The sequence below is a fragment of the Rhinolophus hipposideros genome (assembly GCF_964194185.1).
Source record: "Rhinolophus hipposideros genome assembly, chromosome: 24".
In the NCBI taxonomy this organism is placed as follows: domain Eukaryota; kingdom Metazoa; phylum Chordata; class Mammalia; order Chiroptera; family Rhinolophidae; genus Rhinolophus; species Rhinolophus hipposideros.
Window position 1 is genome coordinate 13,478,222 of NC_138070.1, and position 142,430 is coordinate 13,620,651.

The 142,430-nt window shown below is 51.9% G+C and overlaps 2 protein-coding genes across 2 annotated transcripts; one reads left to right on the top strand and one right to left on the bottom strand.

Moving 5' to 3' along the window:
- The first annotated feature begins 3,192 nt into the window (after positions 1 to 3,192).
- On the top strand, positions 3,193 to 37,947 carry TRPV4 (transient receptor potential cation channel subfamily V member 4). The gene is made up of 16 exons (XM_081037063.1): positions 3,193 to 3,249; positions 16,943 to 17,358; positions 20,012 to 20,184; positions 24,411 to 24,563; positions 25,349 to 25,489; positions 25,937 to 26,235; positions 27,357 to 27,536; positions 28,925 to 29,083; positions 29,325 to 29,417; positions 29,731 to 29,804; positions 30,528 to 30,693; positions 30,926 to 30,992; positions 33,271 to 33,587; positions 34,853 to 34,980; positions 36,632 to 36,753; positions 37,230 to 37,947. Exons 2-16 carry the CDS (start codon positions 16,973 to 16,975, stop codon positions 37,385 to 37,387), a joined length of 2,616 nt encoding a protein of 871 aa, XP_080893189.1. The 5' UTR covers positions 3,193 to 3,249; positions 16,943 to 16,972; the 3' UTR covers positions 37,388 to 37,947.
- Positions 37,948 to 48,852: 10,905 nt separating this feature from the next.
- On the bottom strand, positions 48,853 to 104,922 carry FAM222A (family with sequence similarity 222 member A). The gene is made up of 3 exons (XM_081037746.1): positions 104,803 to 104,922; positions 75,973 to 76,100; positions 48,853 to 51,412 (listed from the first exon to the last, which is right to left on the bottom strand). Exons 2-3 carry the CDS (start codon positions 76,052 to 76,054, stop codon positions 50,136 to 50,138), a joined length of 1,359 nt encoding a protein of 452 aa, XP_080893872.1. The 5' UTR covers positions 76,055 to 76,100; positions 104,803 to 104,922; the 3' UTR covers positions 48,853 to 50,135.
- Positions 104,923 to 142,430: the final 37,508 nt, after the last annotated feature.

Sequence of the window (142,430 nt, forward strand, 5' to 3'; positions counted from 1 at the left end):
TGAACAAAGCGAGGCCCAGAGAAGCAGGGTCACCTGCCCGAGGTCACAGAGCTTAGAGATGTGATAGAGCCACACCCACATCCTTCTGACTCCAGAGACCATGGTTTGTTTTTTTTGAAATGTTTGTAACAGCTTTATTGAAATATATATAATTCACATACCATACAATTCGCCCATTTAAAGTGTGTAATTCAGTGGTTTTTAGTACATTCATGGAGTTGTGCAACCATCACCACAGTCAATTTTAGAACATTTTCATCACCCTAGAAAGAAACCCTGTACCCTTTAGCTCTCACCCCTCGAAATCTCCCCGTCCCCAGTCTCTGGCAACCACTAATCTGCTGTCTGTCTTTATGGACCTGCCTATTCTGGACATTTCATGTCAATGGAATCATACAATATGTGGCCTTCAATGTCTGGCTTGTTTCACTGAGTATCAAGTTTTGAGTTTTGTCCACATCAGAACACCTATCAGCTCTTCCCTCTTTTTATGGCTGAATACTATTCTATTGTATGGATAGACCACATTCTGTTTCTCCATTCACCAGTTGAGTTGTTTCTTCCTTTGGGCTATTATGAATAACGCTGCTATGAGCATTCATGCACAAGTTTTTGTGTGGTCATCTGTTTTCATTTCTCTTGGCTATATGCCTGGGAGTGGAATTGCTGGGTCACATGGTAACTATGTTTAAGATTTTCAGGAGCTGCCAGATTGTTTTCCAAAGTGGCTGTACCATTTTATATTCCCATCAGCAATGTAAGAGGGCTCTGATGACCATCTCCACATCCTTGCTAACCCTTGTCATTATTTGTCTTTTAGAGACTATTTTCTTATTGACTGTGCTACACTAGAGCATCTGCTGGGCGCTGGGTTCAAATCCTACCAGCTGTGGGATCTCAGGCAAGTGCCTCTCTGTCTCCTTTTCTAGAAAATATCATAAGGATCTTTCCCTTCTAGGCTGTCAGGAGATGAACTGGGTTGTTGACAGCATCAGGGCTATGCCAACTATAAAGAAACATGCACATGCCTTGTTTATAAGCCTGGGTGTCTGGGGAGGGGGTGATAAGGGCAGGTAAACCACGTGTAAAGTGCCTGTCAGGCTGACCCATCTGGCTCACCCATCTCTCGCAGTGCCTGGTACTCAGTCTGGCATACAGTAGGTGCTTGCTAAGTGCAGGCCTGAGGTGCTTCATGCAGGGTGTCATGCGGGGTCTCAGCTCCCGCTCCCCGCATAAGAACACAGGATATGGTGAAGCCAAAAAGGAACACCCACGGAAACATGGACAGGGGTGTCATACTACTATAGTCTCGCTGGTGGCTGGGTTGGAGACACAGGAAGCAGGAACCACGCGATCTGCAACCTGCCTACCGCTTCCCTGCCAACCAACCTCACGAGCTAGCTGCAATCCACGCCTCTCTGCAATCCGCAATCCACACTTGCTAGCGTAGCCACAGCAGTTATATTAGTGGCTAATGGCTAACCAATAACAGCTGATGGTCAACTAGTCACAGCTGATGGCCATGTAGTACCCGAGCCAGCACCTTTCCCCATGAGGCCGAGAGCCTGGAAACTGCTCTCTGGGACTTTGTCCCCTCAGGTGCTGCCCAGGAACCCTCTTAGCAGAAAGGGTTCTCCTAGATGGGCTGATGGGCTGGGCTGCCTGCAGCCTCCACAGGATTCTCAGCCTGTGTTCCTTTTCTAAGAGGAAAAATTTTCTGTCAAGAGTCTCTTGTCTTTCCAGGGCAGAGGCTGGAGAGTTTCACCAGTGACAGAAAACAGTAAAATAATGGCAGTCACATCCTAGCGGTGGCCCTTGTTCATATTTAGTGAAAACAGCCACTGATTGTTGGGTGCCATGAGCATCTCACTTTCTCTTCCGACTCACGCCTTCCATGCGAGGTCCACCTTCATGCTTTCGATCAATCAGTACTTTTTTCCCCAATTTTTTTTATTGTGGTAAAACACACGTAACAAAATCTGCCGTCTTAAACCATTTTTAAGTGGACAGTTCGGTGGCATTAAGTGCATTCACACTGTTGTGCTTCCATTGGCACCATCCACCCCCTAACTTTTCATCTTGTAAAACTGAAACTCTGTACCTATTAAACAATACCTGTCTATTCCCCTCTCCCTCCAACTCCATCAACTGGTATTTTTAAAGCACCTACTAAGCACCAGGAAGGAGCTGAGCCTGTAGCAGCAAACAAGACAGACGTGATTCTTGCTTCATGGAAACTGATGTCCATTTTGTCGATGAGAAGACTGAGGTGCTGAGAGGGAGACGCTTCCACCTAACCACTGGTAAGGCAGAGTGTGAACCCAGACATCGGGCACGGAGGCCAACACCCAGCCTCCTGGCCCAAGATGAGTCACTTCCTCGCACGGGGACCTCAGTTGCTCAGACTGTGAGGTAGGGATCGCTGTGTCCACTTTATAGATGGAAAACTGAGGCTTGGAGAGGATGTGGCCTCTCCAAAAACTGCTCCCTCCGTGATGGGCTGGGGAAGAGAAGCTTTTCCATCAGGGATTCCAGGATCTTAAACAGCTCACCAGATTCCTGGTGGTGAGGAATGTAAACTGAAGAACCCTCATGCCTCCACCTTCCTGACCCCTGATGGAAAGTCCGCCTGCTGGAGGCATTCCTGGCTGGGGCTGGGGGCTGGGCCAGGTTGGGAAGCACAAGTAATGGGCAGAACTAGTCTGGGGCCCATTGTATAGACAGGCTCTTCTCAAATTAAAGGAAAACAACACGGTGCTTACTCTTCTCCACAGTTAGGGGGATGAGGCGTGAGCCTTCAGCCTCAGCGGAGCTAACCCAGCTCCCCCCTGAATGAATGAATGAATGAATGAATGAATGAGCAGATGCGTGGCTACATTAACGGATGAGCAAGCAGAGCCGGGGTGGTCAAGTCAGGAGCCCAAAATCTCAGGATTCCAACCAGAGCTCTTTCCACCTCTATCCAGGGATCATGATGCCCGTTTTCCAGGTAAGGAAACTGAGGCTCTTGGGAGGCTCCCCGCGAGGCGGCGGACCCCAGCGGAGGAGTGGGCGCAGGGGCCGCGGGTCACCTTCCGCGCTGCGCGGGCCGGCGGGCGGCGGGGTGGGCGGGCTGCAGGCCCAGGGGCGGTGCGCGGCCTGGAACCTGAGCCGGGGAGGCGGGACGCGGCGGGCGGGCGGGCGCGCAGCCGGCCGCCGGCATTCAGGAAGCGCTGCGCTCCCGGCCGCCGGCGCCGCGCCGTCCCGGAGGTGAGTGCGGGCCGGGTCCGCGGGGCAGGGGAGGAGCGGCCCAGCGAGGTCCCCTCGCGCTCCTGGGAACGTCGCAGAGGCTCCAAAGGTTCTCTGGGAGCGCTGGAGGCGCGGAGAGCCGCTGGGTGCCCTTGGGCTGGGCACCACTTCCCCTTGGGTTCAGTTTTATCACCTGTGAAATGGGCGCCAGCGTGGGCCCTGGGGTTGCAGGTCCGGGGAAGGGAGGTCCCGGGGCCAGGGACCCAAGCTAAGGAACCACAGGCAGGAGGCTCGGCAGCCCACCTTTGGGGGTCACCCCCATTTGGGGGTGCTTGGAACAGGGAGATGGGACCCTGAGGTTGGCCCTGGGTCTCCAAGCAAGCTGGAGGGAATTGGGAATCGAACTTACAAAGGCTGCCTTTAGTTACTGAGTCCCAGAGAGATGGCTCTTCCCCCAAGAGCCAGGAAAATCTTTAACCTCCAGCTTTGCTGTGGACTCTCCAGAGGTCCCCAAGGACAGGGAGAGACGTCCCACACTCCCCACTTGCGGGGAGACACCAACTACAGACACGTTGCTTGAGCTACTTACACCATCCATTTTGCAGATGAGGAAACTGAGGCTCAGGTCTGGGGTGCAGCCAAGTGGAATTTCAACCCAGGGCTGTCCAGCTCCAAAGCCCTCCCCACCTCGCACCTACGGGTTGCCCTGGAAGTGATGGGGGAGGGGTGGGCCCGTGGCTGTTCTGGCTCAGTGACTACAACAAGGGCCTTGGGTGTGGGAGTGGGTGGGGGTGTGAACCCCTGAAATTCTAAGCAGATGTCATGAGTGAGATTTGTTCTGGGATGCTGAGAATTACTCAAGGATTTGTTTTGCCACTTTGGCTCTGGGGCAGGAACAGGCGGGTAATTCGGTGGCTGCCTTCAGAGGAGGATGAAGAGGTGTCCCTGTTTAGAGAGGTCAGGTAGAAGGATCAGGACTGGGTCATCTGCGAGGTTAAAAGTGGGGCCTGTGTGAGCCCAGACCCTGCTCTGCCACCCCACTACTGAGTGACCTTGAGCTTGACCCTTCGCTGTCTGTGGGACAGGTCATCTGTAAAATGGGGGTAGCATGGGGTGACCCACCCCCAGGGCTGTCGCAAGGGTGGGTGACCTGTGAGGTGCCTTGTGCAGTGCCTGGCACACACGCAGAGCTCAGCGTTCACCATTATGGTGCTTGTGTGGTGGTGGTTGCCCCAAACATCTTAAGGGAAGGGCGTGAAAAACGATAACTGGCCATTTTCACGTTTCTCTAGTTCATTCTGTTTGAATAATGGTGGGAACCAGAAAGGGGACCCCTCTTTCCCACCTTTTTTGGTAAATCAGGGTGGGGACTCCCCAAACAGATGGCAAATGGCACATGGGCCAGTCAGGTTCACGTCTGTAAAAACCAGGTGGGGTCATTTGGAAGTGGAATAAGTTGGTGAGAGTAAACCTGGAGTTTGTAGAGCTGAGAAATCGTTTCTTTTGGAGTGTGGGTGATGTGAACAGGAAGGGCAGGGATCAGATAGACAGGGGCTAGGTCAGACCCAGAAGCCCTAAAAGTCCAGGCTGGGAGGGTCATGCAGGATGTGTGGTCTGGAAAGGTCCATCTGGCTGCAGAGTGGGGGCCAGGTGGGGAGGCCAGGCTGCAGGCTGGGGACGTTATCTAGGTGTGAGATGGGGATTGGAGAGGGGCGTAGGAAGGAGATGTAGGAGGGAGAGAAACACACAAGGTTGGCCTCACTGTGCCTGGCACATAGTAGCTGCTCAGTAAATCTCTGTTGCCCTGTTGAGTGACTAACACATCATTTAGAGAGGGCCTGAGTTCGCTGAGCTTCCTCGTCTGCTCCTGGAAGGGAGGGTGTGTGTGTGTGGCCCACATGTAGTTGGCTGCTCTACCCCTCACAAGCCCCTGACCTACTGTTGGCCTCAGCTCAGTTCCCCCCCCCCATTTGACTCCAGGAAGGACATTCCAGCCCCCTCCCCAAATCCTAGGGACCCAGGGAACAGCTCCTTTTCTTGTCACACACAGGATCTGGCGAGCCAAGGGAACATTTCATGCCAGCCTGACCTCTGGAATGCTCTGCATCGCTAATTTGGAGTAGAGTTCACCTGTTAAAGATTAATTCAGATCTCTTGAGATACCTGTGGTCCTGGGCTGCTGTTCGAACTCTGGGTGCAAGGTTCTGTCTGGCTTCCGCCAACGCTGGGCTGTATTAGCGGTCGTGATGACGGGAGTGAGCCTTTAGTGAGCACTTACTATGTGCCAGGCACGGAGCCAAACACTCTTAGCACATTTGGATACAAAACGATGATTGTAACCGTTTTTGAGAGCAAAACTGAGGTCGGAGCAGTGAAGTCGCTTGCCCAGAGTCTCTTAGTTGGGAAGAGGCAGAGCTGGGATTGGAACTCCATTAGTCTAATTTCAAAATCCATGCCCTTTACTTCGAAAGTGGCCTGTCCCTGGAGTCGTGGGGAAGATGCTCTGTAGTACAGAGATAAGAACCGGAACTACTCAGACAGGCCTGCTGCACCTTCACCAGGGAGCTCGGGCAAGTGAGCTGGCCTCTCTCAGCCTCAGTTTTCTCATCTTTCAAATGGGGCTCTCAGCAGCCGGCTGGCCCAGCCAGCACATCTCATGTGTACAATAAATTCTATTTCACACAGCCTCACCTCCCCGACCCCTAAATGGGGCTCTCAGCTCCCACTTTGCAGGGACAGTCAAGGCACACAGACAGGGTTTCCTCACCCTGTCCCCTGGCCTTTTCCAGGGAGTGTTTTCCTCTGGCTCATCCCTAGGGCACCCGCTGAGAGCCCCTCCGTGCCAGGCAGGCGAGCGGAAAGTAGCAGAGGCAAAGCTAGACTTGTATTTGGACAAAGGATGATGCCTTTTCAGCCATGAAATATTTACAGGCAGCAACTGAGTGCCAGGAGCCATCAACGTTTCCTACTTTCCTGATTTAATGCGTTAAAAACTATGGCTGGCTGGAGCCGGGCTACCTGGTTCAAATGCCAGTTCCCAGGGCCTCAGTTTCCTTGTCTGTAAAATGGGGTTATGGTAGTGCCTGCTTCGTGGGCTGGTTGTGGACTGTCTCCAGCACATCACTCTTTAGTTTATAACCAATGTCTAGTGCCCGATGATCATTTCAGTGGTGTCATAACCTCGCCCCCGCTGGAGGTGGGCAGGGGCAGGAAGGCTGACTCCCATTTTACAGCTGAGAAAACAGACTCAGATGAAAATCAATTAATGCATGGTTGTCCCACTCACTGGTTCATGGCAGAGCTGGACCTGGAAGCCAGATCTGAGTGACTGCGGTCCAATTGGGTGTCTGAAAAGCCCAGTGGCCAGCTTAGCTTCCTTCTTGGAAAGCCACCTTGGACTCACCCCTCTTGGAGTCTGACCCACCTCTGTTCACATTTCAGCTCTGTTACTCACTGCTGTGTTACATCAGGAAGTAGGTTAACCTCTCTGTTCCTGGGTCTACCATCTGGGGTTTGCTGGAAGTCAGAACTCTACTGGCGTGAGGGGGATTTGGGCACTCCCTGGAAAGCCCCTGCATTGGGTGCCCTTGGATCCCGAGAGCTGGCACCCTGGCTGGCAAAAATGAGGAAGGGAGACCAGGCCCTCATTTTCACTGTGACTTCAACTTCCTTTCCATCTCAGTCCTTTCCTGATCATCAGCTTCCCCTCTCTGTCCCGAGCCCTGGTCACTGCTGGCTGTGTGACCCCCTAGGAGGTCACCCCACTCCACCTCTCTGAGCAGGTTTTCTCATCAGTGAGGGTGGGTCACAGAGACCATGCCAGGGGCATAGGAGGTGCTCCATAAATGCTTGCAAGTCTGCTCCAGATGAGATCAGGGAATAGGAAAGTCCACAGGAGGTGAGGCAGGAGAAGGGAGTGACAGGCAGGCCATTGACCAAATGGGAATACTCTTATTTTTCTTCAGTGGTGAGTAACAGCTGCCCTTCCCTGCCGCCCGCCCTGCCTGCCCCCCACACAAAGGGCTGCTCAGTCTCACTAGGAGCCTGTTTTTCCTGAGGGTGGAGTGGCCTGGGTTCCACCCAGCTGACCAGGAGGGCTGACCACCTTCTGGGACAGCTCTGTGTGTGTGTGTCAGCAGGGGGGAGGAATTATTCCAACATACACCCTGGATGGACCCCACAGGCTCAGGGGAGATCCCCGTGGGCCAACTGACCTCAGGTGGGGACCTGTCAACCTGATTCACTCCTGCCTTCCTGTGGCACTGGGAAGGGGTTCAGGCATACCTGTAGACAGAGTGAATGAATGAAAGGAAGAAAGGAATGAGTGATTGAACAGACAGATCAACAAGGCAGGGCATCAGAAGAAACCACCTGCTCAGATTCAGGCTCTGGCTCCGAGACTGAGTGAGCTTGGGCAAGTGTCCTGGCCTCTCTGAGCCTCACTTTCTTTATCTGCAAAATGGACTCTTGATACCTGTTGCCCTCTCAGGGGAGTGCTGGGTCTCATAATAGGTGCTCAGTAAATTATGTATTAGAGAACGGGAGGGAGGAAGTTAGCTAGTTCGTTGTGTAGAGGTTCAGCTTTGGAGATTTGTCTGCCCTAGGGAGAATGACTAAGCTTATCTTGATTCCTTTCATTTGTATCCATGCGTTCGTTCATTCATTGATTCATTGACTGGGTATATCTTGAGCGCTACTATGTGCCACGCCTTGTTCTAGGCATTGGGGACTCATTGGTGACCGAAACAGAAGAGGGCCCTGCCCTCCTAGAGCTGTGTCCATGTTCCCATTATTCCACACTCAGTTTGTTTGGGCTGCACTTTATAATGCCCAAACAAACTGAATTTGGAATAATGGGAACATGGACGCAAACTCCAGGAAGGCAGAGCCCTCTTCTGTTTCGGACCAAAGAGTCCCCAGTAACAATAACCAAGCAACCCACAATAACCAAGCAACCCAGTGGTGGGTGCTGTAATTCATTCCATTTTAGAAATAAGTAGACTGGCTCAGAGAGGTGAAGTGATCTGCCTGGGGTCACACAGCTACTAAGTGGCAAAGCCAAGATTCAAATTCCAAGTCTGTTTGGCTGTAGCATCTCAGCTCCTCACCACTGTGCCAGCTGTCCCGTGAGTTCCAAGGGGCATGGCATTTTAGAAGGGAGACCCCAAAGGGATGAACTCAAATGGGTTTAAAAGCAGATGGTTGGAATACTAGCCACATTCCCTTCCTGCTGAGCAGTGACCTCTGCTGGGTCTCTTGGTCTCTCTGAGCCTCAGTTTGCTCATCTGTGAAATGGGATAACAGTAATGCCTACCTCAGATGGGAGGTAAATGTGTAAGTGCTTGGAGCCTGATAGGTGTTGGATAAATGTCAGTTCCCACCTCCATTCTCCCGGAGTCAGTCTATTCATCTGGGAATGGAGATAATAGTATCTAACTTCTAGAGTTATTATTTGGATTAAGACAGATAGAAGGTGCTGTGTGAAATGTACCAATGAGGGCAGGCACTGCTGATGGTGGAACTTCAGGCACTGGCCTTAGCCCTAATTCTAGGCAGTTAACCATAGACAGCAGCCTGCTGTTGGCATAGGCTGGTGGTGAAGCAGGCTGGGGTGGAGGGAGGACCTCAAACTGGTTTTCTGCTGCCTCGGGCTCTCTTCCTCGGCTCCCGCCCGCCCGATGCATTCATTCCACGGTGTCTGTTGATGTGCTCACCTTGGGGTTTTGCATGTGGGAATGAGGTGGAGGGGTGTATGTATGGGTGGGTGGGTGTTCTGTGCCCTCTGGGCCTCAGCCTCCCAGCTGGGAAATGGGCCAGTGCCTGTCCTGACAGCCTCCTAGAGGTGGCAAGAGATGGAAATGAGGAAGTGAGAAAACCCTTTCTCCTAGCAGTCACGAGCCTGGCCTTGGAGCCAGGAAGTCTGGGCCCCTGCACGCTGTGCCCTGCCCTCTCTGGGCCCCGTCTCCCAAGGTGTAAATTGAGGGAATGTTGACAATCAGACAGCAGCCACCATTTGTGGCTGGGACTGTCCTCCAGGAGAGGGGATAGGCCAGGGAGAAGGGACTCCTAAGGTTCCGAGGCCTCCCTCCTCCTGGCTGGAGCTGAGTAGCATGGCACTCCCAGAGGGACTGACTGAGCCTGAGAGGGTGACTCCCGGGGCTGTGCTCTGACGGGAGGGGGGAGGCAGGGGAAGAAGCAGCGGGAGCCTCTTGGGGCAGGGACATCATGTCCTTGAGCCCCTGCTGTGTGCCAGACCCTTTACGTGTGTTTAATCCTCATGATGTTCCCATGTGTCTCTGAGGAAACTGAGGCTGAGGGAGGGGGGGCCCCTTGCCCAAGGACACTGAGGCGGGAAGGGTTATGGGGACTAATTCTCATACCATACAACTCACCCTTTCAAAGTGTACAATTCAGTGATTTTTTAGTGTATTCAGCGTTGTACAGATATCATCTCTATCTAGTTCCAGAACGTTTTCATCGCCCCAGAAAGGAACCTCATACCCCTTATCAGTCATTACCCTCCACTCCCCTCTCCACGCAGCCCCTGGCAACCACACATCTGCTTTCTGTCTCTGGATTTGCCTGTGCTGGACATTTCATGTCAATGGAATCCTATCATATGTGGCCTTAGGGTTGCATGGTGCGCATGTACCCTTAAACCATTGAGCCACACTGCCTCCCGGTGGCTCCCACCCTGGGGCTTGGCCACGCGTGGGTGCCCCTGGAAGCTTGGGAGGGGGCAGTATTTGTGTGCATTGTCAGAAGCCCTCCAACCAGGGGCCTGCAGAATGACCGAGTCTGTGCTGTGGCCACACTAGCCTTGCCCTCTGTGGGCCCAGTGAGTCACCCCAACCCTGCCCCGTCTAGGCGGTGTGAGTCTGAGGGGGGCACCTTCCTGGGTAAGGGGACCCGACAGGACACTGGGGCTCTGTCTACCCTGGACAGGCAGCCACTGTGCAGCAAACAGGAAGTAGGCTAGGCTGAGATCTGCTAGGTAAATACAGGCTGGCCTGGGAAGGTGCCCGGCATGGCACGATGCCCCCTGCTGCTGCCGCTGGTCAGGGAACCTGGCAGGCAGGAGGTTTCATTTGGCCAAGGGGCTGAGCTCCCAGCCGGCTGCTTCCAGCGGTGGCTGCTCCAAGGTGGTGGCCGGATCCCAGTCTCTGGGCCCAGCCACTCCACTCTCCCTGGTCCTCAGTCGGTTTGTTCACCCATCGTCTAATAAAAATAATAATATGATAACGATGACGCTAATAAGAGCCATTTTTCGCTGAGTACATGCGCTCTGCCAGGCACTGGGCTCAGTGTGTCACACACTATCTCATTTAACCCTCAAAACAGTCCCCTGGGGTGGGTGCTGGGATCATCTCCATTTACAGGTGAGGAAACTGAGGCACGGGAAGGCCAGGTACTTCCCCAGGGTCACGTAGCTCGTGAGTTGGCAGTCAGTCTGTCTCCAGGGCCATGGTCCCCACCACCTACCCTGTTCTACTTCCTCCACCCCCTCTTTCCACCCTTCCCTTCTCGAGTCCCCTGTTGTTGTAAAGTATCCATGCAAGACACAGGTCCTGGGGCCACACGGGTCCGAATCCTGCTCACCCCTCTCAGGAGCTGGGCACACTGGACGAGTGACTCGACCTCTCTGAGCCTCAGTGGCCTCCCCTGGAAGATGGGGGTGTTGGACGGGCCTGGTGTTTTCTCTCCAGCACCAGCAGATCTCAGGGTCCTATCCTCCTAGTGCCTTCCCCGCCCACCCCATCTCTCCCAAACTGACCTGGAATGCCAGGCACTCACGATCATGTTGATTCCGCAGGAAGCTGGGGGTTCACAGGGTGGACAAGGAGCCCCAGGAGAGGGGGACGAGGAAGGAGGAAGTGTACTGGGTCTGTCTGAGAGCCCCAGACCTTCTCCCCGCCACCCCCAACCCACCCCCGCCGTCTGCCTGCCCCCTCCCAACCCACTCACCTGTCTTCCTTCCTGAACCTTTCTTCTCACCTGGCGACAGGCCACACCATCCCTCAATGCCCCCTGCACTGTCTCAACCCCACACTTTGACCTGCTGTCTCCTCTGCCCTCCTGTCTACTTCTTGTTGTCAAGCCCCAGCCCATCACCCCTCCTCCTTGCAGCCTTTCCCTGTCCCCATCAGGATGAGTGTCACTTGTCCCCACCTGTACCCTGGACCGTCAGAGGCCCCTGGTCCTAGAGTGTAAGAAAGCAACTGTTTTTTTTTAATGTCCTTTTCTGCCTCGGCACAGTGCTAAATGCTGGGGGGACAGCAGACCCAAAATGGACCCTACCTCGTGGAACTAAACTTCTAGAGGAGAAGAGAAAAGATAAATAAAAGAATAATAAAAATGTAAATCGTGGAAACTGCTCTAAAGGGAGACACATGTTGCTCTGAAAGTGAACAACTGGGAGGTCAGGAAGGCTTTACACAGGGAGTGTTGGTTAAAATGAGACCCGAAGAGGGGCGGCTGGATGGCTCCGATGGTTAGAGCACGGAGCTCTCAACATCAAGGTTGCCAATTCGATTCCCGCATGGGATGTTGGGCTGCACTCCTTGCAACTAAAGATTGAAAATGGCAACTAGACTTGGAGCTGAGCTGCGTCCTCCACAACTAGATTGAAGGACCACTACTTGGAACTGATGGGCCCTTGGAGAAACACACTGTTCTCCAATATTTCCCAAAAAAAAAAAAAAATCCTCAACCTGGTAGGGTTTATCCATATATATAAAAAAAATGAGACCTCAAGAAAGGGAGCCAGCCAGTGGAGGAAGAGTGCCAGGTAGGCCCCGTGGGGAAAAGCCATCTGCCTTCCTTCCTAGACTTTCATGAGCTTCCACTCTTTATGTTCCCCTTGGGTGCCTTGCAAACAGGTGGCACTCAGCGGTTGCCTGTTGGAGTGAATTAATCCCAGGAGGGAGGGAACCAGGAAACACCAGCTCCCTGGAATTCTTCCTCCTGGGGTGGAACAGCCCCCACATGCCCAAACTTGTCCCCAGATTTAAGCAGCTTTCCTTGGTCATGTAATCAGGAGGATGGGATTTGACAAGTGTGTGCCAGGGTTTCCATGAGATCAGGCAAAGCTGCAGGGGTGGGTGGGTACTGGTGAGGTAAGGGTGGGCCCTTCCACCCTGCACAGTGGGGGGCGGGCCGGGGGCGTGGAGCCGCAGACTCCCTCATCCCCAGTTGAATCCAGGATTCTCAGAGAGAAGGCACCTGTCATTCACTTAGTCATGCAATTTGCTGTTTACTGACGCCTTCCTTTGTGCCAGATGCTTGACTCAATTTGTAGAATTCTCACAATAACCCCATTAAGATCCCCACCGGTAGGTGAGAAAAGTGAGGCTCAGAGAAGCTGAGTAACTTGCTCAAGCTCGCCCAGCTAATGAGCAAAGGGCCTGGGAGTCTACCTCATGATCTGTCTGACGTCAAAATGCTCACTCTTTCCATGCCCCACCAGCTCCCGCCAGGTGAGGAGTGGATTTGGCTGCCCTGACTGAGTCCCCAGGGGCCATCAGAACAGAATGTGTGACCTTCCGGATGGCCCTGTTCTTAGAGATCGTGGAGCCTGTCAGGGCAGAGAGGAACTCTTGGGGACTCTGGCTCAGCCCTGTATCTCCTCACCTTGCTCGGGAACCCCTGCACCTCTTAACTCAGCCTCTCCCGAGCCCTCTGGTCTACACAGCTTTCAACACCTCCAGATATGACTGCTTCTTGCTTTGTCTGGCTGTTGACTCCGTTTCCCTGTCAGAAGGTCCCCGCCCCAGGAGAGCAGGGATCTGTCTTGCTCCCGTCTGTGTCCCCAGTACCTGGCACACAGTAGTTGCTCAATAAATTCTTGTCGGATAAATGAATAGACTAATGGTTTCTAATCTTGCTCCTTGGGCCCTGAGATTCAGATCCTCCCTTCCGTCCATCCTGCCACAACTATTATCTGTGCATGGACCACAGTCTAGCGTAGATGTATATTCAAACACAGGGTTTGGACGCCTAAAACAAAAACATTTGAAATCCACTGCTTTAAATGAATGCAGTGGTGACACAGCGTGTATGGGGGTGTCGACACTCATGTAAACGTCTGTGATGGAACCCCTGACGCTTGCCTGGTGCCACGAAGAAGCACACAGGACGCTCACAGGCCGAGGAGAAGCCCGAGGACTCTGCCTCTCCCCCAGCTGTCTCCCTCCTTCCCTCCTAAGTCTGGCAAGTGTTTGGAATGTGTAATTACAGCCTCCAGGGCAAATTAGAACAGGGAGGAACTCTTTCCCCGACCACAGAGAGCAGGGCAGTGTGTGGGGAGGGAATTGCCACCGTGCAGTGTGTGTGTGTGTGTGTGTGTGTGTGTGTGTGTGTACACGTGTGCACTGGTGTGTACACATGCGTGGGTGGTGTGGTGTGGAAGGAATCCAGGGTTAGGATCCAGAGGCCATTTGCTCCTGGGTGGCCTCTCAGAGCCTCAGTTTCCTCAGCTATTCAACGAGAGCAGCAGCCCAGCTTTGCTCACCAGACTTGGGAGGATGAACTGAGGGCATGGCTGGGAATTTGGTGAATTTTAACGTGGTCATGAATGCCAGGCTGTAGTATTACCTATATGTGCATAGGAAGGGGGGTAAGGAGGGCATAAGGGTGCTGATGGTGAATAAGGCATTTTTCAAGGGCTTAATAGGTACCCAAGAGACACCTGACCTGCCTTATGTCCAGCAGTTCTACAGGATGGATGCTGTTATTGCAACCCTCCTTTTAGGTAGGGAAACTGAGGCTCTGAGAGATTAGCATGGGCTGGTAGTAATAACCCTTACCGCCCAGGGCTGTTGTGCAGCTTGAACAAGATACTGTAAGGGCTCAGCATGGCGCCTGGCACTCAGGCTGTGTGCCCAGTCAACGGATCTGGGCCAGCTGCCCAGATTAGAATCCTGGCTCTGTTGCTAACCTGCTGTGTGGCCTCAGGCAAGGCACTTACCCTGTCTGAGCCTCCATTTTCTCCTCTGTAAAATGGGAATTGCAGCAGTGCCGACCTGCAGGGCAGGTTTTCCAGCCTCAGCACTATTGACCTTTGGACTGGATCATTCCTTGTGATGGGGACTGTCCTTGCATTGTAAGATGTTTAACAACATTCCTGGCCTTGGCCCACGAGAGGCCAGTAGCCCTCTCTCCCCTGCACAGTGTGACAACCAAACATGTCCCCCGACACTGCCCAGTGTTCCTGGGGAGCAGAATGGCCCCCACTGGGAACCACTGGTCTAGGGTTGCAGTGGGGATTGGGCGAGAGCACAGTGTGAAGCACGTAGGCTGGTGCCTGGCACAGAGTGAGACCAACATAATCCTGATGACGATGGATGTGCATTTCATAATTATTATTTCATCATAATTAAAATGCCAATAATGATCACCGTGGGCCTTGCCCAAGGCTATGAACCATGAGTAAGTGGCTGGGAGGGGATTTGAACCCCAGGCTAGCTACTTTAGACCCACAGTAGTGGAGCCCCCAGAAACCCTGCGTGCTATCTGGCCCTCCTGGCTGCTCCCTCTGGCCTTGGGAGCTCCCTGAGCTGGGGAGTGTCCATTAAGTCCTGCCCCAGTGGGGGAAGGGGCGACTTGGGAAGGGGTGCTGTAATTAGGAGGGTGTTAACAGCAGAGTCATGTGCCCAATGCCTCCTCTCCCCCTCACCCTGGCGTCCCCAATGAGGCAGACAGGGCTGTGTCCAGGGTAGTCTAATTCCCCCCCCTCAATGCCTGTACCTCCAACAGATACCCCTCCCTGCCTCAACATGCCCCTCATTCCTGCAGAACAAAGCCCAAACTCATGCAAGCAGCTACTAGTGGCCGAGGATCCAGGTCTCCCTCTCCCATCTGGCAGGTGGACGGGAGCTATTGTCTTCTGTGGTCTTACTAGGTACCAGCACTGAGTGGGTGCTTCAAATTCCTGAAGTCACTGGTATCTCCCAAGAACTCTAGCACTAGCAGGAGGTGTGGTCACCCCAGTTTTACAGGTAGGAAAACCAAGGCCCAGAGAGAGGAAGTGATTTGCCCAAGATCACACAGCTGCTAGTTACCATGGCCAGGAAAGAACCATGTATATCTGATTTCAGAACCTGTGCTCCTAACCTTTCCCTCTTCCTTTGATTAGAATCACTGACAGCTCACAATTTAATCCCAAGGTCAGCAATGGACGTGCCTGATCTCATTTAATTCTTCCCACAAACCTATGAAAAAGCTACTACAATTGTACCCACTTCACAGACGAGGAAACTGAGGCTCAGGTAGCTAAATAATAGGTAAATGGCAGAGCTGAGGTTAGAATCCAGGCCGGAATGACTGTAAAGTCCAGGCTCCCCTTCCACACTGGTGCCGAGTGGGACCAGTCCCTGGACAGAGCAATGACATGTGTGTGCCCTGCTGAGCGCACCAAGAGAGGCCTCTGGCAGTGCCCCCCACTCCTCTCTGGCCCAAGCCTTCCTTCCTGGCAGCCACAGAACAAACAAAGTGGGAACCTGTCTTTATTTGTTCCTCTGCTAATGTGTCGGGCAGGAGGCAGACATAGAAAAGAGAGCTTCTCAGACATCTCCCTACAGCCTGGGTGGCCTGGGGAGTTCCAGGCAACTCGCCCTCGGTGCCCAGCCCCACCTGCCCAGCAGCTTGCTGCAGAGGGCAGGGGGCTACCAGCCAGCCAGCCGGGTCTTGCCCCTCCCTGCCCTTGTTCGGGGCTGAACGTTGGGCCTGGAACCAGAGAGACCTATGTTCAAGTCCAGCTCTTCTCCCTCTAAGCTGTGACTGTCTTTCTTGAAGCTCCTGTTTCCTCATCCGAGACATGGAAACAAACTACCTTAGTCGTAAGGTCGTTTGTCTTGTAGCACCCTTGTAGGTGTTGGGTATGCAGGAGTGAACAAGACAAAAGCAGCCTAAGAAATTAACTAATCCTGTGAACAAACGGTCAGGGAGGGCTTCCCAGAGGAAGGAACAGTTGAGTTGGGTACCCAGGAGGGTAGGAGTTAACCAGGCAAAGGGTGGAGGGGAGGGATTGGCACTTGGCACTGGAAGCAGTTTGTGGCTGGGGGAAGTCAACTACAGTCTTGGAGCATTGCTTCCCTAGTCTGGAAAATGGGGATCATAGGGATGGTGCTAGGTGAGGAAATTGAGGACTTCTGGGATCACTACTGAGGGACACAGCGTTCACAGGATGTTTGTAGCACCTACTGTGCCTGAGGCATGCAGTTAATGGTTATATTTTATGATAGTAGGTGCTGACTGTCAGGCACTGTGCTTTGATGGCCCCATTTTACAGATGAGAAAGACTGAGGCTGTGGAATGTTGACTTGTCCATTATCACACGTTTGCTCAGTGTGGAGCCTGAGTTTGAAACCTGCTTTGTGGGGCTCCAAAGCTGGTTAGGTTGGTCAGGAGTCAGCTTCAGGCTCCAGGTTTGGGGTCCCAGTGTGATTTGGAGGCCCTTTCTCCTCCAGCGAATGCCCAGGGTAGCTGGACCCGCGGCTGACTCACGTTTCCAGGGCCCTGAAAGAGGCTCCTGTTGCAGCTCCTGCCTGGGGCTGGCGGCCAACCACATCTGGGAGTGGCTACCCCACACCCCTGTCATTACAACGGTGGCTTTGAAGCAGCTGGCTGCAGTGCTGTTTGCCCACGTGGGAGGGGGCTTCCTGGAGCCCCCACCACTGGCCAGGCTCTGCCTGACTCTCCTCCTGTTCTGTTGCAGGCCAAGCAGTGCAGACAAATCGGGATCAGCATGGCGGATCCCAGCGAAGGCCCCCACACTGGACCTGGGGAGATGGCAGAGCCCCCCGGGGATGAGAATGGCACACCTGGTGGGGAGGCCTTTCCCCTCTCTTCGTTGGCCAACTTATTTGAGGGGGAGGATGGCTCCCCCTCACCCTCACCAGCTGATGCCTGTCGCCCCTCTGGCCCAGGCGATGGGCGACCAAATCTGCGCATGAAGTTCCAGGGTGCCTTCCGCAAGGGGGTACCCAACCCCATTGACCTGCTGGAGTCCACCCTGTATGAGTCATCGGTGGTGCCTGGGCCCAAGAAGGCACCCATGGACTCGCTCTTTGACTATGGCACCTATCGTCACCACCCTAGTGACAACAAGCGGTGGAGGAAGAAGGTCATGGAGTGAGTATTCCTGGCTGTATGGCCAATGGTCTCCCCCTCTGTATTGAATTTGTCTACCCATCCACCCATCCACCCATCCACCCATCCACCCATCCATCCATCCACCCATCCACCCATCCACCCATCCACCCATCCATCCATCCATCCACCCACCCACCCACCTACCTTCTCCTGCTGGCACACTTCCCAGCTGCCCCTCCCGGGTCTTCTCCAAGTATCACCTTCATTCCTGGGCATCTGGTGGCTCTCCTGGGGCTTGGGGAGTTCAAAGCTCCAAAGCATTCACGCTTTCTCTCCTATGGAGACCCGGCTGAAAGAAGAGAAGGAGAGTGGAGAGAAGTCCCTGGGTGTGGTAACAGCACGTGGCCATCTCAACGATGCGTTAGACAGGGAGCCTCCAATCCCCTAGATGACCTTGTCTGGACCCCATCCTCCCGCAAGTGGGTTCTGCTGAGCTGACCCCTGCAGCCTGGACTCCAGACTCAAAGGCATTTTCCCAGCATCTGCCTGTGGTTTGTGTGGCACTCTGAAAACACAGGCTCTTAGGGTTCTGTTTCCATCATGACCCTGGGTGTTTGTCACCTGCACACCCCCTGCTTTATGAGACTGAGCCCTCTTTCCTGATCCTGTAGGGAGTCCAGGGACTTCCCCAAGCTTTTGGCAATTTAGGGGAGGGAGTGGGGCTTACAGTCTGCTTGTCACCTCTGCCCCCAGCCTCTGCTCCTGCTGAACTAGGTCAGTTAATGATCCTTTCTAGGTCCGGACACTGCTGTCCCTAACGTACCCTGAATTGACCCAGGCTTAGAAACCAGCCCCTTTCCTCAACTATTGCCTTCATCAGCTACTCATCCATTCATCCAGCTACTCATCTTTCCACCTGTCCATCCATTTAGTTGTGCAATCCATCCATCCATCCATCCATCCATCATTCATTCAAATATTTACCCATCTATCCGTCTGTCATCTATCCAGCCTTTCACCCACGAGAACCCCAAAACACCCCCATCAGGCCTCTGTGTGTATCTGGAGGATTGTCTTGAAGTCTAGCGATGTCCTGTTGTTACCTGGTCCTCCTTTGTCCTCCTTGCTTATTCCAGATTCTTCTGTGCCCTTGGATGAAGCCCATTCACCTTCTCAGCCCTTGCTTGGTCAAGAGTTGTCCCCTTTATTTATTCACTGAGTCACTGACTCAGTGAATATTTTTCCAGCACCCACCATGTGCCAGGCAGTGGGGTTGGTTGGCCCTGGGGCTCCAGGGATGAGCCAGACCAGATATGGCCCTACTCAGATGGCACCTTCCATTTGGAGGGTGAGACAGGCAATAAACAAGGAAGTAAACATGTGACTCTATAGTTCGAGTTGGAGGAGGTGCTGAGATGGGAGAGGGGAGCTGATACAGGAAAGGTAGTCCAGGAGGGCTTCTTGGAGGAGCTAACATTTAAATCCAAAGCTAAGGGATGTGAAGGGGCAGCCACACAGAGGGGCAAAGCATTCCAGGTGGAGGAAAGGACACAGGGCCTCATACTCACCCAGATGGTACTAAATGATCTGCACGACCTCTGCTCAGAGGTGGCAACAAGCCCAAGGCAGCAAAATGCTCCAGTGTCCCCATCCCTCCATGATCCTGTTGGAAGCTGGTGGGCTCCGTGTCTCCCCTTCCCTTCTCTCAGACCCCTCCTTTAAGGCTCTAGATAGTCAGGGCAAAGGGCTTTGGAAGGGTGATGGAGGATCTGAGGTGTGGGTGAGCAGCTGAGGTCCTCAGAAACTCCAAAGGCCACCTTAGTGAGGTCTCAGGCAGTGGTGTTCTTTTCATTTCATTTTTTCTGGAGCAAAGATCAAATTTCAGGAGCAGGTCAAATGTAGGCTTCACAGGTGCCCTCATTAGGGGTTGTACCAGTCGTTGTGCCCCCATCAGCAGGAGAGCAGTTCTTTCCCTTTCCTTGGGCACCACCGGAGGGCTCTCTCGACCCCTGTGGCCACTGCCCATTCCCCCACAGCCTTCCCTGGCCTCCATCTCCACTTCCCCTCCGGTCTGCCTCCTCTCTGTCATGGCACACTCTCTGCTCCTGTCCTCTCCTTGTCTCCCAGTCTCTGCCAGTCTTTCTTACTGCAGCTCTGTATGTGCCAGTCACACAGTAGGTGCTAAATAATAACAGTAATACCAGCTGACATTTATTGAGTGCTTACTGTGTGGTGAGCCTTGGCTTAGGTACCTCTGTGCATGACCCCTTTTGTCTCAAATGTTTTTTGAAGGAATAAGTTAATGAGTGAATGGTTGAATAAATGAATGAGTTGCTTTGACTTTGAGTCTGGTATTCCTCCTTTATTTTCTCACTGTCTTTGTCTCCTTCAGTCTGTCTGGCTTAGTAAGTATTCAATAAATGACAAATGGAAGGGTGAATGGATGGATGGAAGGATGGATGGATAGATGGATAGGCAGGCTTGTGTGTTTCTGTCTGTGTCTATCTAGCACATAGTAGGTATTAGGTAGAGAGTGATGGATAAAACATTCCTTTGTGTCTCCAGCTGTCTCTCCCTTTCAGTCTGGTCCCTCCCTAGAGCTCTGGCTGCCCCTCCTCCATTGCTAAGGGTCTCAGGGATGGTGGGGTGGGCAGTGGATGAGCCCTCCCATCACCCTGCCTTCCCCCTCCAGGAAGCAGCCACAGAGCCCTAAAGCTCCCGCACCCCAGCCGCCCCCCGTCCTCAAAGTCTTCAACCGGCCCATCCTCTTTGACATCGTGTCCAGGGGCTCCACCGCTGACCTGGACGGGCTGCTCCCCTTCTTGCTGACCCACAAGAAGCGCCTGACTGACGAGGAGTTCCGGGGTGAGCCATCCAGGCAGGGATAGTGGGTAGACCAATCGGGGCCGGGGAGCAGCCGAGCACTGAGGACCCCAATGCTAGGGAGTCTGGTCCTGTGTGTCCATTACCATATTACTTAACTTCTCTGAGCCTTTGTTACCTTTATTCATTCATTTATTCAGCCTTTATTTATGAAAAGGTCAGTGTAGTACCATATTTCCCTGAAAATAAGAACGGGTCTTGTATGAAGTTTTTGCTCCAAAGGACGCATTAGGGCTTATGTTCAGGGGATGTCATCCTGAAAAATCACGCTAGGGCTTATTTTCCGGTTAGGTCTTGTTTTGGGGGAAACATGGTAGGTAAGCAGATTTTACCCACCTCAGTTTAAATTCCACCCCTTAAGGGATGTGTGGCCTTTCTGAGCCTCAGTTTCCTCATCTGTAAACTGGGGACTAATAGTAGCATGTACTGGCCTCTGAGAAGAGAGAATTCCACAGTGCTGAGCACAAAGCAGCTAGGGTCCAAGGAGCCTGTACTCTCTCTGAGGGGAGCTCAGGGGTGGGGGGGTGCAGGGCATTGGGGCCGGGGTTCCTGCTTCTGCTTCTAGGCTCTGCCCCACCCTGCCCAGCTTTTGGCTCCCCTCCGCGAGGCTGAAGCCCCAGTCACCGCAGCCCTGGGACTCCCCCAACCTGGAGAGCTCGGCCTCCAGCCTTGTCCCGCCTCCAGACACCCACCTCAAGGCACGAGTTCCCTTTACTGCCCCAGGCCTTCCCTGTAAATCCAGGAAGTTGGTCTGTGAGCCCCTCAGCCCAAGCCAGCCACTTACCATGTGCCAGGTACCAGGTGAGCCATAATTAACTGGCCAAACGACACCACAGATCAATATAAAATGTCAAGAATTGTGTCCCCTGCTCCAAAGGAGGGTGTATCTCAGAAAGGCCGGCTGTGGTCTACCCTTGAGCCTCTCTTGGGGCTGTCGAAGCTTCGGGGAGGTCAGGAGGGGTGGTTTTTCGAGGCGCAGGGTATTTGAAATAAATTAAGTGCCCAAATCTGTGACCGGATCTGTGGTATGTTTTTCACATATACCTTTATCAACCTGATTCTCTGAGCACCAAAACAATACAACGCAGTATCATCAATGCAGTCAGAAAATTTTTAAAAATTTTAATTTGTAAATGACTGGATTTATAAAAAAAACAATCATTCGTGGTGCCCCGCCAGAGGATGTCACCTCGTTTGGGGCACACACAGCGTTGGGGGAGGATGGGGCTCCTACCTGCCCTCAGAGGGTCTCGGAGTCAGTGTGAATAATCTCCTTGGATGTAACCCCTGGCCAAACGGCGGCCCCTCCTCGCTTCCCAAGTTCGTTAGGCAAAAGTGGGGAGCCTTGGGGCAGAGCGAACCCCTGTGAAACGGGGACCATGCAGCCTGTGCCTTCAGTGGACACAGCAGCACCATGTGGGGCTTGCCAAGGCTCCTGGCTTCTGAGTTCTGGAGGGAGTGGGGAACCCTTAGCCTAGGCTGGAAACCCCCAGGCAAGTGTGTGTCTGTGCATGCGTTTGGGCGGGAGACGCTAAGTAGATTTGGGGGTGTTCTTGAAGTTGTAGAGAATGTGTAGAGGGGGATTTACCATGAGGCCTGTTAAGGAAGTTTCAGGGCCCCTCACTTGCGTTCTCTGGCTCCTAATGCCCTGGACCTAATTTTGAATTAATAATTGTGTTTGTTTTCATAAACAAGACCCCCACATTGTACAAGCCTCAGTCCCCACAAAACCTAGATCTAGCCTGGATTTCTAGCCAGAGGCCCAAGAGCTCATCTATGACACTCCCGCTCACCCACTACTAAAGTTTGACCACGCCCCTACTCCAGCCGCCCCGCCCTCTCCTGTGGGCAGAGACACTTTGCCACCTGGTGGTTGAATTATGCAACTGCATGTCCCCATTTTTGGGAAGATGCTGTTCTTGGCATCTCATCCCAGGACCTAGGCTGGCAGCCTCCCACCCCACTATAGCCTGGGTCTGGGGTTGTGGAATCCGAAATCCAGGGTCTAGTTCCATGCCCACATAAACCACTTTGGGTTACCTGTGGTTTGGAAATTCCTGTGGTACCCAACTTACTCCTTCATTGAATGTTATTAACTCAACAAATGGTTATTGGGCACCTACTATGTGTCAGGTGCTGCATGCAGGCCATGGGGTGAACAATGGTGAGTGAAGGAGACATGACCCTGTCTTTAAGTTGCTCACAGTCTCCTGGGTGAGACTGACATTGAACTAAATGCACAGTTGCAAACTGTAATGTGTAGCAACAAGAGGTTTTATTGGTCGATTTGACCTAGCCAGAAAAATCTGGGAGAGCCTCCTAAAGGAGGTGACACTTGAGTCTGAATGAGTTGCAGTTAACCAGGTGAAAAGGGGAAGAAGAACCAGGAAGAGGGTGAAGGAACAGCGTATGCAAAGGTCCTGTGGCTCACTGTGATCAGAGTTGTACTTGTGGTGACCACTCCAGCTGCAATGTGGACTGAAGGAAGCCTGGAGAGACTGGGGGGAACCAGGCAGATGCCTTGGGCATGCGGGAGAGCCAGTGGCTGGGCCAGGATGGTGTCAGTGGAAAAGGAGAGTGGAGGAGGGATTGGAGAAATAGGAGGTATAATCAATAGGACATGCTGGGGGTGGAGTGGATATAGGGGAGAAGGGTGGACAAGGACAGGAGTGGTGCAAAGGTTTTTGACTGGCTGGGGACACCATCCTCTCAGCATGGGACATAAGCAGGCTGGGAGTAGGTTTTGGGAGGGAATGATGATGTCAGCATGAAGAGCTGCGAGTTGCCTGACAATTAGAAAATAAGTAGAAAATAGACTGAGGCCACTTTGAGGTTGGAGCTGAGTGTGGGTGTGTCTGGACAAAATCCCCAGGGCCTTGGCCAGCATTGGGGCACCTCCTCTCCCACTTACATAGGTAGGGAACTGGAATTTGTTATTCATTCAAGAAATAGTTACCTGGCTCTGGCTGGGCACCATGGGTGCAGCAGGAAGCAGCCAAGAATGAGGCTTGTCCAAGTACCCACATTCCTGGGGCGCTGGGACTGGAATTCAGGTCTCCATGGATCTTTTGAGTTCTCCCCACTGATTCCCAGCATCTAGGGCGAGGTTCCTGAAGTATCTCCTGTAGGATAGTAACAGCAACAGTAGTATTTATTGAGGACTCCTATCTGCCTGCACTGGGCTCATCAACAAACATCTGTTCGCACATCCATTTCCCTTTGTGGCCTCAATTTAGCTAGAAAGGAAACTGAAGCACAGAAAAGCATGCACAGAAATTGGGAGCAAAGCCAGATTTGAACCCCAAGGTGCCTGGCTGCAGAGCGGACCCCTCTATCCAGACCTGCAGTTTCCGCTTCCGCTCCCATTCCTGCATTGGGCCATTCCCGAGGCGCCCTCGCAGGATTTTTGCCCCATGCTTGATTCACAGGGGAGTTTTCTTTTTCATTACTCATTGTTTTAAGGTATAAATCAACTCATATAGCCATAAAAATTAATACAAGGGAAAGAAAATTGCACAGGGACATTAACAAACATTAGTGGCAGGTGTTAAGGACTCATTAGTAGCAGAGACTGACTTTATGAGAGAGATTTGATGATGGGATGAAACCTTGCTCATGGCGGGACTTCAGTGTGACTTTGGAGAGGACTCCAAAGTCCTCTCCCGCCCCTCCTAAGGGAATTCACAACCAGAGTGGCAAGCAGTCCAGACTTTGGGGAACACCGCACCGCCTCTGCTCCCCTCTAGGGGCACTAATGTAAATGCTTCATGGGAAAAGGATCTGTGTTCAAATAGGTGGTCAGAGGCTGTCTGCTGTGTCAGCCTCAGAGGGTCACAGTCCTCATTAGCATATTAAAGGCTCTGAGGAGTCCTGCAGTAAAGAAATATGGTTGGCTTTGTTTAACCCAGCATTCCCCACACTTATTTGAGTTTTAAAATTCCTTCCAAATCTGCTTTGGTAAATACCCATCTCTGTATAGGCTACGGATTCGGAGATTTTAAAGAACTTCAGCCCCTTTGAGTTTATTTGACCTCCCCCCTTTCCCTCAGACCCCCTCCCCCCACCCGGCCTCAGCTCCACGGGGAGCAGGTAAGGAACAGGCCCAGAGGGGAGGGCATGCCCGAGTCTGGAACTCTGGCTCCCCGCCCAGTGCCCTGTCCGGGGCTACAGGCTGAGCAGCCTTCATCCTGTCTGTCCGTCCCCCGCAGAGCCGTCCACAGGGAAGACCTGCCTACCCAAGGCCCTGCTGAACTTGAGCAACGGTCGGAACGACACCATCCCCGTGCTCCTGGACATCGCCGAGCGCACCGGCAACATGCGCGAGTTCATCAACTCGCCCTTCAGGGACATCTACTACCGAGGTGGGGCCCGGCCCAGGCAGGTTGGGAGTGAGGTGGGGGGTGGGGGTGGGAGTGGGGCACGACGACCTCGCTTGTCGGACGTCCCAGAGCTCTGGTCTGGGCCCCAAGTGCCAACATGTACCTAGAAACCGATTGTTGAATGAATGAAGAAACAAACGAAGGAAACAGTAACTACCCCTTCCTATGCTGATATTCTGCATTTCAAAAGCAAAGGTGCCAAGATGCTGAGATGCACTGAGCCTAGTGATCCGTGAACTTGAAATCCTGGGCCTAAGACGCTGTGGTTCGGATACACTAAGGCTCTATGATAATAGTTCTGTGAGCCAACAGGGCCAAGAGGCAGAGGCGTCACGAGTCCCAGCTCCTGGGTCTCAATTCTGAGATTCTGTGAATCAGACTGGACCTTTCAGATTCCTGAATATGAAGAAAATCTGAATTTTATATCCAGAGTCCAAAATTCTGTGAGACCACGATGCCAATGTTTCCTCCGGGGTGAAAGCCTCTTGTGAGTTTGAAAGGTCCGCACATCTGGGATCCTATAAGTCAGACGGACACCCTTTGAGCCTAAAATTCTGCTTGCAGATCTAGGACTTCCTGCATCAGAGATGCCACCTCCAGAAATGATTGTCTGAAGGTCCATTGCTGTCCTTGGGTGGAGTCAGCCAAGGCTCTGGCGTGCAGCCCCCCTGGCCCTGATTTGCACACTGCACCCCCCTCCCTTCAAGCTGGGTTGGGTCTCTGCTCTGCGGGAGCCCCGGGTGACTGTCCTCCCACCCCCGCCCCAGGTCAGACTGCCCTCCACATCGCCATTGAGCGCCGCTGCAAACATTATGTGGAGCTCCTCGTGGCCCAGGGAGCCGACGTCCATGCTCAGGCCCGGGGGCGCTTCTTCCAACCCAAGGACGAGGGAGGTTACTTCTACTTCGGTGAGGAGGCCCGGTGGGGCGGGGGCGGGGGGGGGGTCCATGGTAGTGTCCACGGCCCTGACCCCTCCCCAAATACCTGGGACACAGGCTGTATGTTGGTCTTGGTCATTGAGGTCTTGCCTTTGAGGGGTAGAGCATCACCTCACTTCCCTGAGCCTCAGTTTCCCCATCTGTACAATGGGGATCATGATGGGGTGTCAGGACCCCGCACCTTTTCATGTGCAGCCTCGCATGGCCATACCCCCAAATAGCCTCGCATGGCCATGCCCCCAAATAGCCACACGTCATCTCCCCAGCATCACCCACAGAAATGTGCAGGCACCGTAGGACACGTTTCTGCCGACTGTTGGTGCTGCGTCCAGCGTCACGGTGTCTGTCCCCCAAGTATCTGCTGGCAGAGCCCCACCCTGGGCCCCTTCACTGACCCCCGTCCACCCCGGCCCGCAGGTGAGCTGCCCCTGTCCCTAGCTGCCTGCACCAACCAGCCCCACATCGTCAACTACCTGACGGAGAACCCCCATAAGAAGGCAGACATGCGACGGCAGGATTCCCGTGGCAACACGGTGCTGCATGCGCTGGTGGCCATCGCCGACAACACTCGCGAGAATACCAAGTTCGTGACCAAGATGTATGACCTCTTGCTGCTCAAGTGTGCCCGCCTTTTCCCCGACAGCAACCTGGAGGCCGTGCTGAACAACGATGGCCTCTCGCCCCTCATGATGGCTGCCAAGACGGGCAAGATTGGGGTGAGTGCTGGGTTCAGGGCAAGGCCAGCCCACCCACTCTTGTTCCTCTACACACACACACACACACACACACACACACACACACACACACACGCTCGAGGGGCTACTGCTGGCATTCATTATTGTTAATACTCACAACCTACTCTCATGCCAAACCCAGTGTTTGGCTCCCTGCTATGGCTCCCTATTGTCCAGCTGAGCTACTCAACTTCATCCCAGAGCCTCTGTCATTCCACTCCGCTGGATGCTTACAGCCCTACTCCCACCTGCCAGGCCAAGCCACTGATAGGAACCCGAGTCCCAGGGCCCCAGCCCTGCAGTACTCCCCTATACCCTACTGCTGGGGTCCTGGCTTAGCCCCTCACCTGCTGAGTGCCTCTGCGCCAGTTCCTTCCCCTCTCTGTGCCTCACTTTCCTCATCTGTGAAATGGGCATAATAACAGTGCCCTGTGGTATAGTGTTGTTCTGACAACTAGATGAAGTAATCCACTTAAAGCTCTTGGTACAGAGCCTGGGATGGGTAATAAGTACTCAATAAAAGGTAGGGGTCATTATTAATCTATTTAAAATACGGCAAAAATTGCTACATTTGCAATTTATACCAGAGTCTTGGGGCAGTGGGAAAGGCCTAGGTTTAAATTCTGGCTTTGGCCTACTAAACTTTATGGCCTCAGGCAACTCCCACCCCTCTGTTCGTCAGTTTCCCTGTGTGTAAGCCAAAGAGTAGGAGTGGTAGCAGGAAGGACTGGTACGATACAAATAATTATTACTAAAATGAACATATTAACAAGATTGATTAATTGCTGTTTTAAATACATAAAGAAGATATTCATTACAATTCCGATTTTTAAGGTGGGCCTGGGTTTAGTCTGGCTTCAGCTGACTGCTTTGTGGCCTCAGGGAACACCATTTCTCTGAGCCTCTGTTTGCTCATCTGTAAACCAAGATGGCAAGAGAAAGCATTAAAGATGATATCAGGAAAGGGCCTGGCACACAGCACATGCTCAGTAAATATTTCCCTCCCCTCTATCCTGCTCTCTGGGGAGCACCATTTGGTGGGTTGCACCGGGCCCCCTGGGGTCAGACCCCTGGGCCCCCTGACCCTCCCTTTTCCCATGCAGGTGTTTCAGCACATTATCCGACGGGAGGTCACTGATGAGGACACCAGACATCTGTCCCGTAAGTTCAAGGACTGGGCCTACGGGCCGGTGTACTCCTCGCTCTACGACCTCTCCTCCCTGGACACGTGTGGAGAAGAGGCTTCCGTGCTGGAGATACTGGTGTACAACAGCAAGATTGAGGTGGGCACCAGGCCATGGGACAGGGGACAGGACCCAGGGTAGGAAGGGTGTGACTGAGAGCAGGGAAGGGACCCTGGGGCCAAATGGGGGAGCCCAGCTTCTGTAGCCCAAAGCAGTGGGTTTGTGGGCTGAGTACAAAGAAAAAGTATCAACTAAATGCCCAGAACAGCATCTGACACTAGGGAGAGGGGAAATGAGAGGGTTGTAAGGGCTGGGCTTTAAGGGCAGGCTGGACTGGGTCGGGATAGTGGTGCTGTAATTTCCATGCTGTGTGACTCAGGACAAAAGACCCAACCTCTCTGAGTCTCAGCTTCCTGTTTTGTAACACGGGGATAAGCATAGTGCATATCCCATTGGAGAACCAAATGAGTTATTTTTAGAACAGCCTGGCACAGAGTAAACATTACATGTCAGCTATTATCATTAGTAGTTGTTATATGAAGTTTTGAAAGCTCTTTTTTTCACTTAGCAGTATTTTGCGAAATCGTTCTGCACCATTAAATATTCTTCTGCAATATCATTGCTGTGTGTAAATGTACCACATTCTAATGAATGAGTCCTCTATTCTTGGCCAGTTGGGTTTGTTTCTGCATTTAACTATTAGAAATAATACTGCAATAGCATCTTTGTGGCTACATTGTGGCACAGATCCATGGTTATAAAGAAACAAGTCATTAGAGGGATAGGATGCTGAACAAATGGGACAGAAAGTACTGGGGCCTGGGTGCAGAAGGTCTCCCTTCCAGCCCCAGCTCTGTCTCCTTTGGACGGATGCTGTCCCTTGCTGGAGCTCACTTCTTTCATCTTTGAAATTAGTGATTGACTTGATTTAGATTGGGGGTGACTGAAAGTGTAACACCTCTGGTGCAAACTCTGATTGATTGGTAGTGTCCGCCTAGGGAACTGTATAGAAAACTTTTGTGCAGGCCTCCATTATTGATGTCTGCCCTGGGTTCACAGCTGGAAAGTTGTGGTGAGTCAAGTGCTTATCACTCTTAGGCTAAATTTCCCAATCCTGCTTCCTGAATTGAAATTTCTGAGATTGAAGCCCAAGGATTTATATTTTTGGCAAGCTACATAGGTGAATTTGCTACCAGAAGCTGGTAATATCCACAGATTGGAGCTGGGGACCATGAGAATAGCTTTCCACCTCTGGGTTCTACGGTATGAATCTAGAATAGGCTGGAAAGGTAAGTTGACGCAGAATTGGGCAGAGCCCCGAATGCTGAGCCTAGGAGTTTGAGGCTGATTCTGAATCCCCATCAAGTGCCCTGTGAATCTTTGAGTGTTGCTGAAGAATGGGTTAGGAGGAGAAAGGGCTGTCAGGGCAGAGGGTGTAGGAATGCATATTAGAGTCAGCCTGTCCTTGACCACCATGCTTCCCATAGAACCGCCATGAGATGCTGGCCGTGGAACCCATCAACGAACTTCTGCGTGACAAGTGGCGCAAGTTTGGGGCTGTTTCCTTCTACATCAATGTGGTCTCCTATCTGTGTGCTATGGTCATCTTCACGCTTACCGCCTACTACCAGCCGCTGGAGGGCACTGTGAGTGACTGTGAGATGGGCAGGAGCTGGGGTACAGCCGGTTCCCATGGTTCCCCTGTGGGAGAGACTGGAGAAAGCTCAGGAACAGGATGGAGAGGTGCACCCCCCCCTCAACACCTGGGGGAAGAGAAGGAGGGAGAAGGCTCCCCGGAATCCAGATATTTGAGGCATTGAGATACAAATGGATCTGGGTCCAACTGTTGGGGGGCTGGGTGAGAACCTCCGTGTCTCCTACCCCCAGCCGCCATACCCTTACCGCACCACAGTGGACTACCTGAGGCTGGCTGGCGAGCTCATCACACTCTTCACTGGGGTCCTGTTCTTTTTCACCAATGTGAGTGCTTGGCCCCCAACCCCACCCACCGTGCCCTTCCTCTTCCTCCTCTCTATGTCTTTTAGCTCTCCTCTCTCTTCTTTCTTCTCTCCTTCCTCTTTTTATTGCCCCCTTCTTTTCTTCCACCTCATTCTCCAACCCTGTGCTCTCCTTCTCTGTCTATTTTTCCTTTCCCATTAGAAAAGAGTCCGTCGTCTTTTCTCTGTACAACTCCCTGCCTCCCTCTCGTCTCTCCCTTGCTCTTTCTCTCCTCTTCTCCCCTCTGCACTTCTGCTGGCTCCACCCTTCTCATATGCCTCCATCCTACCTCCAGATCAAAGACTTGTTCATGAAGAAATGTCCTGGAGTGAATTCACTCTTTATCGATGGCTCCTTCCAGCTACTCTAGTAAGTGGAGGTCCCTGGGCTGGCAGCTTCTGGGTGAGGAAGATGGGGTTGGGCTGGGACATCCTCTAGACTGAAGGGGGCCGCTGACTCTATTAAGAATAAATTCACTGAGCCTGGAGAGCTATAGCCCAAAGCCAGGACAAAGCCAATCAATGTCAAGTAATAGAATCTTCTGATTAAAGCAAGATTCTGCTTTCTAGAGAGTTAACCATATATACCATGGATAGAAATAATTTAACCTCTTATGCTGGTGATTGATAGCTAGTATCTGCCCGGAGTGCCATGTTGAGAAGAATCTTGAGGCTGTGTTTAGTGGGAAAGAGTGCTGTGATTGATTAATGATGTCTGCCTAGGGCACAGTATTCGTTACTGCATGTGTGCTACATTTTTTCCCTTTTCCTTAGTGTTAGAGAACAATGAAATTCACTTAGCCCCCAAATCTCCACCGAACACCACTGCATCTTTCTCTAGCAATTCCGGAGGTCATCACTTTGGGCTCTTGCAGGGCCTCAGGACCATTGCACACAAAGTAATTGTCAATTAATTAGTGTTCTGGTTAACAGAATGCTGGGGAACCCAGCAAATTCACTTTGTTTATCTCCTGGGGTCTCGCGGGCCTCGGGATGTCCTGGTACCCTGGAGGGCTTGGGGCATGTCTCTCCCTTCAGGGCCTCATTGTCTCCTCTCCCCTCTGGCCCCTCTCGTGGTCTCTGCTGGCTGTAGCTTCATCTACTCCGTGCTGGTGATTGTCTCGGCGGCTCTCTACCTGGCGGGGATTGAGGCCTACCTGGCCGTCATGGTCTTTGCCTTGGTTCTGGGCTGGATGAATGCCCTTTACTTCACCCGTGGGCTGAAGTTGACAGGGACCTATAGCATCATGATCCAGAAGGTATGGAGTGGGGGACCTTCTGGACGATGTGTCCCTGGGGGGAGCCACACACGCCATGTACACATGTGTGCAGTCAGTGCCTGTGGACCTGAGGTTGTGGGGCACTGTGGGGGCAGCAGGCAGGGCCTGGCCATCAGGGAGGGACAGGGTGGAAATGGAAAGAAGATTTGGGAGGGAGGTACTGGGAAGTGAGAAACCATGTGTCTCCTCTTTACCCTGGTGGGGCCTGCAGATCCTCTTCAAAGACCTGTTCCGCTTCCTGCTGGTGTACTTGCTCTTCATGATCGGCTATGCTTCAGGTGAGTTCCGGGTGCCCAGGTGGGCCTGGCGGGGGTGGCGCAAGGACTAGAATGGCAACCCTGAAGTGTGGAGGAAAATAGCCAGCATTTGTTGAGTTCTCACCGTGTGCCAGGCACTGGGCTTTCCCAGCCCTGCCTCATTTAATCTGCCCAACAAAGCTGCAAAGTGAGTACTTTATGATCCCCTTTTACAGATGAGAAAACTGAGGCTTAGAAAGGTTAAATAACTTGCCCAAGTTCAAAAGCTAGGAAATGGAGTATTTGCTATTATTGCAAAAGAAGCCACCTAAAACTCAGTGGCTTAAAACAACCATTTATTATTTATTGCTCACAAGTCTATGGGTCATCCGTCCTGAGCCAAATTTCACTGATCTGGATGGGCTCCTCTGTGTGTGGTCACAGGGCAGGTTGGCTACCAGCTTACTCGTCTCACTAGGATGGCCTCAGTGGGGGTGACTTTGCCCTTTTCTTTATGGTCACTCGTCCTCCAGCTGGCTAGCCTGGGCTTGGTCACATGATGGTCTGAGGGTTCCCAGAATGTGAGTGGAAGTGTTCAAGGTCACTGCCTGGCACAACATCACTTCTGCCTTGCTCTATTAGCCAAAGCAAATCTCAAGGCCAGTCTTGGTTCAAAGGGCAGGGAAATAGATTTTACCTGTTGATGGAAGAAGCTTCAAAACCACACTGAAGGGGTATGGATACAGGGGAGGTTAGATTTTAATAATTAATCTACCAGCCCGGGTCTTTTTTAAGCTTAATACTGGCTCCCTCCAATATGCTGCCATGGAGACATGATGTCATGAGACCTCAGTGTCCCAGGCTGTAGGGGAAGGACCAGAGATGGGGAAACTGACCAAGCCATTGGGCTGGTCCCCAATGGGTAGGTGATCTTCCATCCAGTGCCCAGTAGCAGAAAGGGAGTGGCCAACTCAGGCTTCACCAGGCCATATTCACATCTGAGGAGGTTGGTCTGGGGACCAGCACTGAAGCAGGAGTCTGATGGTAGCGATATTTTAACCCAGATGATTTTGGAGAAGGAGAACTGTAGCCCTAGCTAGGGAGAGAGGGACAGGCCACAGCTGCCCTCTCCCAGGGATAGGACTTGGAAGAACTAGATGTAGTGTCCAAAGTTCCACAACGGTTGCAGTAGGACTCCAGCCCGACTGCAGTCCTAATTACAGAAACTGAGGCAGAAGCTTAGGGGTTAAAGTAGCAACTTAGCGGTCAACTTGGCCCCAGGGCTTCTCCTGCTACAGGACACTAGATCCCTAGTCTGAGATTGACATGACACAAACATAACATGTGCTGCTGTTTTGTGCCCATGGAAGACATTGCTAATGGATCACAGAACTACTTTTCTGATGAGTCCAGACAAGATCTCAGAATCCTAAACACACATTTCAGCAGCCACTACATGATTGAGTAGCATGAGCATATGAGTTGAAACCTGCGTACCATAATCCCAGGCTGAAGGCACTAGGACAACGCTATGTCCCACTGACTGAAAGGGCTCCAACTTCCTTATGCTCCCTGCCCTGGAGGGTGTAAGGACAGTTATTGCTGCTAAACTGTGTTAAGAAGGACTCTGAAGCTTCGTCCAGGCTTAGTGGGAAGGGATGAGCACCAAGATCAAAATTTGAGATGTCTGGAGTGGGTGAGGGCCTTGGTGAGCACGGCTTCTGGGACAGTCAGGACTAGTACCTGGTTTCAAGTTCCACTCTTCCTCTCTGAGCTGGTATGGGCCCAAAAACAGGAACATGAGAGAGAGTCTTCCCCCTGGAATGCTGGCATTCCAGGCTCCCAAGACCTCTAGGAACTATCGGCTAGAGGAGGGCTTCTCAGCCTCAGCACTGTTGCTATTTGGGGCCAGATGATTGTCTGTGGGGGGCTGTCCTATACATGGTGGAATGTTTAGCAGTGTCCTTGGCCTCTACCCGCTAGGTCTCAGTAGCACTCACCTCCAGTTGTGACAACCAAACATGTCTCCAGATGTGGCCAGATGTCCCCCGGGGGGAACAATCGCTCCAGGTTGAGAGCCGCTGGACTAGATCCTGGGAACCTCTTCCTTGTTAGCAAGAGTTTATGGAAAGAGCAATGGCTTTGGGTTCAGGAGGACCCAGGTGTGGCCCTTGGCTTGGCTTACATGCTGGGTTACCTTGGGCCAGAGCTCTCCCCTCCCCAAGCTTCAGCACCCCTCTCCATCAAATGGGAATATTTCTCTCCAGCTCTCAGCTTGTGTCTTCACACTCAGCGAATGCCACTGTCACCCCTCCCACAGCCCTGGTGTCCCTCCTGAACCCATGTGCCAACATGAAGGTATGTGACGAGGACCACACCAACTGCACGGTGCCCACGTACCCCTCGTGCCGTGACAGCGAGACCTTCAGCACCTTCCTCCTGGACCTCTTCAAGCTGACCATCGGCATGGGCGACCTGGAGATGCTGAGTAGCACCAAGTACCCCGTGGTCTTCATCATCCTGCTGGTGACCTACATCATCCTCACCTTTGTGCTGCTTCTCAATATGCTCATCGCCCTCATGGGAGAGACAGTGGGCCAGGTTTCCAAGGAGAGCAAGCACATCTGGAAGCTGCAGGTGAGGCCCCAGGACGCCCACCCCACCCTGCCAACTACCCTTCTTCCAAAATGGGGAGACCTGACCCATTGCACCTCCTCTGCCTTCTGCTCCGGGCCAGCCACCTCCTCTTCTGCCTCTACTTCCCTGTCTGGAATATGGGCATCAAAGGCTGCTGCCTACTTCCCAGAGCTGCCTGTTGCATTTGCAGTGTCTTCTTGCCTGACCACCAGCAGTGGTCTCAGATTCACCTTGCCGTCCAGTTCACAGGACACGGTCAGCCTCACCCAGCACCACTGCATGAGCTCTGTGGGCACAGGAAATTCTCAGAGAGTATCGACATTGCAGCAGGGGTCCACGCTGAGCCCAGGGGCAGCGTCTAGGTTCCACCGCCCCTGAGGAAGCTCCGTCATTGAGGAGGAGCCGTTGTGGACGTGGGCCGCACTGGCACAGGGGAGCTGCTACTTTGCTTCCCAAAGGTTTCCATGCAATCCTGGAAAGCAGGGGTCCTGGGGGTCACAGCCTGCCTGGGCCACACACAGTTCATGAACCAGAGGTTCATAATAAACAGTGCCATCCGAGGCCCAGGCATGCAGCACCCGCATTTACCTTGACTGGGTGCCTTTCAAGGAAATGGCACAGTGAGGAAAAAATACCCTCCTCCCAGGTCTGGTCTCAGAGAAACATCCGGGCTTGCTCTTCACCTTAACTGTACCACTGACTTCCCCAGGCCTCGGTTTCCCCACTAGGTGTAACTCAGAAAGTGTAAACTGGCAGCCTGCGGAGTGCATTTGACCAGCAAAAATTTACTTTTCTTGCACTACCATGTTTTTATAAACTGTAATGCAAAATTTTTAAGTTAAGAGATTGCATATAAAAATCCGGGTTTCTGGCCTTTCTTGAAAAGTTGGAGGCCTGGCAAGGCGGGCCCACACCTCTGCTTGGCAGGGCTTGGGTCGATGGGAGGCAGCTGCCTCCTTTACGTGGGGCTGTGCTCCCTGGTTTGCCCCAGTCCCCACCCCTCCCAATACTAAGTGGCAGCGGCTGTGCGTAAGTCATGTGGCCTGGGCTGGGGCTTTCGGACATCTGATCCTGCTTCACTTATTTGTTCTCCTGCCAGGCCCCTGTGCGTATTTGAGTTTATAACCCTGTTTCCAGGGGCAGAAAGAGCCAGAAAGCCTAGTTCTCTGCCCACCCCGGCCCGACCTGTCATTTCTGCCATTAGGGCAGTAGGCCCCAGCTGGCAGAGCCTCACCAATGGCCTGCGTGCCCCTCCCTCCCTGCAGTGGGCCACCACCATCCTGGACATCGAGCGCTCTTTCCCCGTGTTCCTGAGGAAGGCCTTCCGCTCTGGTGAGATGGTGACGGTGGGCAAGAGCTCGGATGGCACCCCAGACCGCAGGTGGTGCTTCAGGTGAGGCAGGGTGGGCGGGGTAGAACCATCCCACAAGATTGGGCCCACATTTTCTACCCATTGCAAGGTCTCGAGCCACGAAGGCCATGATGGTCCTGGCCACAGTGCAGTTCTAACGGCTGACCTTGGCCAAGTTGCTTTACTTCTCAGCCTCGGTTTCTTCATCTGTGAAATGGGGACTGTGATAGCACCACCCCCTTAGGCCAGCTGGGTGGATTAGATGGGTTAGCACATGAGACGTGCTGGGCCAGCCCCTGACACACACTGGGATACCCACATAGCAGCTCTGTCCCTTGCGGAGACTTGGAGGCAGTACTCATCTCAGAGCATCACCTTCTATGACGGAACAGTGGGGTGGGCTTTGGAGCTTTGGCTGAAAGGGGGAAGCTGAGGAGTCAGCAGCTTCCAGGGCTTGGGAAGTTATGCAGATGTACGGGAAATGCCGGCTTCTTAGGGGAACCCCTGGATCGATCTTGTCTCTTAAGGTGAATCATTCTTCGTAAAGGAGTTGCCGGCATAGGGCGAAGCGTCATTTTTGGATCCAGGCAAAGTCAGTTTCCGCATCTGTGAAGTGGGGATGATAAGAGCACCCACCTCATAGGCCAGCCGGTCAATCCTGTTCAATTTGAAACCAAAGTTCAAATCCTGACTCTAATTGGTCAGCTTTGTGACTTTGCATGAACAGTTACAAGGCCTCAGTTTCCTCATCTGTAAAATGGGAACAAGGAATGTGTCTTCCTCATTGGATCCTGCCATGTAGCAATTGTTCAAGAAATGGAGCTTGGCTTAAAAATAACAAAAATGATTTTTAAAAGGAAAAGTTATATTGAGCCAGTTTGGGCCCAAGAGGCTGTAATCTGACTATGAGGGTGTCCCAAGAATAAGAGGCGAGAGTATCAAGAAGGAGCTGCCACCCACCTTCAGATAAGTGATTGGCAAAATTTGGTACATCCATACAATGGAATATTATTCAGCCATGAAAAGGAATGGAGTACTTAGGCATACTATAACATGGATGAACCTCAAAAACATGCGAAGTGAAAGGCCGTGTACTGTCTGATTCCACGCATCTAAATTGTCCAGAATAGGTAAATTCGTACAGATGGAAAGCAGAATAGAGGTACCCAGGGTCTGGAGGGAGGCGGAGTGGGGAGTTATTGTTTAATGGGTACAGAATTTCTGTTTGGGGTGATGAATGTTTTGGAAATAGATAATAGTGATGGTTGCACAACGTTGGGAATATACTGGGGGGGGTGCCAAAAAAAGTACATATTTTAAGAGATGTTATCTATGTGTTACTTTTCGAAGTTGAATTGAATTACGGTGACAATGTGTAGTATGACGTTCATTCAAAAGATGGAGTTCATCAAATGAATGCTAGCGGCATGCATTGTATTATAATTTTAACACAGTGTTTTCCTTTCTTAAAATGTGTACATATTTTTTTGGCACCCTCTGTATTTAATGCACTGAATTGTATACTTAAAAATGGTTAAAATGGCAAATTTGATGTGATATATATTTTACCAGAATAAAAATAAGGAGGACGGTGTGCTGGGAAGGCTAGAGCAGGGAGGCTGCCTGGAGGTGGGGAAGGGTGCCGTCTCCCTGGGGGCTTCCCTGACCTCTCTCTCTGCTGTGGCCCCACCAGGGTAGACGAGGTGAACTGGTCTCACTGGAACCAGAACTTGGGCATCATTAATGAGGACCCAGGCAAGAACGAGAGCTACCAGTATTACGGCTTCTCACACACTGTGGGCCGCCTCCGGAGGGGTAAGTGGAAGGACTGTGGGGAGTATTAGGGGAGGGAAGACTCAGGGGTGTAGAGGGGAAGCCCTCGGCCAACCTCATCACTAATTCGTTTGAGCTATCCCATCCCCTTTTTGGGACTCAGTGTTCACATCTGTGGAATGGGAGGGTCGGATGGGCTGACCACTATTTCCTTTGCTGCTTGTCAATGCCTGGGGTACCTCACTTCCACTACACTAAGTGCGTGAGACTCATTGGGGAGGTCATGGGGAGGACATGGGCACTCAGGCATTCTGACCTGGCTTGAATTCTGGTTCTCCCATTTACTCCTGTGTGCTCCTGGGGGGGCAACTTGACCTCTCTGAGCCTCAGTTTCCACCTCTGTAAATAGGGATAATATGTCCCCCTTTAAACCACTATGGTGTGCCAGTATACAGTAGGTGCTCAATATATGCATGTGCCCTCTCCACCAACCCTCACTCCCGTCATGCTCACTATAGATCGCTGGTCCTCGGTGGTGCCGCGCGTGGTGGAGCTGAACAAAAACTCGAGCCCAGATGAGGTGGTGGTGCCTCTGGACAACATGGGAAACCCCAGCTGTGATGGCCACCAGCAAAGCTACCCCCCGAAATGGAGGACTGATGATGCCCCCCTCTAGGGGCTGTGCGCAGGGGCAGAGTCTCCAGCCTGCAGCCCAGCCCCATCCCCTCCACCTGCCCGTTTCTAGTCCACCTGCATTTCAGTGGTGCCTCTTGGGGGCTCCTCCACATGCTCCTTTGACCCCCAGAGGTGAGGGCCAGGCGGAGATGCCAGGGTGGCCCCAGGACCCTCTGGTCCCCAGGCTCCTGCCCCCAGCTCTGCCTCCCCACCTGAGCAAGGGGTTTCTGGCTGCCTGTCTCACTCCCATGGAGTCACATAAGCCAACACCAGGACCCCTCAGCCCACAGGGCTCACCCCTGCCTCTCCATTATTTATTTGCCCTGCTCTCAGGGAAGCGGCGTGACCCCCACCACCAACGGAACCTGCCAGAGGCCTCAGGAGCCCGTTCCAGGCGCGCTGCCTGCCAAGCCCCCAGCCCCCCCCGCGCCCTGGGCTGCGTTCCACGGTGTGGTGGCTTTGCTGAGGGCCACGTCCTCGTGTACGATCACCTCCTCTGTACGTTCTGTAGAGGGTCTGGGGTTTGTTGGTGCTCAATAAATGTTCATTCACTGATGGTGGAGATGGTGGTGATGGTGGTTGGGGGAGTGGGGACAGGCATGGGATGACAGCAGGAAGATGGGAGAGCTAAGCAATGCCTATGGTGGCGGCACGGAGATGAAAACGAGGGCGGTTGTAATGGCCAAGGTGCTGGTTAGAGTGATGGTTCAAGGACTGGACTGGAGGAGGTGGTGGCCTGAGGGATGGGGGTGCTTGGAGTGGTGAGGGGGAGGTAGAGATGATGGGATGGTGGGGGAGAGTACTGCTGGTGGGGGAGAGTACTGCTGGTGGGGGGGGAGTACTGCTGGTGGGGGGAGAGTACTGCTGGTGGGGGGAGAGTAATGCTGGTGGGGGGAGAGTACTGCTGGTGGGGGGAGAGTACTGCTGGTGGGGGAGAGTACTGCTGGTGGGGGGAGAGTACTGCTGGTGTGGGGAGAGTAATGCTGGTGGGGGGAGAGTACTGCTGGTCGGGGAGAGTACTGCTGGTGGGGGGAGAGTACTGCTGGTGGGGGGAGAGTAATGGTGGTGGGGGGAGAGTACTGCTGGTCGGGGAGAGTACTGCTGGTGGGGGGAGAGTAATGGTGGTGGGGGGAGAGTAATGGTGGTGGGGGGAGAGTAATGCTGGTGGGGGGAGAGTAATGGTGGTGGGGGGAGAGTAATGGTGGTGGGGGGAGAGTAATGGTGGTGGGGGGAGAGTAATGCTGGTGGGGAGAGAGTACTGCTGGTGGGGGAGAGTACTGCTGGTGGGGGAGAGTACTGCTGGTGGGGGGGGAGTACTGCTGGTGGGGGGAGAGTACTGCTGGTGGGGGGAGAGTAATGCTGGTGGGGGGAGAGTACTGCTGGTGGGGGGAGAGTACTGCTGGTGGGGGAGAGTACTGCTGGTGGGGGGAGAGTACTGCTGGTGTGGGGAGAGTAATGCTGGTGGGGGGAGAGTAATGCTGGTGGGGGGAGAGTAATGCTGGTGGGGGGAGAGTAATGCTGGTGGGGGGAGAGTAATGCTGGTGGGGGGAGAGTAATGCTGGTGGGGGAGAGTACTGCTGGTGGGGGGAGAGTAATGCTGGTGGGGGGAGAGTAATGCTGGTGGGGGGAGAGTAATGCTGGTGGGGGGAGAGTAATGCTGGTGGGGGGAGAGTAATGCTGGTGGGGGAGAGTACTGCTGGTGGGGGGAGAGTAATGCTGGTGGGGGAGAGTACTGCTGGTGGGGGGAGAGTACTGCTGGTGGGGGGAGACTACTGCTGGTGGGGGGAGAGTACTGCTGGTGGGGGGAGAGTACTGCTGGTGGGGGAGAGTACTGCTGGTGGGGGAGAGTACTGCTGGTGGGGGGGAGTACTGCTGGTGGGGGGAGAGTACTGCTGGTGGGGGGAGAGTAATGGTGGTGGGGGGAGAGTAATGCTGGTGGGGGGAGAGTACTGCTGGTGGGGGAGAGTACTGCTGGTGGGGGGGGAGTACTGCTGGTGGGGGGAGAGTAATGCTGGTGGGGGGAGAGTACTGCTGGTGGGGGGAGAGTACTGCTGGTGGGGGAGAGTACTGCTGGTGGGGGGAGATTACTGCTGGTGTGGGGAGAGTACTGCTGGTGTGGGGAGAGTAATGCTGGTGGGGGGAGACTACTGCTGGTGGGGGGAGAGTACTGCTGGTGGGGGGAGAGTACTGCTGGTGGGGGAGAGTACTGCTGGTGGGGGAGAGTAATGCTGGTGGGGGGAGAGTACTGCTGGTGGGGGGAGAGTAATGCTGGTGGGGGAGAGTACTGCTGGTGGGGGGAGAGTAATGCTGGTGGGGGGAGAGTACTGCTGGTGGGGGAGAGTACTGCTGGTGGGGGAGAGTAATGCTGGTGGGGGGAGAGTACTGCTGGTGGGGGGAGAGTAATGCTGGTGGGGAAGACTACTGCTGGTGGGGGGAGAGTAATGCTGGTGGGGGGAGAGTACTGCTGGTGGGGGAGAGTACTGCTGGTGGGGGGAGAGTACTGCTGGTGGGGGGAGAGTACTGCTGGTGGGGGGAGAGTAATGCTGGTGGGGGAGACTACTGCTGGTGGGGGGAGAGTAATGCTGGTGGGGGGAGAGTACTGCTGGTGGGGGGAGAGTAATGCTGGTGGGGGAGACTACTGCTGGTGGGGGGAAGTACTGCTGGTGGGGGGAGAGTAATGCTGGTGGGGGGAGAGTAATGCTGGTGGGGGGAGAGTACTGCTGGTGGGGGAGAGTACTGCTGGTGGGGGGAGATTACTGCTGGTGTGGGGAGAGTACTGCTGGTGGGGGGAGAGTAATGCTGGTGGGGGGAGACTACTGCTGGTGGGGGGAGAGTACTGCTGGTGGGGGGAGAGTACTGCTGGTGGGGGAGAGTACTGCTGGTGGGGGAGAGTAATGCTGGTGGGGGGAGAGTACTGCTGGTGGGGGGAGAGTAATGCTGGTGGGGGAGAGTACTGCTGGTGGGGGGAGAGTAATGCTGGTGGGGGGAGAGTACTGCTGGTGGGGGAGAGTACTGCTGGTGGGGGAGAGTAATGCTGGTGGGGGGAGAGTACTGCTGGTGGGGGGAGAGTAATGCTGGTGGGGAAGACTACTGCTGGTGGGGGGAGAGTAATGCTGGTGGGGGGAGAGTACTGCTGGTGGGGGAGAGTACTGCTGGTGGGGGGAGAGTACTCCTGGTGGGGGGAGAGTACTGCTGGTGGGGGGAGAGTAATGCTGGTGGGGGAGACTACTGCTGGTGGGGGGAGAGTAATGCTGGTGGGGGGAGAGTACTGCTGGTGGGGGGAGAGTAATGCTGGTGGGGGAGACTACTGCTGGTGGGGGGGAAGTACTGCTGGTGGGGGGAGAGTAATGCTGGTGGGGGGAGAGTACTGCTGGTCGGGGAGAGTACTGCTGGTGGGGGAGAGTACTGCTGGTGGGGGGAGAGTAATGCTGGTGGGGGGAGAGTAATGCTGGTGGGGGAGAGTACTGCTGGTGGGGGGAGAGTAATGCTGGTGGGGGGAGAGTAATGCTGGTGGGGGGAGAGTAATTCTCACCAGCGGATACTGGTACTGGTCGGGGGTCATGATGTACCATGGAGGTGGTGGAGGGTGGGGTAGGAAAGCTGCTGGGTAAAGGCAGAGCAGACGTGGAGATGACAGCTATGAAGATGGGTGAGCCATCTAGTGTCTTTTTTTATGCAGGAGGATACTTTTCCTTGAATCCCCCAACTGACCTCCCCTCTTGTGTTGTTGGCCATATCGTGTCACATGTCTCATGCTCCAGCCAATCAGCAGGTAGGAAGCAGAGGCTGGCCTAAAGAAGTAGAGGGCAATAGGGAGGAAGGTAGTTTCCTCAGCCAGGTCAGGGTTCTGTGGGAAAGGAGGATGGGGAAATTACGTAGGCAGCCAGTAGCATCGGTTTCAGGCCTTTCCCCAGATGCCCACCTTCCTATGCCATCTTACCAGTGGGGAATGGACAACATGGTCACCGAGAATGGCTGTGGCTCATTCTGGGGTAATGAAGAGGTCACTTCTCTGGGGGTTTATGGGATGGGCCTGCCCACAAAATCGGAACACCCTTTCAATTCAAAGGGACTCCGTAACTTACTGAGGTGAATGATTAATTCACTCATTAAAAAAAAAATGAAATAATTGTAGGTTATGAATCTTCTTCTGAGTACATTTTTAGCTAAACATGCAACTTTTTCAACTGATTTTCTAAATATTTGATGGTTTGGTTATTGATTCTTTATAACTCAAAAACTGTTTCGGGGCAACTTAAAAGGTTTTCAAGTCATGGAGATATTCCGTTTGTTCTTGTAAGACCTTAAAGATGACCTTTCTCAGTGCCCTTCACAATGTGGGGCACATCCTGGAGGTATGCCATAATATTTTCAGGGGACACACTGGACACAGAATCACTTAGAGGAAAACATATTCCCTTTTCAATTCCTTTTTCAGTCTTCTGTTCTCCTGATTATGACAAAGTCTCAGTTTGATGTTTCTGTGGTTTTAGTGCCTTCCCAACAGTTGCTAATCTCTCTCTTTAATAGAGAAAAGCCCGAGGCTCATCACCTCTGAAAGGCAGAGTTAGAGCCCGGAACGGCATTAACTTCTCCCAGACCACAGAGACCATTAGAACGGGGAGAGGTAGTTCCCAAGGGAAGTTGGAATGTTGATACCTGAGCTAGACTGTATCAGTGGCCCCAATTTCCGACTCTTCCCTTTATGCTGTTGCAGTATAACTTTGTGGTGTCCTCTCACTGTGGTCAAAGCATAAATTCATTTCCCTGGGCTTGACCATGTGACTTGTTTTAACCAATGGAATGTTAACAGACATGCCTAGCCCTGCCCCTCCTCCCTTTCTTCCCCCCCAGAGGATGAGACATACCTGGAGTAGAGCTATGTCATTCCAGGCAAGCCTAGCTGAGATCAGAGGAACCCCACAGATGCATGAAAGAGCTGTTTTTGTATGCCACTGAGTTTTTGTGATTTTTTTTTAAGTGCAGACGTCAATTTTGTGGCAATAATGGATACAGGCACTAGAAGAAATAGTAAATAGAACCTGGGCAGGCCAAAAATTGAATGTTTACTGCAGTCCATGTTAGAGATAAAGTGGCGGAGGCTCAGAGAAGTGAAAATTCTCGCCTGGCTGGTAAGTGGTGGAGGTGGAATTTGAATCCATGCATTCTGCCCTCAGATCCCACCCTGGAGAGAAAACACTGATCTGAGGGGTGAGAGGTGATAAGGCTAGGTCCCTTATGCAATGAAGATCCTGGCTGTCACCTGCCACTTTTGCTGAACCTCTGAGACTGTCAGCTCCCATTGAGAGCCCTCTCCCTTTGAACATACCCCTAACTTTATTCCAACAAGGATTTCTTATTATGTGCGTGTATGTGTATTTCATAATGATAAAGCACTTGTATGTCATATTTGACAGGAAGGCTTTTTTCATCCCAAGTTTAAAGCACTACTGGGAAATAATTAGCTCTACTAGAGTCAAAAACAATGGGGCCCCATCAGAAAAGACAGTCTCAGAAACTCTCAGATCTTAATTGAACAATTACCTCTTATGCCTATGAATAGTTCATTATTACATGCCCTGTTATTATTAGCTGTTATTATTGTTTTAGATGAATGCTGAGGATTTTTTAAAAATCAAAAACCATTTTCCACCACACTGTTCATCTCCCCCAAACAGACGCTGCTGACATTCCCAAATGTCGCAGTCGGCAGCTGGTCTCCACACCTTGCCCAGATAGCAGTGTATTCTGACTACTTCAGTTGGTTGGATGGGGCAGTTAAATAGTCCAGGCCTCTGTTCATACTGTTATTAATCTTTGAGTAAGGACATTTGCATGAGAATCGGGGACACCCTACCTTTATTTTTTAAGACTCCAAAATCACTGGGCACAGTGGGGAGATCATTGTTCATCCCAAGTGTAGAGATTGAAACAAAAGGAGGTGGTGGTGATGGAACAAGAGGGCAGGAAGAGGGGCACTGGAGTGGAGACCAAGCCCCTGGGATGGAGGGCGGGAGTCTGGGCCAGGAGAGCCTGAGCCACAAGTCTTGTGTTCGTGGAGGAATCACAAGAAGGAGGAAGCAAATGAACACAGATAAGGCACATACCATGTGTTAGGCATTCATCTCTCAGGGACCACGTGCTTAATTTATGGACTGGTGCTGATGCCTCCCCCGAAGTCATGTTCCCTCTTCCCTATTTACAGCACCTCATTTTATTTAGCGTTCTCACCCTGGCTCAGGCAACCACTGTGACTCTATTTCCCTTATTCGGTATTGGTAGAAGAATAGCCATGCGAACCAGTTCTGACCCGTGAGACAAGAGAGCAAGTCTGAAGGAGGAGAAAGTCTGGGAAAATAAGAGAAATATAGGAAGATACTGTCTTCTCCTTTGCTGGGCAGTGTCGGGCCTGGATGTGATGGCTGGAATGGCAGCCGCCATTTTGGGACCATGAGGGGCTGGGTGGAACAGAAACATGAAGAGGACATGGGTCCTTGATGATACCCTCTAGTAACTAAATTAATCATCCCTGGGGCCACCCTACTTTAGGGCTTCTTCTGATTGAGATAAGACATTTTATTTCTCATTTAAACCAGTGAGTCAGCGTTTCCTATTACTCTGCCCAACTCATACAGATACAAGAACAAATTTTTATCCCCACTTGAAGAAAGTGAGACCCAATGAAGTAAACACACTTGCCTAAGGGCACACACAGCCTGGACATGGGGGAGCCAGGAACTGAACACTGTCTTAGGAGGAGATACTTTGGTTGAAGGATATATATATTTTTTAACTGCACGTTTTTGGCTTTTCCAAAGCATGCACACAGTCCGTTTTCTCCACAGCAACAGGCTGTAATGGCTTCTAACAGGTGAGGACAAGGGAGGTTGGTTGTAGCTGAGATTCAAACCCAGGTTCCCAGATCCCAGCTCACAGTCTTTTTAGTACCTCAAGGTGCTCAGTGACATCGGAGAGTCCCCCTTCCTCTTAGCCTCTCCTATTTGGGATGCACCTGCTGGATCACACAGATTAGCCTTTGGCCCTGCTCAGGGTGGGGCAGCTAATCCTGAGATTGGCCACCAGGGGCCGCTGTAGTCACATCCAGGGGCCTCCTCAGAGGCCTGAGGGAAACTTGGAAGTAGGGGACATGGTTGGAAGAGCCCCTAGCTGAGCTCCCCTTAATTGTGCCCTGAGGCTTAAGACTCAGGAAATCCCTGCCTCTCCAGCACTCCATCACCACCACTACAAGGAGAGAAGCTGGCCTAGATCCACCTCTGGAGAGTCTAGGACCTAGTTGCTGTGTGCCCTCAAGCAAGTTGCCTCCCCTCTCTGAACCTCCCTTTTCAAAATAGGGATACACATCCCCTCTTCTCAAATGAGGGCTCCCTCTCTCCCTGTGAGTCTTCCCCCTCTTTTGGGTCTACTTTGACGGCGGACAAAGACCATTTAAGATGTGGTGGCCCCAGAAGTGAGGCCCAACATTTCCAGGTCAGGGTTGGATTCCAGTCCTTGCTCTGCCACAAACTAATTATGCGACTTTGTATTGCAGTTGGGAAAACCGATCAAGTCTCTTTCCTCTCGGGTTCTCAGTTTCACCAATTGCAATATAAGAGGCAGGACTCAATATTTCCTGAAGTCTCGTTTGTTCCTTGGGATGTTAATAGAAACAAAAACTTAGATGATCAAGTTAGCGAAATGCTGAATTAAAATTGAAAGGGTGTCTTGCCTGCAGGACTTTTCAGAGCCTTTAAAATGCTAAGGTGATTTGTTTCACTCCAAGCGGGAGGCGGGATTTGAATCTGTTTCTCAAACTTGTGTGATCTGGAAACCCAACTTTCCAGGGTGACAATCATCTGAACTAGGTGATGACAGAAATAACTCACCTAATTTTGGGGGCATCTCTTACCTATCAGGCTCTGTGCTGCCTGGGGGATTTGACCACCCATCTCCTATGTTCAACTCACGTGGTACGTGCTTTGTAGCATTAGCCTCACTTTACAGTTGAGAAAGAGCAGCTCAAAGTGGGCAATCACTTGCCAAAGACCACGTGCTGCTGAGAGGCAGCATCAGGATTGGAACCTCCAGGCACCACTGCCCTCTGGTGGGAGGGTGGGGGGTGCCTCTCAAGGACAAATTTGCCCTGTCATCCTGATCACACATCACCTGGTGCCATCGCAGTCTGTCAGGTGCCACCATCCCCTTTGACAGATCAGGAATTGAGACTCAGAGAGGCCACACAAGTCGTCCCCGGGTCACACATGGAGTCTATGGGATACTGATGTCTCTTCCCCTCCTCCTGCCACCCTCTGGCAAGCTGGTGATGGTGGTGATTTAAATAAAACATTTTGTCCACTGGGCTCGCCCACCTCACTGGCCACGGTCCATCTTCCAGACCCTTTAGGAGAGCCCGGATGAGCAGGCGCAGTGCAGCGGAACCTAGGGCACCTGAAACGTACACGGGCGCAGGCCTGGCTGCAGCTGGGACCTGAGCCTTAAAGTCGCTGTTTCGAGGCAAGTCAGGGGTCGAACTTGTCTCAGCTTCCCCTTCCCAGATACGGGACTGCTCTAAATGCTGGGCAATGAGTTAAGGAAACACGGAGCCACCCTGGAAAGGTCAGTGTCCCTATCGCAATCCCTCTATGCAGGTATTTGCGGAAGCTCTCACGCCCCTCTGGGGCAGCTCTGATGTCTCTGGGAGATGTGGCCATCTTTTAATAGTTGTTGTGACAGTAATTGGTAACAATATAGTCGAGGTTATGTGCCAGCCACGTCGCTACTATACTGGACAGCTTAGCTGTAAGCGGTGTGAAACCAAGCGCTGAATGGAAAGGAGGGGTGTCCCCGGAGAGACTTGAGAGACAGAGGAAGGATTGCACCTGGGTAGGGGGCCGGACCGGACGGCAGATTCTCCCCTCTGCTCCTTCACCGGCCTGAGGTCTGGCAGCTAAGATGTGGAACTGAAGGCTGGACTAAGATTCTGGAACCAAACAGGCCACGTTTGGGGGTTGGCAGTGGTTTTATGTTCTGTGCGTAGAGCGGCAGTTAAAAGCTCTAATTGAATCAGAAAGCCTGTGTTCTTTCTATCCCAGCTGCTTCTCCGTTCTCCATCCTCAGCTGTGTGGCTTTGAGCAAATCACTGCCCTTCTCTGGGCCTTACTAGCCTCATCTGTAACATGGGAAGGTGCACCTGTGTCACCTGTCGCGCGTGTGCCTGCACAGGTGTGAGGACTATATACAGTAGGTCCACACATAGCTTTATTTCGAGCGATGATGTTTCATTATCACGCTGATGAGATGCCACAGGAACTTAACTCTTGCTTATGTCAAGTGGCCTATGGAGACCTCGGTTTTGTCATACATTGTTTTGCTTCAAGTCGCAGACCCTATGGACATTAAATGAGGGCTTACTGTACCGTTTAGCGCTGCAGCTGGTGACTAATCTGCCTGCAGTGATTGTGGGTGGTTGGTAATTGCAGCAGCGATAGTGACATTCTCATTGTCACCTGTGCTGCCCCTCCAGTGTTGTCATCAAAGGTGATTGTATAAAGGATGTTGGAGGGCCCTTTGAGATCAGCTAGCTCAGCTGCCGGGGAGAAGGAACCCTGCCAAGGCACCCAGGGAGCCTTTGCCAGGCCAGGGCTAGAACCCCAGCTGGGCCTGCGGCCGGGCTCAGACTGTGCCACCCACGTGCCCCAACCTACCCTGTACACAGACCTGCCTGGCAGAGGACGGTTTCCCAGGACAGGAGGTGGGTCCTCAGGTCCCACCTGCAAATATGAGGGACCTGGTCTGGAGGGTGGTTCTAGTCTCACCTGCATCCCCTCTGGATGCCCCAGTGTGGGTGGACATGGCAGTGGGGCGCAGGATGTGGGGATCTGGGCTACGCTGACATCATGTTGGTGCTAAGGTGGTCCCTAGGATCAGGCCAACGCCCAGCCGTAATGGCTGTGGACCCTGCTGCCCTGCCCCCTCCCAAGTACCCGCACTGCTTTTGTCTCCTTGAATTCCATCTCTGGTCTGGTTGGGAATGGAATTTCAGGGCCACTCAGAGTGGCAGTAGCAGGATTTGAAACCACATCTAGCTCCAGAGGCTGGGTCGCTGGGCTTGCCTGCCTCCAGGGGCCACCCCAGGTGCTGTGACGCCCCCGGGGGTGTTTCTGCTATGTCTGAGGGTGGAGGCTGGGGAGAGGATGGTGTGTCTGGAGGCAGTCTGATGCAGGACGTGGGGTTGATGCCAGACCCTGGCTCCCTCTTCCCATCCCCATGGCTTTTTTTCACATTCTCTGTGCCCTCATCTGTAAAATGGGGATGGGTTTATTCTATGCCTGGGAGGGGTGTTGTGAAACTCAATTATGTGAGGTCAGAAAAGCACTTTGTCACCTGCTGTCTACACACTGTTTGTTTACTCCCAGTGGCGTTCCACACAGCACTGACTTACCCAGCTCGTCACCCTGCAGGACCCTGCTTCCCAGGGCATGAGGTTCTTGGTTCATTGACCCAGCTCCGAAGGGCCCAAGTCCCGCCCTGGACACGGCCCCTTCCTCTTGGAGCCTCTGTTTCCTGCTCCATGTTCTGCCAGGCTCAGGGGCCTGACTTAGGGAGGTGGACGCCCCCACTGCAGGGTCACATCCAGGGAGTCCCCTCTGTCCCCACCTCTGCCAGGACCTCACCACGCCAGGCATCCATGCAGAGCGCCGTGCATGGGAAGGGAGGCCTGCATCAGACTGGGGCTTCCCCAGTTCGCTCTACCCAGGTGTCAGTGGCGAAGGTAGGCACAGGACGTGAGGAAGAACCTATGCTGTGAGGTTCAAACCCCCAACTTTCAGATCTGCTGTGTGACCTCGGGCAGGTCACTTCACATCTCTGAGTCTCAGTTTCTTCCTCTCAAATACCCACTCCATTGCAAGGAGTGTTGAGGCCCCAACAAGACACATTGTATATGGAAATGCCCAGCACACAGGAAGTGCCTGATAAATGCTGAGCTCCCTGGGGTGGTGTTGGTTACTTGCACACCCCCAGGCTCCAGGGAATGAGGTGTGCTGGGGCTGGCCAGGGAGAAGACCATTAACCCGCCACTTTGGCCTGTCCCCAGCCACACTGCCCCCATGGAAGCCTGGAGCATGCCAGGCACAGAGGAAGAGCTGGGAAGGAATTCAGTGCTACAGGGAGACGCCACCCCCAGACCACATGTGCACTATTCAGGGAAGGAGCCAAGGGCCTGGGATGGGTTCCATCTCAGCTGCTCTACGTATGGATTGCTGGCCTGACATGTGAACAGGGCAAATGACAGTGTCCACCTCGAAAGAGCTGGAAGAGTAAATGGAACACCGAATGCAAAGTGACCCAGCACGGCGGGTGCCAGGAGGCTCAGGGCTGCTTCCTTGGGGCTCCAAGCCTGGTCAGCAGGGGAGGAGACAGCCCGTTTTACTCCTAAGGGGAGGAAGAAAGAAAACACAAAACAAGAGCTACAAAACAATCCCACAGCTGAGACGCCATCTGTGTTTTGCTTTTTTCTTTCTCTTCGTTTTTAAAACAATATAGTGCAGACCGCACTTCTCACAGTAGAATATAATGGTCAATTTTAGTATAAAAAAAAAACATTCTCAGAGATTTGTAAATGCACTTAGTGCTGGAACAGGCCTTGGAGAGAAATACAGTACCGCTTCTGGAGCGCCAGAGGGGCCAGGACTTGGGGAATTTGGGCCTTGGGGACTCAGTGGGGGGACCCCTGCCTGTCTTCCCCTGCTTGATGGGCAGGCCTTGGAGGGAGCTGGCTGGAAAAGAGTTGCACTGGGTCTCCCAGTTAAAACCAGAAGGTTGTCCCCTCAATGGCTCCTAGGAGAAACCCTGAAGAGGGCATTATGGTCCTTCTGATGGGGTCTGAGACGGCAGGCCCATTGTTAGCCCCTATGGTACCTTTGTGCGAATAGGGAAATGGCACCCCTTCCTCAAGATTCGGAAAATTGCTGTAATAAATATACAAGTCTAGGATGCAAGTGGTGTCTCCATGGATGAGGTGCCCTTGTGCAGTGCACAGCCTACATAACTGTGCCCAGCAGCCCTGTACGATGTACTGGAGAGAACGGGAAAGGTGGTAGTCTGGGGTTTGGAGATTTGAGATGAGGGTGCGATTCTTCTGTGTTGGGAGGAATGGCGGGAGGGGAAGGAGAGTCTAGAGGAGGAGGAGCAGGAGAGCCAGTAATAGTCCCTGGAGCCTCTATTTGAGTGGTCTTCACCTGGATTGGCCAGTGGAGGACATTTAGGGCCCAGTGATTTCTTACAGGCCCCCTCTGCTCCTTTTCCAGGCTACTGGGGAGCTCGTGGGGGAAGAAGCTATCTGGCCCCTGGGAGCTATTTTGACCTTACTCTGACTCGAGACCATCACCTTTCTTCCTTCATCCCACCCTGGCCTGAGCTCCTCGCCTGGGAGAGCCAGGAAGAACCACTCCTATTTTAAGTGGTTTCTCTCCCCCTGCTGCTCTGCCAGTGTGGATGGAGGAAGGCATGGACGTCAGCAGCTGCCCCCGAGCCCTCCCGGTGTCCTGGGGTAGCTGATAGGGGGAGGGGCCTGGGTGAACAAGGTCACCGGCCAAACCCCAACAGGCACGGCAGCAGCCAGCCTGGCTTCCCTGTGGGCATCAGTGGGTACAGGGCCGGGCTGGACGCCCCCGCGCGCCCCCACCCTGTTCTGTGGCCTGCCTCCCCCGTCGGTGCCCTGTCCATCTGTCCGTGCCTCCGCCAGGCGGGCCTTATCTGTAGACTGGCAGGCGGATGTGGGCGTGCTGGTGGTCGAGCAGCCGGGGCACTGCCACCGTCTCGTAGCCCTTGCCCAGCATCTGCTCTTTGATGCAGGGTGGCCGGATGTCGTTGATGAGATACTCCAGGCACTGCAGGCTGCTGCTCAGCACAGCCGTGTTGCACACGCTCTTGCTGGGCAGGCCTGACAGAGCCTCCGCGGGGGGCCCCGCCAGGTCTCGGGCCACCCCAGGACCCAGCTCCGTGACAGCCACCGCTGCTGGGTTGTAGCAGTCGCTGGTGGGGGTCACCAGCACGCTGTTCCAGGGAGCGGCAAAGTACTGGCCCACGGTGAAGCTGGTGGGCAGCCCCACGCTGCAGTTGAGGGGTGACCCACTGGCCCTCTCATACGCCCGCCCCCCGCAAGCCTCGGGGGACTTGTTGGCCACCGTGCCGCCACTGTAGGCCCGCAGTGGCTGGGGTGGTGGCGGGGGTGGCTTCTGTGGCCACAGCAGGTAATCCAGGCCGCTGTCCACATACCCTGCAGGCTTGGTGGCCCCCGCTAACGTCAAGGCGGCAGTGCTTCCCTGGCCCAGCTCAGCGCCTTTCCGGCAGTCGGGCAGGCCGGCAGCCGCCGAGTAGGCCATGCTGGGGAAGCTGGGCACAGGCCCGTGCTTGGCCGGGCTGGGGTGGGGCACGGCCACGCCCTGGCAGGCAGCGGGCACGGCGCCTGGGGCCTGGCACTGCTGGTTGAGCTGGTAGAGCAGGCTGTGAATGGAGGGCAGGTTGGAAGGCGGCAGGGCCATGCCGCGGCCCGGCAGAGGGATGACGGAGGTGGCAGTGGCAGCAGCCGTAGGCAGCCCAGGGGGCGGGGCGGGAGCCTCGGGGGGCTTGGGGTAGGCCAAGGGCCCCAGAGAGCTGGGTGCTGGGTAGGGTGCAATGCCCACCTGCACGGCAGCCGGGGACAGCTTGGTCCGCTTGCCCTCGGCGCTCTTAAGCACGCTCTTGGCAGGCCCCGCGGGCGCGGCCACGCTGGAGGAGGAGACGGCAGCCTTGACAATGGCCAGCAGGCCCTGGTAGCCGGCGGCGTGCTGCGGGTAGGGGCTGTAGCGCTGGCCGCTGGTGTCGTAGCCGTTGACGGTGCGGCTGAGGTGCTTGTGCTGCGGCACACGGATGGTGGTGGGGAAGATCTTAATGGACAGCGGGCTGTTGGCCACCTTCTCGGCGTAGGCGTCCAGCTCGGCGGGGCTTGGGTAGCGGGAGGAATGCATGGAGCTGGCCACCGTCTCGCCTGTGGGGACAGGTGAGGAGAGCAAAGCGCAGGTGAGCACCAACCTGGTGACATGGGGAGGCCTGCAGCCACACCCTCCAAAGCTCCCTAGGAGTCCTGGGGCTGCAGGGCCACCCTCCCCTCGCTCATTTCTCCTTTCATCCGTTGGCTCCTTCATTCACTCATACATTTTTAAGCTTTGGATCAACATGAAAATATGTAAGCGGAGCCGCCCACAGAAGCTTGCTGAACTTTCACCAGTGGGACCTGCTCGTATAACAACACCTAGGTCAGGGGACAGAATGCTGCTGGTCCCCCACGGGCCCCCTGTGCCCCTCCCAGTCACTAGCCACGCCCAGGTTAGCGGCTCTCTCTGACTTCTAACCACAGGGACTAGTTGTGCCTAGTGTTTGTCCGTGGAAAGAGGGACTCACGCAATGCACGTGCATTTGCGTCGGCCTCTGTCACTTAAGGCTGTTGTCTGAGAGATCCACCCGGTGGCCGTGGTTTATTTTTCGCATTGCCGTGTGCTGTTCTTGTCTGACTACATCACAATTCATTCATCCTACCTCCTGTTGACGGCATTTGGGTCGTGTCCAGTTTGACGCTGATACAAATGGTGCCCCCGCCCCCGGTGCATGTATTCAGTGAGTTCTTTTGGGAACACGCCCAGGAGCAGAATTGCTGGGACACAGGGGAGGCGAATGCTCAGCTTTCGCAGAAAATGCCCTAGCAGTTTGCCAAAGAGACGGTGCCAGGCTACACGCCCACCAGCAAAGCACAGGGGCTCCACACCCTCGATGGTGCTTGGTATGACCTGTCTCTGTGTCTGCCTGGGTGTCGTCTGATGAGTGTTCACTCCTTCTCCCTATCTCCTCGGTGCCTGCCTTTCCTCATCTGTAAAATGGGATGCTTCTGTGAGTTGCTCCGCGAACAGAGCTCAGCATGGCCGGCCTGGGGAGAGGTGGTGCCAGTGGGAGCTGCTGCTGTTGGCTTTCATCTGGGCTCACCTTGTCTTGTTCAGTCAGTAGGCAGGTGAGAAGGAGGGGTTTCACCCTCCATCCCCCAGTCCCTCCCTGAGTCTGCCTGTCACCTGCAAGGCCAGTGTGGTGGCCACTGCCTTTTTTGTGAGCTGTTGGCATGGGGCTGAAGTATGTACTTTGTGTGACAGGCTGACTATCCCCACTGTCAGTGGGCACAACTGGCCACGGGGAAGCAGGTCACTGGTGGGCAGACCCCCTTCTTTCTAAGCCCCCCCCCCCGGTCCTGAGACAACCCTCAGTGCCACCCAGGACCCTCCCTGGGTGTGGGGACTACATGAGGCAGACAGTCCCCTGCCTGGGCTTTGGAGTTGGCTGGCCTGGTTGTGGGGCTGTGTGGCCTGGTTGAGCCTGTTTCCCCACCTGTGGAACAGGGGTAATGATCCTGCCAGGTCTGTGGGGTGGCCTCGAGGAAAGACTGCGCCAAGTGGCCCAGCAGGGGGTGAGGTGCACAGCAGCTGTGGGGTGATGGTGACCTCTCTGGGCCCTTAGGCAAGGAGGACCGTACAAGTTCTCCCAGGCATACTGCCTTCCTCCCAGGGCCCACCGGTGATTCCCCGGGAATTTGGGAAAGGAGCTTCACGACGCAGAGCCTCAGTTTCATCATCTATAAAATAGGGGTGATACTGCTGCTAACGCTACCTGCCACCGTGGCTATGAGGGTTTAACCAGTCATGTGCAGGGGAGCACGTCAGCAGAAGCAGATGCTCTCCTAGTGTGAGTTCGTAAGTACCCTCCCTGTCCGCCCGGGACAAGGGCGTTCCCGGGAGAGGACGGGGCTGGGGCTTGTGCACAGGTGGGCCTGGCATTGTGGCTGGGGCAGTGTAGACACCATGTTCCATCCTCCCAGGGCCTCACCCACAACTCCCTCATGGGCTCACAGCCAGTCCGGGCAAAATTTGTGCTGTGATGGGGAGGGCAAGACAGGATGGGGACGTGGGGGAGCCACACCGAGCCAGGGCTTCAGGGATGGCTTTTCAGAAGAAAGCCCACCCCAGTTAAGGTGATGGTGAAAGGGGTGAGGAGGGAGGAGAGAAACGTATTTCAGGCAGAAGAAACAGTGTGGGCAGAGGTCCAGAGGTGGGGAAGCATGTCTGGGTGGGAACTGTAAATAGAGAGCAAGCAGAAGCCCAGAGCAGTGTGCAAAGAACGAGAGGTGGCTTGGCAAGGGGTGCGTGGGGCCAGAGCACCAGGGTAGGACGCTCTTCCTTGCAGGGCAGTGGTTCTTAAGGGGCACTCCTGTCCCCCAGGGCACACTGGCAATATCTGGAGACCTGTTTGGTTGTCACAACGTGAGGAAGGCGTGCTACTGGCATGTAGTGGGTATTGGTCAGGGGTGCTGCTAAACATCCTACAGTGCACAGCACAGCCCCCACCACAGGGAACTGTGGGCCCCAAGTGTCAGCCGGGCCCCGGGGCGTCAGCAGCCAGGGGAGGTTTTAATCGGAGGAGGGCAGGGATAGGGGCAGACATGAGTGTTAGAAAGGTCATTCGATCTGCCTTGGGGTGCAGGGATGTGGTCTGACCTAGGCAGGGCAGCAGGGAGGGGAGAGGTAGGCAGTACCAAGCACCCCGAGTAGGCTGGGGCAGTGCCCTTCCGTCCCTCTGGCCTAACCTGGGCCAGGCAGGAAGAACTGGCCACGGGCCCCCATCCTGACCCTGCCTGGGGCAGCCCCTACCTAAGTGGCCTAAAATAAACTCAGTGTGGAGAATGGAAATGTCACTTTGGCCAACGGGGGAATCTTTCTCCGAGATTGGATTTAAACTACATTATACAAGCAATTTCATGGGCACTTAGCACCGCTCGGAGAGTCCCGCAAAAAAGGGACCAGCTCTTCATTTACCAGCCATAAATCAGCAGTTGCTATAATGAGCACAAAAATGTCACTTTTATGCAATTTTACAGATGAACAAAACTGGTGAAATTAACTGTGGTAACCTACTATAGTCAGCAAAAGCGGCTGCTGGGAAAAAAAAATTTTATCTGCATGTATTTCTGTTCCTCTTAAACTCTCTTCCCAAGCAAGTTTCTGCCATTGTGGTGTGAAAACTCATTTGTCCTCACCATTATACTTTCATTTGGAGTTTATCTTGAGTATCCAATGAGCCACCAACTGTGAAAATGATTAAATCTACAAAATCTATCTAATGGATGGAATAAATTAGGTGTTTAAAACTTTAAGAAGAGGGGGGTGGGAAAGCAATGCCTGTTTCTAGTTTCCATTCATTGAAAGAAGGGGCCTACGTGGCCCCTAATTGGTCAACAGGGCAAGAGTGGGTTGGTGTCTATAGCTTTCGTTGGAGCCGATGGTGGTGCCATTGTAACGCAGAGCCTGCCCTTTGGTGAGCACTCAGGATGTGCTGGGCTCGGGGCCTATCGCTTTTCTTGGCCCCCTTTCTTTGGAGCACCTGACAACGCTGAGAGGTGGGCGGTGGTCCCCATTCCGCAGCGGAGGAAGCAGATAAGTTGTGGCATTTGGCAGGTGGCCTCCAAGACCTGCCATGCCCCCCACCCCAGTGATTCTCACCTCACAGTATTCATGTCCTTGTACGGTCCCCTCCCACTACAAACAGGGCTGACCTGCACGACCTATGAGATACCGTGGAAGTGAAGGAAGGTAATTTCCAGGGCTAGGTCATAAAAGGCACTGTGGCTTCCTCCTTGCTCATTCTCTCTTGGACGACTTGCTCTGGGGGAAGCGGCTGCCACGTGAGGACACTGGAGCAGCCTGTGGGGAGACCCACACGGGGACCAGCCGAGGCCTCCTGCAACAGGAAGCGGGTCCTCCAGCCACAGTCCAACCTTCCGATGACTGCGGCCTCACGAGACACACAGAGCAGAACTGCCCAGCTGAGCCACGCCTGAATTTCTGATCCACGGAAACCATGAGAGATACTGCATGATTCTTGACGTTTTACGCCACTAAGTTTTGGTGCAACTTGTTATGCAGCAATAGATAACTAATACAGGCTCCCATTTTACAGATGAGGAAATGGAAGCTCGCAGCTTTCTGAGACCACACCCCGGTAAGGGGCACAGCTCGAATGGGGCCTGGCCTGCTTTCCAGGTCATCTTCAGCTCCCTCTCCCGTCCCTCCCTCTGCACCCGGTGGAGGCCAGGAGACTCATGAGGTTCTCCCTCTTCTTCCAGAGAATGTGGAGGACAATCCTGAGGAGGGACCATAAAGTCAGCCTGGAGGCTCAGAGAGGCCGGAGGTGACCCCCTCCAGGGCCACACGGGCAGGCAGTTCTTACTCCTACCCTAGGCTGCTGCCTTGCTTCTAGAGACAGCTAACTCGTGGCCTGAGCCGGTCTCACCTGGACACATGGTTGGTTGGGCCTGCTCAGTGCTCTTTGGTGTTTTGGATGTAAGAACCTTCAGGTGGACAGGCAGGTCACCAGAGTCCTGTCTCAAACCTGGCCTGGCTGCCGTGCCGCTGTGGCCCCTGCTTTACGCCTTGTTCCTGCAGAGCTTTCTCCTGAGCCACCCAGGGTGCCTCAAACCCAGCCTTTTCCACCAGAGTAGCCGTGGTGGTGGCTTGGGGTCCTGGCCACTCACACCAGCCTGAGCCCCTCACCCCAGCTTGGCTGAAGGCTCTAGAGCCTCCCTGGAGGGGGGCCCAGCCACCAGTGTTCGGTGCCATTCTGTAGCTTTGCTTTGGAAAATATATTGACACAGTAAAAGGCCTCACATGAAGGAACCAGCTGAGCCTGTGGTCTGGGGAAAAACTTCTAAGTGGTGGTAAGGATGGGGGCAGCATTCACAGGGTTAATGTGGGAGGGGCCCTTGGTCCTGTGGGCCCACTGGGGAACCACAGAGCCCAGTCTCAATGCTATTTCCTCTCCGCCTTCCCTGGGTCCCCTGTTGGGCGAGGGGCCTGGGCTTCATCACCGCATGATTGCTGGGGGTTTGTCCCTCTCAGGAGCCCACCAGACGTCGGTTCTCTGAGCTGGCTTGTTCACTGCTGTGTCCCCACTCACACATACTAGGTGCTCAAGAACGTGGTATTGAATGGATGGCGAGGCTGTGGCCAGCTAGACGTATCCAGACCCTGGTCACTGCCAGTCACAACACCTGGGAGGAGCTAAGCCAGACACAGCTCCCTGGACCACTGCCTTCCAGAAGCCTCCCTGCAGCCCCACAGCCCCCAGATGTTTCCTGAGCCCAACTGTGTGGCAGCAGGCACTGCCCTGGGCCTCGGGGATGCAGCAGCTGTCAAAGCAAAGCAAAGGCCTGTCCTCGTGGGGCTGACCGCCTCGTAGGGGGAGACCACGCTGTATAACGTGGCAGGCAGTGGCTCGCCCATGAACGAGAATAAAGCGGCTCGGTGCGGTGGTTTTAAAATCTGTCCATAGAGTCTGTGACACACGCCCTACAAAGGGTGGCGCCTGATTTCCCTTCACTTGGACTAGCTGGGCGGCTCAATTCTATTGAATAGAAGGCGTGGTGTGGGTGATTTGGCCAGCACCCACCACCCAATGTGTGAGGGAACAAGCCTCAGGAGATCGCAACCCCCAGGCCGGGGCTTCCAGCAGATGCCCTTCCCACCCAGCGACATTATGGAGCAGGGCCTGCATCCTCATTGGGCCCCGTCTGTATTCTGGAACATACTAAACGGCTGTTGGACGCCATTGAGTTTTGGGGTAATTTGTCACACAGCAGGGTATTGAGGACCGAGAGTGACGAGATGGAGGAGTGCCTACTTTGGACAGGGGGATCAGCGAAGAAGCCTTCTCTGGTAAAGTGGCTTTGGAAGAAAGTTCAGGAGGTGAGGGAGTGAGCCACGTGGGTATCTGATGAACGGGCGGTCTTGGAATGGGGCCAGTGAGCGCGAAGGCTGAGGGGAGTGGGCAAGGCGCATCTGGGAAAGCAGAGTCAGCAGGGGAGGGCCGCAGAAGATGAATGCGAGAGGTGGGGGCGTGCAGGGTCCTAACACCTGTTGGAATGGCTATTGTCACAAAGACTAGAACTAACAAGTGCTGGCGAGGCTGTGGAGAAAAGGGAACCCTCATGCACTGTGGGTGGGATTGCAAATGGGTGCAGCCACGATGGAAATCAGTATGGAGGTCCCTCAAAAACTTAAAAATAGAGCTACCTTATGACCAGCAGTTCACCTTCTGGGTATTTATCCGAAGGAAATGAAATCACTGTCTTGAAAAGGTATCGGCATCTCCATGTTCACTGCAGCATTATTTACAACAGCCAAGACACAGAAAGCACCTAAGTGCCCATTGATGGGTAAAGAACATGTGGTACACAGTCACAATGGCATGTTACTCAGGCATAAGAAAAGAATGAAATCTTGTCATTTGTGGCAACATGGATGGACTTCAAGGGCATGATGCTAAGTGAAATAAGTCAGAGAAAGACAAATACTGTATGATCTCACTTATATGTAAAATCTGAAAAATATATATTTAGAAAAACCAAGCTTATAGACTCAGGGAACAGATTGGCGGTTGTCAGAGAGGCAGGATGGGTGGAAGAAATGGGTGAATTATTATTATTGTGTTATTTTTTAGTTAAAAAACAAAACAAAACAAAACCAACCTCAAGTGCCCTGTGAGGCCCTGGGCTATTGTTCCACATTGGATGATGGGAACAGAGAAGAGCTAGGACCTGACCCGGGTTTTAACAGGAGCCCTCAGGCTGCTGGTTGGGAAACAGGGCTGGAAAAGGGGCATCAGGAAGAAGTCCTGGGAGTAGCCTGACGGTCCCCAGGAGATGGAGCACGCAGGAGGTCCTCCAGCAGAAATATGCCCTGCTGGGCATTAAAACATAGCTTCTAGAAGGCTCTGACAACAGACAAATGTGTACGGTAGAGGTATGTGGAAAGAGGAGGTTACAAGGGGGCTGGCTTTGCCACATGAGCCTTGGTCTCCCTCCTTCCCCCTCAAAGGGGTTCGAACGAAGATTTGAAGAGAAAAGCCCCAGATGCCACCCGGGTCGCGGCCTGGGCCGGGGCATTTGATTTCTTCTCTGTGCTTTTCTGTCATTGCCAGTGGCAGCCACAACCGCCCGTTGCTTTAGGGTAGGGGGCAGGCTAGGGCTCCCATTCCTACCCGGTGTCCTATCCTTGGCATCTGCGTCATGCAGCCCAGTCAAAGCGTCCTCTGTTTCCCGTGGCCTTGAGCCGCCCAAGGCCCTTCTTTGCTCCCTGTCCGCTCTCATCAGGCCAGGTCTGCTCCTGGGCAGAGCACACAGGGGGGTTGGCAGCCTTTTGAGAAGGCAGGGGGACGCGAATGCCAGCTGAGTCACAGACACCTGGGTTCAAATCCTGGCTCTGCCACATACTGTGTGGCCTTGAGCAAGCCGCTGCCCCTCTCTGAGCTTTGGTTTCTCTCTTGTGTAAAAGGCGGACAATGCTATTGCTGCTGCTGACCTTGGAGAGTTTTTGTGAGGACTGTCAAGGCTGCCTACCCTCCGTGGGGGCTGCGGTTGTTGGTGATCACTTCACTAAAGCCTCTTCTGCCGCTTCCACGCTCCCAGCTGCTTCTCCCTGTAAAACCCTCCAATGAGGCCGTCTGTGTGTCTGAACTACTCGGTGCATTCGTGGCCCCGGCCACCTGGCTCAGACCTCCCTCTGGCCCCTGGACGATGTCCTCTCACATGCCGACAGCCACCCTCTGGGTTTGCCTCTGGACCAGGTATTGTGCCAAACGCTCAGTCCCCATGGCGGCCTTGGGAGGTGGGCCCTGGGTTTCAGGAGAGGAAGTCAGATGTCCAAGGAACAGGGTGTCAAGCAGGGGTTGCAAACATACATGCCCACGTTTTTGCTGACCACTGGAGGACAGATGGGCTGGGAACAGCTAGAAAGCCCAGGAAGAGCAGCTGAAGTGTTCAGGGAGGGCGTGCCCTGCCCAGGGACATTCACTTTTGAAACGATGTTCAAACACCAAGCAGGGCAGACCATACACCTGGTGGGCAGGGTGAATGTGGCCCATGGGCCACCAGTTTGAGACCTCTGATGGCACAGAAAGGACTTGTGAGCCAGGATCTGAGCCCTGGTCATCCATCTCCTGGGCGCCTGCTCTCAGTTACTAGGTACCATGGATGCTGGGACTCGGGCCAGTCTCCCAAGCTCATGCACCTTCCTTTGCTAACCCAAACCCCACGGGTCCTTTAGTGTCCAGCTTGCATGATTCCTCCTTGAGCTGACCCCCTGGACACCCTACTCCTATGGGCTGTGTCCCTCTGTCTCCCACGTCCCTTGCCCAGATGGGAAGTGCCCCATCTCTGGGTCCCACCTGTACCTGATCCAGAGTGATGAATTCGGGGTCGGGTGGAATGCCCGCACCGTGCCTGGCACACAGTAGAGGGTTGAATTATGTGCTAGAAGAATGAAGCAAGAGGAGTTGCCTACACCTTCCTTATCTGCTGGCTCTGACCCTGCAGATCTCAGCCAAGATACCCCCCAATCCAGGCAGCTTTCCCTGACCCCCAGACTATAGCTGTCTGTTGGTTTGTCTCCTAGTCTAGATTTGGAGGCCTTTGAGGGCAGGCCCTGCTCTTGCTCAGCATGCCTAAAAGAATGGGTGCAGAGTCCAGCAAATCCCGTTTCAGTGCCTCTGAGACAGCCGCCAGACAGAACCTGGGCTCCTGTGTGCAGAAACAAAGGCACCCGGCCTGTGAACTGCCCCACTCTCCGCCTCCGCCTGCATGGCCCCCATCAAAGCCTCGTCAGGAAATTTTAAAAGGCTGCTGTGAGTGCGGGCTCGTCATCTCTGCCATTAACTTAATGTTATGGGCCTTTTACAGGTGCGTTAAGTAGACATGGTTATTAACGAGTATATTAAGCCAATTAAAAGCAGCCCTTTGTGTGAGATTTAATGTTGCTACAGGGAGACATGAAAGTGGGGCAGGACTCAGCAGTGCCCTGCCTTTTGGAAACTGAGCTGGGGAGAGGCATGGGGGCTCTACTGTAGAGACCACAGACGTGAGAGGCTCAGGCTCTGGCTGGAGTCGGACTGTGGTGGTTTGACGCCCAGCGTTACCACTTGATGTGGGTGACCGTGGATAGTAATGTGATGTGACCCTCAGTCTCTCGTCTGTAGGGGTGACGGGTGGACACGTCATAGTTGCCGAAGTCGGTGCAGTTCTCTGCACTGTCAGGCAGGGGGTGCTTGCTCATCGAGGGGCTGGTAGAGGTGGGGATGGTGGTGGACAGGGCAGGGGTACAACGCCAGCCCAGAGTGCCTGGTCCCACACTCCAGGGTTCTCTGTGGCACCCCCGGCATCTGCCATGGAGGTACAGCAGTCTGTCAGTTACCATCCAGCTGAACGCAGGTTCCTATGAATCCACTGGACATACCCCTGCGGAGGTCGCTCCCTCAGCAGACCTCAGATTTTTTTGGCTGTAAATGGAGCTAACTATAGCTTTCCCAAGGGAACGGTGAGAGACTTAAAGTTGTGCCAGGCACACAGTAGGTGTTTAGCGAATGCCATTTTTCTCATGCTGTTGCAAGTTTTGCCTATTGCCTTCTCCCGTAAGGCTCAGGAAGTCACAGTGGGCATTATCTGTGTGGAGAGGGTGGGGGAAAGGGTGTCCAGGGCTGCTCCAGGACAGAAGGGGCCCCTGGGCACAGGGCCTGGCCCCGGCCTGCAGGGAGGAGCAGCCCACATCTGCATTCCCCTTGGCCGAGACACTCTGCCCTTGGAAGTGGCAGCCTCCTGAATGCTCAATTAACGTGACACTAATTAGCTGGTGGCACCGGCAGAATCCCTAATGAGGCTGCCCAGGAGAGGGGCGGGGCAAGGTGGCTGGGCCAGGGCAGATACAGTGTGCTCTGGCTTCTGCTGGGAGGGCTGTGGTGAGGGGCAGAGCGGCTGCCAGCCACCCTGACTGCCCCCAGCTCCCGCCTACTGACCGGGGTGTCCGTCCACGGGCCTTTGGTGTCAGCCTCGAGTGTGAATCCAAGTGCCCCAGTTAGTAGCTGGGGAACCTCAGGGAAGTGACCACAGTTCCCTGGCCTCTGTTTCCCCTAAGGGGACAGAGAGATTAAATCAGAGGGTAGAGTCAGAGGCTTGGTGCATAGAGGGGGCGTAGAAAAGGCTGGCTGCCTTCCTCCTAGCTCTTTCTGGGCCAGACTAAGCAGTGCAGGGTGGTGGTTGTATCGTTGGGCACTACACAAAGGACCGTCTCTCATTCTCCACCCAGGTGTGTGCACACATGCGTGTGAGCTCAGACACACATGCCGAGGGCCGTCCTGCGGGTGCTCACAGGCCCGCGTGTGTATCCACACACGCCTTCCACACCCGCTGGCCCGGGCGGGAGCTCTGCGGTCCCTCATCCATCCCCAACCCGACTGTCCTGCCCCTCACCTGGGCCTCAGTTTCTCTTATCTGCTCCCTGTCTGGGCTCTCTCTTTGGGAGTGCACTCCTTACTGTCTCCCTGTCCCCAGGGCCCTGGCTGGTCTGTGTTCCTGTCGAGCCTGGCAGCTGCTTTTGCCCTTTGGAACTGGTGCTTCATCTCTCCCTCCTTTATACCTACCGCTGCCTGTCGCCATCCACACCCAGGCCGGTCTGGCTCCCCTCCCCCGCTCCCCACGCCAGTCTCAGTCTCCAGCTCTCACTCTTGGTCCCTCCTGCCACTGGTCCCTGCCCTTCCCCCTCACGCTCATTCTGTAGCCACATCTGTGGCTCTCGAATCTGGATACTGGGCCATTATAAGTGCTGCAGACACCGTCTCTCACTTTTTGGCTCATCTTGACTATTGTATGGTATATTTTGCTGAGCTGCAGTGTTTAATTTTAGTATGGTGCAACTGGCCTTTTCTTTATTTGTGCTTTTCTCCTTCTCAGTTTGCCAGTACTTTGTATCCTGAGGATGCTAGTCTATCATTTTCTTCAAAGAATATGGTTCTGTTTTCCATGGATAAGTTCCCCCTTATCCATGGGTTTGCCGTCTGTGGTTTCAACCACCTGTGGTCTACCACAGTCTGAAAATATTAAAATGGAACATTCCAGAAATAAACAATTCCTAAGTTTTACGTTACGTGCCATTCTGAGTAGCACGATGAACTCTTGCACCGTCCCACTCTGTCTCACCTGGGGCGTGAATCCTCCCTTTGTATACGCTCGGCACCCACCCGTCACTTAATAGCCATATTGGTAAGCAGAGAGAGAGAGAACGCATTCACATAACTTTTATTATAATATATTGCTATAATTATTCTACTTTATTAGTTATTATTGTTAATTTCCTACTGTGCCTAATTTATACATTAAACTTTATAACAGGTATGCAGGGATAGGAAAACACATAGATATAGGGTTTGGTAGTATCTGTGATTTCAGGCATCCCCTGTGGGTCTTGAAACGTATCCATCATGGGGGGATAGCCGATCAGGGGGGAACTACTGTATTAGATTTTTTGCAGTAGATTTGTAGTCTGTCTAGAAGTCCTTTTTGTGTATGTGTGAGTTAGGGCTCCAGTGTTACTTAGCTATATGGGTAACCAGTTGTCCCAGCATCGCACATCCTACCCCAGTGAGCTGTAAGGCCCACTTGGTCCTTGATTGAGCTCACAGATGTGTGGATCCACTTTTAGATACTCAGCTCCATTCCTTCGTCCCCTCTTACCCTTCGCTGATTCCGTGGTCTCAGCCTTAAGCCATGGCACTCTCGGTCCTTCCACCACCCTTGTATTTCATTATCAAAAGCGCCTTGACCTTTCATGGCCCTTTGTCCTTTCCTTATCGACTTCAATGTCAGCTTTGCAAGTGACACACACAGATGGTCAGGATGTAGGGATTGAACTGAATTTTTTCCACATCGAATCTCTGTCCATGTGCATAGTATACGTCTAAGTTTATTTAGGTCTTTAAAAATAGAATTGAATAAACATATTTTTCTCCATAGAGGTCATTTATCTCCTTTGTGAATTTATTTTAGATTCCTTAATAAACTATAATAGTATCATAATTTAGAGAAAATGGAAAATTCCTAGATAGACACAAACTACCAAAATTGAATTAAGAAGAAATAGAAAATCTAAATAGACCTAGAACAAGTAAAGAGATTGAATTAGTAATCAAAACACAACCCACAAAGAAAAGCCCAGGCCAAGATGGCTTCAATGGTGAAGTGAACCCTACATTAAAGAAGAATGAATGCCAATTTTCCATAAACTTTTCTAAAAAAGAGAAGAAGAGGGAACCCTTGCAAACTAATTCTGTGAGGCCAGTATTACCCTGATTGCAAAACCAGACAGAGACACAACAAAATAACTGTAGACTAATATCCCATATGAATATGTATGTAAAAAAATCAACAAGTTGCTAGCAAACTGAATCCAGCAACATACAAAAAGAATTATACGTCATAGCCAAGAAGACTTATCCCAGGAATGCAAGGTTGGCTTAACATCGAAAACTCAATTAACGTAACACACCATATTGATAGAACAAGGGACAACTAACTACTACATGATCAGGTACAGAAAAAGCATTTGATGTCATCCAACGTCCCTTCATGATAAAAACACTCAACAAACTAGGTTAGAAGGGAACTTCCTCAACCTGACAAAGAGTAGATAGGAAAAATGCACAGCTAACATCATATTTAATGGTAAAAGAGAGTGTTCTCCCTCTAAAATCAGGAACAAGACAAAGATGTCCACACTTGACACTTCTACTCAACATTGTACTGGAGATTCTAGCCATGGCACTTACACAAGAAAAAGAAGTAAAAGGAATTCCTATTTAAAAAGCAAGAAGTAAAACTGTGTTCACACATGCCATAATCCTGCACAGAAAATCCTATGAAATCCACTAAAAAAACCATTAGAACAAACAAGTTCAGCAAGTTTACGGATACAAGACCAATATACAAAAACCAACTATATTTCTATACACTCACAATGAACAATCCAAACTGATATTAAGAAAACAATTCTACATGCGGAAGCGTCAAAAAGAATTAAATACTTAGAAACAAATTTAACAAAAGAAGAATCTGAAAAACAGAACACATCGTTGAAATTAAAGAAATTAAAGAAGATTTAAATAAGATTTAAATAAATGGAAAGACATCCCATGTTCATGAACTGGAAGACTTCATGTCAAATGGTAATGCTCCCGAAATTGATGTACAGATCCAACACAATCCCTATCAAAATCCCAGATGGCTTCTTTGCAGAAATTGACAAGCTGATTCTAATATGCATGGGACTCAAAAGAGCCAAAACCATCTTGAAAAAGAAGGACAGAATTGGAGGATTCACAATTTAAAATTTCACTACTTACCACAAAGCTACAGTAATAAAGACAGTGTCGCCCTGGCACAAATGTAGACATACAGATCAATAGAATAGAATTGAGAATCCAGAAACAAACTCTCACATTTGTGGTCAATTGATTTTTGCCAAGGGCACCAAAACAGTTCAGTAGGGAAAGACTGGTCTCTTCAATAAATGGTGCTGGGACAAAAGGTAGCCATAGGCAAAAGAATGAAGCCAGACCTTCTTTCTCACACCACACACAAAAATTAACTCAAAATAGGTCACAGACGTGAAGGTAGGAGCTAAAACTAGAAAATTCTTAAAAGAAAACACAGCAAATTTTCACATCCTAGGATTAAGCAAAGCCTTCTTAGATATAACACCAAAAGCACAGGTAACAAAAGAAATTCTGACCTCATCAAAATTAAAAGGACACCATGCTTCAAAGGACACCATGAAGAAAGTAAAACAGACAACCATAGAAGGGGAGAAAATATTTGCAAATCATGAATCTGGTAAGGGACTTGTATCTAGAATGTATATATAAAGAACTTCTACAACTTAATAAAAAAGAACCCAATTTAAAAATGGGCAAGAGAACAGAATAGACATATCTTCAAAGATCTCCAAAGGCCAGTAAAGCACATGAGAAGATTCTCCATATTCTTAAGTCATTAGGGAAATGCAAATCAAAACCACAATGCGATACCGTTTCATACACACTAGGATGGAAAGACCTGGTAAGTGTTGGTGAGAATGTGGAGAACTTGGAAGACTCATACACTGCTGGTGGGAATATAAAATGGTACAGCTGCTTTAAGAAGCCAGTTTGGCAGTTCTTCAAAAAATTAAGCATTGAGTTAACCATGTGACCCAGCCATTCCACTCCTAAGGTATGTGCACAAGTGAAATGTAAACATATGTCCACACAGAAACTCGAACACATGATTGTAGCAGCATTATTCATAATTGCTAAAAATGTGGAAACATTCCAAATGTCTGTCAGCTGATAAATGGATAAATAAAAGATGGCATAGCCACACAATGGAATACTATTCGGCAATAACAAGGAATGAAGTGCTACAACATGGATGAACCTTGAAAACACTACACTAATTGAAAAACAGCCAGACACAAAAAGCTACATATGATTTCCATTTATATGAAATGTCCAAAGCAGGTAAATCTGTAGAAAGACAGAAAGTAGTTTAGTTGTTGCCTCGGGTTTGATGGGGCTGTAAATGGGTATCGGGTTGCTTTTCGGGGTGATGAGGAAATGTTCTGGAATTTGATGGTGGTGACTCTTGCAAGGCTCTGTGAATTTATACTAAGAAGTCCTCACTAGTACACTTTGAATGGGTGAATTGTAGGGTATGTGTGTTACCATACACATAAAGCTGCTTCCTAAAGATTGTAATAGTATCTTTTTGTAACCTGTATTTTCCAGTTCTTTGTGACAGGTGTGGGGCAGGAGCATGCCAATCTGGCCTGTTGCCTGCTTTTGTAAATAAAGTTTTATTGGAACACAGCCATGCCCATTCATGTCTATGCGTCTAGGAGTTTTCATGCTACAGTGCAGCAGAGTTGTGTGGTTAAGTAGAGACTGTGTGGCGTGCAGGGCCGAAAATCTTGGCTCTTTACTGAAAAAATGTGACAACTTCTGTTTTACAGGGATACAATTGCGTTCCTGTGTTGATCTTCTATTTGTGATCTTGCTGAATTCTTACTCTCTTGGGGTCTCTATGCAGATAGTTTTACTTCTCTTCAATGCTTGTAACTTGTTATTTATGTTTCCTGTCATATGCGCTGGCCAGGACCTCTGTACAATGTGGAAAGGCAGTGATTTGGATCTGTCTCCTCTGATTTTTATCTACCCTCAGGCCGGCTTGTTGTGGTTTGTGGTTGAATACTCTGTAATAGATGAAGGGAGTTGCCTGCCTTCCTAGTTTGCTAAGAGCTTATCTGTATTTGTTAAATCATAAAAGGGGGTAACTCTGTCCAGCCCTCTCCTAGCCCCTCATCCCTGAGGCTGTGTCCTCTCCTAGGTCCCCTTCCCATGGCAGGGGCGGCACTGGACCTTCCTTCCACCCGCCCCCCAGGCTGCACTTAGCAACAGCTACATAATTGGATCTGCTGTGCGGGCAGAGGTTTGTTTTTAATTTTATTGGAATTTTAAATTGCTTTGTCTCTTCCGTATTTTATTAGTGTCAGTGGAAGCAGCTGCACCTGCAGGAATGCTGGGGGGGCAGTGGCCCCAGCCTCTCAGAGTCAGGCTGTTGCATGAGGGTGGGATGAGGAGTGGGAGTTGGGGAGAAGAGCTGCTCCCTGATTTGGGGGTAGCAAGTCCTTCAAAACTTCTCATCAAGTTGAGAGAGAGGTCCGTGGAACCACTTTTTCCCTGTGGGTATGAGTGGGCAGAGGGGCTCCCACCCTCTGGAGGGGATGGGGGCAGGTAAAGTGTTTGAGTCCACATGCCCAGGGGGTTTCTCTCCTTCTGTTCTTATCCCCACATCATAGCGGAGGAAACTGAGGGCCAGAGAGGGCCGTTCTCTGTCTTGCCCAAGCCCACGCCCCATGCAGGCCAGACCCAGACCTTGACCCACAGACTGTGTTGGTCTCAAAGCCTGTGCCCTGGGGTCTCATAGGGAGGAGGGCAGGGTGGGCACACTACCCTCCCTTACAGAGGAGCAGCCTGAGGCTGCATCACTTATATAGGGTGGCAGAGTGAGGGTGGAAGCTTGTGTCAGTGTCCTGGGGTAGCTGCCTCCGCTCCCCTCCTTGGCCTCCATGGATGACAGGTCCCTGAGTACCGCCCCGCCCCCACCAGCCCCCACAGCGCCTCTCTGGAGCTATCTGCACAGCGTGTACTTTTAGCAGCATGTGACTCAGAGTTTACGTATCAACATCATGATGAGAAAGTCAAATATTTATTAGCAGGGAAGATCCTGAGCAGCTGAGAAAAACAGGCTTCGGTCGCAGGAATGGGCAGGTCCTGTTTGGAATCCAGGGACTCTGGCCAGCTGGGAGTAGTCCAAGATCTTAGGCCTGAGGTAGGGGACAGGGAATGGGCTTTCCCTCCCCCAGCATCATTTTTTCCTTTCTTTTTCTCCAGGTCACTTTCTCTACTCACCCAGAACAGGCTAAGACAGCCAACTCCCAGGCTCCCCTACCTGCCTGACCTCGGATCCTAGACAGGTGAGCTGCCATTTCTGGTTCGCTGGCCATGTTGAGGGCATATGTGGTGGCCATATCCTCACGTAGCCCTGAGTAGTCAGGCTCTCTGATCCCATTTTACAGGAAGCGTGGGGAGGAGATCTCGGACTGGGCCACATCTTCCCCCCACCGGGCTTCTGACATTAGCATCACAGGTGGTTAGAGCTGGACAGCTTCTTAGGGCCATCTGATCTGAACCTTCACTTTCTAGAAGGGGGAACACAGGCCCTACGAGGCTGACAGACTCATCCAAGGTCATGCTGAATATGGATGGCCCAGTCGAGACCTTTCTCCCTTGGTGAGAAACACAGCCCAGTTCCAGGTCTGTTCCTGAAACCCTGTCTCGATTTTGCCCACAGGCCACAGGGACAAGAGGGTGGGCTTAGGGCCCGACTGCCCACGAGGAAAGGGCAGGAGCCTCCTCTGCCAATTGTACAGGCCTTGACTGGCGGCAGGGTGCCCAATTCAATTTGCTTATCTCCCTTCCTGCCTCCCTCTTTCCTGTGCTCTTCAATTACAGGCAGAGACAATGTCTTTTCCAATAAGTACAAAGATATCAAAGAGGCTGAGTGGGCAGGGGCAGCAGGACGTCCTTGCTAGACCTCCACACTCCCTAGTTCCAGCTTCGGACCAGTCCAGGTCACCAGGCCCAGTCCCAGCTGGCAGCAAGAGGCAGGGCAGGCAACCCGGGCAGCTGGACAGCAGCAAGCAAAGGGGGAAATGCACAGATCCTTTGAGCTAGCAAGTCCATCCTGGAAGAATTTTTCTTTGCACAGATACACATGAATACAAAGGACGTTCATTACAGCACTGTTCAGAATAGCAAGAGACTAGAAACAACCTAAATGTCCATCAACAGGGGTATGTTATTATTCTGTATCCAGGCAATGGAATACAGTGCAGCTGTTAGAATGAGGGCGCTCTTTCTGTCCGATGGGGAATAATCTCTAAGATATACTGGTAAGGAAAACAGGCAAGGAGCTGAGAAGAGTGTGTGGGGGTGCAAATGTTTACTTAAAAGGTATTTACTGCCCCTCATGCATGTGTGTATTTTTCAGGGGGTATTTAAGAATACACTGGTTTTCTCTGGGAAGGACAGTTATTTTTCATTCTAAATTCTTATGTTTTCTGAATGGAGTGCCATAGACAACCTATTTACTGAAGTATTTAATTTTAAAAAGGCAATGAGATGTGGGGCGGCCGGATGGCTCAGTTGGTTAGAGGGCGAGCTCTCAACAACAAGGTTGCCGGTTGAAAATGGCAACTGGACTTGGAGCTGAGCTGCGCCCTCCACAACTAGATTAAAGGACAACAACTTGACTTGGAGCTGATGGGCCCTGGAGAAACACACTGTTCCCCAATAGAATAAAGCTAAAATAAAATAAAATAAAATAAGGCAATGAGATGTTCTCCCTGGAGATCCCATAAAGAAGTGAAGGGGGCTGGTCATGAAAAACATTTTTCCTTGAAACTGAAGGCCGTTCCAGATTGTCTGTCATTGTTCTGTTTTTGATGAGACAAATATTTCATTAAAGCCCTGTTTCTGAAAGGACATCAGAGGACCTTCAGTTCTGAGGATGTTGATATAATATCTTACGTCCCCTTTCTCTTCCTAGAAATACCCTGAAAGCAACATGGAACAAAAGCACAAGCTCCACTCTTGGCAAAACTAGAAGATCACTAACCCCCTAAACAAACAAAAAATAGGTGGCTAAGCTGCCCAAAGCAATGGCCATCAAGTGGGGCTAAGGGAGGAAGCAGGAGGAAGATGCCACAGCTGTAGATTTCAGAAAGAGCCAGAAATGTACACGTCCTAGATGTCAGGGGCACACCCTGAGGTATAAAATCGAAACTCCTTTGCAGCAGTGAAACCTGGGGTGCATCAGCTGGAAACAGAGCTTCCTTAGACCCACTTGGTTCCAAAGAGCAAAGGAGGTAGGGATCGATAAGAAATCAGATAAATATACCATATTTGCAGGAACCTGTTTGTCTCTGGGGCAACTGGAGGGAAATAGCTGGGCTGGGAGAAACTCACCTCCTCTAGAGGCAAATAATCAAAATTGAACCAGCATAGGGCTTAATCAAATATATACATATATATATATATATGAAAAGTGAAGGAAAGGCAAAACATCAGTAAAGTAATGGATGGCAAAAATAACCCCCCCCCCCAACTAAAACCAAAACACTTCCCAATGTGGCCCGAGAAGAGATGAAGATTATGGCTAAATATTTCATTGTGAAGGAAAAAGCTTAGTAAACAATTGTTTCTATAAAGCAAAAACACAAAGCAGATATACAAGAGAAGAAAACTCATTGCAAAGGGGGAACATGGAATAAGTGCAAGAAAAAAAAGGCACAGAAAACACAGGAATAAAACTGAAAAAAAGAAAAGGAAATAAGGAGTTAGAACAGTTTAATCAGAAGAGAATATATAGGGAAGATGGGAGAAAGACAGCCAATCTAAGCTTAACTGGGAAAGAAAGAAACTGAAATAATACAAGCTTTGGATCTGCCTGTCAGAAGGGCACAGTGCTGTGTTCCAGGAAAAATAGATAGTCAACCCTAAGACACATGCTAGTCAAGTACTGACATGAAAGATATGGAAAGATCAAAATGAAATACAAAGGAGAAAAAAATCAGGGTTCCCCTTCTCCATGGCAACATTCAACATTAGAAGAGAACAGAACAAGGTCTATAGAAATCTTCAAGGAAACAAAGTGGCCCAGAGATCCCTTTTGACTTATTCAAGTAGAAAAGTGACAGATAGACAGTTCTGAAGATGCATGAACTCCAGGAATGCTGTTCACTTGAGACCTTAAGCCACAGACTAGAGGGCCAGCTTCAGATGCTGGGAAAGGAAGGCAGAAGTACTGGTGGTGAGCGCTGACCCTTTTACCCATAAGACTCAGATTGAAATTATTGGGAGACAGTTGTAATGTAACCAGATGCTATCATTACAAGCCCTAATAACAGAAGGGAGGGGACAAGGAAAGGAGACAGTAATGTAAGTACATGGACGTCCTCATTTTTAATAGTTGGGATCAAAGAACATCATTTAAAGCTGATGTCAGGTAATAGAGGTTTAAAGGTTTGAAATGAACTACAAGAAAATGTTGTGCAAAGAAAAAGAAAATACAGTTGGCTCTCAATCAACATGTTTTGTATCTATATGATATGTATTATATGCTGTATTCTTATAGTAAAGTAAGCTAGAGAAAAAAAATGTTACTAAGAAAATCGTGAGGAAGAGAAAATACATTTACAGCACTGTACCTATTGAAAAAAATCCATGTATATAAGTGGACCCACATAGTTCAAACCTGTGTTGTTCAAGGGTCAACTGTACACTAATTACATCACATTGTTCATCTTAGGGAAAGTAATAGATACTGTTCCAAAGAAATAAAGAATTAGGGATTATTTAAAGTTACGCCAGTAGAAAAACACTAGCCTTCCTCATGATTAATATGTGTACAAAAGAATACAAAAAAACACAGATCACATAGGGAAAGACTTTTAGAAGCAATTAAAACAAAGCACAAAATGATTGAGTTAAGATGAGACATCTGTCATATCAATAAATGTGAATGGGCTAAACTCTCAAAAAATTTAAAAAGGCATTCAGATTGGATCACAAAATTTAATCCAACTCTATAGTATGTGAGTCGATCTAAACAAAATAATCCAGAAAGGCTGAAATAAAAGGATTGGCCAAAAGGTCTCAAGAACAATGTGAATTAAAAGAGCAAAGGTTATCATCTTAACAGATAAAATTGAATCTACCCCCAAAGTATTAAATACAGCAAAGAAGTATGCAATTCACTATGAAGATTTAAGGTATTAATATCTATGTGTTAAATAACATTGTATCACCACTCCGAAGGCCAAACATACAGGTACTACAAGAAGAGAAAGGCTGGAACACAGCCGTAGGCATCTAATTCATTTCTCTCTACATGACAGGTAAGGATATAGAAGACCTAATTTACATAGTAAATAGGGTAGATGTAATTAGTATACACCAAAATCTGAATCCTGAAAACAGAACCATATCTTCTTTTCAAGTCCCCATGAAAAAAAGTCTCAAAACTCACAAAAATGACCATATATTGCAAAGAAAACTTTGGTAAAGTACAAAAAGTAAAGATTATAGACAACATTCTTTGATCATAATGCAATAAAACTAGAAAAAAACAAAACACAAAGCACCTATTGCCTGCGTAAGGGGTGGAACTCAAATGAGCCTTAGGTCAAAGAAGAAATCAAAGCCAAAATTATAAAATACCTAGAAAAAATGATAATACTACGTATTAGAACCTATAGGATATAGCTAAAGCCGTGTTCAAAGAATTCATACCCTTAATTTCCCCTTTTTTTCCTTGTTTATCAGTATAAAGATTTAAACCTCTATCTCAAATTAAAAAATAAAGAAAACAGGAAGAAAAGCTTAATGAAGGCACAAATTAATGAATTAGGAACCAGGAAGGGCTCTGGGTGGTGAACACACAATGTGAGATATAGATAATGTATTGCAGGATTGTACACCTGAAATCTATGTAACTTGACTAAAAATTGTCACCCCAATAATCTTTAATATAAACAACAACAAAAAAAGAAACCAGGCAGAGGTAATTACTAATAAATAAATCCTAAAGATGAATCTTTGGAAATAGGGGACAGATAACCTCATTAGCTAACTAACCTAATTGAGAAAAAAAATGAGGGGGAAAAAGTACAAGTTATATAATATGAGAAATACGGCGAAATAATTTTGTTCAACCTCATGCAAAGAAATGTGAAAACATGGACGAAATGAATACTTTTCTAGAGAAATGTAATTTACCAAATTCATTCTAGGAACAGAACAATTAACACAAATAAATTATTACAGAAGAAACCAGAGAACATTATCAAAGAGCTACTCACCCAACCCATATAAAGGCACTAGCACAGAATGTTTCAAGGAGGATCAATGGATCTTTAAAGAACAGATAATCTATTTCTACCTACACTGTTACAAAATCTATTTCTGTTTACACTGTTACAAAGCATAGAGAAAGAAGGAAATCCTCCATTCTCTTTAGGAAGTGAGCATAACACTGATAGCAAAACCCCCCAAAACACTGTTCCAGGAAAAGAAAACTAAAGACTATTCTCATTGATGAAATTGAGGCAAAATTCTTAAGTAAAAGAGCACATGCAATCCCTCAGTAATTATAAAGAAATATTCACCATAACCAAGTGGGATTCCACTAGGAATGCAAGGATGGTTCAATATTAAGAAATCTATATCACTATTTCAATCAATATATCAAAGGGGAAAAAACTATATGATCATTTTTAGAGACACTGAAAAGTCATTTGGTAAACTTCAACTTCCATTCTTGATTTTTAAAATTATTAATAAAGCAGGGATAGATGGATGCTTATTTAACCTGATAAAATATCTGCCCCCAAAACAGCATTTTGCTAAAGGAGAAATACTAGAAGCTTCTCGTTCAAGTCAGGGACAAAGCAAGAATATCTATTGTCACCATTATTATTTTTCATTGTTCCAGGGATAGAAGCCAACACTATTAAAAAGACAAAGAAATTAAGGTATAAAACTTCCAATGTAGGAGGTAAAATGAGCATTTGCAAGTGATATGATAGTGTAACTGGAAAACCTAAGAGACTAAATTAAAAAATCATTACAAACAGAAGATTTCAGGAAGGTGGTAAGACTTAATAGCCTTTATATAAACAACCTCCATTTATGGAAGAAAAGACTAGCCAAAAAATGCTATCCAGAAGACGTAAACTTAGAAAATGTACAAGATTTAAATGAAGCAAAATATTAAAACATCCCAAGGGACGCATGGGAAAATCTGAACAAAGAGAAGGGTATATCATGTTTTTGAAGGGAAAGACATCGTCCAAAAATGGCATTTCTTCCTAAATTAATTTATAAATTGAATGCAGTCCCAGTAAAAACACAAACGGGATTTTTGTTCTTACCTAGATGATTTCTATAGTTCAGACAGAGAAACAAACAGCACATCAAGGAAACTCTGCATGGGGGGCAGGTGAATGACAAGGAACACACACCACCAAATATTAAAATATGTTTTACACACGCTACAATATAGATGAACCTTGAAAACATTCTGTTAAGTGAAAGAAGCCAGCCATAAAAGGCCACATACTATGAATATACGATTCCCTCCTTACGAGAGTCCAGAATATGGGAATCTATAGAGAAAGAAGTAGGTGAGGGAATAAGGGAATGACTGCTAATGGGTAAGGGATTTCTTCTTGAGGTTATAAAAATGCTCTAAAATTGACTGTGGTGATGGCTGTAAAATTCTGTAAATATCCTAAAAACCATTGAATCGTGCACTTCAAATGGGTGGATTGTATGTGAGTTACATCTCCATAAAGCTGTTTAAAAATGTTTAAATGTATTATAATGCTACAAAAATGAGAACATTATTGCAGTGATGCTTGATGAGACTTGAATCCACAACCTCACACCTGACACCAGATAAATTACAAAACAATCGGATTATCAGATATTTTAAAACTTAAAATGTAAAAGAACTAGAAGAAATCCTGTGGGAGAAGTTCTGTGGTTTTTGTTTTGTTTTGTTTTATTTTTAATAATTTCAGCATGAGGAGGGGCATTATAAATATGACACAAAAATCCAAGGTCTAATTCCATCATATTCAAAGCGCTCCTACAAATCAGTAAGGACAAAAACAACCCAATTGGGAAAATGGACCAAAGCGATGACTAGATAAGTCGGTCAGACCACATCTATCAAAATTACAAATGCACATACCTTTGACACCGTATTTCCACGTCTAGAAATTTATCCTGTAGTTTTAGTCACACCTTTGTGGTTATTTAGCAACAGATGGGATATGGTTCTACTTAGGGGACTAGTCAAATAAATTATGGATCATCCTATATGGCAAAAGAATAAGGAAGCTTCTTAGAGGCTGACAGGATAGGATGATAGGATGTATTGCTAAGTGAAAAAGTGAGGTGCAGGACAGTGTGTACACACATTTGATGGGACGTGCATAAAGGACACACAGGAAGCTGACAACACAGGCTGCCTCTGGAAGTAAATGGGGCTGGACAACGTGGGGAGAGGGAGGCTTTTGTCTGTACACCCTTTCATTCCTTTTGAATGTTGGACCACGTGAATGTATTACCATCTCTGAAGACACATATTAAAAAGGAAAAAAGCACACTGCTTTTGTGTAAGCACACTGCTAAATAGGATAGGTACTAGGGCGGGGTGGGGACTGAGGTGCACGGGGGAGGGGCGTCCCCTTTAAAAAGGCAATCGTTCAGTTCTAACCAATGGCTGCTACAGGACCACAAGCCTGTTTCCAGATCCTCCGATTTTTTGTCAAGAGACACTAGAAAGCCAGATTTTTATACAAATCGCTCTGTTTTTAAATGTTTCCAAATTCTTCACAACTAAAACAACAACAACAACAACAAAATCCTAGGGTGGCTAAAAATAATCTGATCAGAGGGCGTGGGATCCTATCCCACGGGGACAGACCCTTGGTGGTACCAAGTCCAGCTCCTGAATCTGACACATTGAAAAAGCAAGGCCCCTAGAGGGAAAGGAGACACAGCGAATCAGGCCCTGAACGGGGATTCCGTTCAGGGCTATTTGCTTCCTCCTTATTCTACTCTCCGCTAATGCAGGAAAATGGTGGTGAGCGAGACAGACATGGCATCTGGTAGGGTCACAGGGGCGGCTGGCATTGGGGCCATGGTGCTGGCAGTAGTTAGAGAAGGCTGCTGGGAAGGCGGTCACACCCAGTGGGAGCTGGCCAGACAAAGGGAGTGGGTGTAACTGTGGGGGAGGGCCTCTGAGGAACCAGCACTGCATGAGCAAAGGCCGAGAGGAACACAGCAAGCTCCACACAGGGCTGGCGTGCGAAGGGCATTCCTTCCCTGTGTGGGTACTGCCCTGCAAAGGTCTGAGGTAAGACAAGGCTGGTGTGTCCAGGAACAGAAACAGAGCCCTGTGGACTCAGGGTGGGCAGAGGGACGGGAGAGGCAGAGGGGGTATTGTGCAGGGTGAGGGCTCCCACTCACACTTCCGCAGCTCCAGGCTCTTGCTCGGGCAGGCCAGGTGTTGGCCTGGTGGGTTCTGGGTCCTCTGCAGACAGGCCAGCATGGCTGAGCTGGGGGCCTGCGGTGCGGCACGCTCTGCAGCAGGTTCCCTGTGAGGAGGGACATGAAGTGCTTGTCACATGGGCTGCCATGCCCACCTCCCACCTCCCTCAGCTGGGACTCCCCGCCAGCAGCCTCCCCACTACCCTGCAGAACATCGGAGACTTTCTAAGCAGACACCCTTCCTGTTTGACAGATGACACTGAGAGGTATCAAGAGGCTGCTGCATGGCCTCACAGGAAGGAAAAGAATCCAGATCTCCTGAGTGGTGGACTTCTACCATGACGGGGCCAGAACTGCTCAGAGGGTGGGTCACCTCCCCCAGGGTGGCTTCCCTGATGCCACAGGCCTGCTCAGCTCCTCGCCCGTCTATGTTTCCTTCCAGGTGGTGGCTTCCAGTTCCTTCGTAACCACCTGGGAGCAGATCTGTAGTCCTGCCCCCTTCAGCCTTGAGCTCATCAAGGGCACAGACCCCGTCTGGTCATTTTGGAAGCTGCATGGAGAGGTGCCCAGGAACTGCCAGTGAGCGCATGCGTGTTCCAGTTTATTGAAGCTGGCCTGCCTCTTGTCTGGGGTCTGCTCACATCACCTTGGAGGGCCGATGTCCAGGATGGCATCCCGGAGAGAACGAGGGGGGCTCCCACCCTGACCCATGCTGAGCTTGGCCTTGACCTCAGCCTGAGCCCTGAGCCCAGGTCCCAAAGGGCCACCAGGGCTCCCTGACCGAGTTCCCCACCCCAATGGACAGGGCAGCCCTGGCAGGCTGGGCAGGCGTACCCATAGCTGGCAGCTCAGATGTGACTCCAGGCAGATCCACGTTTGCTCGCTCACCCAGAGTCAGATGCCCAGCGTTCATATGGAAATGCACATTTATTCTCACAAAACCCACTTTTCTGAGAACCCAGAGTCCCTGAGGAGCAGGGTGTTACAGGCAAGGCCTTCCCTGGAGGCCATGGGAGAGGGTGGGGCTTTCCCTGCCAGGTCTTTCCCTTCTTCTCTTCTTAGTAAGGAGACAGCAGGCTCAGGGGTGAGCTGAACACTGGACACCCCTGATGGCCAACCAGCCTGGGCACCCCATCCCTACGACCTCCTGACCCCACACCACCCCCATGCCCAGAGTCCCAAGCAGCCAAGCTTGGCCAACTCAAACCTCATGCTAGTTTTAAAAAAGAAAGAAGAGAGTGTGTGTGGTGGTGGTGGAGGGACCGGGGGGGTGGGGGGGGGTTGGGGATTGGGGGGCGGTTTAAGGGGAAGAAAAGGAAGTTATTTAATACTAAACAGGTGTCTGGAGCCCTAAATTCTGCAGCTTTCTTCTAATAATGAAGTATTCATGAGGAAAAGCCTTTTTTCACTACTTTCTTAAGATACTAATTTCACAACAAGCTCCTTGTTACCACGCAATTATTCCAATCTTGTATTTCCCCGAGACGGTTGCAGCCTCCTGTCTGTCCTGGCCTCTTGGTAAATGAAAGACAATCACGTAACCACCTTTCATTATGCTCTATTTTACTTTCAGCAAAGGTACCCTGAAAGAAATGATTTACACTGAAAGGGACTTTTATTCAGTTTCAAAACCAATTTTCTTCTATTACTGTCTAAAAAAAAAAAAAACAAGAGCGAGAAAGTAGAGGATAGATGGGGGAGGGTAGGTGGTTCTCATCCTTCCCCCACCCCCCAATCGCCAGCTTTAACACAGCGACGACGTAATAAAAGCTACAGTATCCACTTTCTGGCTTTGATTTCTGGTAATTTTAAAATATGCCATTACAATCAGGCAGAAATTATACAGTTTAAAAAGGGAATGAAGTGGGGCTTATTGCAGAGATGAAAACCCTTGACTGAGGGAACGAGGCACCGGCTCCTTGGGGACTCGGGACGTGAGCAGGCGGCAGGAACAGGCCTCACTGGGGCCCTTTAGGACACAGCCGCACACCGTGGACATGCTCTGCTCCTCGCGGACACTTGGGGACACTTGGACATGCCGTCCACCACACTGGGTGTCCACGCACACGTACTCACTCACTGCATGTCTGCCTGCACAGGGGCATATAACTGCTGCACCCTTGCCCACACCACGTGACACACCCCTCCACACCGTCTGGCACCTTCTCACACACACAGAGGCAATCTACAGACACAGACATGCACACCTGGAAAGCAAGAGGCCAGTGGCAACCCCACGGCACAGCTTCTGTCCCCCACTCCAGCCAAGGGCAGCCTCCACCTCCTGCCTCTCTGATGCAGGGGTTGGACAAGGCCAGCGCTCCCATCTGTCCCAAGCCTCTCCCTCCACAGATGGGGAAACCCAGGCCAAAGGGAAGCGGCACCCTGCCCAGTGGCACCCAGCAGGCAATGGCTGGGGGAACCTGCCCCCTCACCACTGGGCTACAGTGCTGCCCACAGCCCGGGGCAGTGCTGGGCTGGAGAGGAGGGAGGACAGTGACCCAGTGCCTGAAGAAACCTGGGCTGGAAGCCCGCAACCTCTGCAGCCCAGCTCCCGCTGTGCACCCAAGGGAAGAGACTGCCCCTCGCTCACAAAAGGGGCTCCATGACCCCTCCCAGGTCATTTTCCTCCAGGGTCCTGGACTGGCGCAGCCCCATCCTCTGGCCTTTCCCAGAAGCCCAGACCCCCACACGTCCCTACTGCCACGCATCCCAGCATGCTTTGCAGCTGAAAAGGGCAGGCTGGGGGCTATAATTGTTAGTAGGGGAGGGGCAAGCTGTATGTTCTGGGGCCTCTCTGGACTCCCTCTCCTGTCCTTCCAGTCGGACTCTGGTTTGGAGAGGGCACTGATAATGGACACCCAGGCAGTTGTGGGAGGCAGGAGGTCATCTACCCCAAGTCGGGACACAATTCCCCTGAGGCCTCAGCTCTGCCTTTCCAGTGCGGTCACCTGCATTCATCCCCCGTTTCTAAAGGCCCCCCCCCGATTCCCCCAACTCACTGCCCATTCTCCTAGGAACCCCGTGTCCTGCTGCTGGGGAAGGTGGGGGGCCAGGGTGGGAGGGGGACAAGGGCCAGCTGAGCATGAGGACGAATGGACCACCACCTCCAGTTTCTGTATCATCTCCATTATCTACATGCAAAACGAAGTCAGATCCCTCTTCTTGGCCTTAATACTTCTGTCTGGCCTCACACTAGAAACCAGCCCTCCTTGCCTGGCCCTCGGGGCCACCATGACCTGCCACCTTCGTCTCTCCCAGCTTCCTCGTAGCCCTCCTGCCAGCCTGGTGCCTCACACCTCTAAACCTTTGCCTGCGCCGCTCCTTCTGCCTACAGCACTGCTTCCCTGATCCACTTTAACTTGGACTCTGGCTCCCCACCTCTGGGCATCTGCCTTCACAGCCCTCATCACACCGAGCTGTAACTGCCAATTTTCATGTCTGTCTTTGTCCACTGGACTCTGAGTTTCTCAGGGCCAAGGACCATGTCTTATTTGTCTTTCTCCCCAGTGCCTGGCACAGTAACCTTTCAATAAACAGGTGCTGAATGAATGGCTGAATCAATGAACTGGTTATTATCAGATGAAGTGACAGAGGCCCAGAGAAGCCAACTGCCCTGCACAAGGTCACACAGCAAGCGGGGGACAGAACTGGGGCAGGCACCTAAAACACTCTTGATCCTCCCGTGACCCCACCCTGCCCCTTCTCTGTTTAGCATCATCCCATCTGCAGAAAGCCAGCCCTTCAGAGCCCCCACCCACACTCATTACTCCCCCAGCCAGGGACCATCCTGGGAGCGCTGCTCATTTTAAAACGCTATCTGCAAATCGGGCTGTTTATAAGCCCAAGGTCTTTTGTGACTTTAATAATAAAAAAGGGGAGGGGGAGGGGGACGTGTCGCAAGCCTCAATGATTAGAATGCTTTGGCACCATCCCTGACATGGGGGCTGATAAGACACCTTATCTCAGAGGCACCCCTAGGAAAAGGTCCCCTCCACCAGATAACGCCCCCAGCTGTCGATATGCCCTTTCATAGCTGAGGATTTAGATAAAGGAAATGTGACAGGGGAGGGGAAAGAAAGCAAGGAACTTTTCAAGTCCAAGGAGGAATTGAGTCTGTGCTGTTTGCCTTGGCAGAACAATGCATAGGAAGGAGAAGGATGTCTAAAGCCTCTTTATTTTTATTTAAAAAAAAACAACCAGAGAATTGGGGTCTGGGGCCCTGCCTGCCTTTTGTCATCTCTCCCTTTCTATCTGGCTTTCGGGACCCCCAGACCAATGGGAGGAGGTGACGCGAGAACAACAATCCCCCCACAAGTAGCACGTTTATCAGGTGCTTTCTCTGTGCCACACCCCACGTACATCCTGTCTGTTATACCTCGCCACATTCTCCTAGCCGCTTCTGTGATCCGCTCTGTTTTCAGTCCCATTTTACAGATTAGGAAACGGTCACAGAGAGGGGAAGTCATCTGCACAAGGTCACACAGCTTTCAGGTGGCACAGCCCGAGGGTGTCAACCCCCACCAGAGCTGCACCCTCAGCCCCACTCTGTACAGCCCGCACCCCTGGCTCCATCGTGGTTGGGGACCTGCCAGCCTCCAGCTCCCAGACAGCTAGGCAGGAGGCGCAGAAGCAAAAGCCTGCTTCTCCCCAAGGCCCAAATCGCCTTTGATGCTACTCCAGGAGGGGCTGGGGTCACAGAGAGGGAGGAGGTTAGAGGAGGGGAAGGAGGACAGGCTCCCAAGGAGGCCACTTATCCCATAAATATTCACGGAGGACAAGTGTAAGGCCTGCCTTGGGCACAGCAATACTGAGATGGAGAAAGCCTAGGCCCGGCCTCTGAGAGGAAACTATTTTGAAGTGGCTGTTATTTCCCCACCCATCATTCTCATTCATTCATGCATGCATGTAGGCAGGCAGCAAACACTCCCTGAGCATCTTCTGTGGGCCAGTCCTGTGCCACATGCTGGGAGAATGAAAATTGGTGGGTGTCCTACCAAAAGGGGACATCCAACCAGACTGGCTTCCCACTCCCAAAACTGGCCCATTAAAAATGGGCTGGTTCCTCCCGCTGGCCTCCAATGTTTCCCTGAAGCGACAGGTGGGCAGAACTTTCCCTGTAGTCAGCAGTCTGCCCCTCGCCATGCTGGGCTGGCCTTGGAGCCTTGGAGCAGGGCGCAATGTGAGTACATACTCAGGCTCCCCAGCAGCGTGAGGCTGGGATCCTAGGAAGGCCAAGGAGCATGCCACTTCCAGCCCCTGTCCTTCCTCTCTCCCTGGGGCTGCCTACTCTGGCCTCTGTGGCTCCACTCAAGGCCAAAGACTGGCGGTGGCTTGGAGGCGAAGGTCATGCCAGTCCGGCCCTTCCTAGCGTCTAATGAGACTAGGAGTTCAGAGAGGAGGGCCAGCCCTGGAGGCCTCAGGGTGGCACCTGCCAGCCAGTGCCAAGCACTGGGGTTCTGATTGACCTTGAAGAAGTCCTGGCACCTCTGTGAGTCTGTCTCCCTCACTGAATCTTGATGGGGAGTAGGCCAGCAGACGGTAGGAGGGCCATCCAAGTCTGCATGAGGGGATATTATCATCTGGTTTGCAAACACAATCCTAGCTTTGTGCAAGACACAGGGCTAGGTCCTTGGCGCACTGGCACACAGAGGGGTTTCTAGAAGCAGTCCATCCTTGAGGGATTTAGAATCTTGAGTGGGGATGAGACACGAAGCTAGAAAAACCCAGCAGTTCATGTACAGCAATTAGTGGAGCGTTAGGCCTAAGCGAAGGAGATGCCTGTTATTCCCAGGGCCTCACAACATTGCTGTACGTGAAGCCCATTCTCCTTCACCCAGGCCGGGCCACAGAGTCAGTCCCCAAATGCAGGGAAGAATTTGAAGTGGTGGCAGGAGGCCCAGGGCCTGGGGAGGGGAATGAGCAATGGATTGGGAGGCTGGGAGAGCTAGGGTCAGATCCTGACTGGATGGCCCTGAGTGGGTGGCTTTTTTGCGTGGTTCCTACCACCACGAGCCGGGCCAGCATGAAGCCTCAGAGAGCTCAGTCCTCCTTAAACATCGCGGGCGGGATCTGCCTGCTCCTGGCCAGAACGGAATGAGAAACCCTCGCCCAGGAGTGCCAGGGAATCTGGGTGCCCGGTCCCCCCCCAACAGGGGGATCCACTGTCTGTCTTTCTTCCTCTCCTGTCTCTCCCTTTCTCTTACTGTGTCTGCCTCCCTGTCGTTCTCCTTTCCCACCGTCTCCTTTCTTACTCCCTTCCTGACCCCACTCTCCCCTACCCTTTCCCTCTCCCCCGCCCCCACTCTATCTCTCTGCAAAGCAGCCAGAGGAAAAGCCCACTCCCAGCCCCCTCCTGCCGCTCCCTCCCCCACCCCTGTTCCAAGCCTGAGGCCTTCCAGGGGACCCTGTTAATAATTAAATGTTAATCTAAAAAGCAATTTGAGCTGCGCCTAGGCAGATCTGGTTAGAGATTACATTAGCATGGCGGAGGAGAGGGTAATTTTCTTTAACCCCTCTCCTGCTCTCTCAAGCCTGGGAATCTTTAAGTCACACTGGCACTGCTGATTAAACTGGCGCAGGGCTTGGCTGTGGATAAGGGGCCTGTGAAAAGTGATTATTTCCCACTGCCATTTGGGCCACAGCACGAGAAGGGGATTTTCACTTTCGTTTTTTTTAAGGCGGGGATGCGGGGGGCATTGCCCCCGTTCAACAGGAGGCCTCATCTACTGCCAAGATTACTGCTGCATTCATCCCCACCATTGGAGGTCTCTCTAAAATGCAAATCTGGACACAGAACATACCTGGCCCCCTCTGGTCCCAGGACAGAAATGCCAGTCTCTGGTTGGGCGACACCCCTCCATTCAGCCCTCACTCACTGTTCCTAGCACCTCATCTGGACCTGGGTGAGGCACGGGAGCTACAGAAACTGGCAGGTCTGGGCCCAGGAGAGGCCAAAAAGGGAACTGACAATCACTCATTCTGGACAGAGAAGTCCCAAGGCAGGCATCCCCCAGAAAACACCTCACCGCCACACTGGCAGGCCTTTGCCCACGTAATCCCTTCTGTTTGCAAGGCCTTCCCACATCTCTACCCCTTGAAATTCTACTCGGCTTTCAACGGAAGTCCAGGTTTCTCAAGGGTGTCTCGGAGACATGTAAAGTGCTTAATGAACGTCTGATGAGTAATCGACTGAATAGGGCTCCTCGCGTGCCTCTCCCTGACCAGTTCCCCCTGGGTTCAGGATGCTAGGACCAGTGCCCGTGCAAAGCAGGCCCTCAGGAAACCGTCAGCTGAAGGAAGGATGGGCGAGAGCCTGGCTCGGGGAGGCAGGGCGAGGAGGGGCTCAGGAAGCGTCCAAGCGGAACGCAGGCCTGAGGTCTGGGGGTGGGCGGCGGTCCGGGCCTTCAGCACCACGGCCAGATCCCAGCGCAAGTGCCCTGGAGAAAGGGGCGGGGCCAAGCCTGGGAGCATAGTGACGTCAGTCGCCATGGGAACTAACAGTGTATCTGCCCTGGGCAGCAGTCTAACCTCTCCGAGATGGCATGACAATTAAGCACCCACACGTACTGTGCGCCAGAGCCTGTGCTAAATGCTGAGGTAGTGACAGACCCTGATGGAGAAGGGAGTCAGAGGGGCAATTACATAGCAGGGTAACAAGCCAAGATGGGAGTGTCAAGACAAAAGGACAGCGCTGCTGTCTCCTCAGGTTAGTCTCCACGGTACTATACCCCCTGAGCTTTATCTCTTAACTAAATCCCAGCTTTCCTCCTTAACTCTGTGGCCTATGGCAAATTCCTCTGAGCCTCAGTTTCCTCATCTCAAAGAGGGGTTAACTCCTTACCACAAATTAGTACAAATAAAGTGCCAGAGTCATAACAGTAACTTCCTAAGTGGTAGCCATTATTAGTATGATTTTTTATTATCACCACAATCATCGCCATCAACAGGGAAGTTGGTAGGATACAGCCAAGTGAAGAAGGCAATGGGAGAGGGTCCCAAGCAGAGGACTGTACAGGCAAGCATATGGAGACGTGAAAGAAATTGGTGTGTGTGGAGAAGTTGCAGCAGCTTCAGGTTGAAGAAGAAACCCTCTTGGTGAATAATAGAGAGCACGCCATCTGTACAAGGCCAGGCCGAGTCACCATGACAGAGGGGACAGGCGCAGGGACCCCCACCTCAAGGTGGGGCGATCAACTTCCTGTGGATAACCGCTGGTTCAGGGCAGGGCGAGGCGAAGAGAAGGTGCTCGGTGGATGTATTGGGGGGGCTTATATGAAGGCTCAAAAGCTGCCCCCTTCAGTGATGAGGTTAAAGGGGCAGTCGTTGCCACTGGCCACAGACCTGGTGGCCCTCTCCTAGAGCCAAGGTCCCCCCAGGGGCAGCACCTAGCGAGTGAATGGGGGGCTCATTCTCATGCAAATGATCCTTTCGTAAGCCCTAGAAGGGGGAGCAAAGCACCTGAATCTCAGACCCCCCCCCCAGCTTCCAGCCCTGAAGCATTCTTCCCTGACAGCCAGAGCTCAGGGTGGGAAGTTTGGGGTGGGGCCAACTGTACGCGTCATTGGAGACCTTCCCTCGCCTAGCTCTGGCTTTGGCTCTTGATGACAAGTGCCATCAAGTCTCCATCATCACCCCCCAGAAAAGGGGTGGGGGTGGGTGAAGCTGGGGATCAGCACAGCAGTGTTCTGACGCTACACTGAGGGCTGAGGGAGCTCAGGGGAAAGGCCTCAACCCAGCATTTTTGGAGAGAGTCACAGAACCTTCCTGAAGGAGCAACATATTAGCAGAGACCAAACGGACAGTGAGCGTTACCAGATGACACAGGATAACAGGATAACAGCTGGAACTGTGTGTGCAAAGGGCAAAAGTAAGACCCATCAAGGACCTGGGAGGGGTTAGCTGCTCCCAGCTATCCTCTCACCTGTTCCCCTGCCCACCCCCATTCTTGTACCCACCGTTCCGGCTTAACTCAACGACAGGAAAGGAGAAAATCTAACAATCAGAGTAATAATAGGAGATAGTTTTTATTTCCAGTGTTCCCCATGGGCTCAGCACTTTACAGACATCACCTCATTTAACCTACCCCCAACTCGGGAGAAAGAGAGAATTATTATGGTCACCGTACCCACGAGCAAACAAAGGCCCGAGGCAGAAGGGGCTGCCGGGGACACGGGCTGGTTGGTGGAAACGGCAGGAAAGCCTCGCAGAAGAGAAGGGAAGAGGATTAGACCCCAAGGAGAGAGGAGGAAGGGAAGAAGACTGGGCCCCAGCAGGAATAGCCAGGAGTGCTTAGGGGAAAAGAGGCTGAGAAGCCGAGGTGGGAGGGGAGGATACAAGTGGCTGGTGAAGGCTGGTCTTGATTTTAGCCTGAAGCCAAGGTTCAAGAGATGCTTCCAGAGGTCAGGCTGGTGCAGAAATAAGTGGAGACTTGGGGCAGGGGCTGGGCAACAGGACAGGGCACTGGAGCCCAACAATAGAACCAACACACACACACACACACACACACACACACACACACACACACACACACAGAGGAACCACACACGGCTTCCACCCTTTGCTGGGCTGGGTGGGGAATGCAGTATCTCTAATCCCTTTTTGGGTGGAGGAGCTCCCTGTGTGTCATCAGGCCGCAGGGCACCCCAATAATAGAGAGCACTGGGGTGCAGGGGCCAGACCGCCTGGGTTCCAACCCTAGCTACGCCACCACCTGGCTGCGTGACTGTTTATCTCTGGGGAGTCTGAGTTTTCTTCTTTGTGCTTCTCTGCATTTCTAATTTTTCTACAGTAAACATGCATCATCACCTTTCTTTCAACTAGCTTTTTAAAAGGGATTGGACCACGGACGGCCAGGATGCTGGGGTATACTGTAAATTCACTGACGTGACAGGAAGCAGCTGCTCCGGGACGAGGCAGTGGCAGCCAGGGGAGGTGGAGATGGGTGAGGAGAGAGGCTGGAGGACAGGACAGCTCAGAGGCTTGGAAATCCAGCATGGAGAGAAGCAGTGAGCTTTGTGGGGGCAGCGGGGGGTGGGGGGGGGAGTGAGATCCGGTCCAGCCAGCCCTCCAGCAGTTCCTGTCAGCACTTTTCTACAACAGACCCCTGCTCCGATCACGTGCCCCATCACCTCCCAGCTTCCACACGGCCCAACACGCCATTCTCCACCCTGCAGAGGCCAGGCTGAGCCTCTCCATGAGGAATTCACTGCCTTCTCCGCTCAAAACTCCCCCACTGGCTCCCATGGCCTTTCCAATAATATCCTCAGAGGCCTTGCGTGAACCTCTTCCCCTCTCCTTCCCTGGACTGTCCTTCTCCCCCGGGTAACCCTGCTCAGCTGCCCTGCCTTTTCTTCTGGTCCTCTAACAGGCCAACTTTGGTTGCGCCCCAGGGCCTTTGCATTGGCATTTTTATTTCTACCTAAATACTCTACTACAGTGCTCTCCCAGAGAAATGTAACGTGTCATAAATTGTCTAGTCGCCACAGGAGAAATTATGTTTAATAATTTATTTTATTTAATCCAGTATATCCAAAATGGTATCACTTAAAAGTACAATCAATACTCAAATATTTTACATTTCTTTTTTTCACACGAAGTCTTTTAAATCTGGGGTGGATTCTACACTTACGGGACATCTCAGTTCAGACTGGGTAGCAATCTCTGTGCCAACTCAGCCTCCTCATTCACCCCTCAACTCAAATATCACCTCCTCCAAGAGGCCCTCCTTGATCCCCCCATGTAAGTCGGCAACCTCTGCCCTGGCCATTATCCCGTCACCATTGTAGTTCCTTCATTGTTATTACCACTCTGAAATTATTTTACTGATGAACAATTTAACATCTATCTCCTCCACTGGAGCACAGATTCAGCTGTGTTTGCACACTGAGGCACACAGTAGGTGTTCAGGGTAGGCAAGTGGTAGAGGATGGGAGTCAGGGGGCGCAGCTCGGGGCTCTTGTACCCCTACCTCATTCCAAACTGTACTCTCAGTGAGAGGCTGAGACCAGTATGTATGTATGTATGTGTACCCACATGGGTGGGGGACGTGTACACACACACACACACACATACACACACACACACCCTCCCCTCTCCCCCCACTTATGAAAAGCAGGCCCAGAAGATGGGCCTCCTTTCAAAATCAGCCCCGCGCAGAAAAACGGCTGTGACAGCACAAAGCCGAGATTGAATCAGCGACGGGCCCGATTGCCTGGTGACGGTTACAAATGATCTGATGTGGAAAAGATGGGATCAGATGTGCGCAGAACGGCTGCTGGGAGCCCCCACAGGCCCGACAATGGGCTGCTGGGCAGGCAGGCGGGCAGGTGGCTCCCAGAAGCTCAGGCCAGAGCATGCCGATGGGTACAAGGCCCAGGACAGGCTCAGCAGAGAGCAGGCCCGTCAGTGCTGTCGTGTCCCTGCCCCAACTCGCTCACGTGAGCCCTGCTTGACCAAGCTGGTCATTTAGGCAAGGCGCAATCAGACACGTCGTGAATGCTTGACTCCCGGCAAGAATGTCCCCCTCATGAGACCAAGTAGACAGCTGAATTTTCCTTCATCAGACTTGTCATTTCCAAATACTAAAAGGTGAATATTATTTTTGTAATAGGGGTGATAAAAGAAACTTTGCCCTCCTTCTTGCACCCCACCAGCCCCCAGCTTTTGCTCTCTGAGCCTCAGAAGGGGGGCTGGAGGGAGCCAGGCCCCCCGTCATTCACAGTTCCAGGACGGCCACTAGAACTGGCCAAGGAGTAGGGCAGGGGTCTGAACCCCTGCATGTGCAATCCCCACGTTCTCAACCAACTGCCATTGAATGTCATCTTACTGCGACCCTCTCCACAGCTGTTTGAGGAGGTTGGGTTCCAAGAGACCACATGGCTTGCCCAGGGGTGCCCAGCAGTGCAGTGGCCACGCTGGGGCCTCACAGACGCATCTCTAGCCTCTTTCTACTTCAAGGCCAGGCACACAGCATATGCTCCATAAATCCTCACTGAACCAAGGGATACATTGGGGCCTGTTTTTCCCACTGGCTCCTTGTATGGCCCAGGGCGTGCAGGTTTCCTGTCCTCTCTGGTCATCTGCCTTGATATCTCTCCCCCCTCCTTTCACTGAAACCCGACAAACCCCTCCGCACATCTGGAACACCTGGACACCCAGAGAACCGAGAGAGGGCTCATCAACACAGTGGTGAGTGGGCACAGGGGCAGGGCTGGCAGCAAGAAGGCATAAGCCACCTCTCAGACTTACTGTCACATGCCCCACCCCCAGCCGTGTCCTGGAAGCACAAGGGTTGGGAAACTTTGGAGAAGGGGTGGGCCCCTTAGGAGGTGCAGGCAGGGGCTGCTTCACCCAGCAGTGGCCACGTGCTGGACACCACATCTCAGCCTTGGGCTCATCCTGAGAGGTGTGGGCGTATCCTCTTCTCCTGTTCTCTAGTGGGGAGCAGAGGCTCAGAGAGGATGAGCGTTTGTTGGTGGGGTTTGGCTGTGGAGCTGGGTCTATGGGACTCTCGTGCCTTGGCAGGGCTGTGCCAAAGGAAGGCTGGGATTCCAAGTGGGTACCAAATGTCCTACAGGACTGGTCACCTCCCCCAGGTGCCACCCTGGTCCTGAGGGGTTGGCATGACTGTAAGCCAAGAAGCTGATGCCAAGGGGATGTTCTGAGACCAATAGACTTAGCCCTCTACCACCACAACCGGGATGGCACCACAAATGGTCCTTGCTCTCCAGACCTCGAGGCGCTGCCCGCCTCAGCTCCTGACTGGCGGCATCCAGAGAGGCCCAAAGAGCACCACGGCTAAAGCGCAAACCCAGAACTGCTGTGTTTGAACCCTGGCTCTGCCACTTACCTCTCTTACCTCTCTTACGTAAGTCTCCATCTGGAAAAGGGCTAGAAGCCACACCTTCCTTTCCTGGCCGTCGTGAGGACGAAGCCACATAACTGAACTTTGAGTGCAATCACTCACTCAGGGACAGTGGCTACTCTCACGGTTGCCCTTCCAGGTCCTTGAAATCCTGCCCGCTAGGTGCCCACTGTGCCAGCAATGTCCACCCTCAGCTTTCACTGTCACGTGCCAGAGGTCACAGCAAGAGGCTTAGAGAGGTAAAGAGATTTGTCCATGGCCACGCAGAGCAGGAAGAGGACACTGGGGGTGCGTCTGCAGCCCTGGCCCCGAGACCCTTGAGCTCCAAGACCTAAACCTCAACTCCTCCCAGCACAGTTGGTCCTTCAACTCCTAGGGACAAGCCCCAACTATGCCCAGGGGAGCGGGGATGGCTCAACTAGCCAAAGCTTGCCTGTGCACCTCCTGTGTGCCAGGCTGTGGGACTGGAGAAGAATCAGACACAGCAGAGATGATTAGGCTCACACCTAGCAAGCCCAGCCCCGGGTCAGACGGAGCTCCCAGGGAGCCCAGAGAACGAAGAGGGGTTGTTGCCAGGAGCGGTTTCCTGGCAGACGGAGCCTCTGAGCCCCTCGACTGTGTGATCTGGGGGCAAGGGCGGTGCCTGGCACAGAGCAGGGGCTCAGGGAGTCTGGTGAGCCAGGTCTTTCCGGGCCAGCTGCATGGTGGAGGGGTGAGGGCGTTCTGGTGGAGGGACATCCCCCCAGTGACAGCCGCCAGACGTAGCACATTGCAGTCATTCACTCACCGAGTCCTAACTTCCCTGGGGCAAGGACTGTTATTATCCCAACCTTTCAGGAGGGGAACCTGTGGCACAGAGGAGAAGCCGCTTGCCCAGAGCCATCCAGTAAGGGACTGGTGTACCTGGGATTTGAACGCATATTTGGCTCTGCGATCATGACTACCCACCCGCAGCCCCTCAGCATGAGACAGCGTGCAGGGCAGGGGTGGAGGGTGCGAGAGGAGACTGGACACAGGCTGGCGGAGCTCGAGATGGGGAGGGGCCTTGAAGGCCAGGCCCACCATCCATGGGCAAGAGGGAGCCACAGACAAGGTGTGGTGCTGGCCCATCTGGGTTCAAACCCCAGCTCTTCCACTCACCAGCTGTGCAGCCTTGGGCAGGTCAGCTAACCTCTCTGTGCTTTAGTTTCCCCATCTGAAGAAAGGGGTTCAGATCGATGAGGCTGAATTTTGCCACACAATGAAATTTGTGCGTTTATTAAATTGGGGGGAAAAACCCTGAAAGCTGGTGAATTGAAGCAGTCCCCATCGGGTTTGGGGACAATCTAGTTGCTGGGCCTAGGGCACGTTTTGGCCCAGGGCAGTGGGCACAGCCTGGCATACCCCAGCCCAGCCCTGCCAGGTGGGTGCAGGCCTGGGGAGGGGAGGCAACAGCGTCTCAGCCTCACCAGCGCACGCGCCAGCATGTGCGTGCGTGCGGCTGTGTACGTTGCTGCAGCAGCTTCTATGCAAACATGTTAATTTGTTTTCATTTTGTGTTTTTTTTTCCCTCGCAGGATAATTGGGTGAGTTTGAAGTCTTGGCGAGGCTGCTGATTATAGCTATTTGGGTGGTGCCCTCGCAGGGCTTGGGCCCTGCCTCTGGCAATGAAGGCGGCAGCGTCTGGGGTTGTCTTGAAGGGTGTGTGGAATTGCTACTGGGTTCTAGGGGCTCTTTCTGGCCGGGGATGGGGGGGATGGGGAAGGTGTGACATCCTGGGACCTCCATCATGCCCTCCACACAGACAGTACCACATCCCTGAAGGGTGCAAATCCCATCCACAAACATCTTTCCTTTGCCCTGTTTGCTGCAGTTAAAAAAAAAAAAAAAAAAAGAAAAGGCAGTTTGCCAATACTAAAAAGAAACTAACTAAATAAAATTCCACCTCAAATTCTCATTGTCTTGTTTCTTTTGAAAACAAACTAAAACTGGCTGCTTTGAAACCCCTGAGCCTATGTTCCCACGAGGCTAAGTGGCAGCCGCTTTGTTCACTGTGCCACCTGTTTGGCCCCACGGGCACCTGAGTTTTCTGCCTTGGAGGAGGGCATGTGCTTTGGGGTCCGGTGGTCCAAGGCGCAGACCGAGGCTGTACCCTGAGAAGCTGTGTGGCCTCAGCAGGCATCTGCCTACCCGAGCCTCTTGTCCCATCTATAAACTCGCTGCCTGGCCTTGGGAGGGTTAAAAGGAGATGGCCCAGTTTTCAGGAGCATAGTAGGACTCAGAAATGTTCTTTGCCTTCTGTAGAGGAGGGAGAGCCAGGGTGGGAGCTCCTTGCGTGTCCTGTACTTGACCACATCCCCAGACATGCAGCCTCGTCACTGCTCTGTTTGCGTCTGTTTCTCCTGCTGGGCGGGGATCGGGGCTTTGTTTCAGACGTCAGTGAGGGCACACTATGTGCCACACTGAAGAGCTGGGAGAGAGGCGAAAAGGCTTGGGGCTCTGGCAGCGGTGAGCAGGGTACGAGACCCAGAGGGGACAGTCCAAGCCTCCACCAGACGGGGGGCATTTAGGGCAGAGGCAAGTCGGAGTTACCCGTGCAGAGAAGGCATGTGTGTGCATGCATGAGTGCACCGGGGCAGGGGACAGTGGGGGCACTCGCTGTGGAAGCTCCGGCCTTAGAAAAGGCCAGAGGAGGGAATGGCCTGGTGGGTGTCAGAGGGCCCCAGGTGGCTGCAATATGCTGCCAGAAGCCAAGTGGCCTGTGGGGGCTTCCTGTGCGTAGTTCTGGGCCTCCCACAGAGCTGGGCTCATACAGGGAACTTGGTCAGTGTCTGCAGCGAACAGCTGCCCAATGGGCTAGGTGGGCATCAGGAAGAGACTAAGGGCGGGACCTTCTGGGAAGCTACCTTCTTTGTGTTCCTGGGACCCCTGACCAGCCATTTCAGTTACCTGAGCCTTAATCTGCTGACCTGTAAAATGGGGCTGTGGCAAGGATCCAATGAGACAATCCCTGCCACATGCTTATGCTCCTAAGAGTTACCCCCATATCCCCACCACCTGCGCCCTGCCTCAGTTTACCCTCTCACCTTTCCCAGGACATAGTAGGAATGCTGGCAACCCTATGCCACGTTTGTGCAGCCTGAGTGTGCAGACATCGAGTTCAGTGCTTGACTCGCATTGTGGCATAACATCCCCCAATGGTGGATTCTATTTCATTCCCATTTTTAAGCCCAGGAGATCGAGGCTCAGAGAAGGTTTGATGGGTAGGGCAGCACTCAACAAGGTCCTGGATTTGGCCCCCACTAAGGCTGCAGCTGCTGGCCTGGCCAGGATGGGGGGGATGGAATGGATGCCTGGTGCCTGCCCAGGGAGTGAAGACAGCCAGCAGCCTTCTTGAGGCCGCCCAGGCAATGGAGGTGGGCACCTCAAATTGCAGCCCTGGGTCCTGGGACCCTAGACCAGCAGGGCAGATCCTGGCCCTATGACGAGCTGTGGGAGTCTGGTGAGTCACCTGTCCTCTCTGAGCCTCAGTGTCTTCACCTGTCACATGGGACTACTGTCCTTTACCTGCAGGGTTGGTGGAGTGTTTGGCCCAGTAACAGCACATAGTAGGCCCACAGCAAACCCAGTAAATGGCTGCCACAGGCTCCATAGCAGCCAGAGGCCCCCAGGAAACAAGAGGAAGGCAAAATAATGGTGGAAGGAGGCGGTGAGATGATGACAGGCTCCTGGCCAGTCCCCTGGGGGGGGTGGCAGACCTCTGTGGAGGGCTCGGACCGCCCCAGTCACACAGGGTGGCAGCTGGCAGCACCCCCTCCCCCACTGAGCACCACACAAAGGGGCCTCTATTCCTGGCTCTGAGCATTTATCCCTGGCCGGCTGGGCTGCACCGCCCTCTCCCCACCCCGCTGGCTGCCCACCCTGGCCTGAGCCTGCTCAAGCCTACACAAAGGCTGGAGTGTCCCTGCAGGGCCAGCCTGGCCTCAGAAGACCCCGTTCACAGAGAAACAGAGAGCTCAAAAGGGTCCTGGGGAGGGTTCGTAGTGGGTGGCAAGGCCACATCCAGGCCACGATGGCGAGGGGGTTGGGAAGGCATGAAAAAGACTCTGGAGTGGATGAACCTGCCCATGAATCTGGCTCCGGCTCCCCCCCCCCCCGCCCCACCTGTGTAAACTTAGGTCAGTTTGGACCTTGGTTTCTTCATCTGTACAATGGAGACAATGATAATAACATGTGCAGCTTTCTGGGCTCAGGCAATGTGGGGCCTGGCGCACTTAGCTTCCAGGACCTCAGAGCCACATCCGGGTACCTAGGGCAGGGGGTGGCAGGCAGGGTCCTGGGGCTTGGCAAGGCATGCTCTCAGCCCTTCCTTAGCCCTACCCTGCCAACCTTGCACCCCCTTGTAGACCATTCCACCCTCCATCCTGCAAGGTCCACGTGTGTTGGTACTGACCCACTATTGCCCCGGCCCACCTGCTGGCAGTGTGATGACAGCAGCTACTATTGATGAAGCACCTACTGTGTGCTGGAACTTTTAGCTCCATCATCTCCTTTCAACCCTATGGCTACTCTGAAAGGCACAGCAGGAAGGCACCATGGTTACGGGCTCTGGAGTCCAGCGACCCAGGTCCAAATCCCAGCCCTACCACTTCTGGCTGTGGGACTCCGGGCCTCGCCCTTCCTGTTGATGCTGGAAGTGCATGTGCAACAACCAAATGAGAAAAGGCCTGCTTGATGCCCTCAGCTCAGAGCCCAGTCCTGGAAAGCTTCGAATCCTGACCACTGGGTTATTCCCCCCAACTCACAGATGGGGAAACTGAGCTCCAGCTGGCAAGGCGCAGTGCCTGGCATGCAGGAGGTGGACAATAAACCCCATGGATCATTCTAGGAGATGGACTCATGATTCGAAGCTAAGTCTGGAGGACTCTGAGCCTTTCTTTTCCCCTTGAGGATTTTGCAAACATATTTTAGCAGTTTGTTCTTGTTTCACAGATGTCCTCAGCTCCATGGGCCACGTGGCCTGCGGTGGGTGGGGCAGGAGACCCAGGCCTGGAGCCTGACCCATCTCTCTGGCTGACCCCCAGGAGAACCTCACCCCGCCACACAAAGTCCTCCTTTCTCCCTCCCACCCAGTCGGGGGCAGCCAAGTGAACAGCGGAATACCAAATCATTAAGCTGGCGCGCACCATCCGGGCGCCCGGGAACACTGTGGAGTTTCCCTTTTATGTTTATAGCAATTGTATGAAAATGTGCAACATGAAGCGGCACCAGCTGACAAATGAGACGAAACAGACAGGATTCCGGGCCGGCTTTTTTTCCAGGCCTGATTGGCATTAATTGTGAGCGTTTACAAAGCACAACTCGGCGCCTGACATTTGCTTCAAGCAAACGTTTCCTTCTAATAGTTTTAATGATTACAATGGGAGCTGGTGATCACTGCTGGGCAGGGAGTGGGCTGCCTGGCTTGGGCTCCTGCCAGAGGCCTGGCTAGCCTATGTTTGCCCGGGTCCCAGGGGTCCCACTTTCCTCTGCTGCCTGTTGCAGGAGGGCTGCACCAAGTACCAGGCCTTGGGGCTTTGGGCATGGGGACCCCCCTACATGGGGCCTGACTCCTGGCACACACTGCCAGTTTATAAAGTTGATGGGGAAACCTACAGGAACAATGATCCTGGGCACAGACCTGGGAGAGAGCGAGGGAAGGAGGGAGAGGAGGGATGGAGGGAAGAGCAGTGGGACTCGGCTGGCCTGGCTCTGAGGCTGGATGGCCTCAGACTCCTCATCTTATAATGGGGGTAGGAAGGACCCCACAAATGCTGGCTGCTATTTCCTTGCTGTTTGATCTGGACCAGATTCCTTCTCCTGTCTGGGTCTAAATTCCTCACCTGCAATGCGAGGGATGGGACTTGGTCTGCTGGAGTCACAGAGATCAGGGCTCTAGTCCCAGCTGTGGCTTCTTTCCCGCCGCATAACTTTGGGAGAGTCTCTTGAGCTCTCTGAGCCTCAGTTTTCCTCATTAATAGAATGGAGTTCATAATCCCCAGTAATTTCTAGACTCCAATGGAAAGGGCATAAAAACTCTGATTGCTGGCAGCCCTAGAGCCTGTCTCATTCCCTCCCTGGAAAATCCTCTAAATACCTCATTCATTCATTCATTCATTCATTCAGTATACATCAATTGTCATGATTAGGAAGCTGGGAAGATATCCGAGAACAAAGCAAAGACCCTGCCTTGGGGAACAGAAGTGACACACCAATATCCCATCAACTGCTCGTCCCCATTTTACAGAGGAAGAAACTGAGGCACAGAGAGAGGAAGAAAGGACCGCCTAAAGTCATTGGGATAAGGTGGTGCGACAATGAAACCCTGGCAGGCTGCCTCCGAGGTGAGTCCTTTCAGAACCCCGACAACCAGCCCACTCAGGCCCCAGGTGGAAGTCCCTTCTGAGGGTCTGGGGAGAGCTGACCCTTGGGTGGGACGCATCTGTGAGCTGGGCACCGCCGCAGGAGGCCTGGATCCTGGGAAGAACAGAGTCTGTGAGCCTGAGTGGCCCTATGGGGAACTGGCCCAGCTTCCTCATGCTTCTTGGAAGCAGGTAGGGAAATGAAGTCTCTGAGAATATCCCCAGCTCCTCTGGGGTCCATTTCCTGGGTTAGAAACGGTAGAGGAAGTGCCTTGTCTGTGGGCCCGCAACACACTCATTCCCACATTTCCATCAACACTGTGCAATGTGTCCTCCATGCCACGTTCCGCTCCAGAGGCCTGCACACAGCACCAACCAGGTGGCTGGAAAAGCACAGCAGGTACAACCGCTGCATGGCCTGTGGCATGTGCAAAGGCCTGGAGCCGAGAGAGAAGCTGGTGGGTACAGGAACTGCTGGTAGTTTGCTGAGGCCTTCTCTCGGCAGTCAGGCCCCATGGGCCCTCTTACCCCTGCCCCACCGGGCCCCCTGACTTTGCCAGGCTCACGCTGCAGGAAGCCTTCAGGATAGGTCCCAGTTCTGTGCTCGGCTCCAGCCCGAAAAACCTTAGCAACTGTTTCTGTTGGAGTCAGTTTGGGGGGTGGGGCAGGGAGAAGTTTTTTTTAATGGGGATTTTTTTTCTCCTTTTGCATATGGTGGCACAGATGGGCCCATGATCCATAAAAACTGTTTGCAATTAAACTCCTACTTTGCATGGCTGGATATGTCAGTTGTCTGAACCACGAGCGTGGGGTTCTCCACTGACAGGGAGCTGGGACGAGGCACAGGGTGGGGCCAGAGGCTGCAGACGCCCAGGAACCTGCTCTGGGCTTGGGGCCCGAGCTGATGGGATATGCAAACAACCATGCCAGCTCCCTCTCTGGGCCTTCCCCAGCCCTCGCCAGGAGTCGGCATTACAGCCAGGCAGCTGCGGTGGGACTTGGCAGGGCTTTCCTGCCAGTACCGGGTGCCCGGGCTTGGGGGTGGGTGGGTAATGAGGGTGGAGAGAGTGGAGCTAATCACCCAGAAACTGGGTCTGGGACCCAGGACAGGAAGGAGGATGGTCGTGCAGTGCGAGCCATAAGGGGGTCCAGCAGGCAGAGTACAACGGCAGGATCAAGGCTGAGAAGTCGGATCCCCTGGCCCAGTTGGCAGAAAGGACCTACGATAGTGCCAAGAAGAGCTGCCAAGGGCCACAAAGGGCTCCTTCCTCATCCCCAGGGGAGTTGGCCCAGCCTCCTTGTGGCTCCTTGAAGCAGGTAGGGCAGTGGAGGCTGTCACTGAGAACATTGCAAGGACCTGGGCTTCCCTTTGCCAAACCAGCGGCCCCTCTGCCTTTGGGAGCCTTTTCAGAGGGCCTCCAGAATGGGGCTACGGGGCCTGCACTCCTTCCACTACCCAGGGCTCAAAATGCCAGCCTGTCACCCCAGGATGCTTGCTGGTTTGGGATCACAAATGTATCATTTGGCTTTGGGAAATCCTGAGATCGCTCATAATTGTTCCCTGATGAAAAGAAATAAGGCCCTGATACCCTCTTCCCCCGCCCCCTCCAAGCTGGGAATGAAAAGTCATAAAAATAGCTTGTTATCTCACCTATTGAGGCTGCGACTGGATGTTACTGCTAATTGGGTATAACATCCTTGTCTTGTTCTCTCAGAAGCTAAATCAAGAAAGCGCCACTGCTGCGAACTAATTATATCTCCGGCCTGCAGCCTGCAGCTTGTCTCTCCCTTTATTGAGTTAAAAAATGGTCATGAACCTTCATCTTTTATCCCCCCAAGCGCTGGGTCCAGGCTGCCCGCCAGGCACAGCAGCAAGGCAGGGACAGCACTTCAGGAAGGTGTAGGAGGCGTCCTGGGGGCGGGCAGCAGGGACCAGGAGAGCTGCCAGGGAAGCCTCTGCCCCAGGTAACCGCCTGGCTCCCTCCGCAGCCCCACCTCCAGACCCGGTGTCCAACTTTTCCTGGAAAGAGAGACTCTGGCCTCCCCTCCTTGCAGCTGAGCATTTCAGTCCAGCGAGTATGCATTACTCATTTATACATTCAACAAACATGTCTTGGATGCCTACCTACTATGTACCAGGCACTGTTCCAGGCTAACGCTTCTCGGAGGCCAGAGGTAGCCCCAGGCACCAGCTGACCTCACACTGGGTTCATGGAGACGTTGAATAAATACACTTAGACAGCACTGGGTTGTGCCACCTAACCCAGAGCTGCCACAGTTCCCTACGACAGGGAGGCAAAGCCCCAATGCCAAGACCAGCCCTGGCTCCCTCCGCGGTCCCCTCTCTCTCTATATTCCAGCCATGCAGCCACATACTCATCCCTCCACCTAGATGCTCTTGCCTGCCTGCCTCTGAGCTGCTTCTGATGCTGTTCCCTCCACCTAGAAGGGCCCCCTTCCCTTTCCTAGAAGGCCCAGCTCCGTCTGGTGGAAGTCAACCAGCCTGTAATGACAGCTCCTCCAGAAAGGCTGCCTGTCTGTCTGCCACTCTCAGCCCTGCCCCAGGCTGTGGACTTCGAGACCTGGGTGTGAATGCCAGCTCAGCCACTCAGCAAGTGCATGACCATACTCTGCGTGAGCACTCTGAGCCTTGGTTTCCTCATCTCTAAAATGGGCTGACTTTTTCCTAGAGGTGTTGAGATCCACAATGCAGGTGTGCTGCAGAATGATGAATGGGTGGGTGTCCACGAAGGACCCAGCTCTCAGGAAGAGCTCAGTGAATGCTGTTGTCGTCATCCAGACTGAAAGCATCTGGAATCTGCCCGGTGTGCTGGGCTGCGTGGACAGGCACACAGGTCTCTCTGGGAGATGGAAGAAGGTAATAGACTCACACCACCACAGCTCTCATGGCTGAAGAACAAACCCATATCCTAGAGAAGATGCCCCAGAATCCCTTGCTCTGGTACCTTGGTCCTCTGAACCACATGTAGAAGGGCCAGAGGGACACGTGAGCTTATCCAGGCCAGATAAGCAAAAAGGCTTCAGCTCAGAAATTGCTGCTGCCTGCCCAGAGCCCTGGAAAGAACCCAAGGTCAGAGAAGAACTCAGCAGGGGAAGCAGGCAGCAATTGATTGGCGATGCCTGCCAAGGGCACAGCGGTGTAGGGAAAGCCAAGCATGCCACAGATTCGCCATCCTTGACATTTTACAGAGGACATGGCTGAGGCCTGGCTGGGATGGGGGGTGTGACCTGCTCAAGGTCTTGTAGCTCATAAAGACAATAGCTGGCCCAGAACTGGTCCCCTCAGACCCTGCCCAAGGATCCTCCTGTGACAGCCCCACCCAGCTCAGTGCCCTCACAGGCAGAGGACAGGCAAAAGCTTGCATGGATAACAAATGGAATTCTGTTGACCTGCCATGTAGGCGCTTCACCTCCATGAGCCCGCAGTTTCTTCATTTACACAACAGGGATGAGAACACCCTTCCCAGAACCATATGAGGATTAAATGAGAACAAAATGCCTAAGCCGGAAGCTCAATCTAACACACCGCGGATGCCAACAGTGTCCTGTGATTCCCATAATAGGCAAAGGTGTTTAGACAGAAGCCCCCAAAGCCTGCAACTGGAAGTGCTTCCACCTCCAGGGAGCCTTCCCTGCCTACCCCACTCGGGTAATAATTTCTACCTCTGATTTCCTAGCGTACTTTGACAGACTAGGAGCCCCAATGGGCCATATCTGGTTTCTTCCCTACTGTCCCCCTGCTCCTGGCACAGTGCCTACAGACTGTGAATTCCTGTATTGTGGTGACTAACCCACTGTACTGTGATGGTGTGTTGGAGGCCTCACCACCTTTCAAGGCAACTGGGCTTGTTCATCTTTGTGTCCCCAGCACCTGGCAGGGAGCCTGGCACAGACCAGTGAATCTCTCTAAATGAGCGGATGAATAAAGAGCGAAAATAGCAGTTCCTGTTTACTGCCCACTTGCTATCGGTTACTGCCAAGCCTCACAGCTGCCCTCCAAAATGGACTCCTGGCTCTTCTGACAGATGAGGAGACTGAGGTCACGCAGATGCTGAGGGGCAGGGCCAAGGCCCAAATGTAGGGCTGGGGACTGCAGGCCCAGAGGCCCTACCACCTCTGCCTCCTCCAGGGCCAAGCTCTGACCTGGACCCTGTGGGGCAGCTGCCTCTGCCTTGGCAGCGAATCTTGGCACAGACAGCTGGCAGCTGGAACTCCCTCCTCTTCCTCCTTCTCCTCATCCTCCTCCAAGGGAGCCCCCCCCACCCCAGGCTCTGGGTCATTAAGTTCTATGTCATTAAGACCCATCCCCAGGCGCCTGTTCATAGCCAGCCTTGGCCTTACCCCTGACCCTCCAGGCCTTAGACCCCTGTGCCATCTGTACAAACTAGGGCCCCAAACTGCTGCTGTGGCCAGGATGGTTTGCTATGGTGCCAAGATGACTGGCTGGGGCCTGAGCCTGGCCCATCCAGCCCTGAAGGGCTCAGTCGAGCTCACCTGAGCACTCCCCACACTCTAGCTCATCCCACCCCCAAGCCTGTGAGAAAACTACTATGATTCCCTTGGACAGATGAGCAAAGTGAGGCCCAGAGAGGTTAAGTGACTTGTTTGAGCACACACAGCCAGTAGGAGTACAGGAGACAGGGTTCCACCCCAATCACACTTAAGTCCCTGCACTCCCTCCTAGTTTATCTCCCTTTAACCTCTGCGCTCTTATAAGCTTCCCCTGCCCTCCTGATCATACCCCTTGGTTCTCAAATTCCCTCTTGCCAGTGACATCGCCATTCACCCAGTCTTCAGGGCCCAGAGCAAAAGCCCGTTAGGAAACCCTCCGAGACCAGCTGCAGATTTTCCCTCTTTGATGTCTTTCCTCCAGCCCTGCTCTGGCTTTGTCCAGAATCTGAGTTAGTTGCAGACTCATCTTACTTCCCATGGAGGCGGTGGGCTGTCTGATTCCTTAGAGCTTTGCCACCCAGAGAGTGGCCAGCAGGGAGCCCTGGCGCAGGCTGATGCCAAGTGTTTACCAAAAGAAACCACAAGAGGGTGGAGGAGGGGGGAGCGGGAACCCCACTTCTGGCTACCTACAGACTTCATACTTCTGCCATTCTCTGGCTGTGTGACCTTGGGCAGTGATAGAACCTCTCTGTGCCCCCGTTTCTTCCCCGGTAAAATGGGGTCATAACAGCACCTGCATTTCATAGGGCTATGACACAAGCCCTAGGAGGTACAGAGAGGTGACCTCCACCCAGGAATGATTACCATTATTATTTCTGTCTGCACCAGTGGCCAGCACAGGAATTTGGGGGTCAGAGACTCAGGTTTCCCGCCTGAGTCTGATTTACTGGGTGTGTGATTCTGGGCAGGTGGCTCATTCCCCAACACCTCTATTTCCCTATCTCTGTAATGGCACTAATGCCGCCCACGGGAATGCAACACCCTATCTCCGCACCGTCTTTTGTTCCAGGCACGCAGTAGGCACTCAGATATTTCTCAACTAATGAATCGATGGTCCAGGTGGAAGGAATCCATCCTCCCGGCAGCCTCCGCCCCCGCCCCAGCCTCAGAATCCCCCTCCCTACCCCCAGCCCGCGCAGACTAAAATAGTCATTAGGCAGATTTCAAAAGATGTCAGGAGCTTATAATTATAGTCGACATCCTTCTCAGATAAAAGTGATTACCTTGGATGCAAATCACTTAGCAACCAATCAGGGCGGTGGGCGGCGCCCGCGGAGGGGACCGGCCGGCGTGCAGCCCTCCTCCCGCAGCCCGCCCCGCACAGGCAGAGAAAGCGCACAATAGCTCTTGACACGCAAATGGGTTAACACAATAAAGGTGGCTCCGGCCTCTGCTGGGGGAGAGCAGCAATTCCCGGCCCGCGGGAGGTAATAAAGCGGCCCTTTTGTGCGTGCCTCCTCGTTCTCACCCCCGCCCCGAGCCCAGAGGAATCGCCGCCTGATTGAATTACGGTCCATGAATATGAGCTGCTCCACTCGCTTCCTCCGGTTCGTGAGGGATTGGAAGGCGGAGGGGGCACGAGAGAGGTTGGGGAGGGGCCCCCTGGGCAGGCCCCAGTGCCCCCCCAGGAGCTCAGATGGGAGCCACATGTGCTCACCACGTGGGGTGCCCTGGGCAGGTGGGTGGGAGACCCAGCAGAGGCAGCTGAAAGGGTGGGGGTCCCAGACCTGCCCTGGGGGATCTTGGGTCTTTGGCTCCAAGAGGAACTGGGAAAGGCTGTGTTCAGGCTCTGTTCTAAGGATGAGGCAAACTGTGGTCACAAGAATGTGCATTTATCGAGTGCTTACTGTATGCCACCACCTACCTGTTCTAAGCCCTCACTGAATCCTTACCACACCCTGGGCAGTGGGTGCTATTATCAACTCTTTCTCACAGATGAGGAAACTGAGGCTCAGAGAGGCAAAGTGACTCACCCCAGGTCACACAGCCAACAAGTGTCTGACCCGCTCCACCATCTGGCTGTTTATCATGAGCCACTGTCCACCACTAGGGGTTAAGTAACCTAACCCAGCCCCAGTCCAGGGCAAATGTGAGGCTCAGAAAGGACAGGGGATGGGAGAGCTTACATGGAATTAGACAACTGATAAGGATTACTGGGGTGGGGGGGAACAAAGCTAACCTTGAGAGAGGGGACTGCCCAGAGAGCTGAGAAGGCTCACCACCCATTAAGGGAGCTGTAATGAGATCCTCTCCCCTGCTTAAACCTCCCCCATTCACCTAAGCCTCCAGGACACAGCCATCCCAGGGCCACCCCTTCCCCTCATTCAGCACACCCCAGCACTCACAGGCAAGCTACATGGCCACTCCCACTGCCCAGAACACTCTTTCCACTCTTCTGCCTGGGGGATCCCTATTTGTCCTTTCTGAGAGTCACATGACACCCCCTCCTACTGGGCCCTTGGGGACCCTCAAGCTAGGTCAGGAGCCACATCTACCAAAGTTGCCTTAGCCCCACTGACATTCTTGCCTTCCCCACCTGCTGGGTGCCTACCAAGATGGTCCCTGGGATATCTGGGGGCAGCCACACACCCCACCCCAGTAAGCCCACAGGGGCAGATGACAAGGAGCCTCAGGCGGCTCTTTCAACCCTTTCTGGCAGGCTGGTTTCAAGCCATACCTTCCTTCCCTCAGTTCTGAAGAAAGAGGTGCGGGGGTGAGGGGAGCAGGCTGCCCACAAGGCCAGGGCAGCAGTGGCTAGATACTCTGCTCAACGTATCCTGCAGGTAAAGGGGAAGCAGGATTCCAACTTGGGTTTTAGTATGGCAAGGTATGTCAGTGAGGCCAGACTCTCTCCATAGCTGATAGCCACTGACTCTTGCAGGAACTCTGTCCAAGAAATGGAGGGCTGCCTCCCCTCCACCCATGGAAGTGGGTGGGAAGACTTGGGGATTCTGGACCCAGTGTAATTCAGAGCCAAACCTCTGCGGTTGCCAAGCTGAGCACCCTCAGCCCATCACTTCCTCTGTCTGAGCCTCAGTTTCCTCATCTGTATAATGGACCCCAGCACATGAGGCACTGCAAGTTGTAACTGAGATCCTGTAAAATGCCTGGCATATAAGAAGATGCTGGGTAAGCTGGCACTCCGTCCTGCACTTCGCTTGGTGATATTGCCAAGCCCAGGGAAGGGAACAGAAGGAATTGCCCAATTCTGACAGCCTTTCCCTCCGCCTTGGCTGTGGAAGTGTAAATACTCCACGAAGGACCTCCAACTGCTGTGTTTGTGGATCTCTGGCACACACTCTGAGTTTGTTTCTAAACTGGGACGCTTCAACAGGCAGGGCAAACAGCCCTTCTGCCCACCTCTCCCCCCATCTGCTACTGCTCCTCTGTCCTTGGAAACCTGTGTGTTTAACGATACCATTTCAGCTGGAAATATCATCTCCCTGCCAAGCCCCCAAAAGCGGTTCCACTGATATTTATTGACCTGTTAATCTAGCTAGAGCCTGGTAGGAGAACAGAAAAAATGCTCGCTGCATAGAGATGGGGCCTGGCTTCTCATAATGACCTGAGATACACTCCCTTCTGTTCTCACCCCACCCCATGCTGCTGAAGCAATGACACAGTTAGTTCTCTAACCTTTTCCTAGAAATGTGATCACAGCAGTTTCACCCACATCCCACACTGGCAAATTGCTGGAAGGAACTTAGAAGAGGAATCAAAGAGCCAGCAGCAGGATGGAGAGGGGAGGTCCTCGGGGCCTTCACAAGGAACAGGGCCAGTGCTGGGGTGCGGTGGGGAGGACAGAGCTAGTACCTGATCCCCGTCAAAGCTGGCCCCTTCGCAGAGACACACTTACTCAGACCTTGGCACTTATGGGCCTGACTTGCCCTTCATTCACTTAATAAGCACCACATGGAGCTTGTCAAAATCATCTTCAACACCAAAGGAGTGGGGCAGTCAGGAGTTCAAGCTTGGCCAACGCCCCTCATCTTGGCCTTGAACAGCAGGGGACCCCCTGAACTTGAGGAGCAGCAGGCAGCAGCAGCTCCTGTGTACTTTCCGTGGCTGGGGGTGGGGCACCCACATTTTCCTGAGCAGAAGTAGCCTGCTCTCTAGGGACCCCGGGAACTTCAGCCTGCTGGTTGGGTATGTGGTGGGGTTCAGGGAAGTGGTCTCTGCAGCATCCCTTTTGAAAGGAGAAAGTTGCTGTTTGGGAATCCTAAGCCCCCAGGCACTCCCAGGCTATGTGACCAAAGCTGAACACCTGTCCTTGGGGGGAGGAGCATCAGCGGGGACAGCTGGTGCAGCCTCCATCCCCCACCTCACCAGGGCGCTGGGGATTTAGGTCAGAGGGCTGCATTTGGGGCGGGGGGAGTCTGCCTTCATCCCTCCACTTCCCAAAGGCATCCAGCCCCGCCCATGGTTACCATGAGATCCGCCCCTGGTTACCACGACCCCCGCCCCCTGCGGCCTTGGGTCAAGGCAAGTCGGGTCGCTACGGCAACCCCAGTGGCGTCGGAGGCCTAGTAGTGACATCACGCCGCGGCCCCACTGGGCACCCGCTGTCCCTGCGAGTTTTTTGTAGGAACGTGGGATGTAAGGGGACCCTGCTGCGGTCTAGCCTTAGAGAGTACAATCCTCAAAAGAGGCCACCTGCATAGACGAGACTCCACAGACCCCTCTGAGCTGATGTCCCTTGAAGATCTCAGATGTGACTTGGGAGAAGCCCAAGCTGTCCCATTCTGGGTGTCCTTCTCGTCAAACACTACAAGACGCGGGAGTTCCCGGGGAAATTTTCGGAAGACCGAACCGTTACCCCTGCTACCTTTGTTTGCTGGTTTTAGGCGTGGGGTGACCTCTGGCATATGCCCAGCCAAGGGCCCAGCAGAGTCCCCACAATGGGCTCCCAACCTCCACGCTGGCCGGTTGGCGAGTCCAGACAAGTTGTGTGAGAAGGAAAGGGGCGGTCAAGAGGCACTTCTGCTTCAGTAACCCCAACAGCCCCAGGGTCCCTTTATTTCCAATCCAGACTGCCCCGACGCCAGGGGCTGCCTCCCGTTCCAACCAGGGACCCCACCCCGCGGAACTCACCGGGTCAGCCAGGCCGTCGAAGGGCCCCAGGTCTCAGCGGCGACGACCCTCCGCTCGCCGGGTCGCAGCCATGCAGAGGGGCAGAGCTGCCTGCGGAAGCCCCTCTTGGGAGCTGATACCTCTCTCCGGGTGGGAAAGGACGCTATCAGTGAGGGCGATCCAGGCGTCCGAAGTCGGGGGTGGAGGTTCTCTCCGCTCAGCGGGGATCGCGCCCGCCGGGAACCCGGGCCGCGCGGGCGCTCAGGCGGCGCATCGTCACTTGGGGCCTGTGCTCACCGCGTCCGGCGGGCGGCGCTGCGCCTCCCCTGGGGGTCCGGCTCAAGGCTGCCGCTCGGCCCGCGCCGCTCCCCGCGGCGCCCTCTCGGTCGGCGCCCGGAGCCCGGCGGCCGCAGCCCCTCTCGCCGGCCCCAGCTGCAGCCGGTCTTTGTTGCTTCCTCTCGCTCGACCGCCCGCCGGCGGTTCGCAGCCCCCCGGTTCGCCCGGGGTTGGGGGGAAGGTCGTCTTCGTTGGGGTTGCACGCACCTGCAGCGGCCCGGGCGCCTCGCTGGGCATGGACCGGCCCCCGCAGGTTGCAAAGAGCGGCCGCGAGAATGCACCGGCCCCTCCTCCTCTTGCTCCGAGCCCCGGGAGTGGGGGGAGGGGAAGCCGGAGAGCAGCGGCAGCCGAGGCGGCGGCAGCGGGCGGCGGAGGCTCGGATGCAGCGCCGGGGACCTCCGCGCCGAGAAATAACCTGTCCGGGTGGAGCAGGGAGGATGTGGGGACCGCCGGGAGGACGGTGCACCCGGCGTGTGAGCTCGCGAGGTGCAGTAGAGGCGGCGCACGCTGGGCTCTCACGCGCCCATGGCCCCGGGCGACGCGCGGGGACTCCCGGGGCCTCAGCCTAGCGCCGCCCGGCGCGCGCCGGCGCCTCGCCTCAGGCCCAGTGCTGCGCGCTTCGCCCCGCAGGTGGCGGGCCCCACTCTTCGCCTCCTCCGGCTGGCGCGCGCAGCCTCTTCGCAGAGCCGCCGGCCCGGCCGTCCTGCCCGCTGCTTTGCTCCAGCCCGACTGACAGGCGAGAGCGCTGGCAGCGGTCGCAGCGTCTCGCCCCTCGCCCGCCCCCTGCGGTTCGGCCCAATCAGCAACGTCCGAGAGGCGGTTACCAGGGTGACGCGGCGCCGCGTCCTGCGGAGGGCGTGGCCGGGGTCCGCCACGCGCGTTTTTCGCGGCAAAATTCAAAGGCCGCAGGGAGGCTCTCCAACCTCCTCCCCCAACTGGGGTGAGGCGGGGCAAGCCTCGGGAGGACTGCAACTCCCGGTATGCAGCGCGCCGGTGCCGGGCGGAGGGGCCCCGACTGGGGGTGCAGCGCATGCTGGTACTTGTAGTCCCTTTGTCGGGAATCAGGGATGGAAAAACCAGTACAATTTATTGAGCACATATTTAATAGCAAATTGTTAAAAACGATAAAGGACGCTAACACATATGTAACGAAGTACTTTACCTAATCTTCATACACTACAATGAGGTAGGTTTTGTTATCACTCCCATTTTACAGAAAATTGATATGGTAGGTACCATTATTATACTCCCAACTTATAGAAAAAATTGAGGTTAAGAGATGTGACATAACACTCTATGTTGGAGTACTTAGCCCCAAGGCATATTTTTTGGCAGTGATGGATTTTTGACATCACAGTTGAGAAGATCTCTGGAGCACTAATTATATGCTGAGCTCTTTGTAAGTTCCACCTCTTGGAATCCTCACCACATACGTGGATGGTAGGCACCGGTATTCTCCCCCACTTAACAGATGGGGAAGTTGAGGCACAACATCACCTGGGGTCCAAATTTTGAAACCATCAAACTATACTGCATTTTGCCTTAATCTAAACAGCTTCATAGTTTCTCACTTGGTCTGCCTGAGAGCCCATGGGTGGCCTGTTTAGCAGTCCCATTTGACAACTGGTGAAATTGAGTCCTGGAAGGAATAGTTCCCTCAATTGCCAAGTGTCCATCACACAGTAAGCTGGGCAGGCAGCTTTCCAGGAAAGATCTCAGTACCCTACAGAAATGTAAAGCAGCAGCCATAACTCCTCCCACAATCCTCAGGCTATGCCCCTGTGACCCCCACTGGACTCCCACGGAACCTGGATGGGGTTCCAGCCCTGTTGGTTCCAGCTAGCTGTTGGCCTTGGACGTTTACAGGATTGTGAGGGCAAAGTGAGTTATTGTGTTCTGAAAGGATTCAGAACACAATAAGTGCTCAATAAACCCAGTTGTGGTTATCAAGACATGGTGGGCTTTGGAGACCCTGGTGAATGTACTCAGTGGGATGAGCTCATTATAGTTGGCCTTGGCCTACTTCCAAGAGCCAACCCACCCCTACCCAGAATCTGGGAGAGGCGCCCGCGGGGGAGCGCCAGGGCCTGCCCAAGTAGGACACCTGCCGCCCTATCTAGGGCAGGAGCTGGCCCTGTTTCAGGCCGCCAAGCGGCCAACAAGAGCGCGGTTCCCAGCAACACGCGGCTTCAGTGCCCCGTTTTAGTTCTCCGTTTTAGTTCTTCCAGCCGCCCCATACAACGCACCCGGGAGTAGGGCTGGGGGTGGGGATTTACCTGGAAACGTCATGCAGCTGCCAGCTGCTTACACTCTGGGGCCAGCCGTGTGACGCCATGGCCTGTTGCCTGGGTGACTCGCTGGAGGGACCGGGGGGTGTGGACAAGTGGGAAAAATGCGTGGAGCGCTCAAGCCAGGTTCGGGGTGAGGGACCGCGACAACCAAAACCCTGGGAAGAAAGAGAGGGCAGGAATGGGAGAAGGCAGGGGGCCACACCACAGCCTTTCCAAAGTTCGGGATTTTTTTTATATCGTAGGTTACCATGACTTGACACCAACTATGGAACAGGCAGTGCTCAGAGCTATTTATATCACATATTTCTATCTCCTTTCACCCTCACAGCAACCCTGTGAGGTCTATTCGATTAATATCCACATTTTACAGCCGAGGAAGGCCACGTGACTTGCACAAGGTCACACAATGACAGAACCTAGTCCCAAACACCATCGCCTCTGACCTTGATTTACTGTGTTCTATGCCAACCACTAATTGATTGGTCGTGACCTTGAGGGCAAGTTTCTTCTCCTCTCTGGACCTCAGTTTCTTCTGCTGTAAAATGAAGGGTGAAGCTCGTAACCCAACCTGCCAATCAGACGCCAGCTGGCACCCACTCTTGGCCTCTCAGGTTTCCAAAGGTCCCCACATGATTCCAGTGTACAGCCAGGGGTTTAGCAGATCTCAAAGGCCCACCATCTCTGAAGTTTGTGAGTCCATAATGTGCGAATGGTGAGATTTTAGGCAGCAGCAGGCTCGAAGGTAGCTATGTAGGTGGAGCGGTGTCTTCCAGGTGCTTCTGACACCCCTCTAGGCAGGTGAACGCCCCCTACCCCAGATGATCAGTGACAGGCCTTCACTTATAGTACCCAAACATTCATAGTACCCACCTGCCTCACACAACCCCCCACATGCCCACCTTGCTGAGGTCAGGCCCTCATTCCCTTCTATTCCCAACATTCCCTTGCTCTTGGTTGTGTCCAATAACTCTGCATTATGTGAATGGAGACAGTGTCAAGATGGATTTGCCATGGTCCAGAGAACCACCAGGGGGGCCAGCCCCTGAATGCTGTCTCCAGCCAGGGATCTAAGAGGGGGTTGGGGGACAAAGAACACCTTATTCCTCACTGCCCCTGTATGCCTCTTACACACGACTTGCACGTTCCCCCGTGTGTCTCCTGGGCTTCTAGGCCTTTGCCCATGCTGTCCCCTCCACTAAAATATCCCCCTCCAAGTAGTTGATTCTTGCTCCTCTTTCAGATGTCAGCTAGGGTACCACCTCTTCTGAGAAGCCTTCCCAGACTGCCACCTTCCAGGATGGAATGCTTCCCCCTTCATAGATGTACCCAGTCTGTGTTATAATGGCCCACTTATTTGTCAGTCTTGCCCACCATCCTGAGGGCTCTGTGAGGACAGGGGCTACATTTGAATTGCTATGTCCCTAACACAAGCTGGGCATACAGTCAACACCCAATAAAGGGTCATTGAATTAATCTCTGAATCAATGAATAAATGTGGCCCAGGTTTTTGTTTTGTTTTCTTGTAGGAGAAGCAGGGAGAGCAGGAGGGAAGGGAATCAGACTGACTGGGTTTGAATCCTGACTCTTCAGGTTACTAGCCATGTAACTCATTTGCTCTGTGCCTCAGTTTCCCCCATCTGTAAAACTGTGAGATGCCACATAGGCACTGCTCAAGATGCCTGGAGCCTGAAACTTTCACTCCTACCCTCCCCCATATGTAAGGTTAGTCATGGTCTTGCTTGCTGAGGCCTGATGCGAATTCATTCATTCATTCGTCATTTCCTAAGGACCTGCCCTGTGCCAGCCACTGGGGATTAAGCAGTCCCTGGACTCGTGGAACTCAAGTTTCATGGGGGACAGAGAAGGCAACTAACAGTTATCATCCAGGGTAACAGGAACTGGAAAGCCCAAAGCAGGCTCCTGACCCAGCTGGTGGGCTGATGGTGGTAGAAAGCCTAATCAGCTGCCCTATGAAACAGGAATAGGAGGTACCAAAGGTAGAGGTGAGAGAAGGGCGCTTCTGGTAGAGGGAACTGCCACTGCAAAGGTCTAGTATCCCCAATGAGGGAGCTGTGAATGTCCCAAGAGCAGAGGTTGGTCAGAGGCTGAGATAGGGCTGGGGAGGGAGGCAGGGAGGAAGACACTGAGTCTTTATCCTGGTGGGGGAGCAGGCCTGCCTCAGCCTCTCCCCAGCCCCCAATTGCCTCACCTGCCCTCGTTGCCATAATCTAGGCCAGAGCCTGGAGGGAGCTGAGCCCCTATTGGTGCGTACCACGTAGATTTTTCAGAGATAATTTAATCAGAGCTATTAATAAGCAGAAAAGAAAGAGCTCTTTATGCTCCTCCTGGAGAAAAGAGAAAAGAAGCAGCACGTGTAACCTTGTTATTCACCCAACCCTGCCCCCCAGTACCTGGAACCTCTCTCTGGGGCAGGCCTAGGGGGATGGGGCAAGGAGGCCAGAGGATGGGGGGTTTAGGAGGCCCAGATAGCGTCAGGGCCTGGCCCCTGCCAAGCTCCACAACCACACCTCACCCTCACACCCTCTAGCACTTTGGCCTCTTTGCTGCTTGAAGGTTCCAAACTGTTTCCCACCTTGAGGCCTTTGAACAATCTGTTCCCTTTGCTCAGAACATTCTTCCTTCTGCTCTTCACACAGTTGGCTCATTATCACACCTTAGGTCTCAGGTCAAATGTCACCTCAGAGAAGCCCTCCCTGACTACCCCATCTGAATTTATTCTCCCCAGAGCACTTTTCTTTTCTTTTTCCCTTCCCAGCACTTATTAATGTTGGCAACTCCCTGAATATTTGCGGGTTGACTTGTTTATTTTCTGTCTCCCTGTCCTGACTGTCAGCTCTGAGGGGAGGAACCCTGTCATTATCTTCACTGCTATGTCCCCAGCACCTTGCATAATCACAGACACAGAGTAGGTAGACAGAATTGGGGAGGGTTCACGGGGCCTGGGTTGATGACATAGGAACCAGGAAGTGGTGGGGGTCTTTTCTACTTGGAAGACCCCTCAGAGAACCTGAGAACCATTAAATGTCTTCCTTGTTCACCACTGGAGATCAGGAGGCCCAGAGAGCGGAAGGTACTTGCCTAACGTCCTGCGGTAAGTTTGGGCCAGAAGTGGGACTTGAACCCCGTTCCATGAGTCTCGTTTCAAACACCACCTCTGTGTTTGAAGGATTCGGAGGCCTCACCCAGGCTGGGGAGGGAAAAGGTGCTGTGCTGCCATCAATTTGTGGTGTCTGTCATGAGTCTGGGGTTGGCTGTTGGGGAACATGGGGGCCATCCTTGTGAATGGAGGCTGGGTTCCTTCCGTCAGTGCCGCCATCTTGTCATGTGACTTCCTAGACAAGCCAACTTCCCTGGGTCTCAGTTTCCTCATCTGAAAGTTGGGACTAGGCCTGCCTATCTCAAGGACTATAATGAGACAATACCGTAACACTTCCTAAAACCAAAAGGGTTCTGCAAATATAATCAATGACTATGATTGTAAAATATAGCAGCAACAATAATACGAAGATAACATCTGTCTAGTGAGACCCCATTGTGGACCAGGCACGACCCCAGATCACATATGGGATCTGCAAACCTTGCACTCAGCCCACGAAGAGGAAGGAACCCCTGGTGTGTGGTACAGATGTGAAGCCTGAGGCTGGGAGCCGTGGCCTTGCTCAAGGTGGCATAGAGTTCCTGAGTGCGTGGGACTAAGCTTTAAACCCTGGTGGGGTCTCTTTGCAATAGAGCGTTTCTGACTTAGCTGGCAGCCTTAACCAACAGAAAACAGTGATTGGAGGTGAAGGTGGTCCCCACGACCCCATAAGGTCATCTGCTCTCTAGCCAGCTGGGCCTGGTTCTCCCAGGCTCTGAGTGGCAGGGAGATTTCCAAGGGATTAAACCCAGCGCACTCCACTCCGCCTCCTCTCTGGCCTTTTAAGGCCAGCAGGCCCTCCTAAGCCTCTCTGGCAGATCTCCTTTTGTACAAAAAGTTATTGACTTATCAAGGTTAAAATACATTCAGTGCAGGCCAATAAAACCGGAATCCCGCCGCATCCCGGCTGTCATGTGCAGCCTGGTTTTCATGGCAACAGGCCCTCTTCTGCACATGAAACGGTTCAGTTGTGCAAAGTTCAGGCGTTACATAAACAGGGAGTTAACAACAGCGGCAGAAATCAATGTCTGTCCAGGCATGGCCTGGGGAGATAGCATTGATTGGGCCCTTATCATCGATAGGCTGGGTCCCTGCTTCCTGCCCAGTCGCCTTGGGTTCCCTCCCTCGGTCCCAGCCCCTGGCTCAGACCCAGAGAGCTCCAGGAAGGTGCCTCTGGCCTTACCCCAGAACCCCTTTCTGCCCGGGATCCAGGGAGGGGGATCTGCTCAGCTGTCTGCAGCCATTTTGTAGATCATTATTGTAGATGCCATTCCATCGTCTTAAAATATGTTCACACCATTGTTAATGGAGAAAGCATCCCTTTGCTTCTTAAGCCATTCTTGTGACAGGAACAATCCCACTGCCTCTATGTTTAGCCATAAAAACCACCCATACATCAAGATGTGCCTCCGGTGAGGTCACGTCGACCAGGATATGGAACCAAACTGGCTGTGCAACCTTGAGTAAGTCACTTTACCTCTCTGAGCCATGGCTTCCTGTTTTCTAAAACGGCAAGAATAACAACACCAAGTTCATGGATGCAGAGAGGAAAGAAATGAAGGGACACCTGTGACGCGCCTAGCTTAGGGCCTGTGGCAGGAAGCTAACCTTCTGTGTTTCTCTGCTACTACAGATTCCACCAGATACCCTCATGAAGCAGAAAAGAGCAGGGAACTAGGAAGTGATATTTGAGTTCAAACCCCAGCTCCGTCGCTAGCTAGCTGTGTGACCTTGGGCAAGTCACTTCACTGCTCTGAGCCTTGGCATTCATTCCCTCATACAAAATGGGAAAATTGCCTTTGCAAGAGCGAGGGAAGAATGACATGAGCTCAACCATATGAATATTCCGAGCACACGGAAGGTGCCTAAGGAAGACTTATCAATGCACATCCTTCCCCAGTGTTCTAATGTCAGACCCGCCTACCCTCATAAAATGGGAAATCTCATGGGCTTTTTCTTAGGAAAGGGGGGTTCAAGAGGAAAGAGCTGTCAGTCCCATTTACTGGAAGGTTCTTAAGGAGAAGGGCCTGGTCTTGTTCATCTTTATATGGTCAAGCCTTCGTACTGAGCTCAGGTATACAGTAAGAGCTCAATACAGGTTTGTTGAACAAAGTTAAACTCCTGTGGAGCGCTAGCGAGGCCCCTTAGGATCTATCATGGGGTAGCAGGGAGCCAAGGGGGTGGTTAGGATGATTTGGGATGGTTGTGGGGACTTTCAGCCACACTGGGTAGAGCAGAGACAGCCAATTCACCACTAAAATTTGTACCCTTTTCCATGGGAGGGACTGGACACCGGGAAGCAGAGCCCAGCTGGGCTACATAGCCTAGGACTATTTCCAGCCATGGCTGTGTGAGTAGCTTTTGCCAATGAAATGTGAGCAAGCATGATGTAAGAAGTGGATGTGCCTCTTCTCCATAAACTTTCTTTTCTGCCTCAAGGCAGACGATCAACCCTTCTAGATCAGAACAGAGCTAAAGATGGATGCAGCCTAGGTCCCTAAATCACTTGTGGAGGAAAGTTGCCCACCTGTCGACCAACAACAGAGGCTTTGAACTGTTGAGTTTCACCACTAAAATGCCAGGGTCTATTTGTTATAGCAGCTGGTGTTGCCATCACAAATTCATAGGACTTCCCAGAAAGGACTCAGACCCCCCAGCCGGGCTCCCTCTGAGTCATGGAATTTTGCAGAGCTGAGAGGGCACCCTTATTTGATAAAGCAAGTACAGTAAACTATTAAGGGTAGAATCCACACAGTGGATATTTGAGTGTTCACTGTAAATATCTTTCAACTTTGTTGTATATTTGAAATGTTTCATAATAAAATGCTTGAAAAAGAATCTCTACTCCTGTATTTAAAAAATTTTTATAGGAACCTTAGGCTTTTGGGAAAGTGCATCAGGGACCACTAGCTGTGGTCAGTGTGAATAAAGGGAGTCAGGAAAGAGAGAGCTCTGGGGTCCCCACTCCATCCCCACCTCACCAACTTCAACCAGAGCACATTCAATTTCATCTCTTTTTCATATTGTAGTTCAGTGTATGGTTTAATTTGAAAAATGGTTTCTACTGTCCCAACAATAAATGTTTGGAAACCACTGAACTCAATCCTCTCATGTTGCAGGTGAGGAAACTGAGGTTCAGAGAAGGCAAGGACTTGCTCCAGGTCCCACAGCATGCCAGTGGCTAGGTAGGATTTCAAACCTGCCTAGCCCCCAGGGCAGAGTTTGTCTCTGTGGTTTTCTGAAGGTTCTCTGGGGGTCTCCACCTTGGGGGCTGCTGGGAGGCTAGGAGGGTGGGCCCACACCAGGCAGGACTCCCTCATAGCCTGTAGCCTCCAGCCAGAGCCCTTTGCCTTTGTCTTATATGTTGGGTTCCAAGATATTTGACCAAAAGATTCTGCAGATGGGCAGTGGCTGTTTGGAAGGTGATGGAGGATACACTGGAGAGGACTTCCCAAGAGTTTCCTGGAGTGGATCGCCCCCATCTCAACTCTACCACCTTCTCTCTAGCTATGATGGGAAGATGGATGAAGAGAAGCAGGGCTGGGACAGACCACTCAGGAATGATGGATTTGAGCCCTGACCAGAAGCCTTCAGGGTCATCTGGGGCTGTGAGCAGAGGTGAGAGGTCACCCAGCTGAGGCAGGTGGGTCATCGAAGGACAGGGACATGGAGTCAGCTTAGGGGTTGGAGGGCTGAGGATAAAAGGGGCAGTGTATACTCTAAGTCTGGTATTACTCTAGCACTAGCTGTCTCATTCATTCATTCATTCCATGGTTCTCGTGTGCCAGGCCTGGGCCGGGCACTGGAGATTCCAAGATAAAGGGGCATTATTCCTGCAGGGAGAGGGGCAGGTGGGAAAACAGTGTCACCTCCCCTCACCCAGCCAATGACCAGTCATGTGACCTTGGGCAGGTCCCATCACACCTCTGAGCTTTAGTTTCCCCATCTAGAAAATGAGGATAATTGCAGTTGCAAATTGATAATGTGTGTGACACCTGTGACACAGAGTTTGGTGTGAAGAAATGGTGGCTCTCTTCCCCAGACTACCAATTAAAAGAGAAGGGTCACATTACCCTATCCGGACTGCTGAGATTCAGATAAGACAGAGGCATGAGTTCAAATCTTGACTCCATTTATAGCTGGGTGACCTTGGGCCAAATCACCTCCCCTCTCTGGACTTTGGTTTTCTCCTCTGCAAAATAAGCATAATAATAATAGTAACTACTGTAGCTGATGGTTATGAGGTTTCAATGAGTCAATATATGGAAGCATTTAGAACAGTGTCTGGCCCACAACTAACACTCAAGTGAATGTTCATCATTGCAGTAAGTGCTATGATGGACTCAGTCTGTCATAGCAGTAATAACACCATTGCTAAATATTTATGTTGTGCCAGGGGAGGACTTGCAGACCCTCTCAACCCATCCTGGTGCCTCTGAGCCAACTCTAACCCATCTGAAGGGAATTCCTGGAGCTCTGGCTTCGACTGATTTTGCTAGTCCATCTGGGCTCCATGAGCACAGTGCTACAATCAATTAGCAATGCCTGCACGGGCAAGGGAGGGGAGAGTGGCAGAAGGCATGCCATCTATTAGCCGTTCTCAATGCTGGCCCCAGCCCTCCCCTTGTCCAGATGGGGAAACAGGCTCAGAAAAGGAAAAAAGACGTGCTTAAGGCCACACAGGCAGTCACAGACAGGGCTCCCATGCCTGCCTCCCTGACTCCTCCATGGGCCCTGGTCTATGTCATGTAATCCTGTGGAGAAAAGTCATTATTTTGCCATTATATTTCCCAGCCTGTTTTCTGGAAGGGAGTTAATTGATTTAAACTTTTCCAGGATGATTCTCCCTCCTCCTTTCCCTCAGGGCCCCCATTCTATTATTGCTCTGCCTTCTGGAAATGAGTAAGTGGTATCTGTGAGGACAGGCACGGAAGTCCCTAGGGAGGGCCTCCGAGAGGGTGTGGAGAGTGTGGACCCTGCCCAGGGCTGGGTCTTCTGGGGACCTGCCAGGACTTGTGTGTGGTGTTGGTAATGCTCCTAGTGCTACCTCTTGTGCCATACGATAGGTGCAGCTCAGAGTGTTCACTGGCTCTTCACAGCTCTCTAATACACAGAAGGGGAAACTGAGGCATGGGGCTGGTCCCAGGGCTGGGATTCAAACCCAAGACCACCTGGCCCCCAATTCTTTATTCTTTGCTATTCATAATCAAAACCCAGTTACCCCAAATGTCCTTTCAGATTCTCACCCCAGCACTGTGAGCTTGGCTGAAATCTCTGTGATCAACTGTGATTATTGGCACCCTGCTTGCTGGATGAGGAAACTGAGGCCAAGAGGTGAGGGAGTGACTGATCCTAGGCAACCCAGCAAGTGGGGCCAAGGTTCTGTCCCTTCTCTGCCCCCACAGGGGAGAAGGACAGCAGAGGCTCAGAGCAGGGCTGGCCGCAGCACTCTTCCTGGCCGATTGATTCATCTTCCAAGCTGAACTATTTGTTTACGCACCCCATTTAATCAGGATATGCCATAATTAGCGGCAGATCTGTGCCTCCTGCCCATGGTATTATTTATTTCGGGTTCCAGGCGGCCACTTCCCGGGGCTGAGTGTGCACTGGGCCTGGATTTCAATCAGATGGGGCCACGGCAGACTTGTCCCAGGGGACCTCACAGTGGTGATGCCCCCCTCGGAATGATAAATGAGCCCGCAGACAGCAGAAATGCTGCCCAGCTGCTCTGGGGGGCCAGCATACATCGGGTGGGGAAGGGAGGGTTTGCACCAATTCCAGGATCCTGTTACTGAGGAACTCTCCCTCCCCCAGTGCCAGACAACAGCCTGGCATTCCCCAACCCCAGGAAGAAACATACAGGAGAGATGGTACAGGGCTCATTGCAGTCCTGCTTCGAGAATCCTAAAGCTGCAAAGGGCCACCAGTCCCTATTGCTGTCTCAGGACAGGGTTTTATCTCAGCAGCTCTTGGCCTTGACCATGGGGGACACACTTCTGCTCACAGACCCCATGGCTGGGAAGTTCCTTCTGCAGTCTAACTGTAGTCAACGTAAAAGCATTTGCAAATCTGTCCCCCAGGTGCTCCCACGAATGACACCCTCTATTGCTGTCTGGAAGGAGGTGGAAGATACAGGAAGGGTCTAGAGCATGGGAAAACATTCTTTGGATGCTGGAGGGAGTGGAAAAAAATAAACGCTGACTTTTACTGAGGCCTGTGCTGAGGTGCCTCTGTTTACTCAACTGTAAAATGGGATAATAGCAGGAAGTTGCATGAGGATTAAGAGTTAATACACGCAGAGCCCCTAAAAATTACCCTATTCATAGTAGGTACTCAACAACTGTGCACTGTTATTATTTGGTGGTTAATTCTTACACTACCCTGGCAAGTTAGATCCATACCATTTTACAGATGAGGAAACTGAGGCCAGTGTCTTGCCCACAGAATGGGCCTCATCATCCTCATTTTTCCAGACAAGGGAACCAGGGCCCAGGGTGCCAGGGAGCCGCTAAAGGGTCGACTCCAGCTTGGCAAGGGCTCTGAGGGCAGTCCCACCCCCTAACCCCAACTCCTCCTTTGGAAAGTGGGAACATAGGGGACCTCATCAGGTGCTTCAGGAATTAAGTGAGGGCATCTAGGAAAGGTACCCAGGGTGCACCTGGCAGGGAGCTATCCTCTGGCCACAGGGGAGCTGGGTCCTGGGGCCAGCTCTGACGAGCTCCACGTGAGTGTTTCACTGGTCGTGAACTGATCATACTGAAGCTGGCACAGCTCCCTGGGGTCTGCTGCCAATTAGGCCAGATGCCCACAGGGGGATCCCTTTGTACCTGGCCTAGTTGGGACAGGGTTTGTGGCTGAGTCTTCCCCAGGGAAGGCTGCTTCCAGGCCAACTGCCCTAATGAGGTCAGTGAGAGATGTGGCCTTAACAGGTGGGGCGGGGTGTGGAGGGGCCGGGAGGAGGTAGGGCTTCACCTGGGTCTCACTTTGCAAATGAAAAAAATTGAGACTCAGCAAGGAGTGGTAACTCACTGAGGACACAGGCTGTAAACCCTGGAGGCTCTGGGAGGGCCCCTGATAAACAGCTCCCCAGTGCCCACATGCACCAAGCTGGTCCGGATCCAAAGTGCTTTTGCTGTGTGACCTTGGCAAGTTACTCAACCTCTCTGAGCCTCCCTTGCCTCAGATGCCATAATGGGAATAATATCTACCTGGGATGGGGGCACGGTGGATGTGAGGATCACAGGATGCGGGACACACCTGCCGCTCAGAGGATTCTGATCTTGAAATAGGACAAAGGAGTGTTGTGGGGGAGGCCCCTTCTGTGTCTACACCTGTGCCTTCTCATTTTTCCCAGGTTGTTCCCTCTGCTGAAAAGACTGTTTCTGGCCCCCTTCCCCAGGCTGACTTCTACTCACTATTCGGACCCAGCTCAAGTGTCACTTCCACAGAAAACCCTCTTCCACATATGGGTTGAGTGCCGCAGCTTTGCCCTGGTCACACTGGACTGTGTCACCTTCTACCTCACTGTCAGCTCTGCGGGGCAGCGGCGCTCACTCACTGTCTGGTCTGCTCTGCAGCCTCGGGGATCAGCATGGGGTCTGGCACGTGATAGAGGCTAATAAACATTTGTTCAATGACTGACTCGCTCATCGAATGAGTGAATGATAGAACCGATAGATGGAACTCACTAGCATGCTGGTGTGGTCGGAATGTTGTGTCCTCCCAAAAGACATATGTTGAAAACCTAACACCCAAGGTGGTGGTATTTGGAGGTGGGGCCTTTGGGAGGTGATTAGGTCATGAGGACAGAGCCCTCATGAAAGGGATTAGTGCTCTTATAAAAGAGGCCCCAAGAGCTCCCTAGCCCCTTCGGCCATGTGGGGACACAGTGAGAAGTCTGCAACCAGAAGAGGGCCCTCACCCAACCACGCTGGCACCCTGATGCCGTACTTCCAGCCCCCAGACTGTGAGCAATAAATTTCCATTGTTTATAAGCCACCCTGTCTCTGGTATTTTGTTACAGCAGCCTGAACGGACTAAGACGCACGCCCATCTCTCCTGGCCCCCCACCCCTCATCCTTTTTTGCAAAGAACAAGGAAGCTGGAAGCTGGGGTGGCAGCAGCTAAATTTGAATCCCTCGTAACAGAAGCTATGCGGATGGAAAGCCAGGTTCTCAGCTCCGGGAGCTCATTTGCTTCCTCTGGAATGGCTGGTCAGGCAGATGCTGCTGGTTTCAGGCAGAAACCAGCTTTGGGCTGCCCACCTTTGGGACCTATGAGAGCAGCAGAAAAGACTGACCTGCGATCTGCCCGGCCTGGGATCCAGTACCAGTCCTGGCGCAATCTAGAGGGGTGACCTCAGGTGAATGCCTTCACCACGTTGGTCCATACGTTTTCCCGTGTATGAAATAGACTTGCCTCCATCCTGAAGCTGCCATGTGCACTTAGGGAAGGCCCTGGGATGGGGAAGAGGCACCATGAGGGCATAGCCTGTCCCACATTCTGACCTCCTTGTCCAAAGGAGGGCCCAGGCCTCAGCTCCCAGTGTACTAGGCTTGAGGGACCGTCATCATCTGCCAATCCTATCCTTCCCTCCTTTTCTGCACTGATGCTGAGCGCTTGCTCTGGAAATTTCCACTGTGAGAAGAGCTAAAAGTATCCATGATCATTTACTGGGCACCTACTACATGCCAGGTACTGGATATTCCCGCCCTCACTGGATCCTCCCTAGCATTCTCATTTTACAGATGAGGAAATTGAGGCTCAGAGAAGGAGAACAGGGCCCAAGGCCCTGCAGCTGGGAAGTGCTGGACACAGGACCTGAACTCACATCCCCCCCGCCCCCCAGCTCTGGAAACAGCCTCTCCTTGGGTGATGGCTCATGGTCCCTGTGACTTCACAGAAAATGTAAATTCAAACCCACCTTCTAACTGGAGACCTGAAGATGTGAAGGCAGAAAAGGAAGTTATTTTGGGGGAGTAGGAGCCAGACAAAGAAAAGAAGCCCTGTGTAGAGACCAGTGATTATGATTACCGGTGTCTGATTAACAGTAATTATAATCCACATTTTGAGCTTTTACCACATGCCATGGCCATCGAGGCCTCCCAACAACTCTCTTAGGACAGGTTCAAAATGTATCCCCATTTTGCAGACAAGGAAACTGAGGCTCAGCAGTGCTGTGATTTGAACCCCAGTAAAGCCAAGGCTTATGCTCCTTGGCCAGTGGCCTTGCACAGGGATGGCATCAGGAAATGTTTGTTGATTGACCGACTGACTGATTAAAAGAATGAATGATTTAATGAATGAATGGCCATCTCTAGGATGCCTACTGGGGGGCTGGCAGGGGCTGGAGAGGAACCTCCAAATCCAACCCAGGCCCTCCAGGCCTGCCTCCTGAACTCCCATGGGACCTTCCATCTTTTGCCTCATCTAGGGAGGAGGTAGTGGCCATCCGGTGGGCAGGGCAGGGGCCAGACTCCCCCAGCCTCCCCTGTCCCTGAATTATCACACTCTTTTTGACTTATTGTTTAACTTTACAAGCCCCTTGGCTTTTATGAGGGTTATTTATAAAGCTCTGGGCTTTGATCCACAGCATAAAAAAGCAAACTCCTGTGTCTGAAAATGTCACCAGGGATTAGGGGAGCCTTTGAAGTCCCTTTCCTGCAGGCAGAACCCGCTCAGCTTCCCCCCTCCAAAGCGCCTCCAAGCCTTGGAGCCCTGGCCGGGGCCTAGGGGCTTCTTTGGGGTAAAGTGGCCCCTGTCCAGATGAGTGGCAGGTAGGGGTCCCCTCCCCCGGAGCACTCTTCCCAGCTGGGCACTCTTCCCATTTCCAGGCAGGACTGGGCCTCCCTGGTCTCCAGATGTTGGCAACATCTGTCTCTCATGTTTATGCACAGTCAGAGGCTGCTATCTTGTGTCCCTGAGCCCAGCAGTGGGGACTGGGGCTTTTAAAAATGGATTATTATTACTGGCTTACTGGGAGGGAGGGGGCAGGGTATGTAAATAGGCAGGTAGGGTAGAGAGAACAGTTCCTAGTGAAGCAGGAGGCTATCTCCTTCCTCCCAGCTCTGGGGCCTAACATTCCACATTGCCTGGTCGGGAGGGACCTTTCATTTGTTTCTTCCCCTCTATTCAGTCAGGTGACAGCTGGAGGGGTTCAGGCTAGCTCACGGGGGCAGTGAAGAGAGGGACCCAAGTAGACAGTGCGGAGAAGCAGCAGGGTTCCCTGCTCCCTGCCTGGGAACCCAGCAGCATGAGGCTACAGGAATGGATGGGAGGACCTCGCCTGCCTCCATTCAAACATTCACAGTGGCCTGAGGGTGTTTCTAGGATGTTTTCTCTCTGGCTTTCTCTGGATCTTGTGGGACCTCCATGCATCTTAGTAGCCAATAGCAGGTGAGGAGGTGAAGTCCCAGTTGTCCCCTCTGAACTGTGTGATCTTGGGCAAGTCCTTACTCTCTCTGAGCTTCCCTTCCCCTATTTCCAGAGTGGGGTTCCTCATATCAGGCAATGTTGTGTGGGGTGTTAAACGAGGTCATACTTGGGAGCATGAGGGATGCTTGGAAGTCCTTGTAGGAGCCAGTGGTCCCACCCTCCTTCTCCAGGCCTGGCTTGTTTCCTCAAGTCCCAGAGGAGGCGAAGCAGGGATCCCAGGGGAAAGAGGCCTCAGCCAAGGGCCCCTGTCTGGCCCTCTGTCCAGCTTTCTCCAAGGCTTGGCCTCAGCTAGGGGAGGAGACAGCCACCACGGCCATCCACAGTGCTGGCCTCACTGCCACAATCTTTACTTACACCTTTTAAAGGTCATCTAGGAGGGATGGTGTTCTTCCCTTTATGGGGGAAAGATAATAAGGTGGCAGTGGGTGTGTGCAGGACAGGGGGCTGTGTGTCAGGGTGAGGGGTAGGGAAACAGACCTGTGGGAAAATTAGGGTGGTGAAGGTGGGGCCATGTGAGCAGATCCATGAATAGGTATGCAAGGAGAGTGAACTGGTGAACGAATCAACAAACTCTGGTCTCCTTACACCATGGAGCACTACTCAGCCACAGGAAGGAATGAACTCCTGATAAAAGCAACAATATACGTGAATCTCAAAAAAAAAAAAAAATTACATGTTTGCACCTGCTATGCCATCTGCCTGCAAAGTTTCCTCCCTCCCTTTGTGTGAAATTCTAGAAAAGGCAAAACTATATGATGGAAAGCAGATTGATGGTGGCCTGGGGGCCAAAGTGTGGGGTTCAGAATTTCCCAAAGGGGCACCAGGGAAATGTGGGGGGTGACGGAAATGTTCTATATCTTGATTGTGTTTACATGATTGTGTACATTTATACAAATTGTACTTATTTGCCTACATTTGTATACTCAAACTGCACACTTAAAATCACTGAATTTTGTTGTATGTAAATCACACTTTAATAAAACTAAAAATTAAAAGTAAAAACCTCACATGCAAATATTAATAGAAAACAATTCATCGTTACAGGAGACTATAAGATTAAAAAGTAAACAAGTAGAACTTTCCCCTATCTTTGTTTCTACTTCCCGGAAACAACAATGCATGATTTCATTTATTCATTCATTCGCTCACTCACTCAACTAATATCTATTGACTGTCTACAATGTGCCATGTACCATTGTAGCTATTTTTAATAATCATGTGAATATGTGTGACCTTCTAGCAACATTTCCTAGATATACTTTGCTTTTAGGTGAATGTGAACATACAACAGTCTATTTTGCACATTTTCCCCCCACCCAACAGCTCAGCCTAGAGACAGTTCCACGTGGAGCACATTTGCATGTCCTTCATGCTTTTTAAAGGCATAGGAGTCTGTTGAACAGATGAACCAAAATGTTTAAACCTGTCCTCTCTTCACAGACATTTCGGTGGGCTCAGCCTTTCTTTTTTTTTTTTAATCACACACAGCAGTGCAGTGAACAGCCACGCACACACAGGTGGGCTCATTCACAGAGTAAATTCCTGTGGGTCGAAGAACCTTTATATTTCAAAACTTGATAAAGTTCAAAATTTAAATCTCTCAAATCAGCCCTCTGCTTGACATTTAGGTGTGTTTCCACTCCTCTCAGGAAATGGACCCAAATCCCCACTCACACTGATAAGACGCACAATCCTGCCCCAGCCCAATGTTCCAGCCTCATCCCATTCTTGCTCCAGCCTCTCTCTCCTACCTCAGGGCCTTTGTACCTGCTATGCCCACCTGCAAAGCTTCCCCCTTTCCCCATCCCCTTCACTTAACTAAACTCTCCCTTACCCTTCAGAGTTCATCCTACAGGAAGCACTCCCTCCTCCAGCGGGCCTTCCCTGATTGCTGCTGATAGGGCATGTCTCTGTCGCAGCTTTCAGAGTCCCAGTTCCTGACTGTTGCTTTCCTGAAGAGCACTAACCTCCATCTATAAAGATATTTGTTTTTCTGGGATCCTGTGAACAATGCTTGCCTCCCCGCCAGACCGAGATGGGACAGAGATGGGAATCTCAGGTTGGACCCTGGGGTAAGGATTGGTGCACAAGTGATTGTTGAAGGAAGTGATCCCACAGCAAATAAGTAAAGGAGTAGGGGAAGCAGGACAAGGAAGGAGAGGAAGCCAAGTAGGGCGCGATTTCAGGCAAAGCCTCACCGAGGGTGGCTTCAGCCTGACCCCATACAGGAGCTCATGGGTGTAAGTTATACCACGTAGTTACCCTGGCCAGAGGCAAGGGAGCTGGATTTTCACCCAAACTGTGAGCCCCAGCATAGGGATGACAGCCGGCCAATATAAACTCCCTGGCTCTCAGAATATGCCAGCAAAGGAACTCTAGTAGCCTGAGGATAGCTCTTTGAAGGAGTCACAAATGCAGGTGCCTGGAAGAAAAGCGCACAGAAGCCGGTGGAGGGGCACAGAGAAATGGTCAAAAGAACCTTAGGGGCTCTGACTGGAACATTGATTGTACTCACTTAGGTGGGGTCTATTTTCATCACTATCCCAAGCACCTAGCAAGGTGCATGGAACGGAGGAGACACTCGAGAAAGATGTGGTCAATAAGTGACTGAATCAAGGAATACACGTGAGTGTAGGGAGGACATTCTGGCAGAAGGGATGGCATAAGCAAAGCCTCAGAAGTAGACCTGGGCCATGGCACTTGTACCAATCCAAGGAGAGCCAATCGTTAAATTTTCAGAAGTTTTGTGAGCCCGTAAGATCTCATTGACACATTCTTGGAACTGTGGCGAAATGACGTATAATGAAACCCGTTTTATGGTAGACTACTTGATATAAACAAGAGTTACGTTCCTATGGTATCTCATCAATGTTATAACAAAACAGTGTTGAACAAAACAATGTTATTCAAAGACCTGCTAAATTCTGACACTGGCGAGGATACTACAATAGAATCCAGCTCTGACACTTAACCACCCAGAATTAGCGTCAGACTCCACAGGATAAGGGGCACAGACCCCAGCAAGACTGCCCTCCCTTCAGATGACAACTGCAAGCTCAGGGGTCCCTACACTTATGACCAACTGGCTACGAAGTCAGAGGGTCCCATAAGCCCCCTCAAGTTTAATCATTTGCTAGAACAGATCATAAAACTCAGGAAAGCACTATCCTTGTGGCTACAGTTTTATTATTTATAAAGGAAAAAATCAGGACAGGCCAAATGAAGAAATAAATAGGGCGAGGTCTGCGAGGGTCCCAAACTCACGGGGAGGGTGCCCTCTCCTCATGGAATCACCCTTCTGGCACATCAGTGTATTTACCAACCTGAAAGCTGTACTGAGCTTTGATGTCCAGAGTTTTTATTGAGGCCCTCTTTTCTGAGCATGGTTGATTGGCTCATTAGTCACGTTATTGAACTCAATCTCCAGGCTGGTGGGGAGGTACTCAATGCCCCAACCTTCTAATCACGTGGTTGGTCTTTCTGGTAACCAGCCCCGCTCCTGAGTCACATCATCTCTTAAACTCAGGTGTGATCCAGTGGGTTCTCGGATAACAAAGACACCCCTATTATTGCAGAAATTCCAGGGATATATAGAGTTGTCCTCCCAGGAACCGGGGACAAAGGCCAGTCACATCCTTTTTCTACCCCACATGATAGTTACTGAAATTTAAATTACGTAAATATGGAGCTAAATAAATCATAGTATAACAGTGATAAATACTCCAAACTCATCATTTCTTAGTGTGTTACTACATTTGAGGTTATTTCCCTCTGTTGTGTCTATATGGTGGCAACGCTACACAATGGTATCTGTGTATCTCTCTCCAACGCCACAGTCGCCAAAGTGTTGGTAAGTTTCAAGTCAGAGTACTTACACCACAGAAACTGGCCAGCGCTACCAATCAGGGCGTAATTTATTGTGTTGTCGAGTGTCTACACTGAGAAAGTAATGGGGGAAATGTTAACAACACAGATTCAACTTCAAAGTGTGTTGTGTTTAGCCGTTAAAGGTGACCAGCAGAAAAAATTGAGGAATTATTCTTCCAGTATTCAAAAACCGTTTTGCAATTTAGCAGAGCCGTGTTCACCTCACTGACAAATGAGTGAAGTTCTGATACGTCTCCATTGTTTCACTTTCAGCTTCCCCATTAACACTTATAAGAAAATATCAACCCATATTCATGCCTCAACTACACTTATTCACCAATTCCAACCATAGGTTGGCTATTGATACCAGAGTTTGGCAAAAATCAATAAAAGCATTTGATGAGAATCAATTGTCTCTATGGAATTTACTTACAATAAAGACTATTGTGTATTTTCCTATTATTTTTAAATTGTGGGTTACCCATCAATATCAATACGATATCTGTCAATGAAGGTTATAATTATGCACACAATTGTATGCATGTATAACGCATACAATCTTCCCCCCCAGAGAGCTGGGACTAAGCCATTGTGATTGAACGGGTTGGATGGAGTGGGAAGGACAGGGCGTCCGAGGAGCTGAAACTGGATCTGTGGCCCAGTTCAGATAGTGCAGGAGCCTGAATGCCAGGCTCAGAGAGGGAGAAATCCGGCTGTAAGTCACACAGCGAGGAAGTGGCAGAGCGGAGTTAATCAGGGGGTTGTGGTGGGGCCTTTCCTTCTGTTCTGGGTCCTCTGCTCCCTCCCTCCAACCCCTGCAAGGCTCATTTATCTTAGGGGCAAACCTGGGGTGGTTTGTATCTGGGAAGTTAGCCCATCCCAGCTCTGAACAGTCATTTGTCAGGTCTCAGAGTGCCAATTAGTGGGGCACCAGCCTGATTAGTCATTGTGGCATGGCAGATTTGGGGGAATTAATCAGGCCAGAGGTGGTGGCGGGGAGGGGGAGGAGGAAAAGAAGAGGGGAAGGGGAGCATGGGTGCTGAGTGATGGAGGCCCTGAGTGATTAGTCTTCACCAGTGGCCAGGCTTGCCTGGGGAGGAGCAGCCATTGCTCCTGGGAGATGCTGGCGTGTGTGTATGGGGGGTGGGGGTTCTGGGGCACCAGGAGGGCCTGCCCATCCTTTCCTAGAGACACAGTACTGGTTTTCAGATTCAGGTGGCTCAGAAATGACCACAGATGGGGCCTTGCCTCCCATGCTTAGATTTCAGAGGTTAGAAGGGAATGGAAGACAGGGGCTGGGGGGGGGTGGTGCTTTAGGCAGCTGAGCAGCATGGATGGGTCCCAACCCCTCTCCTCCTTGGCTCTGGCTTGCTTGGGAGAACGTCAGGAACTGTGTCTCATCTGCTGAGGCTGAGCTGACTCTTCCAGGCAAGTGGGCCCCCCTGACACCCCACTTGGAAACTAGAAGCTGGGTAGAGTTTTTCAGCTCATGCCAATGTGCTCGTCTTTTAAAATATGTTTCCACCAGGACTGTAGGGAGGCCATCTGGGGGTTTTGTTGGCATTAGAAAAAAGCATTTCCCTCCGGGCAGATCAATCAGGAAAAAGCAGCCCTGTGGGTGCAATCATTGCCCAAGGCTACACTTTCTCCAGGCTATTGAAGGCCTTTGGCAAAAAGCTCAACGAGCGGAGCTGGAACTGAGTTTCAGGTGCATTTTACCCCCAGTCACACTCCCTCAACCAGGTACCCCAGGATAGGCACAACCTGAACTGTATCCTACAGCCCTGTTCCTATTTTTGGACCCCCAAGGACTCTCTTGCACCCCTGTGACATCATGGAAAGAGCATGGGCTCTGGAATCAGCTAGCACTGAGTCCAATCCCAGCACGGCCTCTAGCTCTTTGTGTGCCCGCCCACTCCCCTCTCTGGACCTCAGTTTCCTCATCTTTAAAATGGGGATGATACTAGCTCATCCATCCCAGGGCTCAGGGATGATCAAAGGAGATGAGCTGTGCAGCCACAGGGGCCCCTCTTAAATGCTCAATACATTTGGGCCTTTACTCCCTGGCATCAGCCCAGATCCCAGGACACACCCTCCTAAAAACCAGGTTTGCCCGTCTCTCTCGCTGTGGCAGAGGAAGAACCCAGGCTGAGGTTTGATGATTAAGGAGGCTGGCAGATGACCTGAGCACTGGGTCTGGAGTCTGGGGCTGGGTGGGCACATGACAGGAGACAAGACCCAGCCCTCAGAGCAGTGGTCCTTGGCTTTTGGGGTCATGGACTCCTTTGGGCATTTGATAGAAGCTATGGACTCTCTACCCAGAAAAATGCATCTGCACACAGTTTTGCCTGTTATTTTAGGGATTTATGAACACAGCAAAATCTAGCCTTAAACCCCAGAGGTCTCTGCACCCCCTCTCCCTCAGAGGGGCCATCAGAGCACTGGATTCTTCCACAGGGCAAGGAGAGAAGGAAGGAAATTGGTGCCTGTTGAGCTGATTTTATATGTCATACCTCATCTAAGGCTCTCAGCAACTCCGTGGGGTAGTAACTCTTCCCATATTAGAGATGAGGAAACTGAAACTCAAAGAGGCTAAGAGACGTGTCCAAGATCACACAGCTAGTGACAGGGCCAGAACTTGAGTCTTGCTTGTCTACTAGACCACTAGTAGAAAGCTGTTCAAAGCTGTTCTACTAGACTAGGCTGAGGCCTTTTCCTGGTGGGCAAATATCCTGCTCATGCTTTTGCCAGGAGAAAGAAGGGAGTCAAAAGCTTGGTTTTGCTAGCCTGATCCTGAATGCTAGGAAATGTCAATTAATTGCTTTGTGCCTGACTCCTCACACGCCCTCTCGTTGCTCCCGTGGATGCCAGAGTCCTATTTGCTGCAGCCGCCAGAAAACATTCGTCCTCTATCCTTCACGTTATCCAGGCTTTGTCTCTGGATCAAGTCAGATCAAACTATCCTTTTCCCAGGAGAACTGCCTACATAGCGATGGAGACCTTGACAGTAAGGGTTTATATAAGAATCACACGTGGAATGTCTCTGCAAAACTGCTATTAAGAAACTGATCTGTAATGTTGTCTGTGGTCATTTTATGTCATATTGATTCTAGAATGGCCCAAGGGACACATCTCGGGATTCAGACTTGAGAAAAGTCTCTCTGTACAACCCACAGATTTACCTCCCTTAAACTTTGCTTTTGGTGGACAATGAGAATGAGGAAAACTGACTTGTTTGCCTTTTTGCCATGACTGCTAGGAAGCTCAGAACCAGGGTTAGATGTCCATTGCTATCATTTACCTTGTCCTAGGTTTTCTGATGGAATTTGTTTCCTCATGTACTGTCAGGAAAAAGGGTGCCTTTTAAACAATCTCTAAGGGGATATGTCTATCTAATAATTGTCTTGTAAGATTGTGGAGAACAGAGAGAGGGTAGTCAGAGAATGGAGCCTTTTTTGTGCATATTTCCCTGCACCGCCATTCATTGGCATAGGCCTTCCCCCCGCCCATTGCTTACTTCCTCTGATGTTAGAGCCTCGTTACCTCTCTGTTTCCAACTCTCTTTATACTTGGCTCTTATACTTTATTTCTAGTTTTAACAATATAATTTTTAACCAGGGGTGTTTAAATGTCAACTATCTCAAATCATTTTTTTGGAAGCAACATAGTTACCTATATAAGACACTACCTATTTTAAATGCATACACCCACACACACACACGCACACCCACAAACGCACATAGACACACATATACACCTCTGATCTGAAGACCTTCCTACTCTTTGCTTGCTAGGACTCTGGTTTGTCTATGTTCTGCCCTCCCTCACCTGCAGCATTCTGGAACCTGGTGCTGGATGAAAAGATAAATCCTATTGTATTGCTTCTCTCTTCCCTACGATCTCTATCCCTGTGATCATTTTCCCACTGGCCCCACAAAGGAATCAGAGATGATGATGGGTCTGCAGACTCAGGGGCAGGCAGGGAGTAAAGATACTTAGATCTCACTTCCAATTCGAGTTTCATCACTTTTTCCCACTAGGGGACTTTGTCCAAGTTTCTTGACTTCTCTGATCCTTAGTTTCTTTCTTTGAATAATGAAGACAAGTAATAGTACAGACTGTTATGAGGATGAAAGAGCATATAAAGTGCCTGGCGCACAGTCGGGGCATAGTAAATGGTTACCACTTTCACTGCCCTCTGTCGGCAGTGAGCAGTTATCTCAAGCCCTAAGTCTGGAAGCTTATGGGTGACTGAGATGTGAGAAATATTCTTAGATCTCACAAAGGGAACTACCAAAACCAGAAATCAACATCTATCAATCCATTCACTTGCAAGTCTGTCCGTCCATCCATCCATCCTTGATCCATCCATCTATCATCTATCCAACATCCATCCATCCACCCATCCACCCATCCATCCATCCACCAACCACAAATCTTTCTGTCTTTATCTATCCATGTATCCATCTTACCCACCCATCCATCCTCCATCATCCATCCTTCCACCTATTCAATTACTTTTCTTTAGCACCTTCTAAGTGTTAATTTTTAGAGATAAAGAGGAGAATAAAGCATAATCTTTACTCTTCAGAACTTCTGGTCTCCAGGGGAAGATGAGATACACAGATTATTTTCTCATATGTGTTTTTCCTTCCCCACCCCTGGGGAGTCAGGAAAAGAAGTGTGGGAAATGTTGTCTCTACTCATATTATTAGATGTTATTAGCACATTAAATGATCTGACAAGTCCTGCAGTCAGAATCTCTTTTCAACCGCTATTAACCCAAAAGACATGACTCTAGATCTACGTTAAGAAGATTGCCTGTTAAAATCCCATGGAATGAGATTGTCTCAGAATAGATTTTGGAAAATGCTAATAAACCAAGGAAGAAAGAACCAAATGTCGTTTAAAAAGCAGAGTAGCATTAGATTATAACCCCAAGTAGAAAATAAATATCCAGGAGTCCATACTGATATAAATAAATGACTGAATAAATAAACAAAAGGGAGGATATACAAATCTCTTGTGCAGAAGAATTCCAAAGGAGGGGGAGAATAACCCCGCACTCCTTAAGTATAGGCCGTACATAGTGATTTCCTTCTACAGAGGACAGTATGGAAAGGAGAGAAAAAGTAACTTTTGGGGCCGGCCCGGTGGCTCAGGCGGTTAGAGCTCCGTGCTCCTAACTCTGAAGGCTGCCGGTTCGATTCCCACATGGGCCAGCGGGCTCTCAACCACAAGGTTGCCAGTTCAATTCCTCCCGCAAGGGATGGTGGGCTCTGGCCCCTGCAACTAAGATTGAAATGGTGGGCTCTGGCCCCTGCAACTAAGATTGAACACGGCACCTTGAGCTGAGCTGCTGCTGAGCTCCCGAATGGCTCAGTGGTTGGAGCGCGTCCTCTCAACCACAAGATTGCCGGTTCGACTCCCTCAAGGGATGGTGGGCTGCGCCCCCTGCAACTAGGGCAACTGGACCTGGAGCTGAGCTGTGCCCTCCACAACTAAGACTGAAAGGACAACAACTTGACTTGGAAAAAAAAGTCCTGGAAGTACACACTGCTCCCCAATAAAGTCCTGTACCCATTACCCAATAAAAAAAAAATCTTAAAAAAAAAAAAAGTAACTTTACAGTGGAGAAGCCTGACAAATGCTACCCCAGCCACATGTTCAAGATTAAGATCAACAGTGACACGTCAAAGGCATAGCATGTCCCCTTGATGCGATGTAATGACGATGGCACTTTATGTTTTTCCTCCCCATAACCCATAGCCTCAGTTTGATGATGAGAAAAATATCAGACAAATCCCAGTGAGGGACATTCTACAAAATATCTGATCAGGACGCCTCAAAATTGGCAAGGTCATCAAAAACAAGGAAAGCCTGAGAAACTGTCACAGCCCAGAGGAGCCCAAGAAGAAGTGACAACTAAATGTAATTTAGGATCATGGAACAGAAAAAAAAAAATAGGTAAAAATGAAAGAAATCTGAATAAAAAATGGACTTTAGTGAATAATAATGTATCAATATTTGTTCATTAATTGTGACAAATGTACCATATAAATGTAAGATGTTAATAATAGGGGGAAACCGGGTGTGGGACATATGGGAATTCTCTGTATTATCGACGTAATTTTTCTGGACATTTAAAATTGTCCTGAGATTAAAAATAATTTAAAAATAAGAAAATAGATAAACGAGTAAATAAAACTTCAAACAAGAAAAGTATAGGGTTTGGGGGGAGTAGTGGGGGGCAATATGTCCTGGTTGGGAGGGGCTATCTGAAATCAGAGAAGCCTGGCTTCCTAGACCTTACTTACTGTGTGACCTGGAGCAAGTTGCTTAATCTTTCTGAGCTTCATTTTGTTCATCTGTAAAATGGGGATTTTAAAATGTTGACTATTCGTTCATTTGGATTAAATGAGGCAATGTATTTAAAGTACTAGGCACCAACAAACACCCTGGGACTTTGAGGTTTACTATATTATTTTTTTCTAGCAGGGTAAGTGGAGAATCTGAGAAGCCTGCGGGGACTAGGGATATTGGGACCAAGCCTTGGAGAACTGATAGAATATGGGTGGGGTTGGGAGTTGGGGCTCAGCTTTCTCCAAAGCAGAGAGGTCCTTCCTTTTATCCTTAACTCTTACCCTTTGGTTTCAGAGCTAAGGGGCCTGGGAAGAGATAGAGACCTCACAGATAGGCTCCTGGCTTTCCCACCCCAGCTATGGCCCCCAGCTTGCACTCCCTCTGCCCGGGTCTCTGGGCTAAGTAATCGCTAATCCTTCCCTGATGAAGCACCTGTATCTGTAAGCAAATGAGCTGGCAGGTGGCAGCCCGGATAAAATATGACCTGCTCAGCAGGAGATTTGCTTACCAGTCTGGAGGCAGCCCATCCTGCTGCCTGCAGCCTGGAGTCCTCAGGATAAAGCATAAATCACCTGTGCCCACAGAGCAGGTGGGAGGGCAGGCGGCACCCGGAAGAGTGAATGTACCCCTGCTCTGTCTCCAGCCTATGGACACTTTCTCAGTGGTTTGTGGAAAAGAGCCAGGAGTGGGAATCAAGAGACAGGGGAGTTCATTCTGGCTCTACCACAGACTTGCTGGGGAGCCTTGGGCAAGTTGCACTCCCCCTCTGGGTCTTTGTTCTCAACTGTCTCAGATAAGACCAGTTGTTCCTCTTTTCTTCATGGGTTTGCTACAAAGGTCATAAGAAAAACTGTATGGAAACACAGAGTGTTTGTTATAATCTTGATTATTACTGTGCTGTTACTATGTTGGAAGTCCCAGGGAACAGAGCTCAGTGGCTGGTAACTTTCTGGAGGGTTGGTAAGTTGCTTTAGAAATAGTTGCCTTCAAGACTACAGCATCTATTGGCAGAAAACCGACCAAAGGCTTTTCCAAGAGGGCCACATGATTCATGGAAAACATGATGCATGGAAAAGCGCAGGATTTGGTTTGAATCCTACAGCTGCCACTCATTAGCTGAAGGGACTCACACAAGTCACCTTTCCCCTTTGAGCCTATAGTTAGCCCGTGTATAAAGCAGAATGAAGCACACACCTTTAGGTCGGGGTTATGAGGTTTAAACGAGAGCACCTGGCACATAAGCAGCGACCTGACGAAGATGAGTTCTTTGAGGCTGAACCAGGTTTACAAATGAGATTTTCTAACTTTCTACTCAGCTCTTTACTGAGACCTCAGAAAGCCTTGGGGGAAATCTCCAGGACTCCATGAGCTGAAGCACTGCCCACCCTCCTGTCCCCTGCCAGGAGATTTCTGCAACCTGGACCTGGAAGAAGACCCCTTGGGAAGTGCTCCAGCCCAGGGGCTGCGGGGGATGGCATGATGGAGACAGAGCCGTTTGCTAACATCATGTGGCTGCTGTGACAGTCTGTTAATGCCATTTACAACGTGCCGTAATTATGTCTCACACATGCTGGTGGCGCAGCCAGCAGGAACGTTCCCTGGGAGGGGCCTCGGAAAGATTCCTTTAGCAGGGTGGGGGGTTGGGCTTTCTCAGGAGGCTGGGGCGACTAGAGGCTCAGAAGCCACTGTGAATTCCTACCCTTGGCTGCCCTGGGAACCTGAGGAAGAGTTCACCCCTGCTTGGACCAGGAGTTCCCGTCCTGAATTGCTGTGGCACTTTGGGCAAGTCACGACTCCTCTCTGGGGCTCGGTATCCCCTTCTGTAAAATAAGGGTATGGGGAAACAGAAGAGCAGTGTACTAGTTCTTAACATTTTCTGTAGCATCTGCCTAGAAAAATGCACATACTCACATCCAATCACGATGTAGCCTGAATTTTCAGGCCGCTCACGAGCCACTGAAGTCCATCATAACGCTCTTGACCCCAGGTCAAGAATCTCAGTCTAGAGCAGGGGTGTCCAAACTTTTTTCAACGTTTTTCACCAAGGGCCATATGCGGTAATATACACAAACAGCCAGGCCATTCCCTCGAGGTGAAGTACGTATTGCCTCACCTTGTTTATTTAAGTAAACTAAATATACTTTTGGAATTTGCTGCGGGCCAATTAACAATGGATTGCGGGCCACAGTCGGCCCGCGGGCCGCAGTTTGGACACCCCTGCTCTAGCTCATTTCATGGACCTACTATCAATATGTTTCAGCCCGATTTCTCCATTTGGGCTCTGAGGTTGTTGTCCGCTGCGTGTTGCTGCCACGTTGTTTGAGGCACAGGTATTCATCACAGTTAGCTGCTCATTCTGGATTGGGTTCCTTCTCCTGAAGTGCCCAGGTTTGTCTCTCAAGGCTTGTTGCCCTGCGTTTAATGAGCCAGTGGATTTCTACAATGCTGCTCAAATTCTGACATTCTGGGATCCTCGCTGGTTGGTGATGCCCATTATCCTTGAGGTTTGATAAGAAGAGCTCAGCTTTGGAGTCAGATGGGTCTGAGTTAGAATCTCTCCATACTTCCCTGCTGGCAAACCACCAGCTTCCCTGAGCCTCAGTTTCTCTTTCCAGGAAGCAGGTTGCCACCAGGGTTAAACGCATCAATCCTCTCGGGTGCCTAGCACAGAAGAAGCACCCCATACCTGCCAGTTTTCTGCCCCCATCACCCCCCACCACCGCACTAAAAGTCCCTCCTCTCTCCTTCCTGGAGGAAGCTGAGAAGGAGTCTCCGGGAAAAGCTCTAGGGAATGAAGAAGCCTATTTCCAAGTCATTAGTCCCCTAGCGTCGGGCTGCGGGACGGATTTTGATCAAGAGCAGGGTGACATTTGGCAAAAGTTGCTGATGAGGGATTGAATGATTAATCGTCATGACAACCGGGCTGGAGTAATGACAGGGATGCGATGGCGCCCGAGTTAAACACAAAGCGGCCCCACGAGCCGGGGCGGTAAATTACTAGGCATGTCACCACTGCGCTTTTGGAGAAAGCGGCCGTGCGTTCCTAATGAGAGGTTAACTGTGTCCCCAAAGTAATTACAGCCGATTGAAGAGGTGGCTGGTAATTAGAGGATTAGCGGTGATGAGGCTCACCTGCATGGTTGCCATGGTGATGGAGAGTGGGTGGGGTAGGGAAGCGAGGAGGGTCGAGGAGGGTCTAGACTCCTCCCCAAGGCAGGTGCCAGAGGCCTCTCTAGTGGCTCCAGCCATGCTGTCCACCACCCATGGGACAGGCCCTGGGGTAGTGGTGGGGGAGCCCCAAGCTTCTGCTGCTAATGGCTGGGCCTCAGTTTTCCCATCTGTAAAATGAAGGCTTGAACCCATTCGAGTACATAGACTAGCAAAGCTGGAATTCCAGAACATGCTGGCCAAGTCACGTGACAGCTCTTTCAGAATCCAAATAGTCTTTAATTTGCCACCCTGGCCCCAAGCCTGGCATTGCCAGGACCCAGGAAATCACACACAAATTCCACTTCTTGGCTGAGCGCCTCAAGTCGAGGGTCTGAGCACAAGCCTCAGTTTCCTCACCTCTAACATGAGAAGAAGCATGGTTTGTACTTCTGAGAGTTGTTTGGAGAGTAAAGTGAAATTAAAACTGCAGAGCACCTAGGACAGTGCCTGGCCACGGCAAGAGCGCTATAAAAGTTGGTAGCTATGATCACATTGAGATCACCTCTCTTCTCCACTGACCCGGGGTAGCTGAGGGCAGGGATGGGACAGGGGTCTCATCTTTGTGTTGGGGAACGGGCTGAGCCCTCCCGCAAGTGATAGATGACAGGGAACTCCGCGGGAAGGAAGTAGGTGCCCGCGTTTTGTTCACTTGCTGTTCATCTTTGGTCAGGTCGCTTTGTCTCTCTGAGCCTCTGATCCCCGCTTACCTGAGAGTAAGGAATGAAACGCTGGATGTGTGGGGGGACACTTACTATAAGCCAGACCCTCACTCTGTACTTGTAATTATTATTTAATTCGATCTACCATATAACCCCTAAAATATACTCTTTTGCCCATTTTTGAGAGAAAACCAAGACTCAGAGATGTGAAGTAACCAGCCCAGAAGCACACAGCTGGAATGTGAGAGAACCAAGATTTGAACCCAAGTTAGTCCAAACTTCTCACACTTTCTACCCTATAAGGAGGTTTTTTGTGTGTCGCAAGGAGAAGGCAGGCCCACCACCTCCATGTAAGGGGGCAGGGCACTCTGCCAAGGACGGGCAGAGCTTGGAGAGAGGTTTCCCCAGGATTGGCCAGGGCTGCTATGACATCACCAGGGCAGGACTGTCCCTACTGCTGTCTGGGTAAACAGCTGCTCTCGCAGCTAGTGGGGTCTGCAGGCCTCAGGGTCTGGTTTGAGATGCTGGGGGCTGGGGAGGGCGACACTGAAGACCCCAAACCTGTCTCTGGCTCAGTTGCTGGCGACGCCTGGTGTCTGGGCACAAGCCTTGGTGAACCGCTGAGCAGAGGGACTTAATTATTCCATCCATAAATGATAAGCCCTGTTCATTTCCAGGCCTTCATGACTAATTTATGGCCTTATTCAATGTGCTTGTTGCCCGACCTTCCCTGGGATCGCAGGGAAATGGGTGGGGGTGGGCCTTTCTGGAGGGTGCAGTGGGCGATTCTGGCTACCACAGCCATTGGGCCACATGGTATCCTCATACACACGTCCCCAGGAGAAACTGAGGCCTCCGCCCTCAGGTTGGCTTGCCCTGTGGCAGTTTACAAACCCATTTTCCTCTACTGTGCTTCTTTGAGGAGATGCTGGAGCTTAAGCTAAGGGCAGTGGCTCTGGAGTGAGCAGAGTCCCGGGTTCGAGTCCCAACTCTGCTAGTTTTGAGCTGTATGACCTTCAGCACACGTACTTTCCTGCCTCGGCCTCCTGGGCAGGAGGATGAAATGCGGTAACACAGATGCTTGGTGCGTAGTAAATTCTCAACATAGGATAGTGGTTATCACTGCTTTGGGGTTTTCGCATACAATTTTTCTTTAATTGGGAAGTACTGGGGAACAGTGTGTTTCTCCAGGACCCATCAGCTCCAAGTCGTAGTCCTTCAGTCTAGTTATGTAGGGCGCAGCTCAGCTCCAAGTCCAGTTGCCATTTTCAATCTAGTTGCGGGGAGTGCAGCCCACCATCCCATGCGGGAATCGAACCAGCAACTTTATTGTTCAGAGCACACCCTCTAACCAGCTGAGCCATCTAGCTGTCTCTTGCGTACAATTTTATTATTTTCGGGGAGCCACTGCTTGGGTCCTGGTGACCCTGGGATGGGCCTCATCTTGAAGTAGGATACCCGGGCTCAATCACCAAGACCTGCTTCTGCTCTGTGCAGAGAAAACTGCAGAAAATGCTCCTGTATGAACCTTGCCCGAGCCACTAGGAGTTTCCAGTGCCAGTCTCACCTCCAACGGTGGGCTGTCTTTGGTGACACCCGTCCCCCAGTTTCCTCATTTGTCACAGGGCCTGCCAGCCTAGTATTCAAGTTGCCACAGGCCAGAGGTTCCATCAAGGAATGGCAGAATTACTTTCTTTGGCCAATTTCTGGAACCTACACAGGCCCTCCAGCCTGGGTGGCTGACAGGCTCTGCGTCGGGGGTCGGGGGTGGAGGCAACTTACAAAACCACAGGACCTTGGAGCTGGCAAGGAGTTCAGAGAGCACCTCCTCTCGCCTCACACTTCACAGATGAGGATGCTGATAACATGGCTGCCATATATTAAGTGCTTACTGTAGACCAGGCACCATGGTCTTAGCTTGTCATCTATTGTCTCATTCAATCCTCACCACAACCAAGGATGGGCCAGGCCTGACTAAGCCCATTTTACAAAGGAGGAAAACAGAGGCCCAGAGAGGTACAGAGACTAAAACAAGGCCCCACAGTGCGACCCGCCTCCAGGTCCAGGCCCTTCCACATGGCCGTACCGCGTGTGTTTGCATGTTCAAGCACATGCATGCATTCCTGTGTATATGCATGTTTGTGTGGAGGTGCCGATATGAGGATGTGAGTGCACACTCCATGCACACGAGAATGTGTTCAGGACATACCCGCGCATGTCATCCGTGGAGCACACCTCCAGACTCCCTGTCCAGTGCTCTTTGCCCCTACCCAGTGCCTTTGCAAAGAGCTGGTTGGAAATGGGAGCTCAGCCTGGGGGCTGTCTGGCTTCCCACAGTCCTCGAGAATGAACTTTAATTTGCATGGTCATTTGCAGCCACTCCCTCAGCAGGGCCCAGGGAATATGCCCTGTTGACCCCCTATACTGCCTGTCACTCCACCATCAGCCATCCACTGGAGGTTCAGTTTCCGTGAGGTCATTTCTATCATTACCCCCATTGTGTAGATCATGAAACTGAGGTTTAGAATTGCTGAGCCAGGGTCATGCTGCCAGCAAGGGGCCAAGCCCAGGTCCGATTCTTGGTTTGGGGACGCCAAATCCAGTGGTGGATATGGAGGACTGAAGAGTCAGGAAGGGCTCCAGGGAGAAGAGGCCATAGAACCCTGGAAGGAGGGGTTGAGGAAGCAGAGATGGGGAGGGCAAGAGGGACTCTGTGTATGCGTGTTTGTGTTACAAGTACGTGGGTGTGGAAGGGTATGTTTCATCATCTTTCAACAAAATCATTCAGAGTCTATATGTAACAGGCACATAAACAACAACAATAATGACATGGCAAATATGTATTTAATGCTTACGGTGCACCAGGCAAGTGAGTTCTGTTAACTCATTTAATCCTCACGACAACCATATGAGACAGTAACGTTATCATCCCCACTTTACATATGGGGACACAGAAAAGCACAGAGAGGTGAAGTAACCTGTTCAAGGGCACACAGCTAGTCAGTGGTAGAGCTGGGATTCAAACGCAGGCCATCTGGATCCATGGTTCATGAACCCAACCATACCACTCTCAAGCTGGGAGACCTTGGCAAGCTGCTGTGCTACTCCCAGCGTGGGAGGACACGCATGGTATATGCGAGTCTTAGTGGGCCTGGGCTGTCCTTAAAAGACTCGGTGACTGAAACCACAGAAATTTATTTTCTCACAGTTTAGAGGCTAGGAAGTCCAGTTCAAGGTACTGGCCAATTCCGTTCCTGACGTCTCATTCATTCATTCATTCATTCTCTCTCTCTCTCTCTCTCTCTCTCTCCCTCTTTCTCTCATCTCTTCTTATAAGGGCACTAATCCCATCATGAAGGCCCCACCCTCATGACGTCATTTAACCCTAATTACTTCCCAAAGTCACTATCTCCAAATACCAAAACATTGCGGGTTAGAGCTTCAATATATGGATTGGGGGCAGGGGGCACAAACATTTGGTCCATAACAGTACATATGCTATACACATGTGCACACGTACATGCATTAGTGTGCATGTACATGAGTGTGCGTGCATGTCCATGTATGCATTTCATGTATGGGTTTGTGTGAAGGTGCCTATGGGTACGTAAGGACATGGGTATATATATATGTAAATGTGTGTGAGCATGCAAGCATATGTGCCTATGCTTATGTACATCTGAGCATGTGTGCATGGGTCTATAAGAGGTTAGGAAACCTCATCCCAGGTCAGCTCTTCTGCCAATTGGCCTAAGAGCCCCATGAAAGCCAGGGACACACAGAGAGGGGTAGGGTGGGGCTTTCGGTAGGTAGGGCCTAAGAGCTAGTGTTCCCTGGAACCTGGGGGAGGGGACTCCCCAGCTGCTCCTGACTGTCGCCCTGGCCTCCAGAAGACATTAATAATAGATCAGCAAATTCCAAATGTAAATAGGGCAATCAGGCCCGAAAACACAGACATTCATCACCCAGTTACAAATTACGCTGCCGGCCCTGATGTAATTACCGGAGTTCAGCTCGATGCATTGAGCCACCCCCACCCTCTACCTTTGCATGTTGCTTTGTGCTGATGTTCTTTCCTGAGGAGGCTCCCCCACCTGACCCCACAAGGTCTCTCTGGCTGCAGCCAAGGGTCTCCAGCTGTCTTAAACAGCTATGAAGATAGAAGACCCCTGAGATCCTTGTGCTTTGGTAGCAGAACTGTGAAGGTCATGGGGCAGACGCCAGACAACGGATCTGCTCCCGTTCCGGCATGATTTGTTGTGTGGCCCTGGGCAAGTCACTCACCCTTTCTGACTCTCAGTTTCCTCTTCTATCCAAAGGAGCTAACAATACAATTCAGTGTTAGAGCTTTCAGCTTGGCAGTCAAAAGGAGCTGGGTTTGAATCCCAAGCTTACTACTCTTGAGAGGCCTTGAGCAAGTTTCTTCCCCATTCTGAGCCTCCACTCCTTCATCTGTAAAGTGCGGAAATGCCTCTCTTACGGGATTATTGTAAGGGAAGAATGAAATAATGTTTTTCTTTTAATTGGTAAATTTAACTCATTCACATTTGTTGTGATTATGATAGCATATATAAAATATATATCATTAATACATCAAAAAATATCCATATATAGAGATTATATAATTATGTGGCTGAATTCTTTTTTGCCACATTTGTTTATATTTCCTATTTATGCGGCTTCCTTATGTTTCCTTCTTTGCCATGGCTGCTTACTAGTTATCTATTAGTCCAAAACTTAGCGGCTTACCACAATAACCATCGACTATCTCCCAAGTCAGGAACCGGGCAGTGGCTTAGCTGAGTGATACTGTCTCTGTGTCTCTCATGAGTTTGCAGCCATAATGGCGGCTGAGGCTGCAACCTCACCTGAAGGCTGGATTGGGCTGGAGGGGGCTCCTCAGTTCTGCCCCATGTAGATCTTGTAGGGCTGTTGGAGGGTCCTCAGCTGGTTTCCCCTGCCGCCAGTGACCTAAGGGAGCAAGGCAGAGGCTGCTGGGTCTTTAATGACAGAGCCTCGGAAGTCACCAGCTGTCATTTCTGCAATGTTGGTTACACAAGTCATTCTCTTCATGTGGGAGAGGACTGCGCAACAAGTGACTACAGAAGTCAGGGACCATGGAGGGCCCACCTGGAGCCTCGCCACCACACCTGTCTTGTGTTGGCTTGAAAAATAACGTAGGTACATAAAGATCTCATTCCAGGCACGGGGAGAAATTCATGGACTCTTACGACCCCAGGCCCAGCACAGCGCCTGGCACAGAATAAACATCAACAACAATGGGATGGCAAGAAGGGGGCTGTAGCAGAATCTGGTCTCCTCTCCCCAAAGCCATTTCCTAGAGGCCAACAGGTCAGTAGCTATTCGGTTGGTGCAAAAGTAATGGCGGTTTAAAAGGTTAAAATAATTGCAAAAACCGCCATTCCTTTTACACCAACCTAATACTTGCAAGCCTACATCCTTGTTCCTTGCACCTGGAACCAGGATGGGCTGAGCCATGTAGGGCCAGAAGCTCCTGCTTTCTCTGAAGCAGAGAGGAGAGTCTAGACCAAAGGCAGTTTCCAGGCCTGTCTAGTCCTAACTTTACATTGATCAGTAATTAAACGCAGCCTCCAATTACTATAACGTTTGGCGAGGCACCAAGCTCTTGTGAAACCTTGCAATAAACATCTGCTTTATAAATTGCCTCTCTGTGCAGCGCACCAGCAGGGTTCTTGGGGGTTGTAGAGAGAGAAATTGGAGGCCTGGGAAAGGGGGGAGAGGTGAAAGAGGGAGAGAGACAAAAGGAGAGGTGAGAGGGAGGGAGGAGGAGGAGGGGGAGAGAAGGGAGAGAGTGACTGTCCTTCCAAGATGTGGTTGGATGTAGGAAGGGAAGGGCCCCACTCGGGGCCCTCACCACGCTCTAAGGTAGAGGCCCAGAATTTAACCCAGAGCTGGGGAATCCTTGTCTTTTGAGATTTTGTCAAACACTACACACACATCTAATGCAAATTACTTTTTTTTTCTTTTTCCAAAACCCATGATATTCCACTTGCCTGCCATTTACATTTAGAGGAAAAATACAGAGATTTATTTGCTATACCAGAAGCCCTGCGGGGTGAGATCGTCCCCAGGATATAGAGGAAGAGGGGGGTCAGTGGTTTCCCACCACAAGCCACAGCCCCCCCCCCCCACTATCCCCTATGGGCCCATGTACCCCACTCTGTCTCCCTTAGGGTCTTGCTCAGATAGGCCACAAGGAAAGGGGAACCCCCAAAATTGGAGGTCTGGCTCAGCTCCTGTAGGACTTTGGGCAACTGACTTTGCCTCTCTGGGGCCTCTGTTTCTGCACCTGTGAAATGGGCATAAAACCACCAATGGAGGTTGGAGAGGATTAAGGGAGTTGTGTAAGCAGGATAGCAGAGTGGGCAGGAAAGAAGCTCTGAAGTCAGACAGGCCTGCTCCTTGGGCCAGCCTCTGTGCCTCGTGAGCTTCAGGTTTCTCATCTGGAAACGAGATGGTAAGAGACTATCATCTCACAGAGGTGGCATGAAGACTAAAACACCAGGTGAGCTGCACAATAGGCACTTAATAAATGCCAGCTATTGTTCTTGTTGGTACTATTAGGCACACAGAAAATATTCAATGGATAGAGGAGCTAGGACCCATCAGGGCCTACTAGACTTCCCCCTACCCCAACTTTTCTCCCCACCCTTTGCCTGTTGCACAAGAAGACAATTTGACTGATGGGCCATCCCTGACGCTGGTACCACCATGCACTCTCCAGCCTGCCTGTTTGTTCACCAGCGCTGGAGGAGCTCAAGGACTTCCAATGGGTGGGGGCGGGGATAAAGGGGAGGACTGTCTGAGGCCAGACTTCCTGCCTGAGAGACTCCCACAACCATCCAGGGCGGCTGAGATAGAATTAGCTATCCCATGTGTCACATACTTAGCTGATCACGTTCATACCAGTATGATCTTAATCTCCACCTGGGAGATGGCGGTTGTGTCCCTCTCGCTTATTCTGTCCACTTCGGCCAGGTAAGACGTGAGGCGCGATGAGTGGGGATGCCGCTTATCTCTTCACCCAGGTAAGTTGCCAAAGCACCTGAGCGCCCATCATTAGAAACCCATTCCTTAGCATTAGCACGGACACTTGATCCTCTTTAAAAATGAAAACGGTCCCCAGAAGGCTGGTGGAGAGAGTCCTCCTACTTTAGCAAGAACTCATTTATGAAGTGACCTAATCTGAGCGTTATTGGGGATGTTTAGCCTAGTGCCTCGGTCGTGGTAAATATTTGATGAGTGAACGAATGAATGCGTGAACGAAGCCTGCCTTCCGTCTGTCTGGTG

Bases quoted from the DNA above. Each gene is read 5' to 3' on its own strand.
- TRPV4 (XM_081037063.1), top strand. From the start codon at position 16,973: ATGGCGGATCCCAGCGAAGGCCCCCACACTGGACCTGGGGAGATGGCA. The intron at 17,359-20,011 runs GTGAGTATTCCT...TTCCCCCTCCAG, and splicing joins TGGAGGAAGAAGGTCATGGA to GAAGCAGCCACAGAGCCCTA. The intron at 29,084-29,324 runs GTGAGTGACTGT...TCCTACCCCCAG, and splicing joins ACCAGCCGCTGGAGGGCACT to CCGCCATACCCTTACCGCAC.
- FAM222A (XM_081037746.1), bottom strand. From the start codon at position 76,054: ATGCTGGCCTGTCTGCAGAGGACCCAGAACCCACCAGGCCAACACCTG. The intron at 51,413-75,972 runs GTGAGTGGGAGC...CTGTCCCCACAG, and splicing joins GAGCCTGGAGCTGCGGAAGT to GCGAGACGGTGGCCAGCTCC.